This window comes from Caenorhabditis remanei, chromosome IV (genome assembly GCF_010183535.1).
Source record: "Caenorhabditis remanei strain PX506 chromosome IV, whole genome shotgun sequence".
Lineage (NCBI taxonomy): Eukaryota > Metazoa > Nematoda > Chromadorea > Rhabditida > Rhabditidae > Caenorhabditis > Caenorhabditis remanei.
The window spans coordinates 22,046,752-22,189,441 of record NC_071331.1 but is presented as its reverse complement, the minus strand read 5'-3'; the positions used below and the strand labels follow the sequence as shown (position 1 = coordinate 22,189,441).

General features: G+C 37.4%; 20 protein-coding genes and 1 pseudogene across 21 annotated transcripts; 11 read left to right on the top strand and 10 right to left on the bottom strand.

Annotated features, from left to right (window-relative positions):
- Positions 1 to 31,292: 31,292 nt before the first annotated feature.
- GCK72_015736 (uncharacterized protein) lies at positions 31,293 to 37,449 on the top strand (the record flags this gene model as incomplete). Its single annotated transcript, XM_003098987.2, has 9 exons — positions 31,293 to 31,382; positions 31,862 to 31,939; positions 31,987 to 32,160; positions 32,890 to 33,191; positions 34,087 to 34,265; positions 34,693 to 34,943; positions 35,730 to 35,846; positions 35,896 to 36,031; positions 37,040 to 37,449. 9 exons carry the CDS (start codon positions 31,293 to 31,295, stop codon positions 37,447 to 37,449), a joined length of 1,737 nt encoding a protein of 578 aa, XP_003099035.2.
- A 512-nt stretch (positions 37,450 to 37,961) lies between these two features.
- On the bottom strand, positions 37,962 to 40,786 carry GCK72_015735 (uncharacterized protein; the record flags this gene model as incomplete). Its single annotated transcript, XM_053731097.1, has 3 exons — positions 37,962 to 38,088; positions 38,763 to 39,776; positions 40,734 to 40,786. The coding sequence occupies 3 exons, from the start codon at positions 40,784 to 40,786 to the stop codon at positions 37,962 to 37,964; spliced, it is 1,194 nt and encodes a 397-aa protein (XP_053585869.1).
- Positions 40,787 to 50,127: 9,341 nt separating this feature from the next.
- Positions 50,128 to 50,385, top strand: GCK72_015734 (uncharacterized protein; the record flags this gene model as incomplete). Its single annotated transcript, XM_053731096.1, has 1 exon — positions 50,128 to 50,385. The coding sequence occupies one exon, from the start codon at positions 50,128 to 50,130 to the stop codon at positions 50,383 to 50,385; it is 258 nt and encodes an 85-aa protein (XP_053585868.1).
- A 45-nt stretch (positions 50,386 to 50,430) lies between these two features.
- Positions 50,431 to 50,772, top strand: GCK72_015733 (uncharacterized protein; the record flags this gene model as incomplete). The annotated part of the gene is made up of 1 exon (XM_053731095.1): positions 50,431 to 50,772. One exon carries the CDS (start codon positions 50,431 to 50,433, stop codon positions 50,770 to 50,772), a length of 342 nt encoding a protein of 113 aa, XP_053585867.1.
- A 4,438-nt stretch (positions 50,773 to 55,210) lies between these two features.
- On the bottom strand, positions 55,211 to 59,348 carry GCK72_015732 (uncharacterized protein; the record flags this gene model as incomplete). The annotated part of the gene is made up of 8 exons (XM_003098985.2): positions 55,211 to 55,315; positions 55,366 to 55,499; positions 56,117 to 56,332; positions 57,417 to 57,645; positions 57,973 to 58,059; positions 58,111 to 58,179; positions 58,919 to 59,051; positions 59,212 to 59,348. 8 exons carry the CDS (start codon positions 59,346 to 59,348, stop codon positions 55,211 to 55,213), a joined length of 1,110 nt encoding a protein of 369 aa, XP_003099033.2.
- A 1,230-nt stretch (positions 59,349 to 60,578) lies between these two features.
- GCK72_015731 (uncharacterized protein) lies at positions 60,579 to 66,659 on the bottom strand (the record flags this gene model as incomplete). The annotated part of the gene is made up of 8 exons (XM_053731094.1): positions 60,579 to 60,844; positions 61,490 to 61,571; positions 62,521 to 62,874; positions 63,552 to 63,820; positions 64,812 to 65,041; positions 65,959 to 66,081; positions 66,461 to 66,520; positions 66,577 to 66,659. The coding sequence occupies 8 exons, from the start codon at positions 66,657 to 66,659 to the stop codon at positions 60,579 to 60,581; spliced, it is 1,467 nt and encodes a 488-aa protein (XP_053585866.1).
- A 2,291-nt stretch (positions 66,660 to 68,950) lies between these two features.
- On the bottom strand, positions 68,951 to 77,121 carry GCK72_015730 (uncharacterized protein; the record flags this gene model as incomplete). The annotated part of the gene is made up of 7 exons (XM_053731093.1): positions 68,951 to 69,034; positions 69,859 to 70,560; positions 71,869 to 72,422; positions 74,036 to 74,121; positions 76,413 to 76,607; positions 76,964 to 77,016; positions 77,062 to 77,121. 7 exons carry the CDS (start codon positions 77,119 to 77,121, stop codon positions 68,951 to 68,953), a joined length of 1,734 nt encoding a protein of 577 aa, XP_053585865.1.
- A 4,570-nt stretch (positions 77,122 to 81,691) lies between these two features.
- GCK72_015729 (uncharacterized protein) lies at positions 81,692 to 82,806 on the top strand (the record flags this gene model as incomplete). Its single annotated transcript, XM_053731092.1, has 4 exons — positions 81,692 to 81,735; positions 81,863 to 82,437; positions 82,481 to 82,632; positions 82,678 to 82,806. The coding sequence occupies 4 exons, from the start codon at positions 81,692 to 81,694 to the stop codon at positions 82,804 to 82,806; spliced, it is 900 nt and encodes a 299-aa protein (XP_053585864.1).
- Positions 82,807 to 82,982: 176 nt separating this feature from the next.
- Positions 82,983 to 85,486, bottom strand: GCK72_015728 (uncharacterized protein; the record flags this gene model as incomplete). The annotated part of the gene is made up of 5 exons (XM_053731091.1): positions 82,983 to 83,231; positions 83,289 to 83,711; positions 83,913 to 84,023; positions 84,618 to 84,899; positions 85,346 to 85,486. The coding sequence occupies 5 exons, from the start codon at positions 85,484 to 85,486 to the stop codon at positions 82,983 to 82,985; spliced, it is 1,206 nt and encodes a 401-aa protein (XP_053585863.1).
- Positions 85,487 to 90,882: 5,396 nt separating this feature from the next.
- On the top strand, positions 90,883 to 91,439 carry GCK72_015727 (uncharacterized protein; the record flags this gene model as incomplete). The annotated part of the gene is made up of 2 exons (XM_053731090.1): positions 90,883 to 91,164; positions 91,212 to 91,439. The coding sequence occupies 2 exons, from the start codon at positions 90,883 to 90,885 to the stop codon at positions 91,437 to 91,439; spliced, it is 510 nt and encodes a 169-aa protein (XP_053585862.1).
- A 2,868-nt stretch (positions 91,440 to 94,307) lies between these two features.
- GCK72_015726 (uncharacterized protein) lies at positions 94,308 to 95,364 on the bottom strand (the record flags this gene model as incomplete). The annotated part of the gene is made up of 2 exons (XM_003098961.2): positions 94,308 to 95,229; positions 95,282 to 95,364. 2 exons carry the CDS (start codon positions 95,362 to 95,364, stop codon positions 94,308 to 94,310), a joined length of 1,005 nt encoding a protein of 334 aa, XP_003099009.2.
- A 181-nt stretch (positions 95,365 to 95,545) lies between these two features.
- On the top strand, positions 95,546 to 96,600 carry GCK72_015725 (uncharacterized protein; the record flags this gene model as incomplete). The annotated part of the gene is made up of 2 exons (XM_053731089.1): positions 95,546 to 95,628; positions 95,682 to 96,600. 2 exons carry the CDS (start codon positions 95,546 to 95,548, stop codon positions 96,598 to 96,600), a joined length of 1,002 nt encoding a protein of 333 aa, XP_053585861.1.
- A 726-nt stretch (positions 96,601 to 97,326) lies between these two features.
- GCK72_015724 (uncharacterized protein) lies at positions 97,327 to 98,376 on the bottom strand (the record flags this gene model as incomplete). Its single annotated transcript, XM_003098982.2, has 2 exons — positions 97,327 to 98,248; positions 98,294 to 98,376. The coding sequence occupies 2 exons, from the start codon at positions 98,374 to 98,376 to the stop codon at positions 97,327 to 97,329; spliced, it is 1,005 nt and encodes a 334-aa protein (XP_003099030.2).
- A 202-nt stretch (positions 98,377 to 98,578) lies between these two features.
- On the top strand, positions 98,579 to 99,628 carry GCK72_015723 (uncharacterized protein; the record flags this gene model as incomplete). The annotated part of the gene is made up of 2 exons (XM_053731088.1): positions 98,579 to 98,661; positions 98,707 to 99,628. 2 exons carry the CDS (start codon positions 98,579 to 98,581, stop codon positions 99,626 to 99,628), a joined length of 1,005 nt encoding a protein of 334 aa, XP_053585860.1.
- Positions 99,629 to 101,924: 2,296 nt separating this feature from the next.
- GCK72_015722 (uncharacterized protein) lies at positions 101,925 to 102,631 on the bottom strand (the record flags this gene model as incomplete). The annotated part of the gene is made up of 4 exons (XM_053731087.1): positions 101,925 to 102,050; positions 102,101 to 102,252; positions 102,296 to 102,443; positions 102,488 to 102,631. The coding sequence occupies 4 exons, from the start codon at positions 102,629 to 102,631 to the stop codon at positions 101,925 to 101,927; spliced, it is 570 nt and encodes a 189-aa protein (XP_053585859.1).
- A 973-nt stretch (positions 102,632 to 103,604) lies between these two features.
- Positions 103,605 to 104,045, bottom strand: GCK72_015721 (uncharacterized protein; the record flags this gene model as incomplete). Its single annotated transcript, XM_053731086.1, has 1 exon — positions 103,605 to 104,045. One exon carries the CDS (start codon positions 104,043 to 104,045, stop codon positions 103,605 to 103,607), a length of 441 nt encoding a protein of 146 aa, XP_053585858.1.
- Positions 104,046 to 109,078: 5,033 nt separating this feature from the next.
- Positions 109,079 to 111,065, top strand: GCK72_015720 (uncharacterized protein; the record flags this gene model as incomplete). The annotated part of the gene is made up of 3 exons (XM_053731085.1): positions 109,079 to 109,188; positions 109,969 to 110,609; positions 110,983 to 111,065. The coding sequence occupies 3 exons, from the start codon at positions 109,079 to 109,081 to the stop codon at positions 111,063 to 111,065; spliced, it is 834 nt and encodes a 277-aa protein (XP_053585857.1).
- A 948-nt stretch (positions 111,066 to 112,013) lies between these two features.
- GCK72_015719 (uncharacterized protein) lies at positions 112,014 to 117,650 on the top strand (the record flags this gene model as incomplete). The annotated part of the gene is made up of 11 exons (XM_053731084.1): positions 112,014 to 112,123; positions 112,801 to 113,182; positions 113,236 to 113,383; positions 113,427 to 113,578; positions 113,630 to 113,747; positions 114,393 to 114,702; positions 115,871 to 116,014; positions 116,713 to 117,088; positions 117,134 to 117,281; positions 117,325 to 117,476; positions 117,525 to 117,650. The coding sequence occupies 11 exons, from the start codon at positions 112,014 to 112,016 to the stop codon at positions 117,648 to 117,650; spliced, it is 2,166 nt and encodes a 721-aa protein (XP_053585856.1).
- Positions 117,651 to 124,248: 6,598 nt separating this feature from the next.
- On the top strand, positions 124,249 to 125,890 carry GCK72_015718 (uncharacterized protein; the record flags this gene model as incomplete). The annotated part of the gene is made up of 5 exons (XM_053731083.1): positions 124,249 to 124,310; positions 124,933 to 125,320; positions 125,366 to 125,513; positions 125,559 to 125,710; positions 125,762 to 125,890. The coding sequence occupies 5 exons, from the start codon at positions 124,249 to 124,251 to the stop codon at positions 125,888 to 125,890; spliced, it is 879 nt and encodes a 292-aa protein (XP_053585855.1).
- Positions 125,891 to 126,007: 117 nt separating this feature from the next.
- On the bottom strand, positions 126,008 to 126,217 carry GCK72_015717 (uncharacterized protein; the record flags this gene model as incomplete). The annotated part of the gene is made up of 1 exon (XM_053731082.1): positions 126,008 to 126,217. One exon carries the CDS (start codon positions 126,215 to 126,217, stop codon positions 126,008 to 126,010), a length of 210 nt encoding a protein of 69 aa, XP_053585854.1.
- Positions 126,218 to 127,499: 1,282 nt separating this feature from the next.
- GCK72_015716 lies at positions 127,500 to 136,559 on the top strand (annotated as a pseudogene). The gene is made up of 9 exons: positions 127,500 to 127,597; positions 129,542 to 129,716; positions 129,822 to 129,883; positions 131,577 to 131,714; positions 132,323 to 132,713; positions 132,764 to 132,911; positions 132,957 to 133,108; positions 133,159 to 133,203; positions 136,365 to 136,559. Coding segments are annotated over exons 1-9 (1,404 nt in total).
- The last annotated feature ends 6,131 nt before the right edge of the window (positions 136,560 to 142,690 follow it).

Sequence of the window (142,690 nt, the reverse complement as noted above, 5' to 3'; positions counted from 1 at the left end):
AAAAGTGTCAAATTACAAAAAAAAAACACTTAAAAAACAGCTAAAAACCCTCAACAAACTATATTTTTAGCCAAAAAAACCCAATTTTCCCAAAAAGCGGTGGCCGAGTGGTTAAGGTAGACAGTGACACAAAAACGACCAGGGTTCGATTCCCGCCTGGGTCAAATCTTTTTTGCAATTCTAATTTGTGGTTTCTGGATGTCTAGAAGTCTGAAAAACTTTATATAAAGCCGAAAAACTGAATTTGAGAGCTACTTTTTATCAAAAAGGTCAAATGTTTCGATTTTTTGAAAAACCGAGATTTCGGTATTTCCGAGTTCCGAAATTTTTCTTTGATCTGGACAACTGGACACACAGACCGACAGACTCTTCCCTAGCTAGCCAATAACCTAACAGACATCCGGACACACAGACCTCCCCCCTTTCTGTTCAAAACTACATTCTCTCTGCGTCTGCGTCTCTCTCTCTCTCTGCCCTTCATTACTTTACACCACCACTCGTCCGTCCCCCTTTCTTCTTCTTTCCTCCATTCGATAAAATCACCACCACCCTCACCGTCTGCGTCTCTCCATTTTACCATACTCTCTCTCTCTTTTTCTCTTTCATCATATAAGAAACCACCAGGAGACACCAATACACCGATCGGCCAGTGATTCCCCCTTTTCTTCTTCTTCTTCCGAAAGTCAATGGGAAGGAAGAAGAAGACGATGGTGGTGTCCTTGTAATTCTGTTTCTCTCTCTCTTTCTCTGCCGTCTCTCACTCTCTCTCTTTTCCCGTTGCATTCCCTTGCGGTAGGTCAATTCTTATCTATCCCCCCGCTCTACCACCACTTTTTTCTTTTTTTTTACTCCCGATTTCATATATATTTAATTACTGGTTTTGGAAGAATTTCGACTATTTTTAACTCCGCCTTTTTTTATGGGCGTGGCTTCGAAAATTTTTGAAATTAAGCTGTTGAAAATGCGATTTTTGAAGAGTCTGGAAGAATTTCAACCATTTACGAGAAAAAACCGCTAATAAAAAAGGGGCGGAGCCTTCAAAAAAGCAATTTTTAACGATTTTGAAGTTTTTTTTCGAAATGTTTAAATTAGGCTCCGCCTCCACTTTTCTTGAAATAGATTTTTTGAATAATTTTCTTTATTTTGCTATAAAAAAGGGGCGGAGCTTCGAAAAATGCGATTTTTAACACAGTTTTATTGAAGATTTTGAAATTTTTTTTGAAATGTTGAAATTAGGCTCCGCCCACTTTTTTTTTTTTGAAAAATAGATTTTTTGAATTTTTTTGTTGATTTTAAGACGGTTTCAGCATTTTTCCACTCATTTCCTAGTTTTTGATCTACCGAATTAAAATTTTCGCCTACTCGCAATCTTTTGAATTTTTTAATCGAGTTTTAGCTAATTTTGATCTACGCGGGAAATTTACCCACAAATCGCCTTTTTTGAAATTTTGCTATTTTTATGCAATTTCTGTCGTTTTTTGACACATTTCAAGTTGGTTTTGCTCAATTTTTGGCAAGATTAAGTTTTTCGCTCAATTCGGCGGATTTCGCATTAATATTGAGGCCATAGCTCAATTTTTCTGGGGAAAATTGATAAAAATCCTCATTTTTGCCATTTTATGTCGATTTTTCAAGTGTAAAATCGACGAAAACCACAATTTCGATGAAATTCGCTAGTTTTGAGTATACTAAACTCAAAATTAGACTTTTTGGTGTGTTTCTTATAGATTTTTCGATTTTTAATTATTGTTTCCCGTCAATTTTTGAGGAAAAATTGATAAAAATCCTCATTTTTGCCATTTTATGTCGATTTTCCCAGTGTAAAATCGACGAAAACCACATTTTTGATGAATTTCGCTAGTTTTGAGTAAACTAAACTCAAAATTAGACTTTTTTGGGTGTTTAACACGGGGTTTTCAATTTTTTCACCCAATTTTTTTTCCTTTTTGACCACTTTAACCACCGCGAACATCTTCAAATCCTTCCTCCTTCCCGCTTTCCCAAAAAAGCATTTTCTCATCACAGAAAAAATATTCCGGTTTTTTTTGGGTCAAAACCGCCCGTCTGTTTAACCACTTTACTTCAACAAGTCGTTTTCTGACAGAAAGTTAAGAGGGTTTATCTTTTTTTTTCGGTTTTTACTGTTTTTTTTTTGGGTTTTTTGGAAATTTTGAGGTGGAAAACTGTGGAAAAATGGTATTTTTTGGTTATTTTAAGTGTTTTTCAATTTTTTTTGAAAATGCGGCGAATTTCGAATTTGTGAGGAACAAATATTTTTTTTGGAGTTTTTTATCGATTTTTGGGAATTTTTGTGAATTTTGAACGTTGTCTGGTGTTAAAAATACGATAAAATAAATTTTTTTCGATAATTTTCGATGTTTTTCGCTGATTTTTGTGTTTAAAAAGAAGAAAAATCGAATTTTGAGAGAAAACGAGTTTTTCGCAGTTTTTCATGGTTTTTTCATTAATTTTCAGCGATTTTTACAATAAAAACGCTAATAATTCGATTTTTGACCACTAATTGCTCTGTTTTCAGCTGAAAAATTGCCCAAACCCGATAAATTTCTGCAAATTTTGATTTCTCGAGCAAAATGTGAATTTTTACAAGTTTTTCCCTGATTTTTTGTTGTTTTAGTGTAAAAAACTTCAAAAATCGATATTTTTTAGTTATTTTATTCGTTGTTATATGTTCTTAGCTGTTTTTAACTCGAAAATCCGTTAAAAATCGTTAAAAATTAATTTTTAATTTTCAAAAAATGATGCAAACGCGCTCCACCGCTACCCATTTTTCGGCGCGAGTTTGAAATTAGAAATTATATTTTCTTCAATTTCCCCCCATTTTTCTCCTTTTTCTTCACTTTTCCGCCCATTTCCCATTGTTTTCTTTATCAAACTGATAAGAGAACACTCTTATCACATCAGAATGCAAACAATCTGGGTCAGACACCCCTTCATTTCCGTCGATTTCGCCATTTTTCTGTTTTTTTTTCTAAAAAAATTATTTTTGCAGGCTCTCCACTATTCCCCAAATACCGTTGCCTTATTAGTATAATTATATGGATGAGAAATAGGCATGAAATGCCCAAATTTCTTCAATTCTCTCTCATTTTATTGCTTCTGAGCATAAAACCGGCGTGGACAGCGAAACCAAATAGTAATAATGTCTATTCGATTGATGATAATTTGGTTTTCGAAAATCCAAGTCAGAATGGACAAGAGGTTTTCGAGAAAATGGTGAGTTTTCAATTTTTATAGAAAAAAATTGAAAATTGCGAAAAAAAAATTTTTTTTTCAATTTTCTAATGAAAAGCTCGATTTTCACCAATTTCTAATATGAAAAACCTTGAAAAATCGATATTTTTAACCTAAAAACTAGGAAAAACCGCTCAAAACTGTCTGGAAACTCGAATTTCGAACTCCCGCCGAATTTTTCGGGTCTTGCCACGATTTGGGTTACGGTTACACTCGTTTCGCGTGTGTCAAGCTGGAAATTCAAATTTTCAGTGATTTTAATGTTAAAAATGTCCAAAAAACCAAAAAATTAGTAAAAATCGATTTTTTGGATTTTTTTTTGTGAAATTCGATTTTTTTTTTCGAATTTTTACAAAAAAATCGATTTTTTAGCACTAAAAATCTTGAAAAACCTCAAAAAAATCCGAAAATTTTGAATTCCCGCCAATCTTGGACCCCAAGAGTTACTTTTACACTCGTTTCGCGTGTGACGATGCGAAAAATTCGAATTTCAGTGATTTTAATGTTAAAAATGACCAAAAATCACATTTTTTCACACAAAAATCTCAAAAAAATCCGTAATTTTAACCCTAAAAACTAGGAAAAACCGCTTAAACACGAATTTCAAACTCCCGCCGAATTTTTCGGGTCCCGCCACGATTTGGGTTACGGTTACACTCGTTTCGCGTGTGTCGATGCAAAAAATTCGAATTTTCAGTGGTTTTATTGTTAAAATGTCCAAAAATCTCATTTTTTCATTCAAAAATCTCAAAAATTCGATAATTAAGGCCAGTTTTTTTGCAGGCAATCGATCCATCGACCACACGGGTATTCGTCGGCGCAGTTAACAGTTTATACGATTTGACGAGTGCCGATTTGACGGTTCGACGACACGTACAAACGGGACCTCAGGACGATTCGCCGTTGTGTCGTGGTGAGTTTTTTTGGTTGGAAAAATTGAAAAAAATCGATGAAAATCGATGAAAAACCCAAAAAATCTGAAATTTTTTTTCCAAAAATTTGAATTTCGAGTGAAATTAGGTCGGAAAGTGCGCTCTAATGCAGAACTTTTAAAAATTGCTCGAAACTGACATAAAAAACAAGAAAAATTCACCAAAAATGCTGAAAACCAGTCTGCAACCGCGCTCCACTGAAAATCTGGCGCGAATTTTGAATTTTTGGTTAAAACCGGTGATTTAGTGTGTAGAAAGTGCGCTCTATTGGTATTATATGTAAAAAAATTCATGTTTTTGAATATAAAATTGCTCAAAAATGACAAAAAAATCACGTTTTCTCAAAAGTGCCACTTTAAGGTGCATCGCCGCACATTTTACTTATATTTGGTGGTTTTCGACCATTTTTTTGGTTTGTTAGTGGTTTTTAACTGAAAAATTTGAATTTTTCGACTAAAAACACCGAAAAAAACCCAAAAATTCGATCAAAACCACCAAAAAATACGTAGAATGCGGTCCGATGCACCATAAAGTGACACTTCTGAAAAAAACGTGATTTTTTGTCATTTTTGAGGAATTTTGAACGCAAAAACTTGAATTTTCACATATAATAGCTGTGGAGCGCACCTTCTACACACTAAATCACCGTTTTTAACCAAAAATTCAAAATTCGCGCCAGATTTTCAATGGAGCGTGGTTGCAGAATGGTTTTCTGCATTTTTGGTAAATTTTTATCGTTTTTCATGGATTTCACGTTAGTTTTGAGCAATTTTTACGTTAGAGCGCACTTTCCGACTCATTTTTTAGTGGTTTTCGACGATTTTAGGTGTTTTAGGTCTGAAAATTCTGAATTTAGCTTGAAAATCCAATTTTTGCACATTTCAAGTCTCAAAATGCTCTGAAAATCATGTAAAACCTTCTGAAATCGAGAAATTTGTTCAAAAAAGAGGCCTAGGATCCGACAATTCGGCCACGACTCAATAATATCTCGATTTGAGAAGGTTTTACGTGATTTTTTGCGCTATTTTAGGCCTAAAATGGTCAAAAATTGGGATTTTCAAGCCAAATTCCAAGAGAAAACTTGAAAATTGACAGTGGTGGCCGAGTTGTCGGATCCTAGGCCGCCATTACCACTTTTAACACCGATAATTCAATAATACCGTATCTAAGGGATACTGTAGCTCCTTGGGTTACTGTATATCGAGTCAAAATCGAATAATGAGCAATAGAGCGCATTTACACTGCAACTCCCAAATTTTGCAGGAATTTGGGAGTTCTTACCCCGTAAATCGACACTTTCGTGTTGATTTACGGGATTTTTAAACCGATTTCAATAATATTTCAACATTTCCGTCTGTCTCTATCAGAGTTGCATGGAATTCCGACTTCCGACTTCCGGATAAGGAATTCCGACTTCCGACTTCCGTCATTCCATAACTGTGGAATTTCCGAGAAGCATATTTCGGAAATACTTGGAAAAATTGTCTGAAAGGACAAAAAATAGGTTTTTCTTCAGCCAAAAACTAATTTTTCACTGATTTTTGCCAACTTTATGATTTTTCACTTGGAGTTTTTGAAAGTTTGCGAAAAAATCTAATTCCAACTTCCGACTTCCGGGCGGTTTTTCACTTCCGACTTCCGACTTCCGTTTTCAAAATTTTACTTCCGACTTCCGACTTCCGGATAAGGAATTCCGACTTCCGACTTCCGTCATTCCATAACTGTGGAATTTCCGAGAAGCATATTTCGGAAATACTTGGAAAAATTGTCTGAAAGGACAAAAAATAGGTTTTTCTTCAGCCAAAACCTAATTTTCCACTGATTTTCGCGAATTTTATGAACTTTTTCTAGGAGTTTTTGAATATTTGCGAAAAAATCTAATTCCGACTTCCGACTTCCAACTTCCGACTTCCAACTTCCGACTTCCAACTTCCGACGTCCAACTTCCGAATTTTTTCATTTCCGATTTCCGATTTCCGAGTTAGAAATTTTCACTTCCATGTAACTCTGGTCTCTATGTGTCTGCGTCTCTCTCTCTCTCTCTTCTCTCTCCGAAATTCCAAAATGTCGTCCAAGACGACGACAAAATTCGAATCTCCTAATTACTCTCCGTCTTCCAACTTCTTCTTCTGGACGGAAGATGACAAATTAGGGTGCTCCGGGAGAGCCCAGTGCTCCTTGACCCATAGTTAGTCGTCAGAAAAGGGGGGATAACCCTAATTACCATAATCCTCTTTCCCGCTATGCTTATGGGGACCGCCCGTCTTCTTATAAGAATGTTGAGATTTCTGATGGGGGACCGAAAGCGGGGATTTGAAACACACTTGTGTCCCCTTTTTCTCCCCCAGTAGATCTCTCTCTATCTCTATTCTATTCTTCAAAAGAAGGGGGGGATGAGCGAATTATAGTTGAAGTATATGCCGACGACGAAAGAATTTGCTTTATTCGACGAAAACAATTGACAGGATTTGGCGGGGGGAATTTGGTGATGAAGAAGGAAAGGAATGATGAATTGATGGCGAAAGTATGGGGAAAAATAATGAAAATCATACTTGTCAACGGGCCGAAACTCGCGTCAAAGTGAATATTATGAGCTGAAAAATATACCAAAATGTAGATCTCGACGAGTTCTATGTCCGTGACCTACTACGGGCCAGATGGCTATTCGTTAATGTGCCGCGGGCCGGGAAAAAGTGCCAAAAAACGCGAAAATGGCCAAAAAATCCATTCTAGCCCGGCCCGCGGCATATTAACAAATAGCCATCCGGCCCGTAGTCGGCCACGGAGATAGAACTCGTCGAGATCTACATTTTGGTATATTTTTCAGCTCATAATATTCATTTTGACGCGAGTTACGAGCCGGCCCGTGTCGGCCCGTTGACAAGTATGATGAAAATAGGGAAATTTTGGAAGAATGTTGGAGAAAATAGAGTGATAACGCAAAAAAGTGCTACAATGTCTTTTGGTTATTTTTGCATTTTTCGACACTATTTCCCGGTCCGCGGCCCAGTAACGACTGAAATTGGGAATTTTCAGTAGTTTGAAACATTTCTACACATTTGTATCAAAAATCGGGAAAATTTAGGATTCTTAACGGTCGGGATCAGTGTTGTTGGGAATTCCGACTTCCGTCTTCCGGGTTTTTTTCACTTCCAACTTCCGACTTCCGACTTCCGGATAAGAAATTTCACTTCCGACTTCCGGATAAGGAATTTTACTTCCGACTTCTGTCATTACATAACGGTGAAATTTCGGAAAAGTGAATTTCGCAGAAATACATGGAAAAATGGTCTAAAAAGACAGAAAATAGGCTTTTCTTCAGCCAAAAACTAATTTTCCACTGATTTTTGTGAATTTTATGAACTTTTTCTAAGAGTTTTTGAATCTTTGCGAAAAAATCTAATACCGACTTCCGACTTCCGACTTCCAACTTCCGGGTGTTTTTTTACTTCCGACTTCCGGGCGTTTTTTCACTTCCGAGTTCCGACTTCCGACTACCGTTTTCAAAATTTTACTTCCGACTTCCGTTTTAGAAAAAATCACTTCCGCGTAACTCTGGTCCGTACTATACCACAGACGTACTGTCGAAAAAATAAAGTTTCGACAAGGATTTTCAAAAAAAAATTCGCGCGCTGAAACGCGCAAGCGCATAAATTTGTGGGCGGAGCTAAAACTGCAAGCTTAAATAAGCGGCGCGGTTCTAATTCCAGTTGTTTTTTCCAAATTAAGAACCGCGCCGCTTGCAGTTTAAGCTCCGCCCACAAATTTATGCGCTTGCGCGTTTCAGCGCGCGAAATTTTTTTTTGAAAATCCTTGTCGAAACTTTATTTTTTCGACAGTAGAACTCACCGAGATCTCGAAATTGGTTAAAAAAAAGGGTTGAACATTATCAAAATTTCGGTATTACATCTCTGAAAGAACACGGAAACAGGACGGACAAGCTACTAAAAAGAACAAAAAATTTTCGTAAAATACGAGTGAACCTGTCTCAAAATTTACAAAAATTGCATCGGTTTAAGTCAAAAATTGATTTAAAATCATTAAAAAAACCGTTGTTTTTGACGACTTTTGTGGAATTTTGTGGATTTTTACGCTTGTTTTGTCTGAAAAGCCACAAGTTTTTGCATCTCGGTCAGAAAATTTTGAAAAATCTAAATTTTTCTCGTAAAAAATCACCAAAATCCAATTTTCCAGACGCCCGTAACCGTGAGGACTGTCGTCATCAGCTATCCCGAACGAATTCTCACACGAAAGCACTCGCCGTCTATGATAAATCATCGAAACTCATCGAATGCAGTAATTTGTTTCAGGTAATCATTGAAAAATCGACGAAAATTGGTTAAAATCGGATTAAATAGCCCAAAATCAGTATTTTTGCGCTAAAAATCGACGTTCTCCACCTCTGGGTTACTGTAGTCACGATTGTGTGCAAACACCGTAACGTCAATGTATCAGATATTACGACAATTTGCAGAAAATTTGAAAATTGGGTGAAAATAGCGGGAAAACAGGATTTTTGGGCTAAAAATCTAATTTTTCAAGTGAAAATCTTGGAAAAAAAGAGTTTCTGGCTTGAAAATCCGTATTGTTGTAGAAATGAAACAAAACAGAAAAAATGACACTTTTTATTGAAAATCTGTGAAAAATCAGATTTTTGGATCAATTTTTCCTAAAATAGTCGATTTTTTGGCCCAAAAAGTTGAATTTTTACGTTAAAAGCTCAAAAATCAATATTTTTTGTTTAAAAAAAATTGTCATTTCTCTGTTTTTTTTTAAATGAAACCGCTTTTTACACTGAAAATTCGGTTTTTCGAGCCAAAAATTCAATTTTTTCGAGGTTTTCACCTCGAAAATTATATTTTCAGCCCAAAAAACCCATTTTCAGTTCAAAAATCCTATTTTCCGCTATTTTCAATCAATTTTCAAGTTTTCTGCAAATTGTCGTACGGTGTTTGCACACAATTGGGACTACAGTAACCCGGAGGCGAAAAAATCGATTTTGAACTGAATTTTTGTGATTTTTCACTATTTTCAATAGAAAAATTCGATTTTTCTCCCAAAAATCCATTTCCAGGGTCGCTGCCGTCTCCGAAATCTGCATAACATCTCCGAAGTGATATCAGAAGCGATCGAACCGCGCGTCTCGAATGACACGACGTCTTCGGTGGTGATATTCGTCGGTCAAGGCCCGGCGAATCTAACTACCGACCCGGTACTGTATGTCGGAGCGACGATTGGCAGTGCGGTGAGTTTTTTTGAATTTTTCCACAAAAAACTCCAGAAAAAATCAGTTTTTGACTTCAAAATCAGATTCAGCTCGTTCTCAGCTTTCAAAAAAGTACCCACAAGCCTAGGCTGCGATCAATTTGGGTCTCGCCGCGAAAACTACAGTAACCCAGTCGTAAATCGTGTCGAGACCCAAATTGCTCAGAATATAGGCTTGTGGCTACTTTTCTGAAAGCTGGGAGTGAGCTGAATCCTAATCTGTTATTGTTTTCTCAAATTTTTAATTCGGGCGCGAAATTCAAAAATTCAAAAATTTGAAAAAAAAACATTTTTTTCAAATTTTCGAAATTTTGAAAATTTGAGTGAAACCAATCAATAAATCAATATTTTTCAGGATCACGACCGAATGTCGGTGTCATCGCTATTCCTCCGACCACAGAAAGCTTTTGAAATCGTGTTTCCCGGGTTATACGGTGGAACTCATGTCTCGCTGGACTATCGGAGCAGGGGGTATTATAAGTATCAGTGAGTTTATTTTTATATGAAAAAATTGAAAAAATTCTACGAATTTTGAGCTAAAAATGAAGAAAAATGGTTCAGAAATTCAAAAGTTACGGATTTTCGAAACTTTTCGAAACGTTTCGAAAATCCGTCCAAATTGAATTTTCTACCGTAACCCTTGCTACAGTATCTTTTAACTTAGATTTTTGAATTCGGCTTGTCGAGAGCTTTCAGAAAAGTATAATCATGCCCTATATTGAAAATTTTTTAGAAATTCTAGATTTTTTGGGTCTCACCACGAAAACTTTTCAGTTCCCGCCACGACTCATTTTTGCTCAATTTTTCTTACATATTCGTGTTCAGCTCGTCAATACGCTTCGAATGACTATAATCACGATGAGGTTTGGAGCACTTTGGGTCTCGACACGAAAACTACAGTAACCCGAAATTCGCGTAAATCGTGTCGAGACCCAAAGTGCTTCAAACCCGGTGATGATTATACTTTTCTGAAAGCTGAGAACGAGCTGAACACGAATATGCAAAACAAAATTCAGAAAAATGGGTCTCGCAGCGAAAATTAGACGAGAAATTGAAAAACCAATTTTCGTGGCGAGACCCAAAATGTTCAATTTTTCAAAATATGGCATGATTATACTTTTGAAAGCTCTCGATTAGCTAAACACGAATCTGACAGAAAAATCCGAAAAAAAATCGCAAAAATCAGAAAAAAATCGATTTTCGTGGTGATACCGAAAATTTTCAATTTTTCAAAATATGACATGATTATACTTTTCTGAAAGCTCTCGACTAGCTAAACACGAATCTGACAGAAAAATCCGAAAAAAAATCGCAAAAATCAGAAAAAATCGATTTTCGTGGTGATACCGAAAATTATCAATTTTTCAAAATATGGCATGATTATACTTTTCTGAAAGCTCTCAACCTGCTGATCACAAAAAAGCAAAAGCTACAGTAATCCAACCCCATTTTTTTTCCAGAATCGACTACATCAATGGCTTCGAATCGGGTGACTACGCGTACTTTGTGACGCGCCAACGTAAAACGATACACGACGACTCGCTCATCCAATCTCGATTGACACGTGTCTGCACGGGCGACAAGAATTTCCACAGTTACACGGAAGTGCCACTCGAATGCACTCAAAACGGAATTGACTTCAATTTAGTGCAGGATGTCTACGTGACGAGGGCTGGTTATGAGTTGGCAAAGTCTTTGGATATTAGGTAGGTCTTTTTAGGGAAAGAAGAGAAAATTTTGGAGATTTTGAGCTAAAAATCGAGAAAAATGAGTGAAAATTGAGGAAATTATGGATTTTCGAAACTTTTCGAAAATGTCGAAAATTGATTTTGCGATGTAACTCTGTCCAGTTCGTTGTGAGTTTGAAAATTCTTGCAGATTCAGATTCCACACACCGAGACGCTTCGAAAGAGTATAATCATGACATAGTTTTGAGAAATTTTGAAAATTTTCGAAATTTCGGATCTCACCACGAAAATGTTTTTTTTTCTTCAATTTTCGCTGAAATCCATTATTTTCTGATTTTTTCAACAAATTCAGATTCATCTCGTTCTGAGCTTTCAGAAAAGTACCCACAAGCCTAGGTTTGGAACGATTTGGGTCTCGACACGATTTACGGCGGGTTACTGTAGTTTTCGTGGTGGGACCCAATATTATCGGAATATAGGCGTGTGGGTACTTTTCTGGAAGCTCTCGTCGAGCTTAATCTGAATCCGTTGAAATCGTTCGAAAATAATCGAGTTCAGCGAAAATTCAACTTTTTCGTGGCCGAGTTTTCGAAATTTTTAAAAAATTCTTAAATTATGTCATGATTATACTCTTTCGAAGCGTCTCGGTGAGCTGAATCCAGATCTGCATGAATTTTTAGGCTCACACCGAATCGGACGGAATTACATCGCAAAATCAGTGTTCCACATTTTCGAAAAGTTTCGAAAATCCATAACTCTTCCAATTTTCACTCAAATTCTTTAGTTTTTGGCCCAAAATGCTCCGAATTGTTCGAATTTTCAAACAAAAATAATTTTCAGTGTCAGCGATCCGGTGCTCTACGGAGTCTTCTGGGAGGGTGACAAAAATTCGTATCGAGCGCAGGAACCGACGGGAAAATCGGCGATTTGTATGTTCACAATGAAGGATATCGAGACGGCATTCAAACAGAATATAATGAAATGTTATAAGGGAACGTCTGGGCTGAAAAAGAATCTTCCGTGGTTCTCGTCGAATGACGATTGTCGATTTACGACGTTGCCATGGGAGGGAATTAAGTGTGGAAAAGATGTCAACTCGAAAATTGGTAAGAAAATAGTGGAAAAATCGACGAAAATCGGTTAAAAATAGTGAAAAAACGGTTAAAATCGGCTAAAATAGACCAAATTCTGTATTTTTAGCTTCTGGGTTACTGTAGCGCCGATTGTGTGCAAACACCGAACACCACGACGACCAAATGCACAGAATTTGAAAATGATGGGAAAACATCGATTTTGAAGATCAAAGACGGGTTTTTAGTTGATTTTTAGAGTTTTTTACGAAAAAATCACATTTTTGGGCCAAAAATTGACTTTTTCCGCATAAAATCCGAAAATTTTGAGCTGGAAATGCGGAAAATCGCACTTTCAGTGTAAAAAACTGATTTTTACACTGGAAATACGGTTTTTAGGCCCAAAAATCTTTTTTTCTAGGTTTTCACTTGAAAATTTGGATTTTTAGCCTTAAAATCCCATTTTTCAGTTCAAAAATCCTCTTTTCCCGCAATTTCCAAATTTTGTGCATTTTGTTGTCACGGTGTTTAGTGTTTACACACAATCGGCGCTACAGTAACCCACACTCTCAAAATTTAAAAAAAATCGATTTTTCCAAGGCGGTGACACGCCAATCGCCACATCGGCCACCTACGTCATCGATGACTCCGCCCAATTGCTCACTTCCATTGCAATCAACACGACACGATCGAGTACGGTAGCATTTGTCGGGACGCAAGGCGGCAAGTTGCATAAGGTTGGTGAAATTTGAAAAAAATGCAATTTTTTTTTCGAAAAATACGTTTTTCGAGTTTTTTCCACAAAAAATTTGGGAAAAACTAATTTTTGACATCAAAATGAGATTCAGCTCGTTCTCAGCTTTCAGAAAAGTACCCACAAGCCTATATTCTATTCACTTTGGGTCTCGACACGAAAACTACAGTAACCCAGCCGTAAATCGTGTCGAGACCCGATTTTCTCAGAATATAGGCTTGTGGGTACTTTTCTGAATGCTCTTGGCGAGCTAAACCTGAATCTGTAAAAATATTCTCATAATTTTGATTTGGGCGCGAAATTCAAAAATTTTGAAATTTTGAAAAAAAAATTGTTTTTTTTTAGAAATCAAAATTATTTTGTCAGAAAATGGAAGCTCTCTATTTTGAGCTCAAAATTCGAGTTCAGCTAATCGAGAGCTTTCAAAAAAGTACCCACAAGCCTATATTCTGAGCAAATTGGGTCTCGACGCGATTTACGAGGGGTACTGTAGTTTTCGTGGTGGGACTCAAAGCGCTCGGAACACTATCATGATTATACTCATATCAAAGCTTTCAATGAGCTGAATTCAAAAATACTATCAAAATTTGAATTTTTTTGGTTTTGGCGCGAAATTCAAAATTTTGAAAATTTTGAAAAAATTTTTTTTGAATATTTGAAATTTTCCCGTTTTCAGATTCTAATCGAGTCAAAACGCACCGCCGAGAAGTACGCCACGGAAATTCTCACCGAAAACGAGCCGATCCTATCAGATATGGAATTCAGCGGTGACGGACGGCACATCTACATTCTCACGCCGTCGAAAGTCATCAAAATGCCAACATCTCGTTGTGAGACCCTTTCCAGTCAATGTGATACGTGTCTAGCGTCACGCGATCCGTACTGTGGATGGTGTGTCAGTAATAACCATTGTACGCAGGAGGAGTCGTGTGAACGAGAGGTTCCACACACTGCGAGAGGGTGGCTCGATTTTCAGAATTCCAAGTGTCCAAGGTGAGCATTTTGAGCAAAAAGATGACGAAAAACCCAAAAAATCCAAGAAAAACCAAGAAAAACGGACGATTTTGAGCTAAAAACGGCTTAAAATGATTGTCTGGCGCGCCTCCGGCGCGTTTTGGAATTTTACTGTTTTTGTAGGAAAATAGGCCTTGAAAACATGGAAACGTCAAATTTTAGGTCTAAAATTTTGAAAAAATACTAAAAATAATGTCAAAAATAACCATTTTGACCCAACCTCCAATTATCTGGCGCACCTTTGACGCGTTTTTCTAGATTTCACTATTTTTGGTGGAAAATTACTCAAAACCGTCGCATTCTACCCACTTTCTGTTTGTCGTTTGCGCTTTTGCCGTGTTTCTCGATTAGCATTCAAACTTTGCGATTTTTATTGAATATAAGCATCCAGAGACACAAAAATTGTCTTATCTGGCGTGCCTTTGACGCGTCTCCCAAATTTTTGTGAAATTCGGATTCAGCGTAACGAGAGCTTTCAGAAAAGTACCCACAAGCCATGATTCTGTGTGTTTTGGGTCTCGACACGATTTACGACTGGGTTACTGTAGTTTTCGTGGTGGGACCCAATTCAGTCAGAACCTGGGCTTGTGGGTACTTTTCTGATAGCTCTCGCTGTCCTGAGTATGAATATAACAAAAATTTGAAGTAATACATCATTTTTCGGATTTTCGTGTCGAGACCAATTTTTTTTTTGAAATTTTCAAAATTTTTCGAATATCGTCATGATTATACTCATTCAAACCGTCTTGAGAAGCTAAATTTGGAAATATCATTTTTATGAGTCATACTGGATGGGTTACTGTAGTTTTAATAGTTTTAACAAAATTTGGATTTTCGGAAATTTTCGAAAATCGATAACTTTTTGAATTTCTGACATTTTTAGCTGATTTTTGGCTTAAAATGTGCAGAATTTTGAGCTGGAAAATCAGAACGTCAAATTTTGAAAAAAAATCTAGTTTTTTACAGAATCCGCTCCGTAAAACCGGACCAAATCCAAATCAACACAGCCGACTATCTGAATGTGACAATCGAGAATTTGCAAGCGCCGAAAGGACGTCGAATGCAATGTCTATTCCAATTTCCGACCGGAGACGCCGTCGTCTCCGATCCGATGCCTTTTGATGGATCGTTGAAGTGTGCGACACCGCCGATGAATCGGTTACCGCGGATACCCACGAATGAGTATCATTTGGCGGCCAAATTGATTGTGGTGTCTGATGGTAAGTGAGAAAAAAACAAGAATATTCCGGAAATCTTGAAAAAATTAGAAAAAATCCGAGAAAAATCGGCTGAAATCGGCTGAAATTTGCTTGCTGAATTGAAATTTTCAAATTTTGACAGTAAATTTGAACTCAGGAGAACAAGAGCTTTCAGAAAAGTACCCACAAGCCTATATTCTGAGAAAATCGGGTCTCGACACGATTTACCGCTGGGTTACTGTAGTTTTCGTGGTGGGACCCAAAATGTTCAGAATATAGGCTTGTGGGTACTTTTCTGAAAGCTCTCGACGAGCTCAATTCGAAAATGCGAGCAGAAATTCAAAATTTTCATTTTGGCGCGAAATTCAAAAATTCAAAAATTTGAAAAAATCCAAAATTCAAATTTTTCCATTTCCAGGCTCAAAACTTCCGCTCGCCACCACCAACTTCTCATTCTACGACTGTAATCGATACACATCATGCTCCACGTGCTCGGCGAGCCAATTCCCGTGTGATTGGTGTCTGGAGTCGAATGAGTGTGTAGCTGGGAAGCTGACAGAGGATAAATGCCGGAAACAGCATATAGTCAATGGATTGAATGTGAGTTTTGGCTGAAAATGAGTGAAAATCTGGAAATTTGGTGAAAATTAGGCGAAAACGAAGAAAAAACGGCAAAAAATGGTGTATTTTGAGTCAAAATACACAATTTTTGACTTTTTTGGATTACTGTAGCTATCTACAGTAATCCAATAAGCTACAGTAACCCAAATTATTGATTTTCAGCGTGACGGAAGCTCAATCCGAAAGGGACCATCGAAATGTCCGCATATCGTGGCGCCCGTCTCGAAAATGTCGGTGGCGACCGGAGAACGACGGAATATTAGTGTGAAGGTACTACAGTAACCCCAAACTACAAAATTTTATTGATTTTTGCAGGTCGAGAACGTGGATCCGTCGTTTATGGGCGATTTCAAGTGTGAATTCCGCTATGGTACAGTAACCCATGAGAAGACTGCGATGCGCACGTCGGATGATACCATAACGTGAGTCTGAAAATTGTTGGGACGCAATATTCTGAAATTTTGAGATTGGATTCAGATTCAGCGTGACGAGAGCTTTCAGAAAAGTACCCACAAGCCTATATTCTGAGCGGATTCAAATTTTTCTGATTTTTCGTTGTCAAATCCAAATTTAGCTCACTAAGAGCTTCAAAATGAGCCCCATAACGACTACATTTGAAGCCATTCGGGTCCCACCACGAAAACTACAGTAACCCAAATTTAAAGGCGCATGAGCCCCGAAAATTCAAATTGATCAGAATATAGGCTTGTGGGTACTTTTCTGAAAGCTCTCGAGGAGCTGAATTCGAAAATGCCATCAAAATTTGGAAATTTTATGGGATTTTAGAATTTTGGCGCGAAATGTGAAAATTTGAAAAAAATCAAAAAAAATTTTTTTGGGTTTTTGAAAAAAAAATTCAAAATTTTTGATTCCAGCTGCGACGAAATGCTCTTCGAGCCCTATGGCACGTCACTCCTCGGCTCCGGCTCCACCGCCTACGGTTTCAATGTCATCTGGAGTGCCACCACGTCATCTGGAACCACCAAAAAATCGATAAACCGCCTACTCGACAATGTCGACAATTTGTCGATCGACGTGTATTCATGCGAGAATTTGGCGCCAAATTGTGGCAAATGTTTGACATTGGACGCCGACAAATACGACTGTGGCTGGTGTACTGTAGCGGGAAAATGCGCGCGACCACATCAGTGTCCGAATCGACAAATACCCGAAAACTGGTTGAACGCCACACAGTTGTGTCCGAATCCCGAAATTGAGGATTTCAAACCGAAAAAGGGGTCGATTTACGGTGGAACACGGGTTACGATCACTGGAATCAATTTGGGACGACACGTGTCGGATGTGGAGAAGGCGGTACAAATTGCGAATGTCGCGTGTGAAGTTGTTGAATATGTACCGTCGCAAAAAATTATTTGTGTCACTGGCAAGTCGACGATCAAAGGGAGTAATGAGAGGGGTGTGGTGGCGGTGAGTTTTGGGTGAAAATTTGGGAAAAAAATGAAGAAAATTGGTGAAAAATGGGTTAAAATCATCTGAAAATGGCTGAAAATTTGTCTGAAAACACTTAATACAGCAAAACTATTCTCAAATTCGAATTCCCCATCAAAAACTACCCATATCCCCATTTTTCTGCGTCTCCATCTCTCATTTTGTGTTTTTTGGATTACTGTAGCGCCGATTGTGTGCAGACACCGAACACCGCCACGACAAAATGCACAGAATTCGAAAATTGCGTGAAAACCGGTTGGATTGGGGTAAAAATAGGTAGCGAATTCAAATTTCACATGGAAATTTGGACTGGAACACGTTTTTATGCAAAAAAATGAGGTTTAAAGGTCTTAAATTTGCCGGAAAGGCGTCAAATTTTTAGAATTTTCAAAAACCAATATCATATTCGAATTCCTCATCAAAAACTACCCTCATCCCTCTTTTTCTGCGTCTCTATCTCTCATTTTGTGTTTTTTGGGTTACTGTAGCGCCAATTGTCTGCAGACACCGAACACCGCGACGACAAAATGCAAAGAACTTGAAAATTGAGTGAAAACATTGATTTCGAAGATTGGAAACAGTTAATGGTGGATTTTTTTGGGTTTTTAACGTGAAAATCACTTTTTTGGGCGAAAATTCTACTTTTTCCGCCTGAAAATTGACAATTTTTGAGATAGAAACGCAGAAAATCGCATTTTTGACTCGAAAAGCATTTTTAAGTTAAAAAATTTGATTTTTACACTGAAAATTGAGCGAAAAAACAGTTTTTCCAAGTTTTTCACCTGAAAAATTGGATTTTTTCCGCTATTTTCACCCATTTTTCAAAATTTCTGCAAATTGTCGTAATATCCGATACATTGCCATTCCGGTGTTTACACACAATTAGAAGTACAGTAATCCCAATGTACTTTTGCAGTAATAAATCAGATTTTTGCTCAAAAAGTTAGCAAGAATCCAATTTTTGAAAGAAAAATTCAAAATTTTCAATTTGCGATGATTTGGTGTTGATTTACGGTGTCTCATGTCGTTTTACAGGGGGGGGGGGGCTATATGTCGATTTACGAGGAGCTTCGTTTAGATTTACAGTGTGAATTATCGATTTAGAGTGAACCGCCTCGTAAATCGACATGTAGCCCCGTAAAACGACATGAGACACCGTAAATCTACACATGAACGTTTTACGGGGCTATATGTCGATTTACGAGGCTTCAAATTTGAATTTTTCAAAATTTTTGCAGGTAACTTTGCGTCACGACTCGCTGAAATTCTTCACCCATTCGAAAGAGCACTTCCAATACGTCGAACCGGTGGTCTCATCGATGAAACCAGTGAAGGGACCACGTTCCGGAGGTACTGACGTCATTCTGACAGGTGTCGATCTGGATACGGGCGCAGAGGTTACTGTAAGATTCGGACAAATTGGATGTCGGGTGTTGGAACGGACATCCGGATGGTTGAAGTGTCGAATGGGACAGTCGCCTGAAGGGGGACAGTACCCGATGCATATCGCATTTGATGGACAGTTACAGACCATGCCAATACCCATTTATTTCGAGTTTACGTGAGTTTTGCAAAAATCGAAAATTTTTTTTTTTGAATTTTTGAAAAATTTCAAATTTCGCGCCAAAAAAGTTTTCGCGACTTTTCATTGTCATATCCACTCTCAGCTCATTCTCAGCTTTCAGAAAAGTACCTACAAGCCTATATTCCGTGCATTTTGGGTCTCGACACGATTTACGCGCGGGTTACTGTAGTTTTCGTGGTGGGACCCGAAGTCGTCAGAACCGGGGCGTGTGGGTACTTTTCTGAAAGCTGAAACTATGCTGATTTCGAAAATTTTGGTTTTGAAATTTGCGGAACAAAACGGACCGAGTTATGGCGGTTTTTGTTTTAAAAAAAGTTGAGATTTTTGGGTCTCACCAGGAAAAGTGGTCAAAAACAGGAAATTTCGAATGCGTTGGAAGTTTTGTGCAAAAATAGCATTTTCAGACAAAATCTGCTCCAAAAACAAGAAATTTCAAACAAAAATCGAAAAAAAAAATTGGAATTTTTTCAAAATTTCAAATTTCGAGCCAAAAAAATTTTCTCAACTTTTTATTGTCATGTCCACTCTCAGCTCATTCTCAGCTTTCAGAAAAGTACCCACAAGCCTATATTCTGAGCATTTTGGGTCTTGACACGATTTACGCGCGGGTTACTGTAGTTTTCGTGGTGGGACCCAAAGTGAACGGGATATAGGCGTGTGGGTACTTTCCTGAAAGCTGAGAACAAGCTGATAGTGGTGGTGATGGTTTTCAGCGATTTTAGTGCGATCTGTGAAAATTTTCCGAGGTCACATGAAAAAACAGAAAAAAGGACAATTTTCAATTAAAATCTGCGAAAAATCAAATTTTTAACCTAAAAATCGCTGTAGATTTACGAGGTCTCTTGTGTCGATTTACGAGATCATCCAAATTCCATTTTTGCAGTTCCGACCCTTCCGTCCAATCGATTGCTCCCAACAAAACGATACCGTCCGGTGGGATTACTGTAGACGTCTATGGACAAGGATTCACACTTCTTCAGAGGCCACGCATGGTTTTTGTCGGTTTAGGGTACGTTTTTATCGATTTTTAACCCTAAATGTCGATTTACGGGAGTTTGTGTGGATTTACGGAGGTCAATTTTGGAAGTTTATGAGTTTTCAGTGATGACAAGTCCTATGGCCCGCAATGCTCTGTCATTGATGACCAATTGATGAAATGCGCGACACCGACGGCTCCAGGAGCATCGAGAGATTCGGAAAAAAGTCAAATGGAAAGAATCACAGAATACGCGTTCGATTTTGATGGGGCGGAGCTTTAGTGAGTTGAAATATCGATTTTTAGAATCAGCGTGACGAGAGCTTTCAGAAAAGTACCCACAAGCCATGGTTTGAGACAGTTTGGGTCCCACCACGAAAACTACAGTAACCCCGCCGTAAATCGTGTCGAGATCCAAAATGCTCAGAATCATGGCTTGTGGGTACTTTTCTGAAAGCTGGGAGTACGCTGAGAATGAATGTAATCATGAAATTTTGAGAAAAAATTTTTGGCGCGAAATTTGAAATTTTGAAAAAAATTCCAAAATTTTTTTTTTTGATTTTTGTTGGGAATTTGTTGTTTCTAGATCAGATTTTGTCTAAAAAATCCATTTTTCGACTCAAAATTCCAGTTGTCTCGTCAAAATTCAAATTTGAGACAAGTTTACAAAAAAAATCCCACATTTTCGCGCCGAGACCCAATTTCCTCCACTTTTCTTTAGTTTTTTAAACTCAGCTCGCCAAGACGCTTCAAATGATACCCATATCGCCCGGATCCGAAAAATTTGGGTCCCACCACGAAAATCGAAAAAAAAATATCTACCGTAATCTCGTGTCGAGACCCGAAAATTTTAATTTGGGGCAATATGGGTGTCATTTGAAGCGTCTCGGTGAGCTGAATACGAATCTAGTGCTGAAAATCTGAAAAAACTGAAATAGAAAAAATTTCAGACAAAAAAAAATTTTCAGAAAAAAATTTTTTTTTTCAAAAATTTTTTTTTCAAGTTTTCTTTTTTCCAGCCGCTCCCGAATAAAAGTAATGCCATCTCCATCGTTCGAAATGCTCACAGAGCCACGATTCGTTCGTCCCGGGGAGGATTTTCTCACACTAAACGGGAATCATTTGAATCTGGCGGCGTCCGAGCGAGATATCGAAGTGAAAGTCGGCGGGGAGGCGTGTCCTCTCACGGCGTTGGCGAATAAAATTCTCACGTGTCAACCGCCTGTCAAAAAACCGCTCGGCGCCGGAAAATTGAATCCGGAAATTGTGGTTACTGTAGGAAATGCGAGTTTTTCGGTGGGCGAAGTGTCGTATGACTCGCCGGGACTCTCCTCGTCACTTTTCTTTATTATTCTCATTTTTATCCTTTTTATGATTGGATTAATCATTTGTCTCATCGTACTGTACCGACGGAAGACGAATACCCATCAGAGACAGATGAAATATTTGAAGACTCAAATGGACACGATTGAGATGAAGGTAGGGGCGTGGTTTATGAAGAAAAACTAGAAAAAAATGAAAAAAATTATGCAAAAATTTGCAAAATTTGACCCCTAGAAGCCTTAAATTCGATAAATATCGGTTTTTAGAAAATTGAAAAATATTCGAAAAAAATTTTTTTGGAATTTTTTGAAATTTTTGAATATTTAGTTCAAAATTGATGAAAACGCCTTGAAATTCAATTTTGCATCAAAAAACATGAAAGTTTGACTCAAAACCCGAAAAAATCATGGTAAAATGGCTATTCCCTCCAAAAACCAAACCGGCTGGCGCGCCTCTGACGTGTTTTCCTAAAAACGCGGATTTCTAGCTGTAAAACATTCAAAAATTGTTGGAAATTGTTGAAAACTTGCAGAAAACAGCTCAGAAACACGAAAAATCGCTCAAAATCAGTTAGTTTTCAATAAAAATCCAAAAATCTCCAAGCCTGGCGCGCCTTCGGCGCGTTTTCTAGAACATTACTCTAAACGCGCTAAAGGTGCGCCAGATCTTAAATTTTATGAATTTTTGCGATTTTCTATTAGTTTAGAAGGATCCAACACATAAAATAGTTTAAAATTCTCATTTTTCTCATTTCATAGAAAAACGCGTCCAAGGTGCGCCAGACAAATGAAAGTTTTGTGGTTTTGTCTAATTTTTCACAGATTTTCTCGAATTTGTAAATTTTTTGTTCACAATTGATGAAAATAGCATAAATTCTTTAGTTTTGCATCAGAAATGTGAAAATTTTGAAAAAAAAATCCCAAAAAATTATAATAAAGTCAAAAACCGAATTGTCAGGCGCGCCTTTGACGCGTTTTACTGAAAATGAGAATTTTATATCGGGTTATGAAATACACCATTCCAAAGTGACAGAAACTCGCAGAAATTCATAAAAAATTGAATCTGGCGCACCTCTAGCGCGTTTAAAGCAAATTCCTGGAAAACGAGCCCAAGGTGCGCCAGACTTGAAAATTTTTGGTTTTTTTGCTGAAAACTAACATTTTCGGGCAGTTTTTTCGGGTTCCTGAGCAGTTTTTCGCAGGTTTTCAACAATTTCCGACAATTTTTGAATGTTTTACAGCTAGAAATCCGCGTTTTTAAGAAAAAGCGTCAAAGGCGCGCCAGACGATACAAATTTTGGGGTTTTTGGTCATTTTTAACGGATTTTCTCCAATTTTTGGTCATTTTTATCAAATTTTTTAAATTTTCAGGTAGCAACGGAATGCAAGGAGGCGTTCGCAGAACTTCAAACGTCTCTCAACCAATACACGGCTGATCTACCACTCGGCACGCCGACCGCCCCATTTTTAGAGTACAAGGATTACTGTGCGCGCGTGTTATTCCCAAATGGCGGCAAAAATCATCCGGTACTCAAAAATTTGGAAGTGGACACGCATAAGGCCGAGGCAATAGAGGCGGGGCTTCGAGAATTCCATAAATTGTTGATGAACAAGACATTCTTGTTGACAATGGTTCGGACGATGGAGGCGAACAAATATTTTGTTGGAAAAGATCGAGTTTACGTGGGAAGTCTTCTGATGGTTGTACTACAAGAGAAGATGGGTTACTGTACGGAGATGTTGAAACAACTGTTGAGAGAGCTGATTGAGAAGACGGTGGAGAAGAAGTTTCAACCGAAAATCTTGTTTAGAAGGAGCGAAAGTATTGCTGAACGGATGTTGGCGGCGTGGTTCACGTTTTTGTTGCATGATCATTTGAAGGTACGCCTTTTTTAGTTTAAAAACGGCTAAAATCGGCTGAAATCGGTTGAAATCGGCTCAGATCGCTTTAAAACCACTCAAAACCATCGCCACCATTCTCAGCTCGTTCTCAGCTTTCAGAAAAGTACCCACACGCCATGGTTCTGACTACTTTGGGTCTCACCACGAAAACTACAGTAACCCGGGATTTTAGAAATTTTGAAAACGCAGTAACTTTGTCAGTTTTGACGCAAGTTTTCTGAAAATGAAATATTTGAACTCAGCTCGTTCTCAGCTTTCAGAAAAATACCCACATGCCTATATTCCAATAATATTGGGTCCCACCACGAAAACTACAGGACTCCCGCCGTAAATCGTGTCGAGACCCAAATTGAACAGAATCATAGCTTGTGGGTACTTTTTTGAAAGCTGGAATTGAGCTGAGCACGAATGTGACAATGAAAAGTTGAGAAAAAAAATTTTTGGCGCGAAATTTGAAAATTTGAAAAAAAAATCCAAATTTTTTTTTCGATTTTTGTTTGGAATTTTTTGTTTTTAGAGCAGATTTTGTCTGAAAAATGCTATTTTTTGCTCAAAAATTACAACGCACTCGAAATTTCCTGTTGTCGACCACTTTTCCATGGTGAGACCCAAAAATCTCAACTTTTTACTAAAACCGCCATAACTCGGTCCGTTTTGCTCCAAAATTCGCAAAACCAAAATTTTCAGAATCAGCAAAGTCTCAGCTTTCAGAAAAGTATAATCATGGCTAGATTTGGAATTATTTTGGGTCTCGACACGATTTACGGCGGGTTACTGTAGTTGTCGTGGTGGGACCCAAAGTGCTCAGAACCTAGGCTTGTGGGTACTTTTTTGAAAGCTCTCAGCATGCTGGTTACGAATAAGGTGGTAAAAATCTATTTGTAAATATCTGAAAACATTTTTGAAGAAAAATCGCAATTTTTCAAAAAAAAAATTTTTTTCGACTTTTTTAAAAATTCAAAAAAGGTTGTTTTTAAACGTTTTTAGACCAAAAATAGCGCAGTTTCAACCAGTTTCCGTTTCCCCAACACTCCAAATTTCCCATTTTTCAGACCTACGACGCGGGCAAAAAACTCTACGAACTATTCTGGGGAATCAAGCAACAAATGGAGAAGGGACCACAGGACGCATTGACTCTCGAAGCGAGATATTCACTGTCCGAAGAGAAATTGCTCCGAGCGACATTCGAATACAAAGAACTCACCGTATTCGTCAATTCGACGGATTCTGTCTACTCGAGTCAACAATCGGATATTCCAGTGAGAGTACTGGATTGTGATACGATAACTCAAGTCAAAGAGAAGTGTCTCGACGCGAAATATCGTGGATATCGATTCGCGGATCGACCCGCCGCCAGCGAGATGGAACTTGAGTGGAAGACTGGATTAAATGGGAAAATGGCGTTGCAGGTGGGATATTATTAAGGAATACGGTAGAAAAACACTGAAAAAGACTGAAAATCCAAGAAAAACGGTTAAAAATGACCCAGAAATCGCTGAAGTTCACCAAAAACGTGCGCTCTGGCGCGCCTTTGACGCGTTTTTTGATTTTGTCTCATTTTTAGTGAAAATTGCTCTAAATTGTTGGGTTTTTGAAGGAATTTGAGGAAAAACACTGTAAATTACTGAAAATCCTAGAAAAAACGGTTAAAAATGACCCAGAAATCGCTGGAATTCATTAAAAACGCGCTATCTGGCGCGCCTTTGACGCGTTTTTCGAATTTGTTCCATTTTTAGTGAAAATTGCTCTAAATTGTTGGGTTTTTGCCGGAGTTTGAGGAAAAACACTGTAAATTACTGAAAATCCTAGAAAAAACGGAGCAAAATGACCCAGAAACCGCTGAAATTCACCAAAACCGCGCTAACTGACGCGCCTCTGACGCTTTTTTCGAATTTGGTGAGTTTTTGGTGAAATTTTGCTCAAAATGATTGGTTTTTGATAAAAATCAAGCGAAAACGCTGAAAATTACTGAAAACCCAAGAAAAACGGTAAAAAAATGATCCAGAAATAGCTAAAATTCACCAAAAACGCGCTCTGGCGCGCCTTTGACGCGTTTTTCGATTTCAGCGAGTTTTTTGCGTAACATTGTTCGAAATTGCTGTTTTTGACGAAAATTGAAAAAAAACGTTGAAAATGACTGAAAATCCAAGAAAAATAGTGAAAAATAACCCAGAAATCGCTGAAATTCACCAAAAACGCGCCAGCTGGCGCGCCTTTGACGCGTTTTTCATACTTTTTGTTTTGAATTTTTTGTGAAAAATTACTTGAAATTATAAGATGTTTTGCGCACAAAAATAAAAAATAACGGCTTTCCCATTTTTTTTTGTTTCTAAAAATAACAGTTTTCAAAAATCTGGCGTGCCTTTGACGCGTTTTTCCAAATTTTGCTGTTTTTCGGTCAAAAATCTAGTGAAATGGCTGAAAATAGCCCATATTTTTGAAAAAATTGACAGAATATGTTGCTTCATCAAAATTATGATCGATTTCTACCAATTTTATGCCAAAATTCAAGAATTTTGTGTGTCTGGCGCGCCTTTGACGCGGTTTTCGAATTTGTTGAATTTTCAGTGATTTTTCGTGAAAAATTACTCAAAAACTCTGAAATTCTGCAAATTGGAAAAGTTTAGGGCATCCAGACACACAGACACAGCGAAAAATGCAAAAATTTCAGAATCGCTGGGGCGCGGTAAGCGCGTTTTGCGATTAGGTCGAAATTGACCAAAAAACGGTCTGAAACTTGAATTTTTTGATCTACAACATGTTTTTTTCTCAAAATTAAAGCATGGGGAATAAACGTACAGTAAGACATGAAGAGTTTGAAAAAAAATTTCAAAAACAATTTTTTTCACTAATTTTCGCCCACAGAAATTGCAGGACATCGACACATCATCTCGGATTGAAGGTGGAAACTGGAAGAGATTGAACACGTTGGCCCATTATAACGTGCCGAACAACGCGATTCTCACGTTGACGTCGAAAAGCAATTCGTTGTATAATCTGGTGAATTTTTCGTCGTGCTCCAACAAGACCGCGGTTATTTTCTTTTATTTTTTGATATTCTTAATCAATATGACATTTACAAAGATTTTGACACGAAAAATCGGATTTTTCAGCTGAAATTGACCCTAATAGGAACTGAAAAACATTTCGAAAAAAAAATATATTTTTCAAATTTTTTGTTCCGGAACCCAAATTTCCTCAGATTCTCACAATTTCTGAAAATAAGCATCACCATTGTTCTCAACTCGTCGAGACGCTTTAGAAAAGTACCCACAAGCCTATATTCCGACAAAGTTGGGTCCCACCACGAAAACTACAGTACACCCCTCGAAAATCGTGTCGAGACCCAAATCTCTCGGAACCTAGGCTTGTGGGTACTTTTCTGAAAGCTCTTGATGAGCTGAAAACAATGATAGCGTTGAAATTTGAAAATTGTTGGGTCTCGTCGCGAAAAACATATTTTTGAAATTTTGACCCCTCAAATTTCCTCAGATTTTCAAAATATCTGATATTAAGCATCACCATCGTTTTCAACTTGCCGAGAGCTTTCAGAAAAGTACCCACAAGCCTATATTCCGACCACTTTGGGTCCCGCCACGAAAACTACAGTAACCCGCCGTAAATCGTGTCGAGACCCAACTTCAACCTAATATAGGCTTGTGGGTACTTTTCTAAAAGCTCTCAACGCTCTGAAACGGGATTTGGCGTCAAAACTTGGTTAGGGATCTGTTAGAAAATTTTAGAACTATAAATTATTTTTTTGGGAAAAAAATTTTCAACAATTTTTTTCCAGAGCATTCTCTCCGACCGTTCCGAGAAATCGTCTCTCTCAATGAAGACGGGCGGCGGTGTCGGCTCCCCGAAGCCATGGGGCGGCGCCCCGCCGTCAGTGATAGCAGACCACGCCTCCTCGTCAGCGGACACGGATAACGGCTACAAATTGTATCATTTGGTGAAGCCGACGGAGCACGGACCGACGGATTCTCAAGAGAAAATGGTGACTGAGATCTATTTGACACGTCTTTTGATGATGAAAGGTACACTTGCCAAGTTTATCACATCGCTCCTTGAGAGTATCTTCTCGTCGCGTACCGTACCTCCGTGCATCAAATATATGTTCGATTTTATGGATGAACAAGCCAGAGAACACGGAATTATGGATCCGGAAGTGGTTCACGCGTGGAAATCCAACGCCTTGCCGTTGAGATTCTGGGTGAATCTCATTAAGAATCCGTGAGTTATGAAAAATTCAATAAAAATTGGTTCCAATCAAGTTTTTATCAGCATTTTCAGATTCAGCACGATCTCAGCTTTCAGAAAAGTACCCACATGCCTAGGTTCTGTGTACTTTGGGTCTCGACACGATTTACGCGCGGGTTACTGTAGTTTTCGTGGTGAGACCCAATGTCGTTAGAACCTAGCCTTGCGGGTACTTTTCTGAAGCGTCTTGGCGAGCTGAATCTGAATATCACAATGAAAATCCGACATGTTTGAGTTTCAGATGAAATTTTTTAGAAAAATGCTGAAAAAGTGTTCAAATCGAATTTTTGAGAATTTTCATTTACATTGTTAGATTCAGCACGTTCTCAGCTTTCAGAAAAGTACCCACACGCCTAGGCTTGGAGTGATTCGGGTCTCGAAACGAAAACTAGAAAACTACAGTAACCCAAACCTGGATTACTGTAGTTTTCGTTTCGAGACCCGAATCTCTCCAAATATAGGCTTGTGGGTACTTTTCTGAAAGCTGAGAGCGTGCTGAATCTTGTTGTGATCATGAAAATTTTAAATTTTGGGTCTCACCACGAAAAGTGGTCAAAAACGCGAATTTTTAAAATTTTGGTGTAGTGTTCTCTGATTTTTCACGGTTTTCGGATTTTAAAAGATTTTTGATGAGATTTGGAGCATTTACAGCTAAATATTATGGAAAAATACTGAAAAATCAGAAAGATGCAGATTTTCGAAATTTTTCGAAAAAAAGTTCTCCCTCGAAACTACCGTAATCCGCTATGTAAGACTCTGAAATTAAGATTTCCAGATTCAATGAGTTGGGAGCTTTCAGAAAAGTACCCACAAGCCTATATTATGAGCGATTTGGGTCTCGATACGATTTACGAAGGGGTACTGTAGTTTTCGCGTCGAGACCCAAAGTGATCGGAATCTAGGCTTGAGGGTACTTTTCTGAAAGCTGAGAGCGTGCTGAATTTGAATATTACAATGAAAATCTTAAATTTCTGAGTTTCAGACGGAAAATTTCAGAAAAACTAATTTTTTGAAAAAAATTTTTAAATTTAAAAATTATTTCCAGTCACTTCCTATTCGACATCCAAAAACCAACAAAAATCGAAGGATGTCTGTCGGTCGTCGCGCAAACGCTAATGGACGCGTGTTCCACTCAAGACCATCAACTGACGAAAGATTCGCCGTCGTCGAAACTTTTATTCGCGAAGGATATGTATCAATACCGGGATTTAGTCGATTCCTATTATACTGAAATCTCAATGACACCGCGAATTGACGACGCGACGATGGGCGCGAATTTATCCGCGGAATCACGACAACACAACGGAGAATTCCACGTGTTCTCGGCGTTGAACGAGTTGTATAAATATTTGGATCAATATAAAGAGAGTATTATTGACGCGTTGGAGAGCAATGAGCACGCACAGGCTAGTCGATTGCCTGGACGGTTACAGGTGTGTTGAAAAATTCAGAAAAAATGCCGCATTTTGAACTAAAAACTGGGAAAATTGAGCGAAAACTAAGAAAGTTGTGGAATTTTTTCTCAGTTTTGACTCAATTTTTCTGAAAACAGAATATTTGAATTCAGCGCGTTCTCAGCTTTCAGAAAAGTACCCACAAGCCTATATTCTGATTAAATTGGGTCCCGCCACGAAAACTACAGTAACCCCGTCGTAATTCGTGTCGAGACCCAAATCGCACAGAATAAAGGCTTGTGGGTATTTTTCTGAAAGCTGAGAACGAGCTGAATTCGAATATCGTAATAAAACTTCAAAATTTTTGAGTTTCAAACGGAAAATTTCAGAAAAACTCATTTTTCGAGAAAAAAAATTGAAAAAAAACCGTGGTAACTTTGTCAGTTTCGATGCAATTTTTCTGAAAACCAACTATTTGAATTCAGCGCGTCCTTAGCTTTTAGAAAAGTACCCACAAGCCTAGATTCGGTTGAAATTGGGTCTCGACACGATTTACGGCGGGTTACTGTAGTTTTCGTGGTGGGACCCAAATCACTACGAAGTTCATCATGATTATACTCTTTCGAAGCGTTTTGGCAAGCTACAAAAAATTATAACTTTAGCAATTTGAAAATTTTAGGTCTCGCCGCGAAAAATCTCAAAAATTCGAAAATCGCAAAATTTTCATGACTAGACTCGATTTTTTCGAATTTCAATGTTCATTTTTGAATTCAGCTCGTCGAAACGGTTAGAATGAGTATAATCACGACTAGGTTTGAAGCAAGTTGGGTCCCACCACGAAAACCACAGTAACCCGCACGTAAATCGTGTCGAGACCCGAATTTCTCAGAATATAGGCTTGTGGGTACTTTTCTGAGAGCTGATAACGAGCTGAATCTGAATATGAAATAAAAATAGGGAATCGTGTGGAATCCGTGGCCTAGAAATTGCAAAAACTAGTCCCCTATCAATTTTGACCAATTTTTGGCCGATTTACACCGTTTTTTTTTTACATAAAAACCCTAAAATTTCCAATTTTTTACAGGATCTTCTTGCCCTAATGGAATCCGACTACTACCGTGCCACCGACTACGAATCGTCGACACTCGGTCTCGGCTACAACTCGAATAGCAGATTAATGCCACGTGATCGACTCTAATTATTGATTTTTTCTGAATTTTTTGAATTTTTGACTCAAAAATGTGTATAACTTGTCCCTCATGTGGTTTTACGTGTATTTATTTGTTACAGTGTGAATTTTTTAGAATTTTTGGAAAAAAATTTCAAAAAAAAAATTCGAAATTTTTTTTTCAAAATTTTTTCTTTCCTTTTTGCTCCTAAACTCTCACAATCCCTATTTTTGGCCATTTTCTCCATTTATTTACGGGTTACACTCCTTTCCCCCATCCAACCCATCCCGCCCATCACATCTTTCGTCAAAAAATTTTTTTTCTGAAAATTTCATTTTCAGGAAAAAAAAATTTAATTCATGAATCATGATTCGGTTGTGATTTCTGATGTTTTAGTCAAAATCTTGTTATATTTGTTTTCATTGCCTTTCTTCGTGTGTTTGTGTGCTTTAATATGTGCATTTTCTTGTTTTATTATTTTTTTGAGATAAATTTGTAATTTAATATTTTTTATTTTATTTATCACGAAAAAGTCAGATAAAATGCAGTCTTTTAAGCTGAAAATTTTTTTAAATATTGAAAACTGACAAAGTTACAGATTTTCGAAAATTTGCGAAAGTTAAATTTTTTATATTTATGAAATCTACCGTAACCTTCTCAGTTTTGGCTCGAAATTCAAAACTGTTACAGAATCAGATTCATCTCGTTCTCAGCTTTCAGAAAAGTACCCACAAGCCTATATTCCGACAAAGTTGGATCCCGCCACGAAAACTACAGTAACCCAGGATTTGGAAAGTTTTGAAATCGCTGTAACTTTCTCAGTTTTGACGCCATTTTTCTAAAAATCAAAAATTCAAATTTAGCATGACAAGAGCTTTCAGAAAAGTACCAACAAGCCTATATTCCAAGCGAATTGGGTCTCGACACGATTTACGAGGGTTACTGTAGTTTTCGTGGTGGGACCCAAATTGATAAGAATATAGGCATGTGGGTACTTTTCTGAAAGCTCTCGTCACTCTGAGTTTGAATTGATGTACAAAAATTGATATAATGCAAAGCTGAACATTTTTAAGATCAATCAACTAAAAAAAAATCAATTTTTTGAAAAAAATAATATTTTAGTTCGATTTTTTCAGAAACAATAATCGAGTCCAAAGTAGTGTCTTGTTAACGATCAATAAATTTTTTCCTCGTCTCTCTTTTTCTCTGCGTCTCTCCTTATCAGTACTCTCTCACCACCCCGAATTGTGACTGATAACACGAAAAAAGTGGAAAAAAGTGACAGAAAATCATAAAACAAGACGGTTTTTGGTTTGTTTTATGCTCTTTTTTTCGTTTTTTATTCCAGTTTTTTGGAATTTTTCTTGTTTAAGAAGGGGGCAGGTGTGGCTGATATAATCTCACATTCCAAATTTCAGAATTATTATTTTCAGAAAAATTATGACTGAAAATTATTGTTTCTCATGCATTGGGTACTACGCTCTCATACCCCTTGTGGTTTATGCGTTGGCTTGGATTATCGATAATTATGTGAGTTTTTGAAGAACAAAAAATGTTTAATTTTCGCTTCGAAATGGAATTTTTGAGCATTTTTTGCAAAAAATTTAAATAAAATGCAAGATTTTAAGCTTAAAATCATTGAAAAGTGCTGAAAATCGATAAAATTAGAGATTTTCGAAATCATATATTTACAAAACCTACCGTAACCTGCCCAATTTTGGCTGAGCATCAAAAATTCTTGCAGATTCAGATTCAGGACTCGAAGAGCTTTCAGAAAAGTACCCACAAGCCTGTATTCTGAGTTATTTGGGTCCCGCCACGATTTACGAGGGTTACTGTAGTTTTCGTGGCGGGACCCGAAGCGATTGGAATATAGGCTTGTGGGTACTTTTCTGAAAGCTCTCGTTACGCTGAATCTGAATATCACATTTTCCACCACGGAAGTATCCTACAGTGTAATTTTTTTTGAATTTTTAAAAAAACTAACAATAAATTTTCCAATTTTCCAGAATCACCGTCAAAAACTGAAAGTACTGGTCAAACAACGAGCAGCTGATCGGAAAGTCAACTTCGAGTGGGCTAAAAACGTAAAAAGTCAAGAAACCAAAATAAATCAATAATTTTTTAATCTCAGAATTTCGAAAAACTCGATGAGCGCCGTGCCGCCGAGATCACCGCCAAAGAGTTCGAGGAATTGAAAAATTCGTTGCAAAATGGAGAAATCGGACCAGTGGAAACAGTGAGAGCATTCCAGCGGAAAGCATTTGAGGCTACTGAAAAGACTAACTGTGTTTGTCTTTTTATTCAGGTAATTTTGGAATGGAAAACTGTTTTTTGGGAGTTTCTCTGCAGGGTTTAGCCAATGGAAGCTGAGAATATGATATTCTGAATCACTGAGTTGAGAGCTTTTAAAAAAGTACCCACAACCCTATATTCCAACAAAGTTGGGTCCCACCACGAAAACTACAGTAACCTGGAATTTCGAAAAAATTGAAATTAATGTAACTTTTGCAGTTTTGACGCAAATTTTCTGAAATCAAAAGTTTTAAATTTCACGTGACGAGAGCTTTCAGAAAAGTACCCACTAGCCTAGGTTTCGACCACTTTGGGTCCCACCACGAAAACTACAGTAATCCCGTAAATCTCGTCGAGACCCAAACGGCCTCAAACCATGGCTTGTGGGTACTTTTCTAAAAGCTCTTGACAAGCTGAGTACTATTACAAAGTCAGAATTTTAAAATCTGCCGAGATTACTGTTTTCGTGTCGAGACCCAAAAATTTCGAAAATTTCAAAACTGATCGAATATAGGCGTGATTATACTCATTCGACGCGTCTTGACGAGTTTATTCTGAAAATTTAAGTTTTGTGCGTCTTAAACCGAAATGGGCGGGGTTACGGTTGCTTGAAGGTTTTCAGATTTTTGGATTTTCGAAAAGTTTCGAAAATCTGTAACTATTTGAGTGATGAACCGTTTTTAATGGTTTTAAGTTTAAAATTTAGAAAAACTATTAGATTTTTTGATAAAAACATTTTCAGGACGCAATGGAAACCGCCGAACACCTCGAAGACCTCGCTAAAGACCCGTCCTACCAAAAACCTCCACTTTTCGGTGTCCCCGTCTCCATCAAAGAGTCGATTCACGTCAAAAATATGGATTCGACTCTCGGATACTCTCAAAACATCAATAAACCATCTGAATCCAATTCGCTATCCGTAGATCAATTAATCCGTCTTGGCGCCATTCCATTCGTCCATACCAATTTACCGATTGCACTTTTGAGTTATGGATGCTCCAATCCGGTCTATGGTACCACTTCGAATCCGTTGGATACGTCGAGGTAATTATTTTTTACAAAAAATTCGAATTAAATCCTACATTTCAAGCTAAAAATCATCAAAAATGATCAAAAATTGAGAAAGTTAAAGAATTTCGAAAATTTTCGAAAATAGAAATTTACAAAAACTACAGTAACTCTGTCAGTTTTAGTATAATTTCAGACATGTTGAAATATCCTATTTCAACTCATTGGGAGCTTTCAGAAAAGTACCCACAACCCTAGGTTTGGCGCTAATGGGGTCCCACCACGAAAACTACAGTAACCCGAAATTTTGAAAATATTGAAATTGCTGTAACTTTCTCACTTTTGACGCAATTTTTAAAAAAAAATTAAAAATTTGAATTCAGCGTGACGAGAGCTTTCAGAAAAGTACCCACAAGCTCATGTAGGGTCCCACCACGAAAACTACCGTAACCCAGGAGTTTGAACTTTTTGAAATCGCTGTAACTTTGTCAGTTTTGATGCAATTTTCTTCAAAATATGAAAAATGAATTCAACGCGTTGAGAGCTTTCAGAAAAGTACCCACACGTCTATATTCCGATAATATTGGGTCCCACCACGAAAATTACAGTAACCCAGAACTTTAAAAATTTTGAAATTGATGTAACTTTCTCAGTTTTGACGCAATTTGTCTGAAAACAAAAAATTTGAATTTAATGACAAGGGCTTTTAGAAAAGTTCCCACAAGTCTGGGTTTGGAAAGATTTGGGTCTCGACACGATTTACGAGGGGTACTGTAGTTTTCGTGGTGGGAGCCAAATTGATTAGAATATAGGCATGTGGGTACTTTTCTGAAAGCTCTCGACACGCTGAATTCGAATATTTTATTTTCAATTCCAAAAATTGAGATTCTCGCTTGAAAAAATCCACTTTAAAAAAAAAAACTTTTTCCAGAGTTCCCGGTGGCTCATCAGGTGGTGAGTCTGCTCTCGTTGCTCTTGGTGGAAGTGTCTTGGGAATTGGCACAGATGTTGGTGGATCCATCAGAACTCCGGCGTCATTTTGTGGAATCGCTGGGTTCAAGAGTTCATCGGATCGGACACCTCAGTTGGGAAAGACTGCTTCGATTCCTGGTAGGTGGGGCGTGGGAAGGTCGGAGAGTGTGAAATTTGGATTCAGCGCGTCAAGAGCTTTCAGAAAAGTACCCACAAGCCTACGTTTGAGGCAATTTCGGTCTTGACGCGATTTACGGGAATTAGGGTTACTGTAGTTTTCGCGGTGGGACCCAAATCACTCCAATCCTAGTCATGATTATACTCATTCGAACCGTCAAGTTCAGCTGATTTCAAAAATGTAAAAATTTTTGAGTTAGCATAAATTCTGACAAAGTTACAGTAGTTTTAATAAATTTCAGATTTTCGAAACTTTTCGAAATTCCATAACTTTCTCAGATTTTGCTTATTTTTTATGGTTTTCGGCTTAAAACAAAGAATGTAGTCTGAATTTACGTGAAAAACAGTTACATGATGATTTTATTATCTACAGCACCCCAATTTCCAGGCCGCCAACTTCTCCTCTCCGTCGAAGGTCCCTTGGCCAAGAATATCGATGTTTGTACCGAATATCTTCGCTTAAAATGGAATGACGCCGTGTTATTCGAGAAAGATGTCTACCTACCGCCCGTCAGATTCCAGGAATCTCAATACACATCGAAAGAGCCTCTCCGGATTGGTTTCTACACAAACGACGGCTATCAGAGGGCGTCTCCAGCTTACGAGAGAGCCGTCAGGGAGACGGTCGACGTTTTGAAGGTGAGAGGGTTACTGTAGGCATACTGTAGGATTGCTGTAGTGTTGTTTAGAATCTTAATCATACCTTGGGGGAGTTTGAAAATTTTCGAAAATTTCGAAAAAATTATTTACAAAATCTACCGTAACCTTCCCAGTTTTTGCTCGACTTTGAAAAAGTTTACAAAAATAGATTCAGCTTGTCAAGAGCTTTCAGAAAAGTACCCACAAGCCATGGTTCCGATTGATTTGGGTCTCACCACGAAAATTACAGTAACCCGGCCGTAAATCGCGTCGAGACCCAGTATTATCGGAGAATAGGCTTGTGGGTACTTTTCTGACAGCTCTCAACAAGCTGAGTGTTTTTACGCAGTCAGAATCTTGAAATCTACAGAGATTACTGTTTTCGTGTCGAGACCCAAAAATTTGGAAAATTTCAAATCTTGGGGGGATTTGATATTTTGTGATGGAAAATGTGATAATCAGATTCAACGTGACGAGAGCTTTCATAAAAGTACAAACAAGCCTAAGTTCCGAATAAATTGGGTCTCGCCACGAAAACTACAGCACCCCTCGTAAATCGCGCCAAGACCCGATTTTTTCAGAATATAGGCTTGTGGGTACTTTTCTGAAAGCTCTTAACGAGCTGATTCCAAAAATGTTAATTTCATGAGTCCCGCGCGAAAACTGACCAGTTTACGGTACAAGGAAGTTTTAAAAAAAAATTTCGAACATCGGTAACTTCTTTGTTTCTTTTTTTTGTTTTTAGATAATTTTTAGATTTTAGGAGTACTGTAGGGCATTTTTTAGGATTTGGGTCACACCCTTGTGGAGTTTGAAGTCCCCCAACCGGATCATATGTACAGTATCTTCTGCGCCGGAGCCACTGCAGATGGAGGACACTTTTTGATGAATTCCTTGGCTAATGTGAGTTGGGAACAGACATCCGGACATCCGCATAAACAGACAGATTTAGGACATCATCCCTCCGGAGGCTAACATTGGATTTCCGGTCGCCCGACTCCCACACTTCATTCAACGCATTTTGAGAAGATACTGGCCGAATCGAAGGGAACGACAGATCATTCAGGAGCTGCCACATGACACGGAAGGTACGGTAGATCAAAAGTTTTGGAATATTTGAATAGAGGAGAACGAGAGCTTTCAGAAAAGTATAATCATGCCGGGGTTTAAAAAATTTTGATTTTTGAAAAAATTATTGGGTCTCGCCACGAAATCGGGTTGAAAATATTGTATTTTTTATACATTTTAAAGTTAAAAACTGAACTTTTTCATCATTTAAGCCAAAAATCCTCAAAAACAAACAAAATCTAAAAAAGGTATGGAATTTCGAACATTTTCGAAAATCTCGTTTTCATTAAAACTACTGTAACTTTGTCAATTTTGCTCCAAATTCAATGAAATTTGCAGTTTTGAAATCAGGAAACTAAGACGGTTCGAATGAGTATACTCATGACCTGTTTTGAAAATTTTTGGGTTACTGTAGTTTTCGTGGTTGGACCTCAAAAATCTGAAAGTGAGTGGAATAGGTAATTTTTCAAAAGTACCTGGCAAGCTGAAATTTAACAACATAATTTTATTATCGATTTGATTTAAACAAGCGGAGGTACAGTAGTTTTTAGGATTTCGTGGTAAGACCCAAATTTTCAGAATTTTCGAAAGTTTTCAAAAAATTTTGGCGGGATCTGCCTTTTTTGGTTGGAAAACCTGATATTCACATTCAGCACAACAAGGCCTTTCAGAAAAGTACCCACAAGCCTAGGTTCTGAACGATTTCGGTCTCGACGCGAAAACTACAGTACCCCTCGTAAATCGTGTCGAGACATAAAGTTGTTGGAACCTAGGCTTGTGGGTGTTTTTCTGAAAGCTCTTGACGCGCTGAATTCAAATTTTCAACTTTAAAAAAATTACGACAAAACTGACAAAGTTACAGCAATTTCAAAATTTTCAAAATTCTGGGTTACTGTAGTTTTCGTGGTGGGACCCAAAGTGGTCAGAATATAGGCTTGTGGGTACTTTTCTGAAAGCTAAGAACGTGCTAAATACGAATATAACAATATCAACTCTTGTAGTCTCCAAATTGTAAAGATTTATTCCAGAAATGCGAAAAATGCACGAAAAAATCGAGGACTACCGTCACGAGTTTGTCCTATCCATGCGTGCCAAACGTCTCGACGCCATCGTCTGTCCATCGTTCGGATGTCCGCCACCCCATCACGGTGTCCCAAATAAGTTACTCTCCGCCTCCTCCTACACGGCCCTCTACAATTTGATCGATTTCGCCGCGGGTACTGTACCGGTTACTGTACACAACGCGGCGGATGAGATCGAGTTGAGAAAGATGAAGACCGAGGACTCGTGGGACCGCAAGATCGTGTCGGAATCAAAGAATTGTGACGGGTTGCCGGTGGCCGTCCAAATTGCCGCACCGCCGTTTAGAGAAGAAATGTGTTTGAGACTTTTGAAAGAGGTGGAGACCAAGATTGGTCTGTATCATCGTAGACATTAATTTGTGAATTGTTTCGAAGAAATAAAGTTTTTGACATATTTAGTTCTAAAAAGTCAAAGTAAATGCAGCATTTTAATCTAAAAACTGTGAAAATTGAGCTAAAACTAAAGAAGTTGTATTATTTTGAAACTTTTTGAAACTCTCATTTTCTTAAAAACTGTCATAACTCTTCCAATTTTCCAGCAATCTTCAAAATTTTATCAAATTCGTATTGAGCTCAACAAGACCTTTCAGAAAAGTACCCACAAGCCTAGGTTCCGACCATTTTGGGTCCCACCACGAAAACTACAGTACCCCTCGTAAATCGTGTCGAGACCCAAATTGCTTAGAATATAGGCTTGTGGGTACTTTTCTGAAAGCTCTCGACAAGCTGAGTTCGAAAATTCAAATTTCAAGCCAAAAATTACTTTATTTAGGTCAAAAAATTGAAATTACAGTATACCGTTTCTGGATTACTGTAGTTGACAATAAAAAATATTACAATGAAACAGTTTTGATATTGAAATAAAAAATTAAACATCCTGGATATGAAGAAAAAGTGTCCACTGTTCGCCTTCCGCCTCTTCCGCCCAGTAGACACACAGCTTGGATGAGGTGCTGATCGGAAGCGTTACTTGTCGGGGGAGATAATTGTCTTCTCTGAAAATTTGGAACGTTTTTATTGTTAAAATTAAATTCAGCTCGAGGAGAGCTTTCAGAAAAGTACCCACAAGCCATGGTTCCAACGACTTTGGGTCCCATCACGAAAACTACAGTAACCCAGGAATTTGATAATTTTGAAATTGCTGTAACTCTGTCAGTTTTGACGCAATTCCAATGAAAACTAAAAATTTGGATTCAGCGCGTCAAGAGCTTTCAGAAAAGTACCCACAAGCTATGGTTTAGAGCAATTTGGGTCTCGACGCGATTTACGAGGGGTACTGTAGTTTTCGTGGTGAGACCCAAATCGCTCCAAACTTAGGCTCGTTGGTACTTTTCTGAAAGCTCTCGACGCGTTGAATTCAAATTTTTAATTTTTAGTGGAATTGGGTCAAAACTGACAGAGTTACAGCAATTTTAAAATTATCAAATTCTTGGGTTACTGTAGTTTTCGTGGTGGGACCCACAGTTGTCAGAACCTAGAATTGTTGGTACTTTTCTGAAAGCTCTAAACGCGCTGAATCTAATTATAACAAAATTTTGAAGATCACTAAAAAACTGAACGAGTTATGCCAGTTTTTTTAGAATGAGATTTTCGAAAATTTTCGAAATTCCACAACTTTTTCAGTTCTCACTCAATTTTTCTAGTTTTTGTTTCAAAAAATTTGACTCACTCTCCACTATCCGTTTTTGCTCCTCGCATCGCCGCAATCTCTTCCATAACCGATGCGATATCCACATCATCGTGCACAACGAAAGTGTACATAGTCCCCGCCCCCTTTTTAAGCTCCACCCACTTTTTCACAAGCCGTGTCACCTTATCCTCCTGAATACTCCTCCATCGGATGTGTACTCGATGGTGGTTGAGACGATCCAATTGGAGCGTCTCTGCTCGCGGAGCCACCACAATCATCTGAGAGCTCTGGACGATCGGATTATGAAGCTCCGCCTCCTGGTATACTGTAACCGAGTGGAGTGGGAAGGACGAGTCGGCGAGAAGCGGGAAAATTGAATTCAAGGAGTCCGTGTGCTTCAAATGGACATCTAGATGATTGGTATGGATCGATAGGCTCTCAGGGATACGGTAGAATCCTTCCGCATGCATTTTTAGAGTCCCAACTGATAGGCCACGCCCCTCCAACAGTTTCCATGTCAGATACTTCATGCCGTCCTGGATAGACTTACAGTAATCCACGCGTTCCGTATATTTCGAGTTACCAGTAGTTACAGTAAGCTTCAGGTAGTGGGTATACGGTATCAGGGAGTACTCGCCTTCCTCCTTGAGCTCAAATGGTAAAATCTTGTTCTTGAGGTCCATAAGCTCCGCCTCCTTCCCGGGGACCCCCTGAATCTCACGGATCCGTTTAGACATCTGAGCGACGTTGAGAGAATCGATACGAGACTTCATTTCGGTGTTTTTTGGCGCTACATTCACTATCAAATACTCGCCAGAAGTCAAATCGAATTCTGGAGACTGTTTTTCCAGTCCGAAGAGGTCGACGTCGTGTTGGACACCTTCTGAATCGAGATTTCTCTCCGTTGCATGGTGGAAATGACGAATAATTCCCAATTTGAAGGTTGTCTTGTTGAATTGAAGTTGGAGGGGATCGATGTGGAAGGTGTGGATACGGAGTGGGGTGGAACGGTCGATGGGGAGGAGTTGGGGACATTTTAGGGAGAGCAGGAGTCTGGAAACATGGAAATTATTGTTCAGCTCGTCGAGAGCTTTCAGAAAAGTACCCACAAGCCTATATAGGATCCCACCACGGAAACTATAGTAACCCCGGATTTTGAAAATTTTGAAATCGCTTTAACTTTCCCAGTTTTGATGCTATTTTTCTAAAAACTTAAAATTTGAACTCAGCGTAATGAGAGCTTTCAGAAAAGTACCTACACGCCTAGGTTCCAATAACTAACGTCCCACCACGAAAGCTACAGTAACCCAGGATTTTAAAAATTTTGAAATTAGTGTAACTTTCTCAGTTTTAGCGCGATTTTTTTTAAAATATGAAAACTGAATTCAACGCGTTGAGAGCTTTCAGAAAAGTACCCACAAGCCTAGATTTGGAGCAGTTTGGGTTTCGACACGATTTACGGCGGGGTTACTGTAGTTTTCGTGGTGGGATCCAAAGTGGTCGGAACCTAGGCTTGTGAGTACTTTTCTAAAAGCTCTTGACGATTAAAATCCAAATATAATATTTTAATTTTTAAAAATTTTGATCCCGCCAAAATTTTGAAATTTTGGGTCTCACCACGAAAATACAAAAACGGTTGCATCTCCGTCAGTTCAAGTCAAATAAAGACTAAACTTGTATTGTTAATTTCAGCTTGTCAGAAACTTTTCAATAAACTACTCATACACCATTCAATTGCTCAGAATATAGGCTTGTGGGTACTTTTTTGAAAGCTCTTGACGTGCTGAATCTAATTATAACAAGATTGTAAGCATTACTAAAAAACTAAAAGAGTTGTGACTGTTTTTGTTTTTGAATTGTTCAAAAAAGTTAGAAATTCCACAACTTTCTTAGTTTTTGCTCAATTTTTACAATTTTTGATTTAAAATGTTAGAATGCGGCGTTTTCTTCGATTTTCTTACAAAAAATTGTTTCGACACGGGTTCTCACGAGAAGTTTCAAATTTCTTACCTCATTTCTGGTGAAAGGTACTGTAGAACACCTTTTGTCCAGGTGAGATCCATTTCATGCGTTTTGGTATCTGAAAATAGGAAGATTCTGGTTTAAGCTGGCTCAAGAAAGAATTGAGAAAATCACATTAATGAAAGAATGAAAATTGGGCTGAAAATTGTGGATTTTTTCAAATAAAATGTGTGAATTTTGTGAAATTTTAATTCGAAAATCCGGTTTCTTTCTAGGAACGTTCTGGCAAAAACTACTAGTCTTAATATAGACTTTTCTGGTGGTGCCTTGAAAAACAAAAAAGAGCTCTGCGGAAGTAAAGACTAAAGTGGAATTTTTTCCGACTGTATGAAATTCACGGCAATAATAGAAAGTTAATTAGTTTTATTGAAGGTATAAGTACCCTTCGACCACAAAAAAACCATAAAAGTGTTCTTATTGCTGTCAGTTTCATACGGTCAAAACGAAATTCACTTCCGTCTTACTTCCGTACTGCTCTGGTAGTCAACTCATGCAAAAAATCTGAAAAAGGTCTTTTCCAAAGGTTTTCACGAGAAAAAACGCTCAGAACTGTACAGTATAACCGTTTTCACCATGCAGGACCAAAAAAAAAAGACGAGAATCAATAAAAGGACCATACACAGGGAGCGTATGGACACTCCGCACCGCGCGGAGTCCATTATGATGTGGCAAACAGAAGGGGGAAACGGGGGGATGAGGAGGAAGGGGTCAAGGTCATTAAGGGGTGTCAGATTGATACAGACAGAGGAAGAGATGCGCAGAAATTATGTGCAGTGGATATAAGAACGACATCATTCTGAAAATCGAGTTTTTCGACGGAAAAATGAGAATTTTCGACTGAAAATGTGCAATTTTCTGTCAAAATCAATTGAAAAACGTGTTTTCTTGTCAAAAATTAGGTCTAAAACATCAAAAAATCGTGAAAACCGCTCAATTTCATATGGTTTTAGAGGTGGCCTAGAAAACTCAAAAACTCGGCCACCACCAAAATTCTAGGTTTTTGATGGTTTTCTGGGTAGTTTTTGCAGAAATTCTCAAATTTTGTGTTAAAATCGTGGAAATTTGTGCTAAAAACCGCCAAAATCTTGGCCCGGATCTAAAAAAAATGCGCGAAATCCTGTGTACACATATGGAGCGTATGGACCTTGCACATTCTCCACTGGGGGGCCATTATGACGTGGCAAACAGAAAGGGGGGAAACGGGGGATGAGGAGGAGGGGGTCAAGGTCACTACGTCATAGAAAAAGGGGCATAAGGGGAGTTACGTCTGCGTGTATGGTGTAAGTAGGTAGATAGGTGAACACCAAAAAGATCAAAAAATAGTATGAGGCAGTGAGAGACGCAGACAGTTCTTTTTTCAATGTCTGGGTCTCTTGTTATCTCGCGAGAGAGGTGTTGATCGGACACCTTGTCTCAGTACATATAACTATCGTCTGCCTCCCGGAAATGGCTTGGACTTCTATTTCTGATTTTTATTAAATTCTGAATTAATTATTGTGTCGATATGGGATATTTTGAAGGTAAGATTTGAAAAAAAATAAAAGGGGTGTCCAAGTTTTTGGAATAAGGAAGATGTTCATACTTATTGTTCTGGAAAAGCAAAAAATAATTCCTAGTTTTACCAAATATCGCATAAATTGACAGAAAAACGGTACTTTTATAACTTTTTATGCTATAAAATTTGCTGTTTTCGAATCAGTAGGCAAAAACGGTTCGAAACAGTATAATCATGACTAGATTTGGAGTAAGTTGGGCAAAAAATGTGCGGAATTATAAGAAATACCCGGAAAAAATAGATCGGACCTCCTTGAACTGTTTCAGAAAGCGTCAAAAGCGCGCCAGACACAGAAAAAAAACTGCGACTAGACAAAAAAATCATCTAAAAACGTTTTTAAAATCTCGTCAAGACGCGCCAAATAAGCATAATGATGCCTATATTCGCTCTGTTTTGAAATTTTCGAAAATTTTGGGTCTCACCACGAAAACTGTACCACCGTAAATCGAAATTCCGTAACAAAACGTCTTTTCATAAATTCATAAATAATTTCAGACTCCCCGAAACGTGCCATCCCCCTCATACTGTCCTCCATCATGTTCTGACTCGGATGGTTCACCGCAACCAAAAAGAATCAAGGAACACCTGTAAGTCACATTATCAGAACCAAAAAATTTAACATTTGGCCGTTTTTAGTTGAAGTTGTCTAACAAAATTATCCAAACCCTTTTTCTCAAAAAATTCAAGAAAAATGCTCCGCGTACTTCTTGTAAATCCACATATTTTTCACTAATTTTTCACTTCATACCACTGAAATTGAATTAGTTATGGATTTTCAAAATTTTTCGATTTTTCGAAAATCAACACTTGAAGCAACTCACCGATATTTAGGCAGATCGTCGGGATCTTTATATATTTGAAATCCTCGTGGCAAGACGGTTTGAATGAGTATAATCATGACTAGGTTTGGAGCAATACGGGTCCCGCCACGAAAACTACAGTAACCCAAAAATAAAAAGTTACTGTAGTTTTCGCGGTGAGACCCAATAGTGACGGAATGTAGGCTTGTGGGTATTTTTCTGAAAGCTCTTAACGAGCTGAATCTGATTTTAATAATAAAACGAGCTTAAAAGTGTGATCTCAAAAATTGGAAAATTTGAAGATTCAAGAGATATTGTATTTCAGGATGATACGGAGTTGTCTGCTGCAAAGAGTCTGCTGCAAAGAACGCAAAAGAAGACGATAAAAAACTGTGAAGTGTGTGAGCGGAAATGGCGCAAACTTTGTGCAAGATACATTGGACACGACACCTTCAGAGAAATGAGTTCTGCAAAAAAAAATGTTTGAAGACCCTTGTTCCCGATTTGCACTTTGAGGATTTCAAGAAAATTTACAAGAAAACATGAAAGATATGGCGGAGAAGTCAGCTTTGGCGCAATGTACATCCAGGAGTACCAAGATTTCGCAAACAAGGAAGGAAAGAACGTTATCATCTTGCACTACCTGGATACGGCACCTCACTCCACTCATTTATTTATTTGTCTACAAATAATCAATAAAATATTTGAAAAGAAATTTATTCCAGAGAAAGAAAAATTGGGTTATTATGCAAAAGAACATATTGGTTTGAAGCCAATCGTTAGACGTCGATGGTTTGAACGATTTTTTTTGAATTGATGGTTCTGAAAATGAGACAGTAGGGTTACTGTAGAAATTTGTAAATTTTTGAGTTAAAAATCGTAAGAATCGGGTCAAAATTCACAATTTTAGACTGGTTTTTGCGACTATTGGCCTAAAATTTTTTCTAATCATAGTATACTTTTATCCGATTCGATTTTCGAAGAACAGCACCCACAAGCCATGGTTCAGTGCATGTTGGGTCTCGACACGATTTACGACGGGTTACTGTAGTTTTCGTGGTGGGACCCAAAATGCTCAGAACCCTATCATGATTATATTCATATCAAAGCTCTCAATAAGCTGAATTCAAAAATACTATCAAAATTTTGAAATTTTGGAAAAAAAATCAATTTCGCTTGCAAAACCAATGCAAAACAAATTATATCCTTCTGGGAGTACTGAGCAGACTACATTCTCTTTATCTTGTTGTCTGCGTCTCTCTCTCTCCTTGTTGCTCCAGCAGGTTAGGTTATCCTCATCTTTATTCATAACCCCCGTTTTGGACTGCTTCTGGTTGCAGACCTGACTAATTTTATATATGATTTTTATTCAATTCTAATTTTATTATTTATTGGAGTTGGGAGTCGATGATGAAGTTGATAAGGTGAGTACGGGTTTTTTTAAAAACTTTGATTCTATTTGATCAGTTTCTATTTGATCAATTCTCTATCATTTGAGCTTGAAAGCATCTAAATTAGTCAAAAACCAAAAAAGTTAGTTTTTCGAAACATTTCGAAAATCATGTTACCACAAAATCTAACGTATCTCGTTCAGATTCGGTCCAAATTCAGAAACTTGTATATTTTAAGAATCATCGTTGTGTGGCGGTTCAGAAAAGTATAATCTTGCCGTGTTTTCAAAATTTTCGGAAATTTTAGGTCTCGGCCGAGTTGACGGATTCTAGGCCAAAACTCCTTTTTATAGGAATTTTGGTAACAGTTTGAAATTGAAAATTCTGGGTCTTACCACAAAAATTGGGGGCAAAAAAAACCATAACAATGAATTTGTTGTTAAATCGAAAAATAAATATGTTACCCATAAAATATTTGTTGTTTTTTTCTTCTTTCGGCAACCATATCTTTGAAGGCTGTTGAATAATCTTCAAAATATTGTTAGATATGAATTCAGCTTGTCAAAACGGTTCGAACGAGTATAATCTCGACTAGGTTTGGAACAAATCGGGCCCCGCTACGAAAACTACAGTAACCCGCCGTAAATCGTGTCGAGACCCTGCATAGGCTTGTGGGCACTTTTCTGAAAGCTCTCGACGCGCTGAATCTAATTTTAATAATAAAAAATGGGTTACTGTAGTTGTCGTAGTGGGACCCCTACTTGTACATTTCTGAAAGCTAAGAATGTGGGGAATCTGAATATCATACTCAAAATGACTCTAACTTAAATTTTGATTCGAAGATTGTTGGTTTTGGAAACCGAACAGTGGTATCCAACATGTGTCGTCGATTGCAATGCTATCAAATGACCTTGCCAATAAGCACTATAAAAATAGTGTGGGATAGTGAGAGACGCAGACAGTTTTCTGTTCAATGTCTGCGTCTCTTGATATCTCGTGGTCGATAGGAAACTCCTCTCAGTACACATAACTTTTGATAGCCTCCCGGAAATGGCTCGTCTTTTATTATTGATTTTTATTAAATTCTGAATTATTTATTGTGTCGATATGGGATTTTTTGAAGGTACGATTTAGTTTTTGATAAAAGGGATGCTTAGAAAGGGTTAAATGTTTAGAAAATAGGTCAATTTTAAAGAGACTTTTGCAATTTAGAAGGTTTTTTATGTACCCTTATGTGATTTTTGAAAGAAATCAAAAAATTTATAAATCGTCGACTGGTTTTGAAATTTTGTGAGAAGTTAGGATATTATTTGACATTGGAGGATTTTTGTACAAATTATTGATAAAAACGGGAAAAATTGGCTAAACAGTAAAACGAAATCGTTTCAAACACGTTTTTGGTTGTTTTTGACCATTTTCGCGTTTTTTGGCACTTTCTCCCGGCCCGGGACATATTAGCAAATAGCCATCCGGCCCGTAGTAGGTCAGTGACATAGAACGCGTCGAGATCTACATTTTGATATATTTTTCAGTTCATAATATTCATTTTGACGCGAGTTATGCGCCGGCCCGGTCTGCAAGTATGGTTTTATCAATATTCTGATCATTTTTGGATCTGGGAAAGATTGAATTTAAAAAAAAGCACTGACTCTCAACATTAATTTTAAATGACATTGTTTCCAGGAGCAGTAGGAAGGAAAAGATCGAACAAATCACAAGGAAACCAGCGTTGAACTTCTGATGATTCTGTTTCTGGAGGAACAAAAGAAAACTTCATTTCATTCAGGTGAGCTCAACCCTCTCGATATGTTATCTCTTACGTTTTGTATTCATTTTCAATCGCTGAAGTTATGCAAGAACAGTTCCGTTCTCGAGTGTCGTCATCGTCTTTGGCACCGCGAGCAACTTCAGGTAAGGCAAACTTTGTCGGAATGCTATTTGTTACGTTCTGTTTTTATTTTCAGACCCAACTACTTCAAAATAACGAATGCTTCCACCAATCGTTTGAAAATGGACGTCAGTAGCACAGATCGAATTCATATTGACGTCAAAGTTTGTTGTCTTGAAGTTTATAAATCAATAAAAATCATTTTTATATATTATTTTTTGTTAATTTTTGATGTTAACCGCAATAAATTTTCTGAAGTTTTGTTTTTAAAAGTAATAAACCAATGTTAAATGCAACTGGAGTAGCTCGAACATGTCTGTAAGGTTTTCTATGATGGTTTTCTTATTCAAAATTAATCAATTAATCAGCGTATCTATCTTGTATGTACCAGAGTTGCATGGAAGTGAAAATTTCTCATCCGGAAGTCAGAAGTCGGAAGTCGGAATTGAATCTCCTTATCAGGAAGTCGGAAATCGGAAACGATTTTCCTTATCCAGAACTCGGAAGTCGGAAGTGGAAAACGCCCTGAAGTCGAAAGTTGGAAGTTGGAAGTCGGAAGTCGGAAGTGATTTTTCTTATCCGGAACTCAGAAGTCGGAAGTCGGAAGACGAAATTCCATGCAACTCTGGTATGTACGTCTTGCTTACACTACTCTCAATTGTTAGTTTATTCGTTTTGAACACACAATTATCACATTTCTTTTTCACTCCCACTTTCTCTCTCTCTCTCTCTCTCTCTTATTTTTGAATAAGACACCAACGTATCGTCCCAGACACCTCTTTTTTGTCTCCTCGTGCATCGACGTTCCACTAGACTGTCTGGCCTTCATCATATCAAATGACACCTCAATAGTATGGGACATTAAGTGACGCTCATGTCTGCGTCTCTTGATATCTCGTGGTCGATCGGGAACTCTTCTCAGTACCCATAACTTTTGACAGCCTCCCGGACATGGCTCGTCTTTTATTATTGATTTTTATTAAATTCTAATTTATTTATTGTGGCGATAAGGAATTGGGAGGTAAGAAATGTTTTAAATAAAAGAGTTCTTAGAAAATGTTAGATGTTTAGACGACCTGGAGACTCGTAAGGTGGTTCTTGAAGAAATTGGTAAACTATGGGAGACACAAAAGTGAGCAATGTCGGCTATGCTCGCATTGGAAAAAGATACTCGCGTAAGTTGATCATAACGATACTTCAGAAAAATACGTTTTCGTTTTTAGCATCAAGGTGTCCTTTCCAAGGTCGATGCCGAGTACCGAAAGCAGCTGAACTTGGCAAGTTGTTAAGTGGCGGCTCAGCTCATGGCCGTACTACAAGGCATTCGCCTTTCGATACAAAGATTTCGAAAGGAATAAAGGGAGTACAACGGAATCAGATTCCACAATAAAACAGGCGAGTTTTAATTATTTTTAATGACAAATTCAGTCGAATTTCTAGCCAAGAACCGTGGAAAATGAGCAAAATCTGAGAAAGTTATAGAATAATTTTTAAAAATTTCAAAAAATGAAACAGTTATAACTTTTTCAGTTCTTGAGAATTCACTTAAATTTTTGCAGTTTCAGATTCAACTCGTCGTGAGCTTTCAGAAAAGTATAATCATGCCTAGGTTTGGAGTGATTTGAGTCTCGACACGATTTACGGCGGGTTACTGTAGTTTTCGTGGTGGGACCCAACATTAACCAAATATAGGCTTGTGGGTATTTTTCTGAAAGCTAAGAACAAGCTGAATCTGAATACCGCAATGAAAACTCGCAAAAATGGGCCCACCGCAAAAATCTAAGAAAATAACTTTTTCAGTTTTTGACATGTATTCACTTTCCAGGGAAATGAACTATCAACTCCGTCGATTCCAGCAGCTCTCGGTCTCCAATGTTTTACTTTTTCAGAATAGGTCGAAAACAAACTACAGACGCAAATGACAACTGATAGTATTTTATATAATGTATCTTTTTTCTATGCAAATACAATTTTATTTGGAGAATACATGTTGTAACACGGTGCGCTAGCACCGTGCCAAATCCTTCTCCCAAGAGCGCGCGGACAAGGTCCCGCCCACGGAAAGGGCTGGTATAAAAGGAGGAGGAATGGAGAGATCGTCAGTTGGGTTGGAGTTGTGGTTGAGAGGAACCGTGATGTGAGAGAACTCTCTCTTATTATTCTATTTCCTCTATTTATATTTCCTTTATCTTTCTTTATAATTTTATCTTACTTCTATTCTTTATACTTTTATAATTATATTCTTATATATCTAAAACTATAATAAATACTTGTAAGGTAGATAAGATGCGTTAGCTTATGTCTTAGAGTATAAACGGGTCTAAAATATAACACGAGTAGGGGTCGTGTTACGTGGAGGTTCCCACCTTGAGAAGATACTTCTTTGAGGTACTCTTCGCCTAAGTTAAAGTATTAGTTTCTAACGTAATAATCATGCGTAGGAGTAGCTTAGTGAGCTGTATACCTCTTAAGGGTATACACTGCATTGCTTATCTATCCTTGTTTTTAAGAATTTACTGCCCAAGGAAGGTGAGTAGTGTAGAATCTTGAGCATTATCAAAAATTTTCTGAGCCCAGAAACCCGCCCTGGGCCAGCTTCAATAAAACGCGTAAATAAAATCATCACTCCGGGTAAACTCTTAGAGAGTATTAACTTAAGATCAGGTTATGAGAGTTTGGGCTAAATAAAAATAAAGATGATAAAAAGATGTTAAAAGGCAGGCATCAAAATTATATGTATTATGCATGATTAAACTCTCACGTTATTTATTGTATACCGTAACCCATCTAGTGTAAGGTACCAAACAGCTCAAAGGATAAACCTATTGTCAATCAAGAAGGACGATTGCTGGGAAAGAAAGGCGACAATCGAATATTTGCGACACCCCAGAGTGCGATTTATGGATCACACGGGATTAGATTACACCGTAATCTGAACCGTCACCCTTTATTGTTTGCCTGATCCCCTGCTGTCTTTGTCGGCGATCGTATTCGTCATTTGTAAATCTTGAGAGCCTAGGAATGTCTAATAGAAGAGGTCATTGAGCAGCTGCTGCATACGGTAAGCCCCACCCCCCTTGGGCTGCCGGGAGGTGGAGTCCTTATCGTCAGGAACGGATCAAGGGACCTATGTGGACGCACATAGAAAGCATTTCAGAGATGCTATGGATCGATTTTTCTCCATTGTCCGATTTTCTTTTGCATTTTCACTTTGCATGTTTTCTTTCTTTGACATGTGAAGTCGCATTTAGAAAATAGTCTTGTTCCTAGGGAGTTACTCAATATTTCACTTACTTCACTTATTACTCACTACTCACACTCAACTCAACTCATTCACTTTAGTATACTTATCTTACTCATTTTAACTCAATCAAACTAGTAATCACTTATTAATCAAACTAATTATCTTTTCCTAATATTTATCATCTCTACTTCACTTAATAAGACTTTATAATAATCTTATCTGTCATTATATCTTTCAAAATAATTCTAGTTAATGCAATATTATTAACATCTTTCAAAATTTAAAAAAAAATCACTCGTAATTATTTTAACACTCAAATAATCTAAATACACTTTAAGTTTATAGTTTAAAAAAAAAATTAACTTTTTCATAACTAAGTCTAACTGTTAAAAAAAAAACTTCCAGTCTATTTGCACTGCATGTATCATCAATTTCACCAAGTCTGTCCATTCACGGATCATTTGATCACACTTCAAAGTAATCTATTTATGATTTCTAGAAGCAATGTCAAGAAAACATCAAGATCGTTGGAGAGGCCAACCTGCAGTGTACAGTAGCTGGAATTGGAATGATCGAGTGTATGGAAGAAATGGTTATTTTCCAACCGGAAATGGAAATTGGGAGAAACCCCATATTCCGTTTTTCGGAGACGAAATTTCCAAAGTACCCCAATCGGAGGTTTCCAACTCCGAAAGTCATCATCGTGTGCAGAAGGAAACAGAAGAAAGCGTCAACAAAGAAGAGACAAAAGAGGAAATCTAACAAGAAGAGAATCCAAAGGATGATGTTCTGGAAGAAGTTCAACAAATGGTTGCCAATTTGAAGATTCTCAACACTACCATCGATAATTTGAGCAAGAAGATCGACTCTAATCACCATCAACGAAGTAACGTGAATTACCACATGAACCACTACTTCAACGGAAGTCGATTTGTAATGCCCCATCCAAATTATGGATCATCATCGACCAGTATACCATCCACAGTACGAAACTACAAATCACTTTGGACAGTACAAAAATCGTCATCAGTACTGGAATCGTGGAAGTCAGAATGGGAACCAGATGAAGAAAAACCATGTTGCCGCGGAAAAGCAGAAGAACAAGAAGCAAAATGGTTCAGGAAAGAAGGGAAAGCTGGAGAGCCGTGAAACCGCTACGTCACAACAAGGAATGAAGAAGAAGGACAAGCCGAGCAAATCAACTACAAAAGAGGAAAATTCGGTATTTTTGTTTTAAGTTATGTTGTAGTATCATTCAAATCATTTTGCAAATATTTAAATTTCTACTGAATGTAATACTATTTTATTGTACTAGCTTTTTGTGTAAAACCAAAGTTTTCGATTATTCATCCAAATTTTGCCTAGCTCTTGCTTCTAAAAAATCACATTCTCCTTGTCTATATCAGTTGTCTAAGCTTCTTAATGTTTTTTCTCATCCTCATCTTTACCTATTCCTCTTGGATTGTTAACACCCTTTTCAGATTTTGAAAGTAGTCAACGATTATCTTAACGTTTTCCTCTCACTCTTTCTTTTTGTACTTTATTCTATTCTTTCACAGATCCAAAACTCTCGCTTCACGCCAAACCAACCGATCTCTCTATCAAGTCAATCTACATCAATCAAAACCCTCCAAATTCAATTCAAACCGAAGCTACATCAAATATCAAGCCAAGTTCATCAATCAATTCAGTCCACTGTACCATGACAACTCTGTATGCAAGCTGAACGAGATAAGGATTTTCTAATGGAACTGATCAAACCGTATAAGGATTTCTACATCGAGCTGAACTACCATCATCAAGCATTAAAAGTTTCAAATCAACATCAATCTGCACTGTTTTGCTGAAACGGATCGTTTGGATGTCGATCGAGGGCGCTCGACTTATGGATAAGGGGGATGTAACACGGTGCGCTAGCACCGTGCCAAATCCTTCTCCCAAGAGCGCGCGGACAAGGTCCCGCCCACGGAAAGGGCTGGTATAAAAGGAGGAGGAATGGAGAGATCGTCAGTTGGGTTGGAGTTGTGGTTGAGAGGAACCGTGATGTGAGAGAACCCTCTCTTATTATTCTATTTCCTCTATTTATATTTCCTTTATCTTTCTTTATAATTTTATCTTACTTCTATTCTTTATACTTTTATAATTATATTCTTATATATCTAAAACTATAATAAATACTTGTAAGGTAGATAAGATGCGTTAGCTTATGTCTTAGAGTATAAACGGGTCTAAAACTAACACGAGTAGGGGTCGTGTTACGATGTTAAGACATTATAACTCTTCAATACTGATATGAAACGGTCTTGGTTTACCGATAAGTTCGAAGAATATGAATCTGACAGTAAACTTGTTCAAAAATGATTTATTTCAGAAAAAAAATTAATGTGAAATAAGACCGAACGAGAGAGAGAAGGGTAACAATCTAATGAAAATGTTTGTCAATATAGACAGTAGAAGAAACAAAAGAGAAAAGATAAGGACGGTCTCCTTGTTAAATCCAATCCATAGCTTTTTTCCGTGTTGTTGCTCATGGATAGGAGCTTGCTGAAAAAACAGTTTATTAGTTAATTTCTTTTTCTGGATTTCTACCCACCTTGTTAGTTTTTACTAGATTACCGTAAAACCTGTAATAGTGGCGCACCAAGAGTTTGGAGCATCCTATCTCGGCTGTCTTTAAAGATATTAAAATTTTTTCAACTAATGAAATATTCTATGATAATTAAGCTTTATTTTGTCAGTTAGCAACTTTTTGATATTCTCTTTGGGAACCGAGATATACCGCTGCGAACTTAACACTCGGCAATTTTCTTTTGGCCTCTGCCACTACATTTCAAAACTAGACCCCCAGAAATGTACCTGTTGTTTCAAATCACGTCGGATCATGCTCTTCTTTATTTTCAGCAGACGGTTCCAAAGCTGAAAAAAACAAAGTTTTTTATATATCTTTTCTGAATATCTGAATCACTTACAGTACCGCTCAAAAGTAGACTAAGGTTTGGTTTTTTTTCAGTTGAAAACGCCAAACTTTGAGAGTGTGTCATGGTAAAACTAACGGTCTCACAAAATAACTTTTTATGGATCGTACAAATCAAAGGTAGAGCTTCATTTTTGTAGTTGACAACTTTTTTGTACGGACACTACCTAGAGAGTTACGGTCATTTTAAGACAACAGCTCCAATTTCAGTGCAATTTTTGAGCTGTCATCGTAAAATCACCATAACCTAGGGAGTGTCCGTACAAAAAAGTTGTCAACTACAAAAATGAAGCTCTAGTTTTGATCTATAAGATCCATTAAAAATCTACTTAATGGGACATTAAGTATAACCATGACACACTCTCAAAGTCGGACCTTTTCAACTGAAAAATGAAAAACTTAACATACTTTTGAGCGGTACTGTAGATCTTCTTTATCAAATTTCTATTGGTTTCGGAACATTTCAAAACAAATGGAGTAGAAAGGAATAAGAAAACACTCCCTCGTTTTTCTGCGTCTCTATTGTGCGCCAGCTGCCCTCGTCGATTTTGGGATGGGCACTTTCCCTTTTTTTATACTGCAGTGCATTTTTATTGGCACCACCGATAAGAACCAAAAAAATAGTATGGGAGTAGTGAGAGACGCAGACAGTTTCGTTCCTGACACCCTTTTCAATGTCTGCGTCTCTTCGTATCTTGCAAGAGAGCTCTCTCAACCTCAGTATGTACTTTTTGACCGCCTTCCGGATATGGCATGGTCTTTTATTATCCTGATTTTTATTAAATTCTAAATTAATTGATTTGTCGCTGAGCTGAAATGTTCTAAAGGTAAGGAACACAAAAACTACAGTAACCTAAGGAATAATTTTTTTCGTGTTTTAAGGAATCTCAAAATCTAGAAAAAAACGATGCATTTTGAGCCATTTTGACACAAAAAACTAGAAAAACCGAGTAAAAATATGTTTTGAGAGTCAATCTAGGATGAAAAGCCGTAAAAACGCGTCAGCTCAGCGCCAGATGCTCGAAAGTTGAAAAATCCAGTAGATTCCTACACAATGTTGCATTTCTAGCTAAAAATCATTAAAAATGAGCAAAATCTGAAAAATTTATAGCTGCTCTAACTTTCCTAATTTTTAAGTAATCACCAAAACTTTTGCGCCTTCATATTCAGCTAATCGAGACGGTTCATAAAAGTACCAACAAGCCTACGCAGGGTCTCGACACGATTTCCGGTGCGGTTACTGTAGTTTTCGTGTCGAGACCCAACTTGCTTCAAACCTAGTCATGATTATACTCATTCGAAGCGTCTCGACGAGCTGAATTCATATCCAACAATATCTTTAAGATTATGCAGTTACCAAAGCTCACATTGATAAATTATGAACCAGAGATGCTGATTCAAGGAATCAGACAACTGGCGTTGTTTAAAGGATCAGTCACGAAACGGTGGTTTTCGGGAACGTGCTTTATCAGAGTGAGAACTTTCATTAAATTTAAATTTTTGATCATTTATTTTCTGCAGAAGTTCCCGTGGAGAAACTATTACCGATGAAGACGATTCGAAAGATGAGGAGGACCTAGAGCAAAACAGGCGTCTTGATAAAGTAAGAATTTCAGCTTCATAAATATACTGGAACAATCCCAGCGTTTCATTTTGGATAATTCAGTTATTGTTTCAGACAACGCAGTGCTGAAACAACTGATGAAGAAAAGTTGGAAAATGGCAGTGATATGGAGTAACAGAGGGTCCAAATATGTATCAATTTACATAATTTATGAAGGGTACGGTTTCTAATCCGAAATCAAAAATACAGGTGTTTTTCAGAAATAAAAACTCACATTATATCATAGTGCATTTCTTGATCGTCTCGCTTTTTGGATGCGTATCAACGAGACAGCTGGCCTATCTAAATTTTTGTAATTGAAACTAAAGTTTTGTAGCTAATACCTGTTATAGACATGTTTGTTCTAATAAACTTATGGTTGTCTAAAAGAAAAAAGCAACAGATATTTAAAATTTACCATGCGTCTAAAATATATGTGCATTTACGGAGTCTTTGTGTAGATTTACGAAAGTTGTCATATCCAATAATACCGTAACCCTTTCAGATCTACTCCAAATCCCTCAATTAATAGATTTTCAGATTCAGCTCGTTCTCAGCTTTCAGAAAAGTACCCACAAGCCCCGGTTCTGACGACTTTGGGTCCCACCACGAAAACTACAGTAACCCTCCGTATATCGTGTCGAGACTCAAATTGCTTAGTATATAGGCTTGTGGGTACTTTTCTGAAAGCTAAGAACGAGCTGAATCTAACTAGACTACTCTGAAAATCTGAAACGTGTAATTTTTTTGAAATCAATTATTATTTCATTACAAGCTCGGGGTGTAAATAGAAATCTCGAAATCACAATTTGAAAAAAATGGCGGAAAATTGAATTATTGCACTTTTGGTCACTAACAGAGAAAAAAATGGAAATGGCGGAGCTTAGGAATGGCAAAATCTGAAGAAAAGAAGGGCAAAACTATGCGTGCGCCTTTAAATTCCGATAGAGGATTACTGTAGCCAATTTAAAGGCGCACGCATACTCTGAAAAATTTTCTAACTAATTAAATCAAGCCTCATCAAAGTTATCCAATGCGTATTCAATGTCTTCATCCGATTTCACGGTTTCCGTCGATAACAAGAGACGCAGAGAAGCCAGACACAATCTTCTGACCTACAAATTCAATTTAGGGGTTACTGTAGTTGTCGTGGTGGGACCCTTACCGGTTTCTCATCATGATTTATCGATTCCCTGGCGAGCACATGAGCCAAAACTTTCAAATCGTTTTCGTAGAACATTTTGGTGAGCACGGCTTCGCCGAGCTCAATCACGTGGTGCAGAAATTTGAGACGGCGGACTGAAAAACTAAATTTATTAACAAATTCAAGAAAATTTCTGCATTTTGAGCTAAAAACCATAAAAATTGAGCAAAAATGGAGAAAGTTATGGAATTTCGAAACTTTTCGAAAATCTTCAAACACAAAAGTGGCTATAACTTCTTATATTTTTGAGTGATCTTAAAATTTTTTATTATATTCAAATTCAGCTCGTTGAGACGATTCAAATGACTATACTCATGACTAGGTTTTGAGCAATTCGAATTTTGAGGCCATACTTTGTACAAAACTACCGTAACCCTTCCAAATTAACTCCAAAACTCTCAAAACAATGATTTTCAGATTCAGCTCGTTCTCAGCTTTCAGAAAAGTACCCACACGCCTATATTCTGAGCAATTTGGGTCTTGACACGATTTACGGCGGGGTACGGTAGTTTTCGTGGTGGGACCCAAAGTCGTCAGAACCGGGGCTTGTGGGTACTTTTCTGAAAGCTGAAAACGAGAGGAATCTGAATATCACAATGAGAATCTGAAATGTTTGAGTTTTAGACGGAAAATTTCAGAAAAACTCATTTTTCGAAAAAAATTTTTTGGAATTTTTCAAATTATGAAATATTTCAATTTTCTGTAACCCCACCTGTACACTTCCGATTCATTTCTTGAATCAACACTATCCCGAATTCCGAACACGAATACGGATCATCTCTCATCGGTTCGAACAGTGAAAAAGGGGCGGAGTCTTGTTGGTTCTCCAGAAGGCCGCCGAAATTTGTGCATAGTTCTAGGACGTCCGTTTTGTGATAGTCGTTGATGTGGTGGTAGAGACGACGGAAATATTCAGTGTTCAAGTGGTCTGAAAAAAAATTTTAACTTCCAAAAAAAATGATCTGAAAATTTTTGGCTGAAATTCAAAATTTTCAGATTCACATTGTGATATTCAGATTCAGCTTGTTCTCAGCTTTCAGAAAAGTACCCACAAGCCTAAATTCCAATCACTTTGGGTCCCACCACGAAAACTACAGTAACCGGCCGTAAATCGTGTCGAGACCCAAAATGCTTCAAACCATGGCTTGTGGGTACTGTTCTGAACCGTCTCAATTAGCTGAATCCATACTTGTCATTTGACGGGCCGGCCCGGCGGGCCGGCCCGGCCCGGCCCGGGTGGCCCGGCCCGCGGGCCGGGCCGGGCCGGGCCAGGGCCGGGCCGAGGAAAAATTTTGCCGGCCCGGCCCGGCCCGGTCGGCCCGGGTGGAAATTTTTTTTTAATTTTTGCACCCCAAAAATAATTTTCAAGTGCTTTTTTATCACTAAATTCACTGTAGAACTAATAAAAATCGTCAATTCAGTCGAATTTTTGCAGAAAATGCCCCAAACACCACTTTTTCTAAAATTACTGCTGAAAAAAACATGTTTTTTGAAAAAAAGTCGCTTCACCCGGGCCGACCGGGCCGACCCGGGCCGGGCCGACCCGGGCCGGGCCGACCGGGCCGGGCCGGGCCGGGCCGGGCCGGGCCGGTGAAAATTTGGAAATCGGCCCGGCCCGGCCCGGCCCGGCCCGGCCCGTGACAAGTATGGCTGAATCTGAATCTTTAAAAACTTTGGTGAATACTCAAAAACTGAAAAAGTTAGAGCAGTTTTAGTTTTTTGAAAATTTCGAAAATTTTCGAAATTCTATAACTTTTATAAATTTTGCCCATTTTCAACGGTTCTTGGCTAGAAATGCGCCATTTTGTCTGAATTTGTCATGAAAAATAATTAAGATATGCTTGACAAGTTTAGGTGGCTACAGTAACCCAATTTTTTCGGGTTACTGTAGTTTTCGTGGTGGGACCCAATATAGTCGTGTGGGTACTTTTCTGAAAGCTCTTGTTCTCTGGAATTCAGATTTTATATTTGAATTGTCTGAAAATCTTTTCCAACAAATTTTTTCTCCTCACCCATCTGCTCCAACGGCACCGCCACCTGATCCACATCTCCCTCCACTGAATACATCAACGCCAGAATTTTCAGCGCGGGAATTTGAATTCCATTTGATTTTTGAGTCAGCGGGACCAAAGAAATCGCTAATTGGGTGTCCAGAAGTGTCCTTTTCACTGGTTCTCCACATTGCTCCATGAGCACTTGCAAAGTGGTCAGGAGGTGCTCTCGGACAGTGTCGTTTTGGTCCTAAACATAAAAATATTGATTTTTTGTTATAAAAACTGAAAATTTTAGAAAAAATAACCCAAAAACCAAGTTTTTAGGTCGAAATTTGGGTATTTTGAGCTAAATGTCGATTTACGGCGGCTTGTGTCGATTTACGGGAGTCACCGTAAATTGACATCTAGCCTCGTAAAACATAATTTTGTTGTAAAACTGAAAATTTCAGCAAAAATAACTGAAAAACCAAGTTTTTCGACCGAAAATGGCCTTAGTGTCGATTTACGGCGGCTGGTGTCGATTTACGGGAGTCACCGTAAATCGACATTTAGGCTCGTAAATCCACACACTTACCGTCTGCAAGACAATCAATAACTGATTTAACCAATCCCAATGATTCGCGGAGATCACGGCTAACGGAATACGACGGTCCGTTTTTTTCTGAAAAAACGATTTTTTTTGAAATTTTTTCGAAAAAAAATCAATAATTACCACAATATCACAAAACACCACTAACTGAGTGCAGATGGTCTCATCGTCTTGTTCGGCGGTGTAGCTTAGCTGGAATTATTGATTGATTTTTGATACTACAGTAGCCTGGATCAGTTTTTGGGTTACTGTAGGCACTTAAACCTATATATCGGGTCCTGAGTAGTTTTAATGACAAATACAGACAAAATTACGCATTTCTAGCTAACAACCGTTGAAAATGAGAAAAATTTGAAAAAGATACGGAATTTCGAAAATTTTCGAAAATTTCAAAAATAAAATCTGCTCAAACTTTTTCAGTTTTTGAGTATTTTATAAAAATTTTGCAGATTCAGATTCAGCTCATCGAGAGCTTTCAGAAAAGTACCCATATGCCATGGTTTGAAAGATTTTGGGTCTCGACGCGATTTACGACGGGGTTACTGTAGTTTTCGTGGTGGGACCCGAAATGATTAGAATCTAGTCATGATTATACTCATTCGAAGCGTATTGACGAGCTGAATTCAAAACTATCAACATTTTTGATATTGCATGAAATCTGACAGACTTATAGTAGTCTACTCGACGCGAAAACTACAGTACCACGTCGTAAATCGTGTCGAGACCCATCTTTCTCAGAATATAGGCTCGTGGGTACTTTTCTGGAAGCTGAAAACGAGCTGAATCTGAAAATCATAAAGAAAATGTCTGAAATTCAAATTTGGAGGAAAATTTTTGAAAAAAAATCGAAAATTTTTTTTTTGAATTTTTTCTCAACAGAGCGCGCTTTCTTCATTTTTGTTTATTACTGTAATTTCCTGCACATTCTCACCTCCTGTTTCTCCTGAAAACTATCAAAAAGTGCCGCCGCACTCTCCTCCAGAACCCTCCGATCATGACAAGTCGCAATGTCGACTTGGTAGTTTTGGGAGCATTTTTCGAGTGTTGTAAATGTTTCAGATGATCTGAAAATTGAGAATTAGGTATAGACAAAAGATAAGGAAAAATCTGGAATTTTCAGACAAAAAATACCAATTTTTTGGATTTTTTCTCCAAAAATTTGAATTTTTAAACTTCCCGCGCAAACCAAACCCGCTGAATTCGAATTTTTGATCTATTTCTCACCCAAGATGCGGCTTTAGTATCTGTAGCACCGATTGGAGTGCAATATCACAATTGACCAATGGAGCGTCGGTGACCGCTCGGATTGTGTCCACACACTCGGCTATCAGCTTTTGTGGGTCGAAAGAGAGGGTGTACATACCCTGGAACCAACGGATAATGATAAGAATCAAAAATAGAAAATTTGAGAAAAATCGCAAAAAATTTTTTTTTTTCAAAAACTGAGTTTTTCTGAAAATTTTTGTCTGAAATTCAAAATTTTCAGAATCTCACTGTGATATTCAGATTCATCTCGTTCTCAGCTTTCAGAAAAGTACCCACAAGCCCCGATTCTGACCACTTTGGGTCCCACCACGAAAACTACAGTAACCCGCGCGTAAATCGTGTCGAGACCCAAATTTTTCAGAATATAGGCTTGTGTGTACTTTTCTGAAAGCTGAAAACGAGCTGAATCTGAAAATCACAAAATTGAGGGATTTGGTGAAGATCTGGAAGGGTTACGGTAGTTTTGGAAATGAAATGCTCGTAAATCCACATTAAAACAGAAAAAGCCTCTCAGCTCTCGCAACAACGAACCTTTTCAAACACAAATTTGCAGTTTTTACCCCGGATAAATAATTTATTTCTTTTTGATTAAATAATGCAAAGAAATCAAGCACACCACCGAAAAATTTTTGGGACGAAAAAAGGGATACTGTTGAAATGAAGGCATCAGCTGGGAAGACGGACTAGTAGAAGGGGAAGGCGAATATACGAATTTTCGAGTTTTGATGAAAAAAATTGTGAATATCCGAATTTTTAGGAGAGAAAGAAAGATTTTGATTGGGTTGGGAAATTACAAAAAAATGGGTATAGAAGAAGTGGGAAAATGAAGATTTTTGATCGATTTCGGTAGGAGAGGGGCCAAAAATAGGCATTTTTCAGGTAGATTTAGGCAATTTTTAGGCTGAAAAACGAAAAAAAAGTTTTGAAAATTTTTTCAAAAAATGAGTTTTTCTGAAATTTTCGATCTGAAACTCACAAAATTTCAGATTCTTATTGCGATATTCAGATTCAGCTTATTTTCAGCTTTTAGAAAAGTACCCACAAGCCCCGACTCTGAACATTTTGGGTCCCACCACGAAAACTACAGTACCCCGCCCCGTAAATCGTGTCGAGACCCAAATTGCTCAGAATATATGCTTGTGGGTACTTTTCTGAAAGCTGAGAACGAGCTGAATCTGAAAATCGCAAATTCAAGTCATTCTACTGCTAAAATCGATCAAAAACCTTTAAAAAATGAGTAAAAACCGGAAACCATTTAAAATACTTTTAAGGCCGTTTCAGGCCGTTTTCGGGTCAAAAAACGCCGATTTTCTCGTTAAAATTAATTATTCTGGCGGTGCGGTGGCGGACATTCGAGTAATATGACTGCGAGTCGTCAAATGACGAGCCATCGCAGTGATTCGTCGGAACAAATCGCCGTCGGGGGTGTCCAATTCCATTTCTGCCAGAAAACGCGCGTATCCCTCTCGGTCGTCTGATCCGATTGCCAAGAATGGGACATAGCCGGACGTCGGAGTGTCGTCATCTGAATCATCCAAGTCGAAGAGGAAGTCGGCGACGTTGAAACGGCGACGCGCGTGTGGAGACTCTCCTGGAAGAAAATTGGTTAAAAAATGTTTGGAAAATTGAGTTTTATTTGTAGATTTACGGGTCTTGTTGTGGATTTACGGGACTATTGGGTGGATTTACGGAGCTAGATGCCTTAAGGGTGGATTTACGAGGCATGTTGTGTCGATTTACGAGCCTAAATGTCTTAAGTGGGGATTTACGGGGCTGTTGTGTCGATTTACGAGATTTGTGGATTTACAGGTTATTGGGTAGATTTACGAAGCTAAATATCTTTGATGTCGATTTACGAAGCTAAATATCTTTGATGTCGATTTACGAAGCTAAATATCTTTGATGTCGATTTACGAAGCTACTCTGTGGATTTACGAGACCATTCGTGTGGATTTAAGAGACCCCTTGTGTAGATTTACGAAAAAGTTTTATGTGTGGATTTACGAGACCAATGTGTAGATTTACGAACCCTTGGGGTAGATTTACGGAGCTAGATGTGTTATGTGTGGATTTACGGGGCTATTGTGCGAATTTACGAGATCCCTTGTGTAGATTTACGGAACTAAATGTCTTATGTGTGGATTTACGGGCCCTTGGTTAGATTTACGGTGCTATCGTGTAGATTTTAAAGTTTTTGTGTCGATTTACGAGCCTGTCTATTTCAAAACTACAGTACCTGGATCGATGGAACCATCGGGAAGTTGATGTTTGTAGAAGCATTTGTTGCCGAATGGACATTGTCCGCGAGTCACGTTTTTCTAAAGAAAAATTCGTTTTTTGAGTGTTTTGAATGGATTTTGACTTGAAAAAGGAGATTATTCGGGCTGAAATTGGTCTCAAAAGTCAAAATTCTTGAAAAAATGGCTTTTTATCAGAAAAATTATCTAAAAACGCCGGAAAATCGGTTCTTCAGCGGGCATTGAGCGAAATCATAAATTAAAATACGAATTTTCGATGGTTGAACTTGAAAAATACATTTTTTAATTCCAAAATGGCAATTTTTCGGTGAAAAACTGCGGAAACTGATAAATTCCTCATTTTCGGCACCAAATTCAACATAAATTTATAATTTGAGCTTTTGATCCAGATTTTCGAGTGATCTACTTGGAAAACTGGATTTTCGTCGTTTCTGATCAATAAAATCATGAAAATGTTACATTTTGTGCTGAAAGCTGAGATATTCACCAGTTTTCCAATTTTCTAACTCGGAAAACTGGATTTTGAGTCATTTTTGTCGTTTTCAGCTCAAACCTGTCATAAAAATGTCATTTTTAGGACGACAACTGTGATTTCCACCAGTTTTCCGATTTGTTAACTCGGAAAACTGGACTTTACGTTATTTTTTCGTTTTCAGCTCAAAAAACCCCCAAGAAGCCATTTTTTGAGCTGAAAGCTGAGATATTCACCAGTTTTCCAATTTTCTAACTCGGAAAACTGGACTTTACGTTATTTTTTCGTTTTCAGCTCAAAAATGACCTTTTTTAGTCATTTTTGAGACGAAAACCGTGATTTCCACCATTTTTCCGATTTTCTAACTCGAAAAACTGGATTTTAAGTCATTTTTGTTCAATTTTTGTCGTTTTCGGCTCAAAAATAACCCAAAAAAAGCAATTTTTGAGCTGAAAACTATATCTTTCACGATTTTACACCAATTTCAACCGATTTTGACTAATTTCAGCCCGATTTCCATCCAAATCGTTCCCTTACCGCTGTGTAATATTTGCAAACTTTCGCCCTCATATTCTCCTTGTACATTTCAATCAATAAATCCTTCTCCTCCCCATTTTCGACCCAAAAAAGCGACGGAATCACAAAATCCGAGTGTTGACGGCACTCTGGACACGATCGGACAGTTTTTGTGTCCAAATCGACGGATTGTTGATCCCGTGTCCGCCACTGTCGGATACAATCCAGACAGAAACAGTGTTGACATCCGTTGAGAATTCCGAAACGGAGATTCTTATGTAATACATTTTCCATACAGATTCCGCACGTCTTCTGTTCGGTCTTCTGGAGCATGAAGGCTCGTTCCATCTCTTGTGTGTGAGATTCGAGGCATTCCTGCAAAAATCGGAGAAAATAGATGTTTTTAAGCGATTTTTGGTGCAAAGTTTTTCGGCTAAAAATCAAGAAAAAATTGAAATTTTTACAAAAAAAAAGAGTTTTACTGAAATTTTCGGTCTGAAACTCCAAAATTTCAGATTCTTATTGCGATATTCAGATTCAGCTTGTTTTCAGCTTTCAGAAAAGTACCCACAAGCCTATATTCTGAACATTTTGGGTCTCGCCACGAAAACTACAGTAACCCGTCGTAAATCGTGTCGTGACCCAAAATGCACAGAATATTGGCTTGTAGGTACTTTTCTGAAAGCTGAGAACGAGCTGAATCTGAAAATCGCAATTTCAATTTCTGAAATCGACCAAACAGCCATAAAAAATGTAAAAAATGAGTAAAAACCGGAAACCATTGAAAATATCAAGCGATTTTTAGTGCAAAAATTGCAATTTTAAGCGATTTTAAGACTGAAAATTGGGATTTTGAGAATTTTTTCATTTTGAAATCGAAAAATCTTTTTTTTTAGAATTTTTTCATTTTGAAATCGAAAAATCTTCTTTTTTTCTTCAAAACGGTGTGAAAATCGCAGTTTTCTGCTCAAAAACATGATTTCTATGCCGTTTGAGCTGGAAAACTGCGATTTTCACCAATTTTTCACTAATTTTCACCGATTTTTCCGTACATTTTGATGTAATTTCCTCAATTCTTGATTAGTCGGATGAAGACACCACTGATGACACATATCGCATAGATCTCCGTGTGCGAATGGACACGCGAAGTCTTTTCGATTGCAATCACCGTTTTTCAAGTGATACGGACACATTTGGGCGTCCGCCGTCAACGGAGAATTCGATGAAGACGTCGAGCCGTCGGGTGATGACGTGCCGCCTTCAGATGACGTCAGGATACGCGAGGAGGCGGCGGCTGCGTACGATATTGGTGGTTGGGTGCCTGGAAATAGAGAATTGAGGGTTTTAGGATGAAAATATGGTTGGAAATGTGATTTTCTGGCTGAAATATTGGGTTTTCGAGCAATTTTGAGGCTAAATGTCTAAAAATGGTGTCGATTTACGGGCCAATGGGTGAATTTACAGAGCTAGTTGTCTTATGTGTAGATTTACGAGATCACTCGTGTGGATTTACGGAGCTAGATGCCTTATGTGTGGATTTACGGGTTCTTGGGTGGATTTACTGAGCTAGGTGTCTACTGTGTGGATTTACGCTGCTTAATGTCGATTTACAAAACCCAGACAGAGCTTCGTGACGATTTACGGAGCTAGATGTCTTATGTGTGGATTTACGGGCTCTTGGGTGGATTTACGGAGCTAGATATCTTATGTGTAGATTTACGAGACCCCTCGTGAATATTTACGGAGCTAAACGCGTCACGTGTGGATTTACAAGCTCTTTTGTCGATTTACGAAGCTAAATGTCTTAAGTGAGGATTTACGAGTCGTTGGTTAGATTTACGGGACTATTGTGTTGATTTACGAGCTACTGTGTGAATGAATTTACGGGCCCTTTGGTGGATTTACCAGACTTCATGTAGATTTACGGGACTAAGCGTTATGTGTGGAGTTACGGGGCTATTGTGTCGATTTACAATTGAAAATGTGATTTTCCGGCTGAAAATCGGGTTTTCGAGCGATTCTGAGGATTTTTAAACTAGAAAAAGGCCCAAAAGCATTATTTTTAAAGATTTTAACCCGAAAAATGACAATTTTTGGCGATTTTTGACTGAAATTTTTTAAAACGATTTTCAGACGAAATAACGAAATAGCTATTAAAAGCCGGAAAATCGGATTTCTGAGCAATTTTTAGTCAGAAAATGGAATTTTCCATCTTTTCCAATTATAAATCGGCTGAAAATCGTTCGAAAATGCTACTGTAATTTTGGGTCGTTTTTCCATGATTTTTGACCAATTTCAGCCAAATTTCTCACCATTTCCCACAGATTTTTCCGATTTCTTCATCCAACTCGGTACGAATTCAGTCGCATCGATATTGAGCCCCGGTTGAGCCAATTGAATGGGACGAACTCGAGGAGTGATTACTGTCGCTGTGAGTTTTGAGGATTTAGAAGACGACGAAGAAGAGGGAGAAGACGTTGATGGACATTCGTCATTCTTCGGACGAGTATGAAGAAAACGGCACGCTTGACCGAATGAACATCTGGAAAATAATGGAAAAATTGGTTTATTTTGAAGGAAAAATGTCAGTTTTAAAGTGAATTTGGATTCTGGGCTGCTGGCGTGTCTTTGACGCGTTTTTAGAAATTCATAAAACGTTCAACGCTCTGGAAATGATAATTTTGAAAGACTGGCGTGCCTCAGACGCTTCTTAAGACCCCGAAAAACGCATCGAAGGCGCGCCAGAGCTTTTTTATTCCGATAACACAATGAAAAGTGTATTAGTTTCGTGCAGGCTGGCGCGCTTTAGACGCGTTTGAGAACTAAACGGGACAAAGGCACGCCAGACCGCAAACCTTTCCCTATTTTCACATTTATCGCTTTTAAATTCAATTTTCATTCGAAAAATCTGAATTTATATATATTTTTCATCAATTTTCAACTTTAAAAAAATGTTGGTAGTTTTTATCAATTTTTAGACCTAAAATCTAATTTTCCTTCGAAAAATCTGAATTTTCATTCATTTCTCTCAAAAACGGCACGCTTGACCGAATGAACATCTGGAAAATAATGGAAAAATTGTCAATTTTGAAGGAAAAATGACATTTTTGAAGAGAAAAATGTCAAAAAATCCCTTTTTTTGAGCGGAAATCCATAAAAAATGACCAAAAAACCAATTTTTTCGAGGAAAATTTAGTTTTGGCCCTGAAAATTGACAATTTTTGGCGATTTTTGACTGAAAAGTTCAGATTTTTTAACGGTTTTTAGTATAGATCAGGGATGTGCCTATGGAGGCGCTTTGGGCGCTGAAAGATTTCAAAGTGGGCGAAAATGCGACGAGAGAGAGTGCGTAAAATCGAGAGAGTGTGTCTGCGTCTCTCCATTTCGCACACTCTTTCTCGTCGCATTTTCAAATTTCGGCTGAAAATGCGAGGCGCTCAACGCCACCCGGGCACATACCTCGTATAGATAGCAAAATACTGAGTTAAAGCTGGGAAATACGATTTTTGACCAGTTTTTAGTGAGAAAATGACAGCTTCCGCTGAAAAATCAGCATTTTCAGCAGTGTTATAACTCGAAAAGCTGGAAAATTGTTTTTTTTTTTCAATTTTCCTTCTAAAAATCGGAATTTTAACTCATTTTTCTCTAAAAATGGGGATTTTTCTCATTTTTCCACATTTTTCGTCTTAAAATCTTGAATTTTACTCTAAATTCTGATTTTCTAGCGATTTTTCATCAATTTTCCCCTAACAACACCTTTTTTCTGCAGCTTTCATCTATTTTTTAGCTTTTAAATCGTTTTTTTCTTCGAAAAATCTGAATTTTTAGCTATTTTTTCTCTAAAAAATGGGGATTTTCCTCTTCTTTTTCACATTTTTCGCCCAAAAAACTAAATTTTTTTTTAGCTATTTTGCAAAATTTCGCAATTTTTCACAATTCCTCATCCCTAAAAAACACGAACTTTCCAACCAAATTGAACTGACAAATGTTCTCGTTTCTCGTCGCAGCGTCGTGGATGAATCTGGAAATTTTTGATTTCAAAAAGATAATTAACTAATTAATCAATTAATTAATTACGTGCACGCGTTGCCTTTCGAACAGATTCCGTTGGCAAAGTAGCGACAATCAATCGGTTGTTGTGGTGGTGGTTGACGTCGCATTTTGGGGCTGAAATTAGACGGAAAATCGATAAAAATTGACGAAAAAATGATTTTTTGAGCGAAAAAACCGGTTTTTTGAGTATTTTTTCAGTGAAAATAGGGTTTTTGGAGTAAAAACTAACGATTTTGATAAAAAATCAGCTTTTTTTGACGGGAAAAACTGGTTTTTCAGTATTTTTCAGAAGAAAATTGAATTTTTTGGGTTAAAAATTCATGATTTTGATGAAAAATCAGCTTTTTTGACGGGAAAAACCTGGTTTTTCAGTATTTTTCAGAAGAAAAATAGGATTTTTTCAGTTTTTCCATTGAAATCTCAATTTTTGCTCCGGAAACGACAATTATTCAGCTTTTTTCCAGTTTTTTTGGGTGAAAAATGGATATTTTCAGCAAAAATTGAGTGGAAAAGACTAAAAATCACACAATTATCGATTTTCGCTTAAACAACCGAAAATTCGAGCATTTTTCGACAGAAAATAAGGTTTTCTGTTGAAAAATCGATAATTTACCCACAATTCAACCTAAAAACTCGAAAAATTCAAGAAAAAACGTCCAGAATCAACAAAATTCGATTTTTCGAATTTTATCGATTTCCAACCTTTTTTTTCGGTTTTCAACCATTTTTGGAGGTTTTTCAGGTTTAAAAATCGCTGATTTCTCTGAAAAACCACCTAAAAACTAGCAAAATTCATCAAAAACCGTCTAAAACTCACTAAAATCGAATTTTCTAAATTTTCCTCTAGAAAACCCAATTATTCCGCATTTTTCGAGCTAAAAATCAATTTTTAACACTCAGAACGTCTCAAAATCCGAAAATTCATGAAAAAAATATTAAAAAATGATAAAAAACGAGCGAAAATGAGGCGAAAACTCGATAAATGACAACGAAATACGCAGAAAAAATGAAGTGCAGTGGAGCGCGTTTGCATCAAGTGGGCGGAGTCATGCGTCGGAAAAGCGCGGGAATTTGAATTTGAGTTTTTGTCGAAACTATTCTCAATTTCAGCCGGTTTTTCAGTTTTCAGACGGTTTTCATGGTCAAAAAAATCTGAAAATGTAGATTTTTAGCTATAAAGTGTAACTTTAAATGTTGTATCTAAAATTTGAATTTTTCCTCCAAAAATTGAGTTTTTATGACTTTTCCATGTGAAAAGTGTGTTTTCGGCGGTTAAAAAATCACGAAAATTTCAAAAAATCTCAAATTTTTCCATTATTTTCGCCTATCTGCATATTTTCACCCCTAGAATCCATTTTTGACGCTGAAATCGCTTGAAAATGACAAATTACTATGGAATTTCATGATTACATTTAAATTATAGCGACGAGAAGAGGGAGAGAGAGAGACAGAGAAAAAGAGAAAAAAAATTGAAGATTAGAAGAATTACAGTAATCGAAGCGGTAATACAGTTGAAAATATGGATTTTCAGGCTTAAAATTGGGATTTTCAGTGGAAAAAATAGAAAATTCACTGATTTTTGGACTAAAATTGGGAAATTTTGGTAATTATGAGAGAGCAATTATCGATCGATTCGGGACGGAAAACTGGGAAATTTTGGGGAAAAAAGATCAGATTTTGGTAGGGAGTGGTGGAGGGAGAGAAATGGGATTTTTGAGTGGAAAAATTGATTTTTGGGGTCGAAAATCGGTTTTTCTAGCTGAAAATTGACTTTTAGACCCAAAAATTGCAAGAAATTCGAATTTTGGCTTTCAAAATCGGATTTTTAGCTGGATTTAGCTGGAAAATTGACCGATAATCGATTTTTGAGGTAAAAATGGATGTTTGGGGTCGAAAAAGGCAATTTTTCCAGTGAAAAATGCTATTTTGACCAGAAAATAGACTGTTTTCGTGCAAAAACTGATTTTTAACCCCAATAAGTCGATTTTCCAGGTGAAAATTTGATTTTGAAGCAATTTTTTAGCTGCGAATTCAATTCTCCGACCAGTAAGCCAATTTTCGGGACAAAAATCCATTTTTTGGTCTAAAACGTCAATTTTTTTTGCTGAAAATCCGATTTTTAGAAGCCGACATCTGGATTTCCAGCAACTTTTGCCACCAAAAGTCAATTTTCAGATGAAAATATCCCATTTTCAAACCGAAAAAGTCAATTTTTCAGCTCGAAATTCAACTTTCCAGCAATTTTTGGCTACAAAAGTCAATCTTCAGCCGAAATATCGCATTTTCGACCGCAAAAAGTAGATTTTCCACTCAAAATCCTCTAAAAAACAATAAAAAATCGAATAAAATAACAAGAAATGGGAGTAAATTGAGTTTAATTAGATTTGTGTCGATTCTTCTAGTAGTATCCACCGTACGGAGCCTGTGATGATTGTGGTGGAATTGCTCCGGTCGCTGACATCATTCCGTACGACGAGTAGCCCTGAAAACAATCGAATTAAGTATTTGGGGGAAAAATTGAAAAAAAAGGTGGATTTTTGGAGGGAAATTTGATATTTTCAGTCGGAAAATGACAATTTTTGATGAAAAATTCACCTTCAGGAAGCTGAAAAAAAATGGATTTTAGAGCCGAAATTGGCAATTTTTTCTATATTTTAATGAGTTGATATGCCAAATTGAAAATATTGGATTTTTGGAGAAAATTTCTGGTTTTTTCGATGAAAAATCGAGGGTTTAAGGCTAAAAATCATGGAATTTTCCGATCATAAGTTGATTTTCAGCTTGAAAAACTACTTTTTTGCACTAGAAATCAAAATTTCAGTCTATCGACTTTGTTTTGAATGGAAAAAATGAATTTTCGGCCGTTTAGAAGCTAAAATATTGAATTTTGAAGTCAGAAACTTGATTTTCGAGAGAAAAACTTTTTTTTTAAATTTTCGAGCTTAGAAACCATATTTTTACCTCAAAACCTCAAATTTTGTCTGAAAATTCAAAATTTTTTCTAATTTTCCACCTAAAACTGATTTTTGGAGTCTAGAAAAACCATCTTACGGCTCGAATGCTCAAATATGGTCTGAAAATTGATTTTCCATCTAAAAACCCATCTTAGGTTCAAAAACGATTTTAGAGTCCAGAAACCTTCATTTTTAGCCAAAAACCAGATTTTAAGGGCTAGAAACCTAAATTTCCAGCCTAAAATCTTAAACTTGGACTCAAATAACCCATTTTTCTGCTTGAAAACCATATATTAAGCTGCAAAAACCTAATTTTCGCTTCAAAACCCCAAATTTCCTCCTCCAAACTCACATTAGCCGGTACCCCTCCTCCGGGCGCGACCATAACCGGCACCTGCATCATTTGAATCCCCGCAGCGGCCGCAATTCTCGTATTCAACGGAACCCTCGCAGCAACCGCATCGGGAAACAAGTCGTGATACGAGTTCACCGGAACATAATTCGCCGTGATCACTTTTCCACTAAACCACCGCCCGTGTAACGCCGACACCGCCTGATGTGCGATCGCTATCGACGGGCACTTCACATAGACATTTCCCTGTTCTGAGCCCTTATCGACGAATACGTGGAGGGCTCCACCGTGTTGAGCACACTGTTCAATGACGTCTTCTCGAATATCGTGATCCCACGCTGGCTCCGTTTCTTTACTCGGATCGAACATATTCGATAGAAGGAAACATTGAGTAGCTATCGATGGAATTTGAGAGTTTCCAGCGTGCTGTGCGGCCATTTGAGCCGACGCCGTGAGCTCCATACCGGAGCCCGTGCCTTGAGCCAACTTTGCCATCAACTGTTGACGACCGCCGGCGCCTAGTGAGAAGCCTTGACGATCACCGATGTCGTCGAGAGATCTTTGATGGATTGAAGCTTCTTCCTTTTTGATTTGTGGAGGGGGCGGGGCGTCCTGTTTGATGGAAAGACGGATTTGTCGACCGGCGAGTTCGAAATTGTTGAGTTGTTCGATTGATTTTTGTGCTTCGTCCGCGTTTCGGAACTGAAAATTGGAGAGATAATTAGGGGTAATTAGGGGCAATTAATGGGAAAAAAGGATTTTTGAGCTGAAATTGATGGAAATTGCAGCTTTTTGATGGGAAATCGGAGGATTTTCAACTGGAAACCTGAAATTTTCAGTAAATTTCAGCTTAAAATCTATGTTTTCAGTCAATTCCTATCAGAAAACCTAATTTTCGACAGATTTTGGACTACAAAACTGCAATTTTCAGCATTATACAGTACAGTATAAGTCAGACTTGCAACGGGCCGGGCCGGGCCGGGATGAAAATTTCCAGGGCCCGGCCCGGTGGGCCCGGAAGTTCAGTACTGAAAAAAATTCAATTTTTTTTTTTCGAAAATTTCCAGATTTTTTTTGAAAAATATTTCTTAAAAACAATTTTTTGTAGGTTTCGAAGGTTTCTGAAAAATATACTTCAGGAAAAATATGAAAAATTTTCAGAAAATAAATTTTTGGACAAAAAATTGTAGTGAAAAAAGTTCAAAAATTCAAATCCGGGCCGACCGGGCCGGGCCAAAACCGGGCCGGGCCGGGCCGGGCCGGCGGGCCGGCCCGGAATCTTGCAAGTCTGGTATAAGTATAACGTTGAAAATTGCAGTTTCGTAATCCAAAATCTATCAAAAATTGGTTTTTTTTGATAGGAAATGACTGAAAATATATATTTTATGCTGAAAATAACTGAAAATTGCAGCTTTCCAGTCCAAAATTTGTCAAAAATCAGCTTTTTCGATAAAAATCGGGTGTTTTTGGCTAAAATCCGTCAAAATTTGAAGTTTTTGACTGAAAATCGGTAGCAATTTCAGTTTTTCAGCTCGCATATTGTTGAAAATTGAGATTTCGATGTGAATAACGAAATTCTGGCAATTTTTTGCAAACTTTCAGCATATTTCACTGATTTTCAGTCGAAATCTACCTACTTGAGTTTATTTTTATAAATTCTGATTCAATTTCAGCCAAAATTCCGGTAGTTTCATCTATTATGGTCGATTTTGGCTCGTTTTTCAGTGAATTTCAGTCATTTTAGATAATTTTCAGCTGATTTTTAAAGTCAATTTCGAAAAAATTCTGCAACTTTAATGAGTTTTGATTCAATTTCAGCCTGAATTCCGCAATTTCAAGCAATTTTGGCCAATTTTCGCTCATTTCTCAGTGAATTTCAGTCATTTTTAGATAATTTTCAGCTCATTTTTTACGATTTTTAAGTCAATTTGAGTCAAAATTCCGCAATTTCCATCTATTTCGGTCAATTTTGGCTCGTTTTTCAGTGAATTTCAGTCATTTCCAACTCACCACAATAACCGCGGTCTCCCTATTATCTCCATTCGACAACTTCTCCATTTCCAACTTCTCAATTCGTCCAAACGATTCGAAAATCTCTCGAATCATATTCTCCGTAATCTTCGGATGCAAATTCTCGACAAGTACGTGGGCGGGGCCTTTCGCTGCTCCAGGAGCCACAAATCCCAAGGTGGAAGCCATTGACGAATTCGCCGCTCGATTTCTCTCAGCGCAAGTTCTTTGAATTTGCAACGGGGCGCCCATAAGCCGCTGTCCGTTCAACGCCAGACCCAACGGCACTGATTCCTCATCCCAGAATTCCACATAACAGATTCCTTTCGATCGTCCCGTCCGTGAATCCGTTATGATTCTGACGTCACGAACGGCGCCTACTGAAGAGAAGAACTCTTCGAGATCACGGGGACGAGTATCCCGGGCGATTTGCATGATTAGAAGGGTTCGTTGATCTCTTTCTTCTGGTGATAACTCGAGTTTCGCATTTTTTGGTGGAGAATGACGGGGGTTGAATGGCATCACATCGCGACGTTCTGGTCCCGGAAGGCGGCCTGGAAATTGGGAATTTTTGATAGAAATAATCAAAATCGCTGAGTTTTCGGTGAAAAATGAATAAAAACTAGAATTTTGGAACATTTTTGGCGAAAAATAGGGGTTTTCGTGAAAAATTGTAGTGAATCGTGAATTTTTGAAAGAAAATAGTCAAAATTACAGAGTTTTCGACGGAAAAAAGTGGATTTTTAAAGCAAAATTGAACATTTTTGGTGGGAAAACGCAAATTCTTTGTGAAGAATGAACCAAAATGGGAATTTTCGAATGCTTGTGGGGAAAAATCTGATTTTTTTGAAGGAAATTGGGTTTTTTCGTGAAAAATTGTTGGTGATTGAGAGTTTTAGATGGAAAAATCACGTTTTCGATGGAAAAAAAAAAAGATTTTTGAAGCAAAAATCGTTTTTAGATGAAACATCTCGGTTTTTGACAGTTTTAGGTGCGAAAAACAGGATTCCGTCTGTTTTAAATAGAAATTCGTGGAGACAATCTCTTTTTGAACAGAAAATTAGAATTTTAAAGTTGTTCAGTTCAAAATCCGAGTTTTCAGTTCTAAACTCCAATTTTTCACCTGAAAACGATCAAAAATTCAGATTTTTGACAAACAACCAGCCCTGAATCCGGTTTTTCTTCTCAAGATTCGATTCTCGACGATTTTTTTATTAAAATTCAATATTTTGCGTTTTCCTACTGAAAACCCGATCGTCAGTGCTTTTTTGCCACAAAAACGTTCAATTTTGACGGATTTTAGCTTGATTATCGTCGAAAACTACCGATTTGCCTATTTTTATACAAAAAAAACCAATTTGTGACAATTTTGGACTGGAAAATTGCGACTTTGAGTTGTTTTCAGCTCAAAATCTATATTTTCAGTCATTTCCTATTAGAAAATCAAATTTTTAGCAGATGTCCGTCTAGAAAACTGGAATTTTCAGTATTATACTTACTGTACTGTATTAATGCTGAAAATTACAGTTTTCCAGCCCAACATCTGTCAAAAATTTGGTTTTCTGGTAGGAAATGACTGAAAATATAGATTTTAAGGTGAAAATAACTAGAAATTGCAGTTTTCCAGCCCAAAATCAGTCACAAATCAGTTTTTTTTGATAAAAATCGACAGTTTTCGAGGATAAATAAGCTAAAACCCGTCAAAATTGAACGTTTTTGTGGCAAAAAAGCACTGAAGATCGGGTTTTCAGTAGGAAAACGCAAAATATTTAATTTTAATAGAAAAATCGTCGAGAATAGAGTCTTTAGAAGAAAAACCGGATTCAGGGCTGGTTGTTTGTCAAAAATCTGAATTTTTGATAGTTTTCAGGTGAAAAATTGGAGTTTAGAACAGAAAACTCGGATTTTGAATTGAACAACTTTAAAATTCTAGTTTTCTGTTCAAAAATAGATTTTCTCCATGAATTTCTATTCAGAATAGCCGGAATCCGGTTTTTTGCACTTAAAACTGTTAAAAAACCGAGATTGTCCACCTAAAAACGATAAAAATTGATGATTTTCGGTCTGAAAATTGTCAAAAACCAGTTTTCCGGCACTAAAAATGGCATTTTTCCGCGAAAATTCGGTTTTTTCTCTCAAAATCCAATGAATTTGAGCCTAAACCAACCTCTCGGTGGACTTCTTCTCGGTGATCTTCTTGGCGGCGAACGACGTCTTCGTGGTGGTGAACGGCGACGATCTCTGGAACGGGTTCTGAAAAAATTGGATTTCTATGGGGTTTTTTGGATTAAAATATGGATTTTTGAGCTGAAAATTGCGTTTTGGAAGAGGGAAAATGAGATTTTGAGATTAAATCATACTTGTCACGGGCCGGGCCGGGCCGGGCCGAATTCCAAATTTCACCCGCCCGGCCCGGCCCGGCCCGGATGAAGCGACTTTTTTCGAAAAACATGTTTTTTCAGCAGTAATTTTTGAAAAAGTGGTTTTTGGGGCATTTTCTGCAAAAATTCGACTGAATTGACGATTTTTATTAGTTCTACAGTGAATTTAGTGATGAAAAAGCACTTGAAAATTATTTTTGGGGTGCAAAAATTTGAAAAAATTTGGGCCGGCAAAATTTTTCCTCGGCCCAGCCCGCCGGGCCGGCCCGTCAAATGACAAGTATGGATTAAATTGGTGGATTTGTGGTTTCAGAGCTAAAATCCCGCTTTAGAACACTGAAAATAGGATTTTGAGCTGAAAATGGCAATTTTTCAGTATTTAAAAGCAAAAATGAGGTTTCTGATCAAAAATTGAGCCTCTAAGCTGAAAAAATAGATTTTCGAATCGAAAAACCACTTTTTGAGCTGAAAATTGCGATTTGGAAGGGGGGAAAAATCAGATTTTGAGATAAAATGGGTGGATTTCTATAGTTTCAGAGGTGGTTAAGCTTAAAATCTCAATTTCAGAACTGAAATCTAGATTCAGGAGGCTGAAAATAGGTTGTTAGAGCCGAAATTGGCAATTTTTCAGCAACAAATCAAGATTTCTGATCAAAAATTGAGCTTCTCAGCTGAAAATTTAGATTTTTGGGGAGCAAAGGCAGTTTTTGAGCTGGAAATCCGATTTTCCGCTTTCAAATCGTCTCCGAAGTTAAAAGAACAATAAAATCAAAAATTTGATGAGAAATAGGCGATTTTCAGCTTAAAAAGCAAAAAATTTGCTAGTTTTGGGCATATAATGATTGATTTTCAGACTAAAAACGAGGCTTCAAGGCTCAATTATTATGTATTTAGACTTTAATGCTAGAATTTCAGCTCCAAAAACATTTTTTTTTGTTGAAAAATTCGACTTTGGAACGAAATTTAGCCAGAAATCGTCTTAAAACTATAAATTCTGCTTCAAAATTATGTGACAAAGCTCAAATCCCAGAAAAATAAGCTTTTCATATTTATATTAGCAACTTTTGGCTGCGAAGTCATTGTCGTATTAGAAAAATAGAATTTCAAGTGAAAAATCGCAAATTTTGAGCATGTTAGATAGGCTTTAGGCTAAAAATTGCGATTTCGTACAGGATTTTCGACTAGAATTCTGAAAACCTGTAAGGGAGCTTGAAATTTTGACTCTCAGGAGGAATTCCAGATTTCAGCGGTGAAACACAGTTTCGGATAAAAAAAGTTTGATTTTCTATTTAAAAAAAAGCTTCAAAATCGCTATTTTCCAAAATTTGGCTCGAAATACGATTATTTTGATTCAGAAAGCCTCAATTTACCACTAAAAATGAGGTTTTTGACACGAAAAAGGCGATTTTCTGCTATAAAATCAGTTCTTTAACTGAAAATCTGACTTTCATCATTAAAAAATTGGATTTTTAACAAAATTTTGAGCTTTTGGAGCGAAATGTGGTCTTTTCTGTGGTAATAGCTGTTTTTTAGATTGAAAAGGAAAGCTTTTCGACGGGAACACATGATTTTTGACTCCACAGCTTGAAAAACCAAAATTGAAATCAAAAAACACGGATTCTCACTAAAAAATAAATTTTTAAAGACTTTTGATCGAAAAAGCCTCAAAACACACAGATTCTATAAAATTAGTGTCGAAAAGCGAGGTTTAACTGATTTAGACGCAAAAAAGGCAATTTTCTGCTTTAAAAATCCGTTTTTGAACTGAAAATATGAGTTATCAGCTAAATTTTATGATGAAAACTCCGTTTTGGAGCGAAATGTGGGAGCTTTGGAGCTTTCTAGCGGGAAAACATGAATTTTAGCTGGGGAAATTAGCTCTATGGCTCAAAAAATGGAATTTCGAACTGTTTTTGCGACCTAAAGAGCCCTAAATCTCGATTTTCAGCACTAAAATCCTAATTTTCAACTATTTCTACTCGATAAAACCAAAAAATTCAGTATTCAGATTCAATTTTCGACGAATTCCGACGATATCTGGCTGTGCTCTGTAGGACCTGCAAAATCCTGCAAAAACCACCCAAATCTCTCTCATTTCTGTCTTTTTCTCTTCCAATTCGTCATTTTTCCTTCCAATTCTCGTCATTTTCCCCTTTCCCTTGCCTCGATCGTCGTCTATACGCTCCACGATCCCTCGAACGGCTCCGGCGACGGTCTCGACTCGTCGAACGACGTCTCCGACGGTCACGACTACGACTTCTGGATCTCCGACGATCGCCACGATCCCTCGAACGGCTGCGACGTCGATCTCGGCTCCGCGAGCGGCTTCTTCCTGATCTACGGCTCGGTGAACGCGATCTGCAATCAATTTTTGGACTTTTTGACCTCATTTTCCTATTTTTTGCAGATTTTGCGGGTTCCTGACGTTGTCGGAGCCCGGAAAACGGTCTGAAAAGGGGGAAAACACAAAAATTTAGAAAAAAAATGGTCCCGGCTGCCAATTTTTCCGAGTTTCAGGAGATTTTCAGGAGATTTTCAGGAGAATGCCTGCAAAAAGGTGGTACGAACAAAAAATACCCGTCATTTTCTGCTCAGGACTAGTTGAGTGTCGGCTGCTGGCCGTTGTGACGGTATAGGCCTAAATGGGCCCCGAAATTATCGATTTTTCAAAAAAAAAATGTTTTTTTTTCGATTTTTCCTAAAATCCTACCTACCTCGAGCGATTTGAACGACTTGGCGATGATTTCTGACGATTTTGATCTTTTTCCTGCAATTTTTTCATTTAAAAAACGACGAAAAATCGATATTTTACCTCCATTGCGGCGTCCATCGCCCCGTCGAGCATTGCGTCGACATCTAGCGCTCCGTCCATGATTTTCACGACGATTTAGACGATTCCGAGGCGATTTTATCGATTTTTCGTGAAAAAAACTGAGAAAAATCTGAAAATTCCGGCGATTTTCGTCGATTCTCTGGGGAGAAAACGCGAAAAAATGGGAGAGACGACACGCGACGCGCCTGTTTCAAAACGCACGCGACGCGCCCGACGGCATTGAAAATTCGGGTCGTGGCGAGACCCGACGGGGAAATAGCATGTTCCTTTATTATTGATTTTTGAAATAAATATTTTTTTAAAGTTTTTCGACGATTTTAATTGTGAAAAAGTCATTTTTTGGCTATTTGAAGTTGAAAAAAATATAGAAATATAATTTATTATTCAAAATTCCAAAATATGTGGGAAAATACAGAAATTAAGGTAAAATGAGCCGAAAATTGGCCAAAATTGGTCAAGAATCGTTTAAATCGGCAGGAATCGGGACAAAACTTGTGAAATATATAGTTTTTAGCTCAAAACTCGATTTTTGAAGTTATTCTTCAACCAAAAATGTCAAAACTTACAGAAAAATCCAGTTTTGAAGGTTAAAAATTGGAAAATTTGTGAAAATCACGGTTTTCGTATTAAAAATAACACGGCCACATTGTTTCTGAGCTAAAAATGACTAAATTGAACAGAGATTACAAAATTACAAAAAATCCAGTTTTCCGAGTTAAACAGACGAAAAAGTGGCGAATTTCGACGGAAAATTGATAAAAATCACAGTTTTTGTTTTAAAAATGGCATCGCCATGTTATTTCTGAGCAAAAAACGTTTAAAATGTCGAAAAATCCAGTTCTCCAAATTGGAAAGCGGAAGCGAAAATTTTTTGGCGGAAAGCGTAATGGAAAAAAATGCCAAAAAAATGGCGGAAGGCAGAATACAATGTCGCTTTCAAAAATACGATTTCGGCCTTATTTTGTAGTAAAATACACTAAAATGGTTAAATTTGTGTTAAATTTTGTTTTTTTGGTAAACACTGATAGCTTTGCTGCAAAAAACCTCAAAAATATTAGTAAATTGGAATAGGTGATCAAATTTTTCAAGCTGAGGAAAAAATCTTTAAACAGCGGAAGGCGGAAAGCGGAAATAGGAAAATTTATGGCGGAAAGCGGAAAGCGGAAGGCGGAATAAAACATTTTTCGGCGGAAAGGGCGGAAAGAAAAAAGTGGCGGAAAGCGGAAGGCGGAAGGCGGAATTCCGCTCAACTCTGTATGGGGTCTCAATCAATATTACAGTTCCTCGCCTCGGAATCTTCCTACTTCAAATCTCTGTTCATCGGAAGTTTTGAAGAATCGAAAAAAGATGAAATCAGTCTGAAAGATGTCGAAGCGAAATACTTCCAATTGTTTCTCGAATCTCTTTATGGGGATCGTGTTATCAATGGTAACTTACTCCACGTTTTCTTTATTATCTTAGTAAATTCCAGACGAAACAGTGGATGAGATAATGAAACTTGCGGATATGTTCGATGCAAAACGAGTCCGTCAAAAGTGTGAAGTTTATTTGATCAAGAAGTCAAGGAAGAGTCTGAAAAGGAAACTTGATTTGGCTGTTCAATTCAACTCAAACGAGCTAAAGGTATCGAATTTGATTCATCGCAAACCGTTTCAAAATGAATTTCAGAGAAAATGCTTGGAAGATGTGAAAACTGTGGAAGATATTCGTTCTGTAATACCCGATAATCTAGAAAAAATGGATCATTCCGTGTTGGCTTCTCTTCTTGGCAAAGCGATTGAATTTAGCAGAAAATAAATAGGATTTTTAAAACAAAAATTGTATTAAAGGATTGCAGATTCCAATTGCATGCTCCTTGGCATTGATTTTTTTAAAATAAACATTTTTAGCTTTTGAGGATTTTTCGTTCAAAATTAGTATTTTTTGCCGTTTGAAGTCGGAAATAATATCGAATTATAATTAATTGTTCGAAATTCCAAAATACGTGTTTCTCGCTCACATTGCTATTCCTTAATAGCGTTTTGACGTTTTTATCGGAAAGAAAACAAATATAAGAAAAGTCGTTTTTAAAAACTACCTTTATTCAGAAACACTCTGATTGTGACAATGGATCCTCCTGAAAAAGTTATGTTATCTCAAACTTTTTTGCGTGTACAGCATGCAAACAGTGACGATTATCAGGGACCATATCAAAGGATAAACGGAACACCTTGGTTAGTTTACTTTGAAACTATTTGTGTCGTTTTGAATACTGTCAAAACGATCTAAAGGTGTGCCTTTGCTAATACGCGAAAGTTTAAACGAATTTTTCGCGTGTCACAAAAATAATAAGGTCTCAAACGTTCCATAACTCCACGGTCGCTTGGTAAACCTTCCTCTAGTAAGGCAGTAATACCAGAAAAGAACTAAGATAAAATATTCAACTTCGTTTGTTGAAACAACTCTTTCTTTTTTACAATTTCAGTCGCATCTGTTGTGAAAAAACAAACAAATCAAAGTGGCGGTGTTCATTGGATGTATGGGTCGCACAGCCAACTCGCTGGAAAATCGTGTACAAAATCAGAACAAATAACGGTGCTGAGACAGTTGGTACGAGAGATATACGATTTCAAGACGGTACCTGGGTCTCGTTTGGAGACGATCCGAAATATTTCGTTGAGGGAAACTTGACAATTGAATGTCATGTGGAGGTGTATGACATGATTGTAAAAGAGATCAGGACGCCACCGCCGGTAATTGAAAAGAAAACAGAAATAATCGAAAGTGTGACTGTGACACCACGACTGTTCGATGAATCAGTGAAAGAGTTTAGTGATGTCGTGTTGGTGGTCGAGAAGAAAAAGTTTTATGTGAATAAATTGGTGAGTATTTCTATGTGGTGTCTCAATGAAAGTACTATTTGCAGTTCCTTGCCTCGGAATCTTCCTACTTCAAATCTCTGTTGATCGGAAGTTTCGAAGAATCGAAGAAAGATGAAATCAGTCTGAAAGATGTCGAAGCGAAATACTTCCAATTGTTTCTCGAATCTCTTTATGGAGATCGTGTTATATGTGGTAACTTTTTGCATACTTACAAACCGGGGCCGACACGGGCTGGCGCGTAACTCGCGTCAAACTCAATATTATGAACTCAAAAATCTACCAAAATGTAGATCTCAGCGAGTTCTATGTCACTGATGTAATACGGGCCGGATGGCTATTCGTTAATGTGCCGCGGGCCGGGAAAAAGTGCCAAAAAACGCGAAAATGGCCAAAAAAGCCTTTCTAGCCCGGCCCGCGGCACATTAACGAATAGCCTTCCGGCCCGTAGTAGGCCACGGACATAGAACTCGTCGAGATCTACATTTTGGTATATTTTTGAGCTCATAATATTGAGTTTGAAGCGCCGGCCCGGTTTGCAAGTATGGCTTTTTGTACATTTTCTTTAAGATCTCTGTAAATTCCAGATGAGACAGTTGATGGGATACTGAAACTTGCGGACATGTTTGATGGAAAGAGAGTTTTTGAAAAGTGTAGGTTCTATTTAAACAACTATTCAAGAAAGAGCCTGAAACAGAAACTCGATTTGGCTGCGCAATACAATTTAAATGAATGAAAGGTATCAAAACTGTTTTGCATACTGTTTCAAAATAAAGTTATTAAATTCCAGAGAAAATGCTTGGAAGATGTGAAAACTGTGGAAGATATTCGTTCTGTAATATCAGATAATCTAGAAGAAATGGATCACGACGTGTTGGCTTCTCTTTTTGGGAAATTGCTTGAATTGAATAATTAAATTGGAGTTTTTCAATAAGTATCAAAAAAGAACGTGCCATTTGAATATTCTATTGGTAGTCGTTCTACGGATGAGTCTTTTCTTGGAGCCTTGTGGATGGTCAAGGCTTATGAATTGTCCAAACCTTTTCACCACTTTTGAACTCACTTGACTACGATCCAATATTTGAAATAAACAATTGAGGATTTTTTGTTCAAAAATCATAATTTTTGCCGTTTGAAGTCGGAAATAATATTGAAATATAATTCATTCCTCAAATTCCAAAATACATGTGGAAAAATATGGAAATTGAAAAAAAAGAGATGAAAATTAGCAGGAATTGAGTTTAAACTTGCGAACGGTATAGTTTTCATCCAAGAAATCTTTTTTTCGTGTTATGTATAAGCTGAAAATGACAAAAAGAAATCCAGTTTTCTGAATGAGAAAAGTCGGAAAAATGATGAAAATCTCAGTTTTCAGCTCAAAAATCTCTATTTTACCATGTTTCTGGGCTGAAAACGACCAAACCTGAACGAAATAGCTAAAGAATAGGTTGAAATCGGCTGAAACGTTGTCTAAACTCGTGAAAAATATAGTTTTTAGCTCTAAAATCGCTTTTTTGGCTCATTTTTAAGCCTGAAAACGACGAAAAAGATGGAAAATTCAGTTTACTCATTTTGCTTCCTCTCTCACATTTCTATTTGCGTTTAAACGTCATTACCGATTGCAAACAATTATAAGAAAAGTCGTTTTTAAACTATTTTTTTCAGAAATACTCGGTTCATTGGTGTAAGCAGCAATGGTTCGACCTGGAAATTTTATAGTATCTCATACTTTTCGTAATGTGGAGCATTCAATGACTCGTCGGGGATTCGACGAAACGATCAACGGAATAGAATGGTTAGTTTACTATGAAACTAGTTGTGTTATTTCGAATACTGTCAAAACAATCTTTAGACTTTTAAGGAGGATTTAGTGTCACAACAACAACTTCGTTTGTGAAAACAACTCTTTTTTACAATTTCAGTTGGTTCTCTTGTCGCAAAACGGAGGATTCAAATTGGCAATGCTCTTTGGTCGTACATAACAAGCAACCCCCGTCACTTGGCTGGAAAGTCGAATACAAAATCAGAACAAATAATGGTGTTGAGACAGTTGGGACGAAGGAAGGAAAAATTCATGCTTGTTCTGCGATCTCGTTTCGAGACGATCCGAAGTATTATGTCAACGGAAACATGACAATTGAATGTCATGTGGAATTGTATGAAGTAGATGGAAATGGAGTCAGGAAACAACGGGCGGCAACAGAAATCGGAAGTAACCCACCACGACTGTTTGATGAATCAGTGAAAGAGTTTAGTGATGTCGTGTTGGTGGTCGAGGAGAAAAAGTTTCATGTGATAAAGCTGGTGAGCGATTCTACGGTATTATGGTGTCTCAAGTACTATTTGCAGTTCCTCGCCTCGGAATCTTCCTACTTCAAATCTCTGTTGATCGGAAGTTTCGAAGAATCGAAGAAAGATGAAATCAGTCTGAAAGATGTCGAAGCGAAATACTTCCAATTGTTTCTCGAATCTCTTTATGGGGATCGTGTTATCAATGGTAACTTACTCCACGTTTTCTTTATCTCAACAGTAAATTCCAGACGAAACAGTGGATGAGATAATGAAACTCGCGGATATGTTCGATGCAAAACGAGTCCGTCAAAAGTGTGAAGTTTATTTGATCAAGAAGTCAAGGAAGAGTCTGAAAAGGAAACTTGATTTGGCTGTTCAATTCAACTCAACTGAGCTAAAGGTATCGAAGTTGATTCATCGCAAATCATTTCAAAATAAATTTCAGAGAAAATGCTTGGAAGATGTGAAAACTGTAGAAGATATTCGTTCTGTAATACCCGATAATCTAGAAGAAATGGACCATTCCGTGTTGGCTTCTCTTCTTGACAAAGCGATTGAATTTAGCAGAAAATGAATAAGATGCATGTTCCTTTACATTGAATTTTAAAAATAAACATTTTTTAGCTTCCGAGGATTTTTCGTTCAAAATTTATATTTTTTGCCGTTTGAAGTCGTGAAAATTAGCAAAATTCAGTCAAAAATCGTGTAAATTAGCAGGATTAGAGTTTAAACTTGCGAACGGTATAGTTTTCATCCAAGAAATCTATTTTTTGTGTTATGTATAAGCTGAAAATGATTTCGAGTCAATAGCGATCGTCCCTCTTGCAGAGAAGTTTGTATCGTAGCCTCCATAATGTCCCTAAATCTGGTGGAATTTGTGTTGAACCATCCGAGTTTTCTAGATGGAAGAAGCGGAATGGAGTTTAGTAATAGATTCAACTCGCTCATCGCATACGGTAATCCTCCCGTTCTCATCAACATGACAGATAGTTGTGGGATCTGAAAAATTTAAGTTAGAAATTTAGTTTCTCTCGTGAAAAACTAATCTAATCTTACATTGAAAACCAAATCAAACGATAAAATGAGAGTCACTTCCACCTCCTCTCCCATGACCACAATATTCACTCGTGTCTCGCCACTCATATTCTGAATGAAGCCGTCGAAAGCTCTAAAATCGATTTCCGCTTTCTTCAAGATACTCTCTATATCGAGCTCCTCCTTCTCTCGCTTCGTCTTTTTCAGCGATTTGCGCATTTCATCATCGGAATCAGAATCCGAGTCGGAAGAGGAGTTATTGCCATCTTCCGATTCTCCACGATGAAGCCTCTTTCCTTCTCCCATCTTTGCCTTCTTTCTTCCGCTCTTGTTGTCACGACGACGTTGCTCTCGTTTTTTTCGATCTTTCTCCAACAGTTCTCTTTCCTTTCGCTTTTCTTCGTCATCGTTCGCAATATTGCTGGTGTTATTTTCCGTTGTGCACTGAAAATTTGAATAAGTTTAGTTTTACAATCCCGCGTGAAAAGCGAATGTCGCGCCAGTCGTCAATTTCCATCATAAAACCGCCTAAATCCGCTAGAAAAAACGCGCGAAAGTCACGCCAGTCGTCAATTTCTATCATAAAACCGCCTAAATACGCTGGAAAACGCGCAAAAGTCACGCCAGCTCGCGCTAATCCTAAACCTCCGTTCCTAATATCGAAGCAATTGAAAATCGTCGAACACTCCATTTCTCCATTTCAGCTTTTGTCCACTCGTCCGCAATGAATTGGTAACGGAAATCCTTTCCGGGGATCTGGAAATTATTAGTATTTCTTCTTCACAGGAAGTATTTTTCCTAGATAGAACACGTTATGAGCTTCATTTTAAACTAAAAATCAGCTAAAAATAATGGAAAATAAAAATGTTGTGGATTTTCGAAAAATTTCGAAAAAAAATTCAGATTTTTTACAAACTTGCAGTATTTCCGTCAGAGTGGGTCTAGATTTGATAGAATCCAAATAGTTCGAATTAAAATGTTGAGAGCTTTCAGAAAAGTACCCACAAGCCTAACTTCTGAACCATTTGGGTCTCGACCCTAACACCGCCCGGATTACTGTAGTTTTTCATTTGAAAACAGGAATTGCTGTTTGAAGTTGTCAAAATCAAAATCAACGCGTCAAGAGCTTTCAGAAAAGTACCCACAAGCCTAGGTTTCGAGCAATTTGGGTCTCGACACGATTTACGAGGGTTACTGTAGTTTTCGTGCTAGTACCCAAAGTGACTGGAACCTGGGCTTGTGGGTACTTTTCTGAAAGCTCTTGACGCGTTGATTTTGATTTTGACAACTTCAAACATCAATTCCAGCTTTCTCTCTCAGTTTTTCACATTTTTATATCCTCCCACTTACCTTCTTCATAAGATTCATCGTGTAATACAGTCTGATGCTTCTGGACATATTTTCATAATCCATTTTCGTCTTCTTCCCACCCTTTTGAATCCCCCAACTCCTTGCAACTGCTTCTGGATCTACCAACTGGAATTCCAATTCGGATTTTTTTGTCCATTTTATGATTTCGGCAAGATTCACGTCATATTCAGATTTAAGCAGCATTTGAAAGAGAAAGTTCCGAAGTTTTGGGTCGGCAGTGGATTTTGGTTTTTTGAAGGCTTTGGGGTTGGCGGGTCGCATCTGGAAAAGAGAGAATTTAAAAAAAAAGAGGATTACTGTATCAGAAAAGTGGATACTGTAAAAATAATGTATGTAACTAGAAAAACGCGCTAAAGTCACGCCAGCCGCTAATTTCAATCATAAAACGTCTAAATAAGCTAGAAAAACGCGCTAAAATAACGCCAGCCGCCAATTTCTATCATAAAACCGCCTAAATACGCTAAAAAACGCGCTAAAATAACGCCAGCGGTCAATTTCTTCCATAAAAACAGCCTAAATACGCTAAAAAAACGCGCAAAAGTCACGCCAGTCGTCAATTTCTATCATAAAACAGCCTAAATACGCTAGAAAAACGCGCTAAAGTCACGCCAGACGCTGATTTCTATCATAAAAACGCTTAAATAAGGTAGGAAAACGCGCTAAAGTCACGAGAGACACGTATTCAGTAAAAATTTTCTAAATGTTACCTCTGTATTGTTATCTGTTTTGATTGTTGATTCATAGTAAGCGGTGACGCCTGCCTCCCCATTTGAGGTTTTCCACTCGGGATAACGAGTGGTGAAGTTTTCTAATTGAACGACGTACTCATCGTATGTCATTGACGCCATATGTGGTTCTGAAAAATTGAGATTAATTTTCAAGGGTGGTAATAGAAAAAATGCGAAAAGGACACTGTTTAAGAAATTTTTTAGCGAAAATTGATGAATTCTGCCAAAATTTTCTCGGAAAAAACACAAATTTCCAAAAAAATCAATCAAAAATCGATCGAAAATGAGAAAAAAGACAACAATTACCCGAAAAATTCACTTTTCTTCGAAACAAAAAAGTTCGGACATTTTTTTTCCGACGCACGAGAAATGCGCCTTCACGCCCACTTTTGCAACATGCGGCGCGCGCTTTTCGCAATTGAAGCGCACAAAGTTGGCTTGCTGCCGACAGACTATTTTTCAATGATTTTATTCGCAAAAACTCTATTTTTCCATAAAATTTCTTTATTTTTCAATGAAATGTTACTTAAAAACGCAGTATTGACAAGATTAAAATGTGATTTATACAATTTTATTTGTTTTTGTGTTGAAATCCTTTGATTTTCGCCGTTTCCTTTTCCGTTCTGTTTTTTTTTTGTTTTCTCTCCTCCCAGTTTTAGTTTCAGAACCGCCGATTCATTCGAATAGCCGTCGGACACTCTTGGAAACTCTTAGTCAACGACAGTCTTCAAAAACGAAAGATAAGGGATTTTAGTCGTGTTAGTTGAAGAAGAAACTATTGTTTTTCTCTCCGCCAACAATTTACGTCGCGAATCGACAGTGAAGGCAATCCGAACAGGAAAGAGGAAATGATTTCAGTATGAGAGGTGATGAAAGCGAAAAGAGAAGAATGAAGGGAGGATAAGAGGAAAGAATAACCTTTCGGAAGACTTCTTGGTCTCGGTTCAATATTGCAATTCAAAAATCCGAATAAAATCAGTTTATAGCTTTCGATTTATTAAACATTAAATAAAAACCAATACAAAACTATGAGTTTTTCGTTTTTCGTTGTTGTTGTTGTTCCACGTTGGCGATGGATGACGCTCTCGGGTTCTGAAAAATTCGTGTTTTGATTCAAAGAAACAGTAAATTGTTTTTTAACCTTCCAACCCGAGAAATTCCGAAATTTCTGACAAATTTCAAGTTTTTTCGTGATGATAATTGAAGAATTTGTGCGGAATCGAGAAAAATTCTTAAGTTTTCACTCAAAGTCTCTCAAATTCTGCAATATTTTCAGACAAAATGGAAAGTAGTAATGCTTTAATTTTAATTTTCAATTACCTCAATATATTCATCGATTTCAACAATACATCAAAATTCCGAGTTTTCCATAGCTTTCGAAGTTTTTTGACTTAAACCTGGCCGGGCCGGGCCTTCTCAGCGATATGAAAACCCCGGCCCGGCCCGGACACCCGGGTGTTTTGGCGCCAAATTCAAATTTGAAATTAAAAAAATATATTTTTTCGCGAAAAAGTCCATATTTCGACTATCATTCAGAATTAGACGAAATTCTGAGAAATTATCAATAATGTTCACATTTTCGATACAAAATTTCAAAAATTTCAACAAAAAAATTGGAAAAAGGCATACTTGTCAAATCACGGGCCGGCCCGCAGGGCCCGCAGCAAAAAATTATTTTTGAAAAATAGAATTGAAAGTCTTGGAAATTAAATTTTTTCTTCGGTTTATACTAAATCGAGGTCGGGGGATTCGATAAGACTACTTTCAGAAGCCTCCAGCAAGTTCTTGATCCTGATTCTGATCATCGGTTGATTTTTTTTCAATATTTTGACGGGCCGGGCCGGGCCGGAAGATTTTTTTAGCGGGCCCGGCCCGTGACAAGTATGAAAAAAGGGTCATTTTTCGAATTTTTTGAATTCCCGGGCAGGGCCGAGACTTGACAAGTATTTTCAGAGGCAAAAATCTTGAAAACTATTCGTATTTCATGGACAGAAACCTGATTTTGAGTACAAAATGTGAAAAACATTTCAAGAAAAATCAAAAAATCACATTTTTGTGACTTAATTTTTTAAAATTTCAGGAGAAATTACCAACATTTCTCGTAGTGTTCCGATTCGCGAGACGATTCTCGCAATTCTCGCTGTTTCTCGTTCTCGCATTACTCGCATTTTATATTTTAGTCTTGCGTGAATGCGAGAATATTTTCATTCTCGCAAATGCTCGCATATTTCTCGCCTCGCAAATGCTCGTTCTCGCACGTGATCGCATTTTCTAATGCTCGCGTGATGATCGCAAAAATATTGCGAGACTCGCGAGTCTCGCAATCATACGTGAACTACAGTACATTTCCCGTTTTTCCTCTGTTTTTAATAATGAGAATCATAAAAATAAAAGGAACGTGGCGGACTTATTCATTTTCTTCTCTTGGGGAGTCATGGGGAGGTTATTGAAATGTTTGGCGGGCTGTCATGAGAACCCAGTACGCTAAAACAGAATGAAAATTTTCTATGTAAGCGAGTACGTAGAATTCAATGAACACATTTTTAATTACATGAAGAACAAGTCAGGATGAAAAATGTGATGAAACCTTGAACTTGAAAAAATGTTGCGGTCTTTAATCATAAGAAATGCAATAGGATGTTCAATCCATCTAATTTATAATTATGTTTTCAGGTCACCCAAGCAAACTTGACCAATAAAACGTTGGCCTAATTTACCAAAAACTTCAAAATACATATGTCCAAAAATGTTTTTGTATAATAAACGGCTGAAAATGTTACCTGACGTTTGAAACATACTGTAATTTAACTCAACCCAATGAAATTAGTTTTTCGGATAATTTACGTGACTTCAAAGTTTCCATTTTGGTACTCACAAAACCCTGAATAACTTATTTCATAAAATAGTTTTGCAAGATTGGAATGAATATTCGAAATCAGTGCAAAATTTCCGATCTAGTGATATCTGTCTCGACCCATAAATCCATCTCGACTCGGGATTCTTCCCTAGTAAGAAAAATGCTATTTTCAAATGCGAGTCTCGCGAGTCTCGCAATTTTTTGCGATCTTCACGCGAGAATTTGAAAAATGCGATCATCTGCGAGAACGAGAAATGAAAGAACGAGAAAATGCGAGCATTTGCGAGAACGAGAATATTCTCGCATTCACGCCAAACAAAAATAAAAAATGCGAGTACTGCGTGTGCGAGAAATGCGAGATTTCTCGCGCTCGGCGAGCATTGCTGATCGCTTGTCGGAACACTAATTTCTCGAACGGTTTTTCGCCGCAACTTTATTTTTAGAAATTTGAAACTTTTTGAATTTTTTTCGAATTTCTTGGTTTCTTTTGTAAAAGGGTAGAATTGTTGACTATGTTTTGGAACATCGATAAAAACTGAAGCATACAAGAATTTCGGGGAATTTCGACTATTTTTCAATAAAACTTCGAGAAAAAAGTATAAAAATTGTGCACATTTTTTGAATCCAGACCGGCAAAATTTTTTGTCAGCCCAGCCAGCCAACGAGCCAACCCTGCCCTCATCCCCCTTTTCGACGATATGCGTCTACGTCTCTCGCTTTTCGGAGTGCAACTCTATTAGAGGGGCAATTCAAATAGAGGGTGCACCTCTATTTTTCGTCAACGAATTCGCCCGACCTCGATACCCAACCCTCTTTTGAATTTGTTTGATTTCATTAGTTTTTTATGCTAAATTCATCCAATTTTTTCGTAAAAATCGGAGAAATTCCTGAATTTGTTTAGCAAACTACGTTTTTGACAACAAAAATTCTGAAATAGTAATGTGAGAGAACAGTTCGGCGTCAGTTAATGATGATATTAGATAAAATTGTAAATCGCAGGAGGGCAACTCTATTGTTCAAAAAGTTCGTCGGAGGGCACTGTTATTAGAAGGGCACTTCAAATAAAGCGGCACCTCAAATACAGTTTTTACGGTAACTCAAAAATCGAAATATTTTACCTTTTTTAATAAAAAAGCTCTCAATTCCCGTTTTTAGCTTCATATCAATTTTTCAAGACTTCTAAACATCCAGAAACCAAAAAAATGTTTGCAAAAAAGATTTGGCCTAAGTGGGAATCGAGCACTGGTCGTTTTTATGTCACAGTCTACCTTAACCACTCGGCCACCACTTTTTTTAAAAGGAAAATCGGGTTTTTGGCTAAAAATTGTATTTTAGGATTTTTAAAAGTTGTTATAAGGGAATTTTGACTCATAGTCAGGTGTGAGGGTTCGGAACTGTTTGCAGCTATCTCTTTCGAAAAATATTTCAAACTTCGGAAACTTCGGAGCCAAATTTTTTCCTAACCACAGTCTCCCTGACTCCGAGTAAGAACTGCAAGGAAATTTTTGATCTACCTTCATGAAACGAAAAGTTTGAGAAATTAGCAGGCCTAAAACGCACGGTATTTCAAAGTGAACCTATGCAAACGCGCCCTTTTGAGAAAAATCGCTTACCTAAATTTTTTTGTTCTAACTGAAGAATTTTGACAAGAAATAGCTTTAAGGAGAAATATAACCGAGAAAGGCCAAATTTTTGAAAGAACAAAAAATATTGAAAAATTCCATTTTAGGCTTCAAATAATATAGCCAAAAATGTAGTCTCAACAAAGCGCGTTTGCATAGGTTCACTTTGAATCAACGTGAAAACGTTATTACTTTAATTTTGATCGTAAAGCTCAAGGTCAGAAGTAAGAAAATTTCAGTTTTAGAATTATTCTGAGAGCATTATCCAACAAGTCAATCCAAAAAATCCTGGTTTCAGATACTTTTTCAAGTCGAAAAGGCAATTTTTCATTTTGATTTCGGAAAAATCTACGGGATTTGTTCATTTCTCAACATTATCCAACGAATAATAGCTCAAATCGTGAGAGCAACGGAAATCTACAAACCAAACTGCTCCTCGGCGGAGCGCATTTGCATACCCCCTCAAATTTTCTCTGATTTTTTAGTAAATTTTTTAACTTCTCTTTTTTTCTATGTTTTCGGCATAATTTTCTCTCATTTTTTGACTGAAATTATGCTGAAAAATAGGGAAAATCTGAAAATAAAAGAAATATTCAAAAAACCACGTTTAAAAATGTTGGCGCTTGCAATTTTCGATTTTCTTTTCAAAAAACCTCAATGTAAAGAGAAAGGGCACTACTGATGATGGCCGAGCCTTTCTCTTTTCTTTTTTATAAAGATATACCATATATATATATACCGTCTAGTGGAATTGGCCGAAACGGTTCATATTTTTTCAATTTATTTAATCACCATGAGAGAAGGGTCACTACTGATGATCTCTTTTTTCTATGTTTTCGGCATCATATTCTTTCTTTTATTTTGACCAAATTATGCTGAAAATAGGGAAAATCTGAAAATAAAATGAATATTTTTTAAAATGAAGATTTATTGATAAAAAATGGGATAAATAGAGAAAAAATTGTTACATGTATTATATGAAATAATGTGCTGATCGACCGAAACCATCCTGATGTTTACAATACTGCTGGAAAGATATGTTGAGTCGAAAAACTAACATTAGGGTGGACGAGTTACTTCAGACTCTATATGACGCATTCGATTGGGTGGTCCGGAGTATTGCTAAACAGGTTGGAAGAAGACTCAAGAAGGCGGCGCCGCGTCGAGCTGAAAACATAAAAAATTGTCAAGCTGCGATAGATCAAACAAATCTATATGTGTTATCTAAAGATGATGAAGGAAACTACGAGGTTGAAAAGAAATCAGATGGCATCGTCTACTTTGTCCGAGATAACTTAGGATGTCTCTGTTTCCAAGATGTGAGCATATTTTTTTCGAATCTTCAGTTTCTAAAGCAACATTTCAGGAAAATTGTCATTGCGTCTGTGGGGCGTGTTCCTACCGTTTCACGTGCACTTGTTTGTACCAATTGAGTGGAATCTCTTGCAAACACATCCACTTGGCGATTCGATACGATAGTTCGATTGAAGAAGAACAGTTTCGAGACGAGACGGAGCCATTCGCGAACCTCGATCCTTATGATAACACTACAACTTTCGATTTGCCTGACAGCTTCAACCCCCCTCTTTCATAATATTTCCAGAACATTGACCTACTCTGTCAAAATATGCGACAAGCACAGAAGAACCCGGATAAGCTGAAAGATATGCAGGCTGTTCTGGAATTGGTACAAAAAGCGAACGATCTAATACAATCAAATAGAAATGTTCCTTCTCTCCCACCAAGACGTGACGCCCCCAGTCGTTCAAAAACGGCCCGAGACGTGATGAATCATACGCGCTTACAGGTAAAATCGGGATTTATAATTATATTATTATTATAAATTTGTAGCCACGTCGCAAAAGAGCAAGAAAGGAACCAGGGAGATCAATGCAAGAAGCTCTAAAAACTAAAAAAGATCCCAGCATTTGCAATGTTTGCAATATGGTAAAATCGCTCTACTTTCTCACACTAAAGTCTACATTCAGCGCGACCCCGAACTTCGTGACGATATGCACGCCCTTGAGCAAGATTCCTCGATCACTAATTGGCTCCGGTGCTCTCGCTGCAAGCTTCCCGTCCACTTCATGTGTTCCGCCGGCACATGTCGTAGCTGTGACTCGAAATCCGGGTGGACTATAGTAATCGGTATGGCTAGACGGTTCAGTGGTAGATATTTATTCGGATGCAAAATATAAGTAATACAAGTCAGTATAATGGAATGGGATTCAAAGGATAGTGGGGGAATACAAATGGGGGAACGGTAGTAGGGACGGCAGACGGGGGCAGCAGACGATGGGCAGCAGACGAAGACGGCAGGTGAAGGTGGTCGACGGAGGAGATGGTAGGTCTCCTTCCCAAGAAGAGTGAAGTAGAAGCGGCAGGTGTTCTCTTATATAGTGTTCCGCTTATTCAGTATTCCAGTTTGTCATTGCTTAATGTTTCGGTTGGTTGGCACGAGTCATTGTTCGCAGATTGTCGGTCGATTAACCACAGGCGAATGCGCCATAGAAAGTGAATCGCGGCTAGTCTCTCGGGCAGTGACGATGATGACGTAACCTTTTGGGTGATGAGTAATCGCGGGAAGTTCCTGGTCGCGATACTGAGTCCGAAGAATTTGACGAGTCTGACGATTCCTTCAATTGAACATTCTTCTTTCCGCTCTGAAATTTGTTTTGATTTAATACCAGTATGAAACGTTTTTAAACTCACACTTCGATCCAATTAATCCATTTCTCCTGAAAAAGGACGTCGCCCTGAAAGTAGTATCGTTTACCGAACGGTCAAGGGATTCGGAACAATTTGGATTACCTGGGAAACATGACGTCGCCGGAAAATAAACGAAGAAATGCGATGTGCTTCTTTTCTGTTATGAAATATCGTTTCGCGCGATAAGAAGATCGAAAATTGCAAGCGCCAAGATTTTTCACGTGGTTTTTTGAATATTTCTTTTATTTTCAGATTTTCCCTATTTTTCAGCATAATTTCAGTCAAAAAATGAGAGAAAAATATGCCGAAAACATAGAAAAAAAGAGAAGTTAAAAAATTTACTAAAAAATCAGAGAAAATTTGAGGGGGTATGCAAATGCGCTCCGCCGAGGAGCAGTTTGGTTTGTAGATTTCCGTTGCTCTCACGATTTGAGCTATTATTCGTTGGATAATGTTGAGAAATGAACAAATCCCGTAGATTTTTCCGAAATCAAAATGAAAAATTGCCTTTTCGACTTGAAAAAGTATCTGAAACCAGGATTTTTTGGATTGACTTGTTGGATAATGCTCTCAGAATAATTCTAAAACTGAAATTTTCTTACTTCTGACCTTGAGCTTTACGATCAAAATTAAAGGACATTTCTGGGAATAAAATGCGGATGTTGTTCGATGGAAAAAAGATTCCGAACAGTTTCTGTCTTCTGTTCCGCAGTATGCCACGCCCACTAAAAGAAACTCAGGAACTCTATCACTATTCGACTACTCCCTAAATTCCTGTTGAGTTCTCTTCTCTTCTTCACGTAGAATTCCACGATATCCGCCTCCTTCTCAATGAGACTCCGCCCCTGATAATATCAGTTTCTGTTCCAGATTTTTCAGTTTTTTCTCATTTAATGCGATTTGTCTCTTTTCCTGTGTCACCTTTACTCGTTGGCTAGCGCGGCGAGCCATGAGATATCTGGAATACTGGAGATATGATGGGTTAAAATCAATAAATGACGAGAATGAGTCTACTATATGAGTCATTTGTGCATAGCAGATGGGGGTGCTAATGAGTCTCTCATTTTATCAGTTTCTATTGTTCATCTGTTTAGATGTACTGTACTTTACTACACAGACAATTGGAGGGCTCTAGGACAGGGACGTCACCCCATATCTTAAGACCTTCCCAGGAGAATGCGTCATCTAGGAAGACTTCCTTTTCTCTCTCCGGGAATGACACACTCTCTCCCTCATCGTATTTCTCTAAGATAATATTGAGAGTCCATTAGAGCCCTGTTCTAGACAGCATCGCTTAGACCAACATACCGTACCTCTATTTTTCGTCGACGAATTCGCCCGACCTCGATACCCAACCCTCTTTTGAATTTGTTTGATTTCATTAGTTTTTTATGCCGAATTTTTCGAACTTTTACGTAAAAACGGAAACAAAATCCTGAATTTTCATAGCAAACTACGTTTTTAACAACACAAATGCTGAAATAGTGATGTGAAAGAACAGTTAGGAGTCAGTTAATGGTGATATTAGAGAAAAGTGGAAATCACTAGAGGGCAACTGTATTAGAGGGGCATCTCAATTAGAGGGTGCACCTCTATTGTTCAAAAAGTCTGTCGGGGGGCACCACTATTAGAGGGGCGCCTCAAATACAGTTTTTACGGTACTTGAGACAACGAAAAAAAAATTAGATGCAAGCAGTTTATTAATATAATAAACAGTTCGAAAGAAACAAATACAAAAATGAGAAAACACAAATCACTGTGGCCACACCGCCATGCAAACACTCATGTTATCCATACAGTAGCAAGCAGTCAGAGTCCTTCCGTCGTCCATTTCGATATCCCATCCTCTGGAACTGAACTTAAACGTCTTTCTCTTCCACTCCTTCCCTTCGACACGTTTAGTCATCGAATTCTCAATTCCTTTGAGGAGATCCTCTTCAGAATAGTGGAAGGGTTTCATTGCGATCCGAACTCCCTCAAGGCGTGGGAATTTTCCAGCCAACCATTGTTTCAGAAACTCATTCAACTCCTTGCAATTGAGTAAAGTGAACTCCAAATTGATTTCAGCACAGTTGAGGTTCAACAAATTATCGAGTGTCACCCACTGTCCGTTGGCAATTCTTATCGTGTCGCGTTCCAAGAAGTGTCCGTGGTATGTATAGATTAAAATCTCGACTGGGTTAGTGCGGAGATGGAGAATCGGTGCTGCACAATTTTGTAGAATAAATTCAAACTCATTATAGCGGAAATTCAGACGAGAATCACTGTACACAGTGGTTATTCCGATACTGTTTGCGTAATCGATAGCCCACATACTCTTCCGGTCGAATCTTATTCTGACAGGTGGACACTTCAAAGCATCCGATAAGAATTCCACGACAGTCTTCATTCCCTGAATAGGATCATCCCAATAAGTCATCCATATCTTTGACAGTTTGTCATAACTGATTGGTACTCGATGACCCCGAATCTCAACTATTTCTTCTTTGCTATCAGAAAAAGTTTCTGACATACTACTGACACCCAGCAATATATAAGTCGATCGATCACCAGTTCGACACCATCTCACTTCCGGTACAGTATCACAATTCACGTGTACCTCGTTGCCATTGTATCGATTTTTGTGTAGTTTAACGAGTCGGTTGGTCCGCTTCGAGCACAGGGAGAACAATACTCTGAAATTGATGAATTTGAAGGGAAACCGGGAGGGGAAAACTGAAAACTCACAAATCTTTACAGTGGAATAATTCCAATACTTCACGGATGACAACATGGGGAGTGCGGAGAAGGGGGAACGACGTAGACGGCATCTGTGTGGGAATGCCGCAGGTATGAGTGAAGAACACAGAGGTCCGATTGGCCAGATCGATAGTTAGTGTCATCCGTAGCTGCGTAAGGTTCATCAGGGCGAGATTGCATAGTCGAGTATGTCGTCGTGGAACCAGCCGCTATTGATCTGCCCAAACGGTCTGCTCGAGTCATTCTCCCCTAATGCCTTCTACGTCGTTCCCCCTTCTCCGTACTCCCCATGTCGTCATCCGGGAAATACTGAAATCATTCCACTGTGAAGATTTGTGAGTTTTTCCCCTAATGCTTTCCCTCCCAATTTCAAAGATCTCACTTTCAGAGTCTTGTTCTCCCTGTGCTCCAAAAGAACCCACCGACTCGTTAAACTACACAATAATCGATACAATGGCAACGAGTTACACGTGAATTGTGATACTGTACCGGAAGTGAGATGGTGTCGAACTGGTGATCAATCGACTTATGCATTATTGGGTGTCGGTAGTATGGCTGAAGCAATTTCTGATAGTGAAGAAATAGTTGAGATTCGGGGTCATCGAGTTCCAATCGGTTATGACCATCAGTTAAAGATATGGGTGACATATTGGGATGATCCGATTCAGGGAATGAAGACTGTCGTGGAATTCTTATCGGATGCTTTGAAGTGTCCTCCTGTCAGAATAAGATTCGAACGGAAGAGTATGTGGACTATCGATTGGGCGAACAGTATTGGAGTGACCACAGTATTCAGTGATTCTAGCGAGAATTTTAGTGAAGACGAGTATAAATACATTCTGCAACACTGTGCCGCACCGACTCTATATCTTCTCACTAACCCGGTTGACGTTCATCTCTATAGATACACTGGACACTTTTTGGAACGTGACACGATAAGAATTGCCAACGGACAGTGGGTGACACTCGATAACTTGTTGAATCTCAACTGTGCTGAGGTCAATTTGGAGTTCACTTTACTCAATTGCAAGGAGTTGAATGAGTTTCTGAAACAATGGTTGGCTGGAAAATTCCCACGTCTCGAGGGTGTTGCGATTGATATGGATCCCTATGACTATTCTGAAGAGGATCTTCTCAAAGGAATCAAGAATCCGATGACTAAACGTGTCGAAGGGAAGGAGTGGAAGAGAAACACGTTTAAGTTCAGTTCAAAAGGATGGGATATTAAAATGGACGACGGAAGGACTCTGACTGCTTGCTATAGTTACAAAAACATGAGTGTTTACATGGCGGTGTGGCCACAGTGATTTCTGTTTCTCATTTTTGTATTTGTTTCATTTGAGTAATATATTCTATCAATAAATCGCTTGCATATTATTTTTTGTTAACAAATTGTCTATGGAGTTAGCTATAGTACAGCTGAACAATAAAACCAGATGTTCACGTGGGAAAACAAGCTTGAGCAAAATCTCAGGAGCTCTATCACTACTCGACTGCTCCATAAATTCCCGCTGTGTTCTCTTCTCTTCTTCACGTAGAACTCCACGGTATCCGCCTCCTTCTCAATGAGACTCCGCCCCTGATAAGATCAGTTACAGTTCCAGATGTTCAAGGTTTTTCTCATTTAATGCGATTTGTCTCTTGTCCTGTGTCACCTTCACTCGTTGGCTAGTTGGAGATATGATGTATTAAAATCAATAAATGACGAGAATGAGAAGAGGTCTACTATATGAGTCATTTGTGCATAGCAGATGGGGGTGCTAATGAGTCTCGTTTTCCCACGCGAACATCTGTTCTTATTGTTCACCTGTACTATAGCTAATAGACCATTGGAGGGCTCTGGAACAGTGACGTCATCCCTTACCTTAAGATCTTCCCAGGAGAATGCGTCATCTAGGAAAGTCCAGATATTGTCATTTCTCTCTCCATTCCCGAGACAACGATTTCATTGTTAACAAACAATAAGATGCAAGCGATTTATTGATAGAATATATTCCTCAAATGAAACAAATACAAAAATGAGAAAACACATATCACTGTGGCCACACCGCCATGCAAACACTCATGTTTTTGTAACAATAACAAGCAGTCAGAGTTCTTCCGTCGTCCATTTTGATATCCCATCCTCTGGAATAGAACTTAAACGTGTTTCTCTTCCACTCCTTCCATTCAACACGTTTAGTCATCGGGTTCTCGATTCCTTTGAGAAGATCCTCTTCAGAATAGAAATAAGGATTCATTGCAATCGAAGCTCTTTCAAGACGTGGGAATTTTCCAGCCAACCATTGTTTCAGAAACTCATTCAAATCATCATATGTGAATCGAGTAAAGTCTATCTTGATTTCAGCACATTTGAGATTTATCAAGTTATCGAGTGTCATCCACATTCCGTTGGAAATTCTTATTGTGTCGCGTTCCAAAAAGTGTCCAGTGTATCTATAGAGATGAACATTGACCGGGGAGGTGCAAAGATCTAGAGTCGGTGCTGCACAGTTTTGCAGAATGTATGCATACTCGTCTTCACTAAAACTCTCATTAGAATCGCTGTACACAGTGGTTACTCCAATACTGTTCGCCCAATCGAGAGCCCACATACTCTTCCGGTCGAATCCTATTCTGACAGGTGGACACTTTAAAGCATCCGATAAGAATTCCACGACATTCTTCATTCCCTGAATCGGATCATCCCAATAAGTCACCCATGTCTTTAACTGATGGTCATAACCGATTGGAACTCGGTGACCACGAATCTCAACTATTTCTTCTTTACTTTCAGAAATTGCTTCTGGCATACTACTGACACCCAACAATGTATAAGTTGATCGATCACCAGTTCGACACCATCTCACTTCCGGTACAGTATCACAATTCACGTGTAACTCGTTGCCATTGTATCGATTATTGTGTAGTTTAACAAGTCGGGTGGTCCTCTTCGAGCAAAGGGAAAACAGGACTCTGAAATTGATAAATTTGAAGGGAAACCGGGAGGGGAAAACTCACAAATCTTTACAGTGGAATAATTTCAGTACTTCACGGATGACAACATGGGGAGTGCGTAGAAGAGGGAACGGTGTAGACGGCATCTGTGTGGGAATGCCTGAGGTATGAGTGAAGAACACAAAGGACCTTTTTGGGCAGATCGATAGCGGCTGGTTCCACGACGACATACTCTACTATGCAATCTCGCCCTGATGAACCTTACGCAGCAACGGATGACACTAACTATCGATCTGCCCAAAAAGGTCCTCTGTGTTCTTCACTCATACCTCAGGCATTCCCACACAGATGCCGTCTACACCGTTCCCTCTTCTACGCACTCCCCATGTTGTCATCCGTGAAGTACTGAAATTATTCCACTGTAAAGATTTGTGAGTTTTCCCCTCCCGGTTTCCCTTCAAATTTATCAATTTCAGAGTCATGTTCTCCCTGTGCTCGAAGAGGACCACCCGACTCGTTAAACTGCACAAAAATCGATACAATGGCAACGAGTTACACGTGAATTGTGATACAGTACCGGAAGTGAGATGGTGTCAAACTGGTGATCAATCGACATATACATTGTTGGGTGTCAGTAGTATGGCTGAAGTAATTTCTGATAGCAAAGAAGAAATAATTGAGATTCGGGGTCATCGAGTACCAATCATTTATGATCATCTGTCAAAGATATGGGTGACTTATTGGGATGATCCGATTCAGGGAATGAAGACTGTCGTGGAATTCTTATCGGATGCTTTGAAGTGTCCACCTGTCAGAATAAGATTCGACCGGAAGAGTATGTGGGCTATCGATTGGGCAAACAGTATTGGAATAACCACTGTATTCAGTGATTCTCGTCTGAATTTCCGCTTTAATGAGTATGAATTTATTCTACAAAATTGTGCAGCACCGATTCTCCATCTCCGCACTAACCCGGTCGAGATTTTATTCTATACATACCACGGACACTTCTTGGAACGCGACACGATAAGAATTGCCAACGCAATGTGGGTGACACTCGATAACTTGTTGAGTCTCAACTGTGCTGAGGTCAATTTTGATTTCACTTTACTCAATTGCAAGGAGTTGAATGAGTTTCTGAAACAATGGTTGGCTGGAAAATTCCCACGTCTTGAGGGAGTTCGGATCGCAATGAAACCCTTCCACTATTCTGAAGAGGATCTTTTCAAAGGAATCGAGAATCCGATGACTAAACGTGTCGAAGGGAAGGAGTGGAAGAGAAACACGTTTAAGTTCAGTTCCATGGGATCGGATATCAAAATGGACGACGGAAGGACTCTGACTGCTTGCTACTGTATGGATAACATGAGTGTTTGCATGGCGGTGTGGCCACAGTGATTTGTATTTTCTCATTTTTTTATTTGTTTCATTTGAATTATGTATTTTATTAATAAACTGCTTGCATCTTATTTTTTATTAGGAATCACATTTTAGCCACGTCTCCCTAACGGCCTGTCGATATTATCTTAGAGAAATACGATGAGGGAGAGAGTGTGTCATTCCCGGAGAGGGAAAAGGAAGTCTTGATGACGCATTCTCCTGGGAAGGTCTTAAGGTTCGGGGTGACGTCACTGTCCTAGAGCCCTCCAATTGTCTATGGAGTGAGGTACAGTACATCTGATCAAATGAGAGAGTCATTAGCATCCCCATCTGCTATACACAAATGACTCATATAGACCTCTCCATTCATTGATTTTTACCTAATGTCCACTTTCTTCACAGTCAGTATCCCAGAGGTCTCTTCGTGCTAGCCAACTAGTAAAGGAGATCCAGGAAAAACGAAAAGTCATTTCAAATGAGAAAATATTGAAAAATCTGGAACAAAAGCTGAAATTGGCTCAGAAGACTCTCCAGGGCACGGCGTGCTTAAATTGTCTCCAGAACGTGGCAACAGTAATTGGTGACGTCATCAGATGCCCATTCGACAACCTCATCATGTTTATTTTTCATTCCATTTTTTAAGGCTCCTCCCACTTTTCCAGCTTCCGCCGCACTTTTTTGTGGTCAGTGGCTACTACTAATTAGTTTTCTCACTTACAAGGCCAATGTAATTATAAAAACTTAATTAGAACTTATTAATTAGGGCAATGAGGGACGAGAATTCAATTAATATATTCTAATGTTTCACAATGAATCCCTTCCTACCACTATTATCGGTCCTGGCACTTTTAGCTGACGGATGTATTCCAAGAATATACTTTGATGGTATCGACCGGCGGATACCAGAATTAAGCGGGAAAATCAAAGGTGAGCAAAAATTTTTTAAAAACTTTTTTTTCCAAAAATTTCATCAACTTGTGACCCCCCCCCCCCTCCCTCAAAAAATACCGAAAACTCAAGTGTCCCAGTTTTTCATTATGATTTTCGTAGTCTCCTTAAAATTTCCAAAATTTTGAGCCTCATATTGATCTATTTTGGTTCAATTTGAAAATTTGAGGCTGTTGGCCTAAAAAATGCATTTCCTAGGCTACCAAATCAAACTGTTCCAAAATCGGTCAAGATGGGGCTCAAAAAAAATTACGGATTTTTTGTGATTTCCCCATATCGACCTATTTCGGTTCACTTCTAAAATTTGGGTCTGGTGGCCTAGAAATAGAGGTTTCTAGGACATCAAATTTAAAATGTCCGAAATATGCCAATATGAGGCTCAAAAATTTGGAAATTTTATGGAAATGAAGAATTTCGAGCTTATTTTGAGTTTGGTGGCCAAGACACCCCATATTTTGCCAAATTTCGAGGAGGACATGGGTTTCTAGGCCACCAACCTATAGTAATCCGTTTCACATCGAATTTTTTAAATTTCAATGGTTTGGGTTTGGTGGCCTAGGAATGGAAGTTTCTAGGCCACCGGACACAAAATTTCAAATTGAGCTAAAATATGTCGATATGGAGCTCAAAACTTTGGAAATTTCATGGAGATTCCAAATTTGAAACTTGTTTTGAGTCTGGTGGCCTTCCGGGGGATTTCTAGGCCACCAACCTACAGTACCCCGATTTTTCTCATTTCAGAATGTTGCAAATTTCCTATTCTTTCCAATGGCTTAAATCCAAGTATCCCCCCTCATGAAAATTGGACAAATTGTGAAAATATCCGGTTAACATGTGAAATATCGAGTGTCTACAAGGGGATAGCAGAAGTTAGTGTGTTGGCGAACTACACGAATCTTCATTTTTCGAAATATCACAAATATAAGGTACGTTTAGCAACCGGGGACGTTTTAGAACTTACAAATTAAATTCTCTGAAATCCCAGATAGCCACCAGCCACCAACACACATCAGTCACTCTCCAATGTAATCGGGACACTAAATTATGGATTGTTGTCGGAGGGAATCGGTCGAATGAGTATAAAAAGTTTACTTGTCTCTGGATGACGGATAGCGGATTGTATTTTCCAAGTTTTTTTGAATAAATCGATTTAATTTTCTTATTTTTTTTTAGATTTTAGTGGTTTTATACATAGAAAATGAGAAAATGACTATACTTTTGGTATTTTCGCTTGAAAATGTCGTTCTTGAAACGGTATTTGACAGAGGACTGCAAAGAATGTGACAGGAATTGTAAGAAACCTTGATATAGCAAGATTTTCAAGTAAAATTTGGAAAAAATAGAAATCATACATGGTCTGATGCCATCATTTACTAAGATGAAGCAACTTCTCGCAAAGAAAAGCCAACACGTCGGGATCCATTTCCTTGGGATTCACTGACATTACCGAACGGACATCATTCACAGTTTTGATCTGATTTAGGCAGGTCTCCTGAAAAGAAGTTAAATACACTTGTTGTTCTGATCAAACAGTTTTGATACCTTTAATTTACTCGAACTGAATTGCACAGCCAAATCGAGTTTCTCTTTCAGACTCTTTTTTGATTCTTCGATCAAAAAAACTTCACACTTTTTCAACACTTTTTTCGCATCGAACATGTCTGCTAGTTTCAGTATTCCATCGACTGTCTCATCTGGAATTTACTGAGATTATAAAAAGAAGGTACAGTAAGTTACCATTGATAACAGGGTCCCCATAAAAAGATTCGAGAAACAATTGGAAGTATTTCGCTTCGACATCTTTCAGACTGATTTCATCTTTCTTCGATTCTTCGAAACTTCCGATGAACAGAGATTTGAAGTAGGAAGATTCCGAGGCAAGGAACTGTAATATTGATTGAGTCCCCATAATACAGTAGACATACTCACCAGCTTTAACACATAGAACTTCTTCTTCTCGACCACCAACACGACATCACTATACTCTTTCACCGATTCATCAAACAGCCGTGGTGGTATCCTGATTCCATTTTCATCTACTTCATACACTTCTACATGACATTCAATTGTCATGTGTCCATATACGAAATACTTTGGATTGTTTCGAAACGAGATCAGAGAGTAATAAGAAATGAAATCGGTCATAGCCAATTTCTTATCAATCAACTATTTCCTTTATATCGTTTTGCTGACAAGATTCAACTAAGACATAGCAATATTAGAGACACAAAACTTTTTCTGAAAAAAAAGAATACCGTGTATTGGCGTCTGCTGAATAAATACTGTATACTTATGTCGCGTCAAGAAACCACTATTCACAAAATTCAATTTTTTTCGAAAAATATAGAAAGAATTTTACTGCATTCAGGATTCTACAAAAAATTTCCTCATTTTTGAATAAATTTGAAAAGCCAATTGCCCGATTACTTATGTCGAGCAGTGTAAGATATTTAGAAAAATTTTGAAAAAGGCCGTTCGATCGATTTTCTGTAGTTTTGAAAAGAAAAGCATAAAGGGACTTAAGACCGCATTTTTTAAGTGAAAATACGAAAAATCAGAGAAATAATTTGGTTGGACGACCAGAAAGTAAAAGTAAATAAAATCGGTCGTCACTTTTATATTAATTTCTTATCAGTCAACTATTAGCTTTTTTATTTAATAAACACAAAACATTTATCAGATAACCGTAGTTCATTTCGTGTTAGCAATTAGAAACGTATAATAGAATATGGAAAAATTATTTAAAAAGAAAAAGATATTCTGCAGAAGAAATGCCAACACGTTGTGATCTATTTCCTTGAGATTTTCTGACGTTACATCACAAATAGCTTCCACAGTTTTGATCTCCTTCAGACAGGTTTCCTGAAAAGAAGTTAAGTACACTTTGATTTGATTGAACAGTTTTGATACCTTTAATTCAATTAGCGTCCGTTGTTTCCATTATAGAAAAAGAAGAAAAAAGAAAAATACTTTTAAAAAATCGATTCGAAAATACAAAACTAACAGAAAATTCACTAACATTGCAATATAATATAATTAATATATTTTACAAGCTGAGAGCCAGATAATTCTTCGGGAGATTGGAGATTGTCCGTCCAGTAAGCTGTGTGTCGACTCGACAAAATGGACACTGAATTTGATTTGATTGGACAATCTGTTTGCAGCAACCAAGGCATAAAGTGTGTCCGCAATCCAAAACTCGTGGCGTTCTGTCTCCTTCCTCTCCATACTCTAGCAAACAAATAGTACATGAAAAAGTCTCTTTTTTCTTCTGTTCCTCCTTAGCCTTCTTTTGCTGCTTAGCCATCGCCTGCTCGAATTCTTTATTGCTCAACGCTATAGCAGTTTGTAGCTCCTTTTCCTCAACTGCCAGTAGACTTTCCTGATCACGAAATCCGATTTCTGTTTTGTTTTCGATTACCGTCCGTGGTTTCCTTATTCCAATTTTATCTACTTCATATAATTCTACATGACATTCAATTGTCATGTTTCCATTAACAAAATAACTTGGATTTTCTCGAAAAAAGATCGTGGTATCGTCTCGAATTGTTCCATCTGTCGTTCCAACTGTCTCAACACCATTATTTGTTCTTATTTTGTATTCGATTTTCCTGCCAAGTGACGGAGGTAGAATGCTCAATCCTGACAAACAACACTCCCAGTCTGGTCCATTAATTTTTTTACACCAGATCCAACTGAAATTGTGAAAAATAGTTGTTTTCAGAAACAATGTTGTTGTTGTGAGTATTCAAAATGAGACAACTAGTTTAAAAGTAAACTAACCCTTGTATTCCGTTGATCGTTTCTATTGGTGCCCAACACGGAAAATCTTTTGATGACTCCACATCACAAAAGGAATAAGAACAAATAAACTGTGCAGGAAGGTCCATTGTTAGAGACTGCTAACACAAATGAGTTGAGTAGTTTTCCAACCAATCCTGGAAAATAGTGAATTGAATTAAAACGTAAAAATCACTAAGGTATGTACGAAAAGTATGTAAGGCAATACGAAACATCAGAGAAAAAATGAGGTTTGTCGACCAGATAGTAATAAAAAATCAGTGGAACCCAATGTCTTATCCATCCACTATTTGCTCTCGGGTACTTCAATGTCAACATTCAACTAAAACATAGCAATGATAGAGACACAAAACATTTATTGACCAGGATAGGTTGACGCGGCTGAGCCACTCGAGTTCACGTGAAACCTTTGATGATAATTTGCATTTTTGAAAATTAAAATAAAATGCGGACATCCTGAAAAACATACCGAAAAATCCACAGACGGTGAACCTACGCAAACGCGCCCGATTGTATCACAATATTGATTGTTCATAGAGTGTATAGATCACAATTAGAGCTTCATTTTAATAGTTGACAACTTTTTTGTACGAGCACATCGAAGAAGTTATCAGACGTCAAAGTAATTTCTTGCAGTTGTTGCCTTTTTCGGTACCATTGAGTGCCCTTCTGGATCTGCAAAAAGAGGACTGAAGTCATATATTTTTATTTCAGATTCTGATACTTCAGAAAATTCTGAGCAACTTTCATCATTGGAACATATAAGAAGAGTAGAATTTCAAAAGTTGGCGATTTTCGTGAAAAAAACAGTAATTTACGTTAAAATGTGTAGTTTTATACACTTTTAGACAATGATGCTTCTCGGTGCTGGAATTACGGATAAAACTACAGTTTTAGAACGCTTCTACGCCCAGCATGTGGAAAGTGTAGCCAAATTATGGAAAGATACGAAAACTACTTTTGTTTTGATTTTAAAATGCAAATTTTCACTTTGACCTATTAGTTTGTTAAAAACTTTATTGAACTGACATTTATAAGTACAGAAAAAAAACGAAGATACTTGAATAAAAAAAGAAAAACACGTGAACTACAGAAAATGAACATGTTCAAATTCTGTAGTTTAAGGAGAAAAAGACGTGGACTACAGAAAATGAACATGTTCAAATTCTGTTGTTTGAATAGAAAATGGATAAAATAAACCCATTGGATGTCAAAAACCAATATGGTCCGTGTACTATTAAAGTGGAGGGTTGAATCCGACCATGAAAAGACTTTGTAGTGATGAGTGAGTTAGTAGAATTATATCTGAAAATAACAATGGTTTACTATGCCTCATCAACATCAAACTAACATAATCTAACAGCCAAAATGGTAGATTTCGGATATTTTGAACAAGTGTCTTGAGGAAAAAGTCTGAAAATGAATTTGTTTCGTCTGTGCTTCTTTTCCTGATTTCAAACATACATTTTCCTTCAATTGAACTGACACACTTTCGACAGAGAGACAACATAGAAAAATATCCGTTCCATGACAAAAATTTAGTATAACCGTACGCATTGTATGTATAAACCCATGATTAGAAAAAAAATCAGATTAGCTGAAATTACTTTTAGATTACTAACCGCTCCATCAACCCAGAGAAATTGGAAAAACATAATTTCAAATGCATTGACAAAATTTTTTGAAGGAATAAAACATGACACGTGTCTTTTTATTTCTTCAGAGGAAATGAATCTAGAGCACATTCCAAAATTTGCGGCGTGTTCTACTAAATAGTGAACGCGCTATTGTTGTGTTTAATTCATTTTCAAAATGCATACATTTAAATATAATCCTTCCAATTTCTCTGGGTTGATGGAGCGGTTAGTAATCTAAAAGTAATTTCAGCTAATCTGATTTTTTTTCTAATCATGGGTTTATACATACAATGCGTACGGTTATACTAAATTTTTGTCATGGAACGGATATTTTTCTATGTTGTCTCTCTGTCGAAAGTGTGTCAGTTCAATTGAAGGAAAATGTATGTTTGAAATCAGGAAAAGAAGCACAGACGAAACAAATTCATTTTCAGACTTTTTCCTCAAGACACTTGTTCAAAATATCCGAAATCTACCATTTTGGCTGTTAGATTATGTTAGTTTGATGTTGATGAGGCAACGCGCCCGTATCCCCACACGAGGGGGCATTTTTAAGGGGCATTTTTAGGGGGCATAGCGGTGGACTGGATGACTCCCACCTCGAATACAAAACACATTTGCACTCGGTGGGAATCGATCCAAGAACCTTTCGATTCAAATCCATCCACGTTAACCACTTCTCCAAGCGGCCACATTTAGAAAGAATATTTTTGTTCAAAATAACTTCACGTCAATTTTGTTTTTAACACTCAAACTTGAATAGCGCATTTTTGTGTATTTCACGCGATGAAAACGAGAGTTGCTCTTGTTTTGATTTTTCTATTGTCGAGTTAAGAAATAGATACTTGCCCCTCCAGGGTGTCCTGTTTTAAGGTAATCACTACTTCCAGGGCGCTGAGCTTAGGGGCGGGGCAAGAGCAAGCTCCAGGGTGTCCTTTTTTAAGGTAATCACTACTTCCAGGGGGCTGAGCTTAGGGGCGGGGCGAGAGCAAGCTCCAGGGTGTCCTGTTTTAAGGTAATCACTACTTCCAGGGCACTGAGCATAGGGGCGGGGCGAGACCAAGCTCCAGGGTGTCCTGTTTTAAAAAATGTTCATAATATAGTCCCAACATTCCAATAAGCATGAAATGTTGCCTTTTTTATTTCAAGATGCTTGATACAATTGCAATCGTGAATAGAAAAATTTTCTTCGTGAGTAGGCTCATTAGGAACATTCAAGACTTCAAGAAATTAAACAAGTTTATTCATGATACATTTATGCGGATATGATGAACCGTATCAATTTTGGATGCTTATAAAATTGATGAGGGCTACAACATACAGTGTCGAGCAGTAGAGAGTAACTTTTTATTTTCCTCTTCAAACAAGTTAATAAATTTATTCGTCTTCTAAAGAGCTACTCAAGAGCTATCAATTCGGTGATTCCCCTTTCGGAAAAGTACTAAAGAAATAAAGAAATGAAAAAATGTCATATGTGTTCATAATTCAACAAAAGAAAAATGACATTAGCCAAAAAGACGTAAGGTTCTCCGCGTGAATAATAATATCCACGGGAAATCAGCCTAAAAATTCGATGCCCCCTCGTGTGTATATACAAGCATATGATGAGGCATAGTAAACCATTGTTATTTTCAGATATAATTCTACTAACTCACTCATCACTACAAAGTCTTTTCATGGTCGGATTCAACCCTCCACTTTAATAGTACACGGACCATATTGGTTTTTGACATCCAATGGGTTTATTTTATCCATTTTCTATTCAAACAACAGAATTTGAACATGTTCATTTTCTGTAGTCCACGTCTTTTTCTCCTTAAACTACAGAATTTGAACATGTTCATTTTCTGTAGTCCGCGTGGCTTTCTCCTTACACTACAGAATTTGAACATGTTCATTTTCTGTAGTTCACGTGTTTTTCTTTATTTATTCAAGTATCTTCGTTTTTTTTCTGTTCAATAAAGTTTTTTAACAAACTAATAATAGGTCACGTCGGCAAAAATAGAAAACTCAGAAATGAATTTATAGGAAAATACTGTAAATTTGGTTTTCCTTTTTAACTTCAAGAATTCTTGTATTATTATACAGCTAATTTATGGTTTCCTCTCCTCATGCAAAAACCTGGATTGGCTACAGAATATCACAAAACCTATCGAATTATGGCCGAAAATAAAAACTTTTGAAATTTGACCCTTCTTATATGCTAAAAATCGTTCTAAACGCCCTAAATTCTCGTTTTTCCGGATCAAAATGAGCTTCCGTGGAAGAGTTTTCCCACACGAATGGTTTCCACCGTGTAGTTTTTTAACAAAATTTCGCGTTTTTTTCAGTTTATATCGTAAAAAAGAAAAAAAACACGAAATGTTCTTTTTCTGGGAAAATGATGGGACTGTTGTAAGAGCCACCAAGTACTCAGAATAAACAGTACCAAAAGAAAAACAGTGAATTCTAATCAGAAAAAGAAACTCCAGGGACCATATTTTTTTCAAGTGTTTTTTTTACATGACTCATCGACTGATAAGCAATGAATACGTTATGTCTCTAATATTGCTATGTCTTACTCTTAGTTGAATGTTTACATCGAAACGATGAAAAAGAAATAGTTGATTGATAAGAAATTGGGTATGACCGATTTCATTTCTTATTACTATCTGGTCGACAAACCTCAGTTTTTTCTCTGATTTTTCATACTGTCGCAAGCTTTCCTTATAAATGCAGTATTTTAAGGTTTTTATTGAATACTTATGAACCAGAAGACGTGAACTTTGGTCAGAAAATAGTAATCGAAAAAGGTTTCTGCAAACAAATGCCAAACGTCAAAAAGTACGTTTTCTGGCTTATTAGATTTGAAGTTTCTACAATTTTTATGGATGGGACCTTTTTCATCCATTATGACGTCTGAAAACTAGAAAATACTGCAAACAATGAAAGACGTTGTTCCAATTCTCCAAGATATCGGTCGAACAAATGTTGTATAATAATGTTCTCAGTTGCAAAATACTCATATTGCTTCCTCTCTAAGTCTTTTTACAAATTATCTTTTTTCAGAAGTACTCAACTGATCTCTCTGTGCAGTCTAACAATGGAATATACTGGAAAGTTTATGATGTCTCATACTTTTCATAATGTTGAGCATTCAAAGCCTTTCACTTGGCATGAGGGAACAAAACAAACGTTTAACGGAATAGAATAGTTAGTTTACTTTTAAACTAGTTGTCTCATTTTGAATACTGTCAAAACATTCTTTCGACTAACTTTTTTGTGGATAATTCCATGATTAATCTGTCAATTTGCCAAACTTTCATAGAATAGTGGACTTCCAGAGCAAAAAGTGCAATTATAGTTGCAATCAGAGTTTCCTCAGTTTTCCAATTACAGTACCGTCCGAAAGGTTGTAAACTTTGGCCTTTTTCAGTTGAAATTGACCAACTTTGAGAGTGTGACATGACAATACTGACGGTTCCATCAAGTAAATTTTAAATGAATTATACAGAACAAAGGTAGATCTATATTTTTGTAGTTGACAACTTTTTTGTACAAGTACTTCCCAAAAAGTTGTAGTCATTTTAAGACGAGAGCTCAAAATGTTCACTATTTTACACTGAAATTGGTCGATTTGAGGGAGAAATAACTTTGTCGCTACGTAACTTGCTAGGGAGTGTTTGTACAAAAAAGTTGTCAACTACAAAAATAAAGCTTTACCTTTGTTTTGTATAATTCATTAAAATTCTACTTGATGGGACAATTAGTATTACCACGCGACACTCTCAAAGTTCGCCAATTTCAAATGAAAACGGCCAGAGTTTACAACCTTTTGGACGGTACTGTATATAAATCACGTCCGATAACTCTACGGTTACTTGGTGACTGTCCATAGTTGTACCAGAAACTCTAAAATAATGATATTCAACAACATTTAATCTCACAACAATCACTTTGTCTGTGAAAACAACTCTTTTTTTGTAATTTCAGTCAGATCTTGTGTTACAAAACAAATGAATTAAAATGGCGGTGTTGTTTGACAAGATTGGACTATCTACCTCCGTCACTTGGCAGGAAAATCGAGTACAAAATCAGAACAAAGAATGCTTTTGAGACAGTTGGTACGACAGATGGAACAATTCGAGACAATTCCTGGATCTCGTTTCTAAATAATCCGAAGTATTTTGTTGATGGACACTTGACAATTGAATGTCATGTGGAAGTGTATGAAGCAGATGAAAATGGAGTCAGGAAGCCACAGACGGTAATTAAAAACGAAACAGAAATCGGATGTCATGATCAGAAAAGTCAACTGGCAATTGAGGAAAAGGAGCTACAAATGGCTATTTCGTTGAGCAAGAAAGAATTCGAGCGAGCGATGGCTAAGGAGCAACAGAAGGCTAAGGAGCAACAAAAGAAGAAAGAGACTTTGTCATGTAATATTTGTTTGATAGAGTATGGAGAGGAAGGAGACAGAACGCCACGAGTTTTGGATTGCGGACACACTCTTTGCCTTGGATGCTGCAAAAGTATCGCCCGACAGCATGAAATTCAGTGTCCATTTTGTCGAGTCGACACACAGCTTACTGGACGGACAATCTCCAATCTCCCGAAGAATTATCTGGCTCTCAGTATGTGAAATATATTAATTGTATCATACTTTAATGGTAGTGAATTGTTTGTTTAATTTTAATTTTCGAATTGATCCGCATGTTGAATTCATGAAACTTCAATAAATGTCAAGTAATCATTCGATGAGGTGTCTATTTCGAAGCGTATATTAAAACTACTACTGGTTATGGAATTACTGTATACATTCTCAAGTCAACTAATTCTGGTTTCAAGGAGATCATATACTCATATCGCTTCCTCTGTTGCATTGCTATTCCTTAATTGAGTGTTGACGTCAATACCGAATAGCAAACAACATTTTAGTGAAAAGAGAATGTTTATGAATATTTTTTTGTTGGTGAAGTTAGGTAACGTATTACTACCATTATTCAGAAATACTCATTTGTGTAAGCAGTCTAACAATGGATCTTACTGGAAAGTGTGACGTCCGAGAATCCGAAGGAAATGGATCCTGACGTGTTGGCATTCCTTCTGGAGAAATCTCTTTCTCTTCATAAATAATTAATTTATTTCAAAAATTCTATGTTCCTAATTATTGAATAAACTACAGTTAGGCCAAACCGTCCAGAGATACTGTAAAGAGAATTGTCAACCAGCAGGTTTTTAAATTTCTGTTGAAAGTAAGCAAAAAAGTGACACTAATACACCGTATTCTATTTCTTCCGGATTTCTTGGCACGAATATAAGTAAATGTCTCAATCTTCTCAGTGTTTCAGCATCAATTAGTTTGAAATTAAAAAGCGGTTGGAAACTTTCTTGGGGGAATGACATGACTCATTGATTGATAAGCAATAAATGTTTTGTGTCTCTAATATTGCTATGTCTTCATTGAATGTTGACATCGGAATAGCGGAGAGCAAATAGTAGATTGATAAGGAATTGAGTATGACCGATTTCATTTCTTCTCACTCTCTGGTCTACAAACCTCTTTTTTCTCTTTTTTCATACTGTCTTATGCTTTCCTTCTGCCGCCTTCAATTCAATTGTTTTAGTTTTTGCACTGAAAATGCAGTATTTTCAGGTTATTATTAAATTCTCTATCTCAAGAATTTGGTCAGAAAATATCATATAGAAAAACCGAGTATCAGAAAAAAAAACTTGTTTTGAAAAATATACACTATTCCGAAAATTGGTTTTTCTCTTTCGAAAAATCTATTTCTTTTTTCCGAAAAGTACGTTTTCTGGCTCATAAGATAGAGAATTCGAATTTCTACAATTCTGATGGATGGGACCATTATTCATCCATTATGACGTCTGAAAACCTGAAAATACTGCATTTTCAAAAAATGAACCATTTTTTTCCAATTCTCCAAGAGATAGGTCGAATAAATGTTTTCCTTTCTAAGTCTTTTTAGAAATTATGTTTTCTTTTCAGAAATACTCAGTCTGTGGGCAGTCTAGCAATGGATCACACTGGAAAGTTTATGATGTCTCATACTTTTCATAATGTAGAGCATTCAAACAAAGGCGACCCATTTAAGGGACCACGAGAAACGATCAACGGATTAGAATGGTTAGTTTACTTTTATTTGTATCATTTTGAAAACTGTCAAAACAATATTTAGAGTTTAACTGAAACGTCTTATCAAGTTTAAGAGGAACACGATCACACATTAAATTAGTATATAACATATTTGAACATATTTGAATAAAGTCGCGTTGTGTTCGCGTCGCGGTTTATATTAAAACGAAAAATACGACACCTACGCGAAAAAATCAATTTTAACACTCAGTCAATTCTTTGTTGGCACCGTGCCAATCGTTGTGCGACGGAGCGCTTTTTCGCGACAAAAATTGAATTTCTAGGTTTCGCTCTATTGCTTGATGTTTTATCGTTATGAAACAACTGTAATTAACCAAAAAAGGCTTTAATTATGTTTTTTTTATGTAGAATACAATAAATGTTGGCTAGTTGTTACTACTTTATAACCATAAAACATGAATAATTGAGTATAAGCAAACGCATTCTGACAATATATCTTGTTTTTGCAAACATTGCTCAACATTATTTTTTACTCAAAAAATCATCACCACTACTGTAAGTTACATCCGCTAACTCCATGATCACTTGGTGACCTTCTTTAATAAAGTAATAATTCCCGAAATTAACTGCAAAAATACATTTCAACATTAAATCTCACAACAATAACTCTGTTTGTGAAAACAACTATTTTTTAAGAACAATTTCAGTCAGATACGATGTTACAAAAAAGATGAATCAGAATGGATGTGTTGGTTGAGTATGTATAACCTTCTACCTCCGTCACTTGGCTGGAAAACTGAATACAAAATCAGAACAAAGAATGGTGTTGAGACAGTTGGTACGAGAGAAGGGAGAATTGGAGGCAATTCCTGGATCATGTTTCGAAAAGATCCAAAGAATATTGTTGATGGAAACTTGACAATTGAATGTCATGTGGAAGTGTATGAAATAGATAAAAATGGAGTCAGTAAACCACGGGCGGCAACAGAAAACAAAACAAAAATCGAAATTGTGACACCACGACTGTTCGATGAGTCGATGAAAGAGTTTAGTGATGTCGTGTTGATTGTCGAGGATAAGAAGTTCTATGTGAATAAATTGGTGAGTACTACGGTATTATGGGTCTCAAGTACTATTTGCAGTTCCTTGCCTCGGAATCTTCCTATTTCAAATCTCTGTTTATCGGAAGTTTCGAAGAATCGAAGAAAGATGAAATCAGTCTGAAAGATGTCGAAGCGAAATACTTCCAATTGTTTCTCGAATCTCTTTATGGAGACCCTGTTATCAATGGTAACTTTTTGTACATTTTCTTCAAGATCTCAGTAAATTCCAGATGAGACAGTCGATGGGATACTGAAACTAGCAGACATGTTTGATGCGAAAAGAGTCGTTCAAAAGTGTCAATTTCATTTAATCAATAAATCAAAAAAGAGTCTGAAAGAGAAACTCGATTTGGCTGTGAAATTCAATTCGAATGAATTAAAGGTATCCAAAATGATTCAATCAAAACAGCAAATGTATTCAACTTCTTTTCAGGAATTCTGTCTGAAACAGATCAAAAGTGTGGATGATGTCCGTTCGGTAATGTCTAAGAACACCAAGGAAATGGATCCCGACGTGTTGGCATTCCTTCTGGAGAAATCTCTTTCTCTTCGTAATTAATTCATTCATTTTCCAAATTCTATGTTCTTAACTTTTATATGGAATAAACCACGATGAGCAAGAAATGTTTTTGTGTCTCTATCATTGCTATGTCTTAGTTGAATGTTGACATTGCAGAGATAGTTGATTGATAAGAAATTTGGTTCCATGTGATAACCAATTTCATCTCTTATCTCTCTCTCTCTCTCCGGTCAACAAACCAATTTTTCTCTTTTTTTCGCACTGTTTCATGCTTTCCCTCTGTAAACTTTTTTACCAATTCTCCAAGAGATCGGTCTAGCAAATTTTAAGAAAAGTTCTCAGTTGCATACTCATATTGCTTCCTTTCTCTCATTTCTATTCCTTAATTTCCTTAATGTAGTTTTGACTTCATTAACGGATAGCAAACACTTATTTTTAAAAAAATTTTAGACAGTCTTTATTCAGAAATACTGTGAGCAGTTTAATAATGGATTATACTGAAAAGTTTATTCATTCTCATACTTTTCTTAAAATAGAGCATTCAAACCCTCGTATATGGCATCAGGGATTAACACAAACGTTCAACGGAATAGAATGGTTAGTTTAATTTTAAACTAGTTGTGTCATTTTGAATACTGTCAAAACAATTTTTTGTCTTCAACTTTTTCGTGGATAGGTCCATGCCAATTTGCCAAACTTTTATCGAATAGTGGACCTCCAGAGCAATATAAAGCTAAGGAACAACAGAAGGCTAAGGAGGAACATAAAAAGAAAGATACTTTGTCATGTACTATTTGTTTGCTAGAGTATGGAGAGGAAGGAGACAGAACGCCACGAGTACTGGATTGTGGACACACTCTATGCCTTGGTTGCTGCAAACAGATTGTCCAACCGAATCAAATTCAGTGTCCATTTTGTCGAGTCGACACACAGCTTACTGGACGGACAGTCTCCAATCTCCCAAAGAATTATTTGGCGCTCAGCTTGTAAAATATGTATTAATTCTATTATTTTGTAATGTTAGTGCAAATTCTGTTTAATTTTAATTTTCGAATTGATTTATGAAACTTCAATAAATGACATGAAGGCATTTGATAAAGTGACTATTCCAAAACTTACTGGATATATGTTGTCGTATTAGAGGATTGCCCTTTGCCAATAAACTATTCAAACTCCTCACGGTAATTGAACACGAAACGCATGTAATTTTTAAATGAAATGAACCACGATAATCAATTAATATAATTTGCCTCTAATATTGCTATGTCGGAAAAATCTGTTGGTACAAAATTTGAAAAAAAGACAAAAAATTACGTGAACAGAACTAAGTGAGAAAACTCAGTTCTTCATCTGCAACTTTTTCTAGCAATTTCCAGTTTGTTGCAAACTCCTTCAAATTCAAAGAAATATTGTCTTTCACCACTACAGATTATTCACAGTAATCCTTTTCTTGATTCGCCAGCAAAAAGTTTTGAAATTTCAACCGTCTTATATGACTTATCCACTGATAATCACTATGTCTTAGTTGAATGTTGACATCGAAATAGCGGAGAGCTTATAGTTGATTGATAAGAAATTGGGTATGACCGATTTCATTTCTTATTTCTCCCTCCTCGACAATTTTCATTATTTTTTTTCTAATTTTTTGTACTGTCGTAAGCTTTACTTTAAATGCAGTATTTTAAGGTTTTTATTGAATAATTATGAACCAGAAGACGTGAACTTTGGTCAGAAAATACACTTTTTTGATAGAGAAAAACCGTTTTTCTGAAAAAAAACAGCTTTCAGCCAACAATTATTTTTCCAAAAAATAAAACAGTTCGAAAGCGTCCTCGAGTACAATTTATGTTCGAAAAAGGTTTCTGCCAAAAAGTTATATACACTTTTCCGAAAATCAGTTTTTTCTTCTAAAAATCTTTTTTCCGCCCAAAAAGTACGTTTTCTGGCTCATTAGATAGTAAATTTCTACAATTCTGATGGATGGGACCTTTTTCATCCATTATGACGTCTCAAAACTAGAAAATACTGCAAACAATGAAATACATTTTTCCAATTCTCCAAGAGATCGCTCAAACAAATGTTGTATAATAATGTTCTCAGTTGCATACTCATATTGCTTCCTCTCTAAGTGTTTTTACAAATTATTTTTTTCAGAAGTACTCAACTGATCTCTCTGAGCAGTCTAACAATGGAATATACTGGAAAGTTTATATACTCTCATACTTTTCTTGATATAGAACATTCAACGCCTGGAGAGTATCATGCGGGACCATTCGAAAAGATCAATGAAATAGCAGGGTTAGTTTACTTTGAAACTAGTTCTATCATTTTGAATTCTGTCAAAACAATCTTTAGACTTTAACTGAAACGTCTTATCAGGTCAGAAAGTCTGAGATTCTACCCAAAACTAGTCAAATGCAACATTTTCTCCGGAACAATTAGTTTTTGAGGGATGTAAATAGGTAACGAAACCACGTGACCATGGAACAGGACTTACCATGAAAACAGTATTTTTATGCTTTGCAATGCTGTGAGTGTGGAGAAAACTGTAATTCCAAATGTATACATAGTTTCTGCCTTTGTACGACGGAGCGCTTTTCAGCGACAAAAATTGGATTTCTAATTTTCGCTCTATTGTTTGATGTTTTATGGTTATGAAACAGCTGCAATTAACCAAAAAAGGTTTTAATTATGTTTTTCCTGTAGAACACAATGCATGTTGGCTAGTTGTTACTATTTTATAACATGAATAATTGATTAAAAGCAAACGCATTCTGACATTATGTCTTGTTTTTACAAACATTGCTCAACATATTTTTACTCAAAAAATCATCACCACTACTGTAAGTTACATCCGATAACTCCATGATCACTTGGTGACCTTCTTTAGTAAAGGCATAATTTCCGAAATTACCTGCAAAAATACATTTCAACATTAAATCTCACAACAATAAATTCGTTTGTGAAAAAAAACTACTTTTTAAAAACAATTTCAGTAATATATGGTGTCACAAAGAAGGTCTATCAGAATGGGAGTGTCGGTTTTGTATATATAAAAATCCATCTCCGTCCCTTGGCCGGAAAATCGAGTACAAAATCAGAACAAAGAATGGTTTTGAGACAATTGGTACGACAGATGGAAGAATTAAAGACGTATCCTCGATAAGGTTTCTAGACGATTCAAAGTATTTCGTTGATGGACACATGACGATTGAATGTCATGTGGAAGTGTATGAGATAGATGAAAATGGAGTCAGGATACCTCCGACGGTAATTGAAAAAGAAACGGCTCGACTGTTTGATGAATCAATGAAAGAGTTTAGTGATGTCGTGTTGATTGTCGAGGACAAAACGTTTTATGTGAATAAATTGGTGAGTATTTCTATGTGGGGGTCCCTATCAAAACACTATTTTCAGTACCTCGCTTCGGAATCTTCCTACTTCAAATCTCTGTTCATCGGAAGTTTCGTAGAATCGAAGAAAGATGAAATCAGTCTGAAAGATGTCGAAGCGAAATACTTCCAATTGTTTCTCGAATCTCTTTATGGAGACCCTGTTATCAATGGTAACTCACTCTTCATTTTGTTTATGTCAACAGTAAATTCCAGATGAAACATTGGATGGGATACTGAAACTAGCCGACATGTTCGATGCACAAAGAGTCATTCTAAAGTGTGAATTCCATTTAATCAAGAATTCAAAAAAGAGTCTGAAAGAGAAACTCGATTTGGCTGTGAAATTCAATTCAAGTGTATTGAAGGTATCAAAACTGTTTGATCAGAACAACAAGTGTATTCAACTTTTTCAGGAAACCTGCCTGGAGCAGATCAAAACTGTGGAAGATATTCGTGGTGTAATGTCTAAGAACACCAAGGAAATGGATCCCGACGTGTTGGCATTCCTTCTGGAGAAATCTCTTTCTCTTCGTAATTAATTCATTCATTTTCCAAATTCTATGTTCTTAATTTTTACATGAAATAAACCACAGTTTGGCAGAATCCTCTAGTGTTTACAAAAAAGGAATTGTGTCCATTTTTGAGTTGTTTCTCTGCAAGACCCAAACAATTCAAATTTCACTTCGCACAGTCGCATTCACCTCCCTAAGAGCTTTCAGAAAAGTATAATCATGACCATGTTTGAATCACTTTGGGTCTCGGAACGGGGTTACTGTAGTTGGAGGTAGAAATTCAGGATCGGAATTACTGTAGGTGTCACATCGAGGGATCTCAGAATGGTTAGCTCAACATCAGATACTATCGGATCTTGTATTTGAACCGTTCTGTGATCCCAACGGGAAAAAGGAATACTGTAGCATAGAGAATAGTAGGATCGGGGGTACTGTAGCAGGATCCATGATCCAAAAATTTAGGATCGGGGGTACTGTTGGTCCTCCAGACCGCGAGCTAGAAAACGAGTCGTCTAACCCCCTATAGGACCCGAATAGCAGGGAATAGTAGTATCGGGGGTTACTGTAGTTGGATCCAGGATCCAAAAATTTAGGATCGGGGATACTGTAGTGTCAAGGAGGTACTACCCCGGGAGATGAGATAAGCACCGGTTGCTCTGAAACTACAGTCTAGGGCAACCACGGTAGTCGATCTCAGCACCCAGGGGGTACTGTAGAATAGAGAATAGTAGGATCGGGGGTACTGTAGGTGGATTCAGGATCTAAAATTTTAGAATCGGGGGTACTGTAGGTCTAACACCGAGGGATCTCAGAGAGGTTGGTTACGTATCTGGCACTGTTAGATACAGCAAACCAACCTCACTGTGATCCCAACGGGACCAAGGAATACTGTAGTATAGAGAAAAATAGGATCGGGGGTACTGTAGGGAGGGGTACTGTAGTATCAAGAGGGTTTACCACCCCGGGAGATGAGATAATCACTGACTATTCTGAAATTGTTGCTCAGAATAGGCCAGGTGGTTGATCTCAGCTCCCGGGGGGTACTGTAGCTGGATCCAGGATCCAAAATATAGGATCGGGGGTACTGTAGCTGTATCCTAGATAGGATCGGGTATTTTCTAATTTTAGAAAGCTCCCGGAAGACCCGGAAAACCGGAATGAATGATTTCCACTGGGCCACCACCCGGCTTTTATACCTTCACCAGTGGGCGGAGCCTATTGTCCACAGAACGGCCGTTTTGCAAGAGTGGTGATAGGCAAGTGGTTATCAATCGAGCGCACTTTCCTAGCGAAGGGGGGCCCTTTTTCTGGGGGCGGAGCCTAGATTCCGGATAAAAGGGGGGCGGTGGCCCCCTGGAAATCATTCATTCCAATTTTCCCCTCTCCTGGGACACCCCGGGGAATCCGAGTAGTCTCCGGCTAACTTCAAAAATCAGAAGTTAGCAGAGACTCCTAGGATCCACCGGTACGGTGGACCTACAGTACCCCTTTTTGGATCCAACTACCGTACCCCCGATCCTAATATTCTCTATTATTTGGGTCCCACTGGGGGCAGGTAGTCATCGAAGGGAAACTCCAACACCATACTGATTTTCTGTTCCACGGCTGCTGGCCCCCGGTCGGGACCTACAGTAACCCCGATCCTAAATTTCTGGATCCAGGATCCAACTACAGTACCCCGATCCTACAGTAGCCCCACATCCCCGGGGATTTCAGAGGTAATGGCCCATTTTCTTTGAGAATAGATACTCTAGAAAATGAGCATTTCACCTGGAATCTGGGTTTTGTGATATTTTTTCAACTTTTTTCCAAATTAAAAATATTCAGATTTTTTCCAGAAAATGTTTTCTGAAATTACAGCCAGAACAACTATCATATTTGTCTTTTCCGTGCAATTTCCAAAGTTTCGAGCCCCATATCGACCTACTTCAGAAGATTTTGAAATTTTGGAGTTGGTGGCCTAGAAACCCAAATTTTTGGATTTCTCGGCCACCAACCCAAAATTGCTCCAAAACGGGTCAATATGGGGCTCAAAACTTTGGAAATTTCACGACGAATCTGAAAATCATATTTATAAGCAACCGAAAAAGAGTTTTGGCACAGAAAAACGGCAGAATTCAGAAAAAATAGTCTAAAAGTCATCAAAAATCAATTAGTTTAGAGTCGCCGCCAACGTTGTGGTGGCCAGATGATGTGGGTGGCGCGTCCGGAGACCAGAGAACAGGAAACCTGCAAAAAATTAATTTTCTGGCTGAAAAATCTGGAATTTTTCGGATTTTCAGCCAAATTTCAGCCAAATGTCTCTTCTCACTGGTCCGTAGAGATTTGAGTCGTTTCGATGCTCCGGATTGTCTCCTTCCATCCAATAGTGTCCTTTCAACACTTTCGTTTTCCATTCCGGATGATACGTCGGACTTCTGATCTCTCCTTCGACCGCCGTCACACGTTTTATGTGTTGAGTGTCTTTGTCACGGGGGGAACTGCGAAAAATATGATTTTTTGGGTCAAAAATTATAAAAATTTGCATAATTTGAGTGGAAAACTGCTCAAAAACCCATTTTTTAATCCAAAAATCATGAAAATCTACGAAAAACGACCCAAAAACCACATTTTTGACTCCGTGGCCGAATTTCCCGTCTGGTGGCCTAGGATTCCATGGTGTGGGTTTTCTAGGCCACCGATACTTTTCTGTTTAAAATTGGCGCAAAACAGAGTAAAAACCGTCAAAATTGGTCCAAAACATCACCGAAAACCGGATTGGTGGTCTAGGTTTCGTAACGATTTGGTTTTCTAGGCCACCAAATCAAAAATGACCATTTCTACTCAATTTTGACAGATTTTGAGCCAAAAATCATGAAAAAGTAGCTTAATTTTATACAAAAACGGCTCAAAATCGTTAAAACCAGCTTTTTTGATCCAAAAATCTACGAAAAACGACCCAAAAACCGCATTTTTTGACTCCGCGGCCGAACTTCCCGTCTGGTGGCCTAGGATTCCATGTTGTTGGTTTTCTAGGCCACCGATACTTTTTTGTTTAAAACCGGCTAGAAATCGAAAGAGAAATTCACTCAAAGTTGTCATTTTAGGAATTGGTGGCCTAGAAACCCAAATAGTGGAGAATTCTAGGCCACCAATAGACTTTTTTTGAAAAAAAATGACATTTTGAGTCAAAAATTGGCGTTTTTCAATAAAAATCAATCAAAAATCCATCAAAATTGAGTCGAAATGGTCATTTTAGCATTGGTGGCCTAGAAAATCAAATCGTGGGGAAACCTAGGCCACCAATTGAAAAATTCGGTTTTCAGACATATTTTGGACTGAATTTCGGCAGTTTTCACTCTATTTCAAGCCAATTTTCGAAAAAAAAGAATCGGTGACCTAACAGAACGAAATCCTAGGCCACCATACGGGAAACTCGGCCACGTAGTCAGAAATGCGTTTTTTGGGTAATTTTTCGTTGATTTTCATGATTTTTGGATGAAAAAAAGCGGTTTTTGAGCGATTTTCAGCCAAAAATTCTGGAATTTCGTCACCAAAAAACCGAAATTTTTACGTGAAAACGAGAATGGTTCCGGGTGAGCAATGATAGAGATCTCTCGCCGATAACCACACGAAATCTCGTTTCCACCAACGAGCGTCGCCTCCTTCCAGTGTTGGTTGCATCGAATTTCCTGTAAAATCGAAGAAAATTGAAAAGAAGACGCGTCATAGGCGCGCCAGCCAGTCCAAAAACTCCTTTTTTTTTGAGAGTTAAAAGCGTCAACGACACGCCAGTTCGTCGAGATCCTAACTAAGGGTACGCTAACCGCAATGGAAAATTTTACAAGTATGATCTTCTACCCAGCCTAAAGAGAAAATGCAACGCGCAACAGCCAGAACAATAACTTTTCCTTTTGTTTGTTGAAAATTGTATTAGTTTGAACCGAGAATAGTGTCTCGAGATCTTTACTATTAACAAACGCAAACGGCTGTATGTTTGTGTGTCTGTCGCCGATCCTACCGCCTTTCCTGAAACTGAACCGATTTTCTTCGAATTTGGACCAAAAGATCAGAAATTTTCTCTTAATGATGCCCGTCTTTTTCTTTTTTCAAAATTCTCAAAATTACGACTTCCGGATCAAAAATACTGCTTTTCAAGCCAAATTCGAAGAGAGAAAAGGGGGAGGCGGTCGGCAAAACCCGTTAAACGTCGGCTGCTCACTTTCCTCTTCACAGAGCGGCGCCTCTTCAGTGGCGCGTTGATAAAAGGGAACGCGCCGACCGTCCGATCTGGCAAGTTAAGCAACGTTGACTACAGTTAGTTGGTTCGACTCCAGACGCCAAAGAAAAGCGGTTAAATGTAACTTTAACTTTTTTCTCTTTGTGGTCAGTGCCGTCCGTTTTTGGATTGATCCACGTCATAAAAAGTTATGGGCCGTTTTCTAAAAAGTGACGACGTGAAGGATTTTTTGATATCATTGGATTCAGAAAAAATAGAGGAATCCAAACGTGTCGTCCGTTTCCGGGTAATTCACTGTGACACCCAGAAGGGTGGTGTTGAGAAGGAGGTTTAGTCGCCGTTAGGCGACGTGAACCGACTGGTTATAATCAATCAGTATTTTTTCTTATAAAGCGTCATAATAAATAAATTGAAAGTTGAAACCAACACTCGTTTTTGGCGCACAAGGCTGCTAGGGAACGGAGGTAATTAATCAAAGCTGGCGCGCTCGTCGCACAGAAAAGAAAAGAAATACAAAATAAGAGACCCAGAGAAAGAGAAGCTTCATGGGGACGGAGGTAATTGTATCAAGATCTTTTCGCACCAAGAGTCAATATCACGGCTTCTTGGGTCTCGCTTCATGCGGTTCTTCAATTGTGGGTCATCTGATGTGTCGGTATGATTTAAAACGAAATAATGGAACCTTTTTCGGAACGGTAATTAATCAAGCTGGAGCCCTCGACGTCATTATAGGCCCATTTTCATGGCACTTATGAAAATAACTGGAATGGTAATTAATCAAGTTGGTACCCGCGGTTTTGGCGCATTAAGAGACGAACTTCTTGGGGTAATTGTACAAAATGTGTGCCCCCCCCCCGTGATTAATCACTTTTCTTATTCAGTAAATCATCAAAATAGACTCCTTTCAAGAATAGTACCGTACCCTCTACTCACAGTTTTTCGCCCCCTTAGTACTCTCTGCGTCTCTATTGTGTGCCGACTGCTCTCGCTCTTTGTCTGCGTCTCTCTCTCTCTCCATAGCACTCTCTCACTTTTCCTCTCGTTTCTCTGCGTCTTTACTTTCTCATTCTGTGGAGAAAATTGCCCGTTTTGTCTGATCATCTCGGTCTCTCTGTCTGACTGTCTGCTTCTCTCATTTTCCCATACTCTCTCGCGGGGGATTTTTCCTCCCCCATTTCTACTATCGATTTCATTTCTTATTACTCTCTCACAGGGTCAAATTTTGTCCATATGAGTTCAAATTATTTTCGCGCGAAACCGGAAGCTCAGTGAAGCGCGTTTGCACACAACCTGCACGTTGCCAATTGAGTCGCCGATCAGCATAATGCGGCCTTTGTATAACGTGGGTACAGTAAGACGAACGATAGGGAGTCAAATTTTTCGAATGAAGCTAGCTTTTCTTCCATTTTTCTCGCTATTTTCGAGAAAACTTTGCACAAAAAAATATCGAATTCATTAAAAAAGAGAAAAATACAAATTTTTAATACACAAAAAAATTTTTTTTGGATGAATTTTTTGAATTTCGCGCTAATTTAACGCTAATTTTTTTGGAGCGCAGTTGCTTCATATGGACATTCTATGACCCTGTGTCTCTCTTGTCGACAAACCTCTATTTTTGTTTAATTTTTCGTACTGACTTATGCATTTCTTCTTGCCGTTTTTTCCCCAATTCTCCAAGAGATGCAGTATTTCCAGGTTTTCAGACGTAACAATGGATGAAAAAAGTCAGAATTGTAGCAAAATAAGTTATCTATTTTATAAACCAGAAAACGTGAATTTTGGTCAGAAAATAGATTTTTTATTTTGAGAAACAAAAACCGATTTTCGTGAAAAACAGCTATTTCAGACAAGAACTCTTTATTCCAAACAGTTTCAGAACGTCCTCGAATATATTTCCAGCAATTTCTGTTCAAAATGTATTCTGTTAAAAAAGTTATATTCACTTTTCTGAAAATCTGTTTTTCTGTTTCAACGAAATCTATTTTCTGACCAAAATTCAAGTTTTTTGGTTTATTCGATAGAGAATTTAATTTTCTACAATTCTGAAAGATGGGTCCTTTTTTCATTCATTGCGACGTCAAAAAACCTGAAAATACTGCAATTTCAGTGCAAAAAATGAAAGAATATAATTAAATAGTGCAGAAAATCGGCTTCCCGTTTCTTGTAGTTCTTTTTTGAGGGGTGGGAGACCGTGCAGTTGCATAATACTCATATTGTTTCCTCTCTCACATTGATATTCCTTAATTGATTGTTGACGTCATTACCGGATAGCAAACAACACTGATGAGAGAATATTTGTGAAATGAAGTATTTTAAAACTATCTTTATTCAGAAATACTCGTTTGGGTAAGCAGTCTAACAATGGATCACACTGGAGAGTTTATATATTCTCATTCCTTTTCTGTTATGGGGTTATCAAAAGGTGATCGGTGTGATGGACCAGTAAAAACCTTCAACGGATATAATTGGTTAGTTTACTTTTAAACTAGTTGTGTCATTTTGAATACTGTCAAAACAATCTTTCGACTTTAATTGAAACGTCTTCTCAAGTCTGAAAGGAACAATATCACACATTCTGCCCAAAACTAGTCTACCGCAACATTTTGATTTTGAGGGATCTAAATAGGGAATGTCACCAAGTGACCGTGGAGTTATGGAACGTATATCATTGGAAAGCTAAGAAAACTCTCATTCCAAATATATACTCACTTTTTACTCTCGAGGTCTAATATTCGATGAAAACAAGGTCAGCCGTTTTCTACTGAATTCAGTGAAGTTTTGGTGTTTTATAGCAATAAAATTACGAAACTTCCCCTAAACTTTTTGACAAAAAATTAATCAAAAATACCAACAAAAAAAAAGAATTTGAATTTGAAAAAACAACGATGCTCCAAAATCCCAATAGGCGCTCTCTTTAGCGGAAAGTGTTTTTGAATCATCATTCGGTTTCTTTCGAAATTTGAATTTTTCAACAAAAAAAATTCGAGAGCACACACTGTTCTCTAGTAGGATAGTAGTAGTACCAGAGACAACATTTATTCTCACAACAACAACTTCGTTTGTGAAAACAACTCTTTTTTACAATTTCAGTCACATCGGGTGTCGCAAAAAAAATGAATCAGAGTGGGAGATTGGTTTGTTAGTATGGAACGATCCACCTCCGTCACTTTACTGGAAAGCCGAGTACAAAATCAGAACAAATGATGGTGTTGAGACAGTTGGTACGACAGATGGAACATTTAGAGACTATCTCCCGATCTCGTTTCGAAACGATCCAAAGTATTTCATTAATGGAAACATGAAAATTGAATGTCATGTGGAAGTGTATGAAGTAGATGAAAATGGAGTCAGGACGGCGGTAATTGAAAACGAAACAGAAATCGGAAATGTGACACCACGACTGTTCGACGAGTCGGTGAAAGAGTTTAGTGATGTCGTGTTGGTGATCGAGAAGAAGAAGTTCTATGTGAATAAATTGGTGAGTATTTCTACGGTATTATGGTGTCTCAAGTACTATTTGCAGTACCTTGCCTCGGAATCTTCCTACTTCAAATCTCTGTTCATCGGAAGTTTCGAAGAATCGAAGAAAGATGAAATCAGTCTGAAAGATGTCGAAGCGAAATACTTCCAATTGTTTCTCGAATCTCTTTATGGAGACCCTGTTATCAATGGTAACGATTACTGTACGTTTTCTTTATGATCTCTCTAAATTCCAGATGAAACAGTCGATGGGATACTGAAACTGGCAGACATGTTCGATGCAAAAAGAGTCATTCTAAAGTGTAAGGTATATTTAATCAAGAATTCAAAGAAGAGTCTGAAAGAGAAACTAGATTTGGCTGTGCAATTCAATTCGAATGAATTAAAGGTATCCAAAATGATTCAATCAAAACAGCAAATGTATTCAACTTCTTTTCAGGAATTCTGTCTGAAACAGATCAAAACTGTGGAAGATATTCGTTTTGTAATATCCGATAATCTAGAAGAAATGGACCATTCCGTGTTGGCTTCTCTTTTTGAGAAATTGCTTGAATTTAATAATCAATAAATAAGATTTTATCAACAAAAATTGTATTAAAGGAGGAATAAAGTGTTATATTTGTTTTATTGATGCACCAGTATGTCTGCCCCTTAAAAGTTTATTGAATTATAAATCACAATTTATTTATATCCGACGAGCCAAATAGAGCTCCTCAGAAGTGTCCACCAACTCCACTTCATTCTCCTCAATCTCAACTATCTCATCACTTCCGTCATCCACGAATTCCTCCTCATCGTCTCCATTATTCTGCCTCGATTTGATGGTCAGTGTTACAGTAATCCCGTATCCCGGTCCATTCTCGAGTTGGTCGGTTTTGGTGGAACGGACGCCCATCCCATCGATCGTTTTTGAAAATATGGATAGGAATTGTTTTTCTCAGAAAATCGAGAATAAATCCCACATTTTCAGATAAAACCCATCGAAAATGCGCAGAAACTCGGAATGTTACAGCATTTCGAAAATTTTCGAAATTCCTAAAATTTAGAAAAACAGTCATACCTTTGCCGAATTTGCTCCATTTCACATAAATGTATGTCTTTTTGAATTCAATTCGTCGAGAGCTTTCAGAAAAGTACCCACACGACTAGGCTTCGACAATTTTGAGTCCCGTCACGAAAAATCTGGGGTACTGTAGCATATCAGAGTGGCCAGCGCTCTCCTGAGGCCTTCGGTGTACTCCTCTCGGAGAAGTGTGTAGATTTACGGAGACCAATTAATTGATTAAAAATGACAATTATCCACGAAAAAGTGATAAAAATCAGAATTAAAAGAACTATATTTTGACAGATAACTCATCAAACAAAAGGAAAAATAGTGATAATTTTAATTTAAATAACGTTTCAGATAAGCTTTCAGATGAAATTTTATATTTTTCGACCAACCGGATTCGGCGCCAAAAACTGAATTTTTGCGGGAAAAAGTGAGTTGTTTGTTGATTTTTGGCTGTTTTTCTCATATTCTATCGGTTTTTTTCGTAATTTGTCCCTTTTTCCGTCAAAATTTTGGCAAAATTCATCAATTTTCACTAAAAATTTCTTGAACACAGTCTCCTTTTCGCACGTTTTCTACCACCATCCCTAAAAATCACTCTTAATTTTTCATTACAAGAAATGGCCACGATGAGCAACGAAGAATTCACGGACTCAAACTGGAAGCGACAGATTTTCAGGTAATATTCAAAAAATTCTATTGAATAGGTGTCTGGCGTGATTTTCGCGCGTTTTTCTACGTGGGATTGTAAGACTTAAATTATTAAAATTTCCAGTGTTCGCCAGATGAAATTGGTGACTACTTGATGATAAACGAGTCATCAGACGACTGAATATTCGGAAACTACTGCTCCAGCAACAATTGAGAATTGTGCAAAACTTATTGATGATTCATCAGAACAAAATCCGAATCAATTTGGAGGAGCTATTGAAAAAAAGCAGAAACCGATTTGAGTACATTCGACGGATTTGTCTCAAATCTCTGACGTGATGACATTCGAAAATACGGTCAATCAGAAAGAGCTGGAGTTGTTGAGTCGTATGATCCGCTTTTCAAGGTAAAATTCGATTATTTTTTTCCGAAAAAAAAAACTATATTTCTAATTTAAACTTTTCAGATTCCAAAAATGTCAGTGATGGTGATAAACGGAAATCCGTATGGATTGGAGAGCTTGAATGAGAAACTCGACTCGATTCCACTTCTTTCCACTGAAAGACTATACTGGTACAGTACCGACTCAAAAAGATTCTAGCGAATTCTCGACACTGCCTTCGCTTTATCAATCAAAAACGGACGATCGCAATACGCACAGCACAAGATACTTCTGTATTGTTCAATCATTGAGTACAGGGTGACACAAAAACGACCAGGGTTCGATCCCCACATAGACCAAATATTTTTTGTATACTTGTTTTTGGGTTTCTGGATGTCTAGAAGCTTCAAAAAGTTGATCTGTAGCCGAAAAACTGGATTTGAGACTATTTTTTAATTTAAAAAAGTCAAATTATTTCGATTTTTGATTTGTCCAAAATATGTTTCAAAATTTACAAGATTTCGTAGTTTTGCTGCATAATTCTTGATATTAAATATGAAAATTTTCATCCAGAAACCCAAAAACAAGTATACCGTAACACGACCCCTACTCGTGTTATATTTTAGACCCGTTTATACTCAAGACATAAGCTAACGCATCTTATCTACCTTACAAGTATTTATTATAGGTTTAGTTATATAAGAATATAATTATAAAAGTATAAAGAATAGAAGTAAGATAAAATTGTAAAGAAAGATAAAGTAAATATAAATAAAGGAAATAGAATAATAAGAGAAGGTTCTCTCACATCACGGTTCCTCTCAACCACAGCTCCAACCCAACTGACGATCTCTCCTTTCTTCCTCCTTTTATACCAGCCCTTTCCGTGGGCGGGACCTTGTCCGCGCGCTCTTGGGAGGAGGATTTGGCACGGTGCTAGCGCACCGTGTTACAATACAAAAAAGATTTGGTCTAGGCGGGGATCGAACCCTGGTCGTGATTTCCGTTCCGCACGTCCCTGGAGTTTCGACACAAAGTCCCCCCCCCCCCGTTTCGGAGGCGGAGCTTAAAATCCTATTCCCTACTTTATCACTTTACCACTTTATCATGACTTTATCAACATTTCAACTATTTTCAGCATTTTCAGCATCACACGGCGTGCTTACATTGTATCCAGAACGTGGCAACAGTTATTGGTGACGTCATCAGATGTCCGTTCGACAATCTCGTCATGAAACTCAATGGATCGCCAAAAGCTTCACGGCTTTTTAGATTTCATTTTTATTAGGCTCCTCCCACTTTTGCAATTTGCGGCGCAGTCCACTAATTAGTTTCCTCACTTACAAGGGCAATGCGATTATAAAAACTTAATTAGGACACTTATTAATTAGAGCATTGAGGGAAGGATGTTTTCCAAGAATATATTTTGATGGTATTGACAGGCGGATAACCGAGTTAAACGGGATAGTCTAAGGTGCGTGAGGATTAAAAAAAAAATTTTTTTCGAAAAATTCTATAATTTTTCATTATGATATTCGTCATCTCCTTGAAATTTCCGAAATTTTGAGTCCCATATCAACACACTTGCGATCAATTTGAAATTTTGTGTCTGGTGGCCTAGAAAATGCATTTCCTAGGCCACCAAATCGAATTGTTCCAAAATTGGTAAATATGGTGCTCAGAACTTCATAAATTTTATGGAGACCCCGATTTTTCTACTTATTTTCAGGTTGATTTCTTAGAATTCAGAATTCAGTGGGTTTTCTGGGTCAGATACTCAAAATGGCCTGTCCGACACAGTTTTTTGGTGATTTTTGCAGTTTATGCGGACTGCTGACAAAAATTTCAAGTTTCTCATCGAATTTCAAAACTTTTGAGCTCGATAATGACTTACATTGGAGCAATTCGAAAATTTGAGTTTGGTGGTCTAGGAATGGAGATTTCTAGGCCACCAAATCAAATACGTTCAAAATATGTCAATATGGGGCTCAAAACTTTGGAAATTGTATGGTGAATTCAAATCCAAAATTTATTTTTTGTATGGTAGCCTAGAAATCCGGAATTTCGAGGGAGACGGGGTTTCTAGGCCACCAACCTACAGTAACCCTATTATTATTGATTTCAGAATGTTGCAGATTTCCAATTCTTTCCAATGGATTGAATCCTACTATCCCTTTAGAAGAAAATTGGACTAATTGTGAGAATATTCGGTTAACATGTGAAATATCGAATGTCTATAAGGAGATAGCAGAAGTTAGTGTGTTGGCTAACTATACGAATCTTCATTTTTCGAAATATCATAAATATAAGGTACGTTGTTGGGAACTGGAGACGTTTCAAGACTGTTCATCTTCTGGTTCTAATTCGGGTGGTTCTAATTTGGGTGGCAGCACATGAAGTGTTCTGAAATTCCAGATAGCCACCAGTAATCAACAAGCGTCAGTCACTCTCCAATGTAATCGTGACACTAAATTATGGTTCGTTGTCGGAGGCAATCGATCGAATGAGTATAAAAAGTTTACTTGTCTCTGGATGATGTATAGCGGATTCTATTTCCCTAGTTTTTTCGAATAAATCAAATAGTTTTGGTTGTTTGCTTATTAATAATCGCTTTTTGTTTCCCATTTTCTCAGATTTTAGTGATTTTATACATAGACAATGAGAAAATTCTAACAATGTGAGGATAGGCGAAAAGAATGGAAAATTTTAAGTTTTTTGAGATTTTCGGGAGTTTTCAACCGCCGAAAACCCACTTTTCCCATGGAAAAGTCGTGGAAATTACAGTTTATAGCTAAAATATGAATTTTCAGCTTTTTTTATGATGAAAACTGTCCAAAACTGGCTGAAATTCCAGCAAGTTTCCCAAAAAACTCAAATTCAAATTCCCGCGCTTTTTTTGCCGCGTGACTCCGCCCACTTGATGCAAGTGCGCTCCACTGCACGAAACCCTAAAGTTACAAAAGTCTCCATTTATGCGCAGCGGTGTTCGAGAAATGCGTCAGTAACGTCTCTTGGCGCGAAACGTCCGACAAAATTTGAGGAAAAAAATCACTACTGAAAAGACAGTTTTTGATGGAAAATAAATAGAAAAAGATCGAATTTCAAAGATCCAAAATGATAGCATCGAAGAATATGAAAAGAACTATCAGAAAATGATAAAATTCTGATTTTTAGTGTTTTATTCGAGGAGGAGCCTATCTGTATTGAAAGTTGAGAAAATGCACGAGAAATGCGTCAGTATTGTTGCTTGCGCATTGTAACATTAGGGTTCCGTGTTATTAATTATTTTCCAAATTCTAATTTCTACATGACTCATCGACTGATAATCAATATAAATGTATTGTGTCTCTAATATTGCTATGTCTTAGTTGAATGTTGACATCGAAATAGTGGAGAGCAAATAGTTGATTGATAAGAAATTGGGTATGACCGATTTCATTTCTTATTACTCTCTCTTGTCGACAAACCTCTTTTTTCTCTGATTTTTCGTACTGACTTATGCATTCCTTCTAGCCGATTTTTAAATGTTTTAATTTAGCTTTTTCAATTTTTGTTCTGAAACTGCAGTATTTTCAGGTTTTCAGACGGAACAATGAATAAAAAAGGTCAGAATCGTAGAAAATTAAATTCTCTATCGAATAAACCAAAAAACTTGAATTTTGGTCAGAAAATAGATTTCGTTGATACAGAAAAACCAATTTTCAGAAAAGCGATTATAACTTTTTAACAGAAAACATTTTGAACGAAAATTGCAGAAAATATATTCGAGGACGTTCTGAAACTGTCTTTCTTTTTCTGAAAATCTGTTTTTCTGTATCAACGAAATCTATTTTCTGACAAAAACTCTCGTTTTGTGGTTCATTCGATAGAGAATTTAATTTTCTACGATTCTGACCTTTTTTATTCATTGTTCCTTCTGAAGACCTGAAAATACTACAATTTCAGAACAAAAAATGAAAGAATATAATTAAATAGTGCAGAAAATCGGCTTCCCGTTTCTTGTAGTTCTTTTTTGAGGGGTGGGAGACCGTGCAGTTACATAATACTCATATTGCTTCCTCTCTCACATTGAAATTCCTTAATTGTTTGTTGACGTCATTACCGGATAGCAAATAACACTGATAAGAGAATATTTGTGAAATGAAGTATTTTAAAACTATCTTTATTCAGAAATACTCATTTGGGTAAGAGCAGTCTAACAATGGATCACACTGGAAAGTTTATGGTATCTCATTCCTTTCCTACTGTGGAGTTATTACAAGGTTATTGGTGTGAGGGACCAAGAGAAACGATCAACGAATACAATTGGTTAGTTTACTCTTAAACTATTTGTGTCATTTTGAATACTGTCAAAATAATCTTTCGACTTTAATCGAAACGTCTTCTCAAGTCTGAGAGGAACAATATCACACATTCTGCCCAAAACTAGTCTACCGCAACATTTTGATTTTGAAGGATCTAAATAGGGAATGTCACCAAGTGAACGTGGAGTTATGGAACGTATATCATTGGAAAGCTAAGAAAACTCTCATTCCAAATATATACTCACTTTTTACTCTCGAGGTCCGATGAAAACAAGGCCAACGTTTCGCAAAAATGACTGATTAATACATTTGTGACACACGAAAATTCCAACAAAGTTCTAACTAAATGTTCGTGTGTCAGAAAGGTGATCGGCCGGCCGAGGGAAAGACTTCGCTGGCTTTTTCCAATTTTTTTTGAATTTTAAACACCGCAAAAATAATGTTCAAGTACTTTTTATCACTCGGTTTCGGTTTCTTTCGAATTCTGAAGTTTTCAACAAAAAAAATTCGAGAGCACGGACTGTTCTCTAGTAGGATAGTAGTACCAGAGACAACATTTATTCTCACAACAACAACTTCGTTTGTGAAAACAACTCTTTTTTACAATTTCAGTCACATCTGGTGTTGCAAAAAAAATGAATCACAGTGGGCGATTGGTTCGGGAGTATGGAAGAATGAATTACCTACGTCACTTGGCAGGAAAGTCGAATTCAAAATCAGAACAAATGATGGTATTGAGACAGTTGGTACGACAGATGGAAGATTTGGAGAAGTTTCCGAGATCTCGTTTCGACACGATCCAAAGTATTTCGTTGATGGAAACATGAAAATTGAATGTCATGTGGAAGTGTATGAAGTAGATGAAAATGGAGTCAGGACGGCGGTAATTGAAAACGAAACAGAAATCGGAAATGTGACACCACGACTGTTCGACGAGTCGGTGAAAGAGTTTAGTGATGTCGTGTTGGTGGTCGAGAAGAAGAAGTTCTATGTGTTAAAGCTGGTGAGTATTTCGAAGGTATTATGGTGTCTCAATCAAAGTACTATTTGCAGTTCCTTGCCTCGGAATCTTCCTACTTCAAATCTCTGTTCATCGGAAGTTTCGAAGAATCGAAGAAAGATGAAATCAGTCTGAAAGATTTTGAAGCGAAATATTTCCAATTGTTTCTGCAATCTCTTTATGGAGATCCTGTTATCAATGGTAACGATTACTGTACATTTTCTTTATGATCTCTCTAAATTCCAGATGAAACAGTCGATGGGATATTGAAACTGGCAGACATGTTCGATGCACAACGAGTCATTCAAAAGTGTAAGGTATATTTAATCAAGAATTCAAAAAAGAGTCTGAAAGAGAAACTCGATTTGGCTGTGAAATTCAATTCGAATGAATTAAAGGTATCGAAACTATTCAATCAAAACAACAAATGTATTCAGCTTCTTTTCAGGAATTCTGTCTGAAACAGATCAAAACTGTGGAAGATATTCGTTCGGTAACGTCTAAGAATCCCAAGGAAATGGATCCCGACGTCTTGGCTTCTCTTTTTGAGAAATTGCTTGAATTTAAATAATCAATAAATAAGATTTTATCAACAAAAATTGTATTTAAGGAGGAATGAAATGTTATATTTGTTTTATTGACGCACCAGCATGTCTGCCCCTTAAAAGTTTATTGAATTAAAAATTACATTTATTTATTTGAGATGAAGGGCCAAAAGCCACTAACACAATCACAATAGAGGGAAAAAAGAGAAATAGGATACTAAAATTAGTAGTTAGACATGTTAAGCGTAAGATACAGAGTTAAATCGAGAACTTTGACATTATTTTTAAAACAGTGGGAGGATGGTTTTACCGGGAAAACATTAACAGGAAGGGAATTCCAACAGGATAATAAACGGTTGGGTAAGTATTGAGCACCGAATTTAGAGTTGTTAGACAGGATAGATCTAATATGGAAAGGATGTCGTCTTAAAGACTTAAGGTTTGGAAACAAGGTAAACAGCAGATTTGGGGAGTAAAATTCCTTAGATACAACTATTTTATACAAGTAAACTAGATCGTTGATTAGTCGTCTATATTCCAAAGATTCCAATTCATAGGTTTCCAAAGTTTTGAAATAGGATATGTATTCAAAGTTAAACTTCTTGGAGCAGCGATAAATAAACGATTTTTGGACTGATTCCAATTTTTTGATGAGACATTTGAGCGTGGGGGAATATATCGTAGAGTCATATTCAATAATAGGTCGGATAAAAACCTTATAGCATTTCAGCATCACTCCGAATACTGAATTCCTAAGAACATTAAAAAGCATATTGATTCGACAGTGAGCTCTTCGTATAACAGAATTTATATGAGAATCGAAAGATAAATCAGAGGAGAAAATAACTCCAAGATCACGAATAGGTTCACATTTTGGTAAGCGTAAACCACCAAGAGATATGTTGAGCATAGGGTTCGATTTCACACTTTTTCTTCTAGACTTGACGAATGTGGTCAGTTCACATTTCTTTGGTGCTACGTTCATCTGCCAGGACTGGCACCATTCGGATAGCATTTTCAGGTCATTCTGAATTGTGACTGCGTCAGGAGAAATAAGTTTCAGGTCGTCTGCATAAAGTAAGGGGGTTTGATTTTAATTTATCACCAATGTCATTAATATATAGGAGGAATAGTAGTGGCCCAAGGACAGAGCCTTGGGGCACGCCAGTACCCACCGAGGAATAATTGGAGAGAACTCCATTTAGCAAGACTTTTTGAGATCTTCCACTGAGGAAAGAGTTTATCCAATTCAGAAGCTTCCCTTGAATGCCATAAGCTTTAAGTTTGATCTTCAATTTAGGTATAGCAACAGTATCGAAAGCTTTACGGAAATCAATATAAACAGCATTGACAGGCTTATTGCGTTCCAAATTACTAATCAAGAGACCCACATAGTTCAACAACTGCAACTCAGTATTCATTCGGGAGCGAAACCCATATTGGGCATTGGACAGTAACTTGTTGATAGCTAAATGCTCCAATAGAGATCTTCGGACAAGTTTTTCTAAAACTTTGCAAGTAGAACATGTTAGGGAAATGGGTCGGTAATTTCCTGGATTGGAACGGGCTCCTTTTTTGAAAACTGGAATAACCATAGCGGTCTTCCAAATATCCGTCTTCCACGAATTCCTCCTCATCGTCTCCATTATTCTGCCTCGATTTGATGGTCAGTGTTACAGTTATCCCGTATTCCGGTCCATTCTCGAGTTGGTCGGTTTTGGTGGAACGGACGGCCATCCCATCGATCGTTTTTGAAAATATGGATCGGAATAGTTTTTCTCAGAAAATCGAGAATAAATCCCACATTTTCAGCTAAAAACCATCGAAAATGCGCAGAAACTTGGAATGTTACAGCATTTCGAAAATTTTCGAAATTCCTAAAATTTAGAGAAACAGTCATAGCTTTGCCGAATTTGCCCCATTTCACATAAATTTATATCTTTTTGAAATCGATTCGTCGAGAGCTTTCAGAAAAGTACCCACACGACTAGGCTTCGACAATTTTGAGTCCCGTCACGAAAAATCTGGGGTACTGTAGCATATCAGAGTGGCCAGCAAATGCGCTCTGCTGAGGCCTTCGGTGTACTCCTCTCGGAAAATTGTGTAGATTTACGGAGTCCAATTAATTTAATTTAATTTATTGACACAAAGAAAAAAAATCAATAGTTAACACTTGAGACCTGATCAAGCCCCCCTAATTGATGAAAAATGACAATTATCCACGAAAAAATGATAAAAATCAGAATTAAAAGAACAATATTTTGACAGATTTTTCAGATAACTCATCAAACAAAAGGTAAATTAGTGATGATTTTAATTTTAAAAAAATGTTTCAGATAAGCTTTCAGATGAAATTTTATATTTTTCAATCATCCGGATTCGGCGCCAAAAACTGAATTTTTGCGGGAAAAAGTGAGTTGTTTGTTGATTTTTGGCTGTTTTTCTCATATTCTATCGATTTTCTATCGTAATTTGTGCCTTTTTCCGTCAAAATTTTGGCAAAATTCATCAATTTTCACTAAACATTTCTTGAACACAGTCTCCTTTTCGCACGTTTTCTACTACCATCCCTAAAAATAACTCTGAATTTTTCATTACAAGAAATGGCCACGATGAGCAACGAAGAATTCACGGACTCAAACTGGAAGCGACAGATTTTCAGGTAATATTCAAAAAATTTCTATTGGATAGGTGTCTGGCGTGACTTTCGCGCGTTTTTCTATGTGGTATTGTAAGACTTAAATTATTCAAATTTCCAGTGTTTGCCAGATGAAATTGGTGACTACTTGATGATAAACGAGTCATCAGACGACTGAATATTCGGAAACTACTGCTCCAGCAACAATTGAGGATTGTGCAGAACTTATTGATGATTCATCAGAACAAAATCCGATCAATTTGGAGGAGCTATTGAAAAAAAGCAGAAAACGATTTGAGTACATTCGACGGATTTGTCTCAAATCTCTGACGTGATGACATTCGAAAATACGGTCAATCAGAAAGAGCTGGAATCGTTGAGTATCATCTTGTCGTATGATCCGCTTTTCAAGATAAAATTAGATTAATTTTTTCCGAAAAAAAAACTGTATTTTTAATTTAAACTTTTCAGATTCCAAAAATGTCAGTGATGGTGATAAACGGAAATCCGTTTGGATTGGAGAGCTTGAATGAGAAACTCGACTCGATTCCACTTCTTTCCACTGAAAGACTAAACTGGTACAGTACCGTCACAGAAAGATTCAAGCGAATTCTCGACACTGCCTTCGCTTCATCAATCAAAAACGGACGATCGCAATACGCATAGCACAAGATACTTCTGTATTGTTCAATCATTGAGTACATGTATCCAGTATTCGATGTCCAATTCAGCACGCTCCACTCAAATAACAATCTAGAGTCTCAGAATTATTTCTCCATAACAAAACAAAGCCCCCCGTTTTGGAGGCGGAGCTTAAAATCTTATTCCCTACTTTATCACTTTATTACTTTATCATGACTTTATCAACATTTCAACTATTTTCAGCATTTTCAGCATCACACGGCGTGCTTACATTGTATCCAGAACGTGGCAACAGTTATTGGTGACGTCATCAGATGTCCGTTTGACAATCTCGTCATGAATCTCAATGGATCGCCAAAAGCTTCACGGCTCTTCAATAATTTTTTAAAAAACCTTTTTACATTTCATTTTTATTAGGCTCCTCCCACTTTTCCAATTTGCGGCGCAGTCCACTAATTAGTTTTCTCACTTACAAGGGCAATGTAATTATAAAAACTTAATTAGGACACTTATTAATTAGGGCATTGAGGGAAAAGAATACGTCAATGTTTCACTTGACAATGAATATCTTCCTACCACTATTATCGGTTCTAATACTTTTGGCCGACGGATGTTTTCCAAGAATATATTTTGACAGTATTGACCGTCGTATACCCGAGTTAAACGGGAAAGTCAAAGGTGATTGATGATTAAAAAATAATTTTTTTTTCGAAAATTTCTATATCTTGTGACCCCTCAATACCATCGAAAGCTCAAGTATTTCAATTTTTCATTATGATATTCGTCATCTTGAAATTTCCGAAATTTTGAGCTCCATATTGACCTATTTCGGTGCACTTCAAAAATGTTGTGTCTGGTGGCCTAGAAAATGCATTTCCTAGGCCACAAAATCGAATTGCTTCAAAATAGGTCAATATGGGGCTCAAAATTTTAGAAATTTTATGGAGACCCCGATTTTTCTACTTATTTTCAGGTTGGTTTCCTAGAATTCAGAATTCAGTGAGTTTTCTGGGTCAGATACTCAAAATGGCCTGTCCGAGAGAGTTTTCTGGTGATTTTTGCAGTTTATTTTTTTTGTAGGACTGCTGACAAAATTTTCAGATTTCTTAACCAATTTCCAAAATTTTGAGCCCCATATTAGATTGACACAATATTGACACAATTTGATGCGTTTCGATTTGATGGCCTAGAAAATGCATTTTCTAGGTCACCAAATAGTATGGAGAATTCAAATTTAAGACTTATTTTGAGTATGATGGCCTAGAAACCACTAATTCCGGGTGGTTTCTGTGTCAACAACCTACAGTTGACCTGTTTCACATTGAATTCTTGATTTTTTGCTAAAACCAATGTGAAATTTTTCACAAAATTCACGGAATTTTGAGTCTCATATTGAGATTTTTCGGTTCACGTGGAAATGTTGGGGGGGGGGGGGGGGGGGGTGGTGGCCTAGGAATGGAGGTTTCTAGGGCACCAATTCAAATACGTTCAAAATATGTCAATACGGGGCTCAAAGCTTTGGAAATTGTATGGTGAATTCAAATCCAACATTTATTTTTTGTATGGTAGCCTAGAAACCCGGAGTTTCGAGTGAGACGGGGTTTCTAGGCCACCAACCTACAGTAACCCTATTATTATTGATTTCAGAATGTTGCAGATTTCCTATTCTTTCAACTGGCTTAAATCCTACTATCCCTTTACAAGAAAATTGGACAAATTGTGAGAATATTCGGTTAACATGTGAAATATCGTATGTCTATAAGGAGATAGCAGAAGTTAGTGTGTTGGCTAACTATACGAATCTTCATTTTTCGAAATATCACAAATATAAGGTACGTTGTTGGGAACTGGAGACGTTTCAAGACTGTTCATCTTCTGGTTCTAATTCGGGTGGTTCTAATTTGGGTGGCAGCACATGAAGTGTTCTGAAATTCCAGATAGCCACCAGTAATCAACAAGCGTCAGTCACTCTCCAATGTAATCGTGACACTAAATTATGGTTCGTTGTCGGAGGCAATCGATCGAATGAGTATAAAAAGTTTACTTGTCTCTGGATGATGCATAGCGGATTGTATTTCCCTAGTTTTTTTGAATAAATCGAATCGTTTTGGTTGTTTGCTTATTAATAATCGCTTTTTGTTTCCTATTTTCTCAGATTTTAGTGATTTTATACATAGAAAATGAGAAAATTCTAACAATGTGAGGATAGGCGAAAAGAATGGAAAATCTTAAGTTTTTTGAGAATTTCGGGACTTTTTAACCGCCGAAAACCCACTTTTCACATGGAAAAGTCGTGGAAACTCAATTTTTGAAGGAAAAAAATGTAAATTTTTTTGAATTATTTAAATCTACAGCTGAAAATATACGAAAATATGAATTTTCAGCTTTTTTTATGATGAAAACTGTCCAAAACTGGCTGAAATTCCAGCAAGTTTCCCAAAAAACTCAAATTCAAATTCCCGCGCTTTTTTGGCGCGTGACCCCGCCCATTTGATGCAAGTGCGCTCTACTGCACGGAACCCTAAAGTTACAAAAGTCTCCATTTATGCGCAGCGGTGTTCGAGAAATGCGTCAGTAACGTCTCTTGGCGCGAAACGTCCGACAAAATTTGAGGAAAAAAATCACTACTGAAAAGACAGTTTTTGATGGAAAATAAATAGAAAAAGATCGAATTTCAAAGATCCAAAATGATAGCATCGAAGAATATGAAAAGAACTATCAGAAAATGATAAAATTCTGATTTTTAGTGTTTTATTCGAGGAGGAGCCTATCTGTATTGAAAGTTGAGAAATGACAAAATCACTAGAAAAACAAGCAAAAGTTGGGTTTTTATCACCGTAAACAATAACATTCTTTCCATATCCCAGAAGCTTATTATATGCTCTAAACTCGCTGAAATGCGCCTTTTTTTTCAATTTTCTACAATAAACTTAGGAAAAAAATTTCGATTTTTTGGTTTTTCTATTCCCAAAGTGTTAGTAGAAGTACAAAAACACATTTTCTAGCCTCTTATCTCTGATTACAACAGACAAATTCCGAATTTCTGATTTTTGAAATTTTCATAAATTCTAAGACCTGCAATTTGAATAAAATTGGCGAAAAAATCAACGAGAAATGCGTCAGTATTGTTGCTTTCGCATCGTAACATTAGGGTTCCGTGTTAGTAATTATTTTCCAAATTCTAATTTCTACATGACTCATCGACTGATAAGCAATATAAATGTTTTATGTCTCTAAAATTGCTCTGTCTTAGTTGAATGTTGACATCGAAATAGTGGAGAGCAAATAGTTGATTGATAAGAAATTGGGTATGACCGATTTCATTTCTTATTACTCTCTCTCTAGTCGACAAACCTCATTTTTTCTCTGATTTTTCGTACTGTCTCATGCATTCCTTCTAGCCGATTTTTAAATGTTTTAATTTAATTATTTCAATTTTTGTTCTGAAAATGCAGTATTTTCAGGTTTTCAGACGTCAAAGACGTCATTCATTGCGACGTCAAAAAACCTGAAAATACTGCAATTTCAGAACAAAAAATGAAAGAATATAATTAAATCGTGCAAAAATCGGCTTCCCGTTTCTTGTAGTTCTTTTTTGAGGGGTGGGAGACCGTGCAGTTGTATAATACTCATATTGCTTCCTCTCTCACATTGATATTCCTTAATTGATTGTTGACGTCATTTCCGGATAGCAAACAACACTGATAAGAGAATATTTGTGAAATGAAGTATTTTAAAACTATCTTTATTCAGAAATACTCATTTGGGTAAGAGCAGTCTAACAATGGATCACACTGGAAAGTTTATGTTATCTCATTCCTTTCCTGTTGTGGAGTTATCAACAGGTCGTTTGTGTTTAGGACCAACAAAAACGATCAACGGAGTAGACTGGTTAGTTTACTCTTAAACTATTTGTGTCATTTTGAATACTGTCAAAACAATCTTTCGACTTTAATTGAAACGTCTTTTCAAGTCTAATTCACAAAAATACTTGGATGGATACTCTTCCTCTATAACTCACAACATGTACAAATCCTGTTCATATGGTTTTTTAGTACGTGATACTTTGATCATTAAAAATGACATTTCTCAATGCTGTGAACTAAATTACTTTTAGTGTGTCGATAGAAAATTTCACCCTTGCTAAGTTCTCCTATCGGTTGAGCAATTATAGTAATATTAGTATAACATGTAATGGGAAATCGAAAATATTGCTGTAAGAATTGTTGGTCAAGAAAGAAAATAGGCAGTGCTCTCCCAGAAGGGAAGCGTCGGAGGGAAATGCTGTATACTATCAGAATTCCAGAGAGTTTATCTAACATAGGCCATGCATAGTTGGTTTTGATTCTCGTCATTTGTCTGACAGCATTCAAAACAAATCATGGTCAAAAACTTTCTTGCCAACCTAATATTTGAGTATTCTCCGCATTCCAATGATATAAGTGACGGTCCTTAACTCCACGGTCACTTGGTGATATTCTCTAGCAGTGTGTGCCTTCGAAGCAATTTCGAAAGAACTTTCGAAAATATTCCTACTGTAGCTTAAAGGCGCATCGCAAAACCATTTCATACAGTATACAAAAATTACAAAATCAGCCGTTTTCTACCGAATTCAGTAAAGTTTTGGTGTTTTATAGCAATAAAATTTCGAAACTTCCCCTAAAATAATCAGGTTCAACAAAAAATTAATCGAAAATACCAACAAAAAAAAGAAAAAGAAATGGAATTTGAAAAAACAACGATGCTCTAAAATCCCGCTCGGCGCTCTCTTTAGCGGAAAGTGTTTTTGAAACATATTTCGGTTTCTTTCGAAATCTGAATTTTTCAAAAAAAAATTCGAGCACTGACTGTTCTCTAGTAGGATAGTAGTACCAGAGACAACATTTATTCTCACAACAACAACTTCGTTTGTGAAAACAACTCTTTTTTACAATTTCAGTCGCATCGGGTGTTACAAAGAAAATGAATCAGAGTGGGTGATTGGTTTGGAAGTATGGAACAGTCTACTTCCGTCGTCACTTCACTGGAAAATCGAGTACAAAATCAGAACAAATGATGGTGTTGAGACAGTTGGTACGACAGATGGAAGATATCAAGACAGTCCCGTGCTCTCGTTTCGAAACGATCCAAAGTATTTCGTTGATGGAAACTTGACAATTGAATGTCATGTGGAAGTGTATGAAGTAGATGAAAATGGAGTCAGGAAGCCCCGGGCGGTAATTGAAAACGAAACAGAAATCGGAGTTCATGATCAGATCAATCAACTGACAATTAAGGTAAAGGAGCTAGAAACGGCAATATCGTTGAGCAAGAAAGAATTCGAGAAGGCTAAGGAGCAACAGAAGAAGAAAGAGACTTTGCCATGGAAACAATGTACTATTTGTTTGTAAGAATATGGAGAGGATGGAGACAGAACGCCACGAGTTTTGGATTGTGGACACACTCTATGCCTTGGTTGCTGCAAAGGTATTGCCCTACCGGATCAAATTCAGTGTCCATTTTGTCGAGTCGTCACACAGCTTACTGGACGGATAATCTCCAATCTTCCAAAGAATTACCTGGCTCTCAGTATGTAAAATATATTAATTGTATCATACTTTAATGGTAGTGCAATTTCCTGTTAGATTTGTAGTTTCGAATTGAATTCATGAAACTCCAATAAATGACATTCGATAAGGTGTCTTTTCCGAAGTTATGGAATTACTGGAAACATGCTCAATTGGTTGAGCTCATTCATCTCTCAAAGAAGCCAACGAATTTTGGTTAATGGGAAAGTATCAAACACGATGAATATTCTCAGTACTAGGACCTCTTCTTTTTCTAACGATATATGTGACGGTCTGGACTCTTTAGTACTACTATTCGCCGTATTCCATTTCTTGTAAAGTTGTTGTGCAATGTCTCAATCTCCTCAATGCTTCTACAAAGTTTCAACTTTAAAAGCTATTAAAAACTTTCTTGGGGAAATGAGATGACTCATCAACTGATATGCAATATAAATGTATTGTGTCTCTAATATTGCTATGTCTTAGTTGAATGTTGACATCGAAATAATGGAGAGCAAATAGTTGATTGATAAGAAATTGGGCGATTTCATTTCTTATTACTCTCTCTCTTGTCGACAATTCTCTTTTTTCTCTGATTTTTCGTACTGT